The sequence below is a fragment of the Triplophysa rosa genome, linkage group LG3 (genome assembly GCF_024868665.1).
Source record: "Triplophysa rosa linkage group LG3, Trosa_1v2, whole genome shotgun sequence".
NCBI classification, from domain to species: Eukaryota; Metazoa; Chordata; class Actinopteri; order Cypriniformes; family Nemacheilidae; genus Triplophysa; species Triplophysa rosa.
The window spans coordinates 4775608-4900087 of NC_079892.1; the positions used below are offsets into that span (position 1 = coordinate 4775608).

General features: G+C 39.4%; 6 protein-coding genes and 1 long non-coding RNA gene across 15 annotated transcripts; 3 read left to right on the forward strand and 4 right to left on the reverse strand.

Moving 5' to 3' along the window:
• Positions 1–1684: 1684 nt before the first annotated feature.
• On the reverse strand, positions 1685–16333 carry ppp6r3 (protein phosphatase 6, regulatory subunit 3). Of its 8 annotated transcripts, none has more exons than XM_057329939.1 (26): positions 16189–16333; positions 10002–10180; positions 9639–9872; positions 9258–9444; positions 9020–9157; positions 8719–8784; positions 8247–8359; positions 7993–8106; positions 7776–7905; positions 7419–7571; positions 7150–7308; positions 6997–7061; positions 6763–6878; positions 6595–6680; positions 6370–6456; positions 6051–6148; positions 5697–5751; positions 5288–5418; positions 5081–5202; positions 4812–4992; positions 4033–4130; positions 3788–3956; positions 3482–3499; positions 2577–2684; positions 2276–2362; positions 1685–2198 (listed from the first exon to the last, which is right to left on the reverse strand). In XM_057329939.1, the coding sequence occupies exons 3-26, from the start codon at positions 9863–9865 to the stop codon at positions 2147–2149; spliced, it is 2760 nt and encodes a 919-aa protein (XP_057185922.1). In that variant the 5' UTR covers positions 9866–9872; positions 10002–10180; positions 16189–16333; the 3' UTR covers positions 1685–2146. The 8 variants fall into 8 exon arrangements, with proteins under 8 accessions (XP_057185922.1, XP_057185923.1, XP_057185926.1 ...); XM_057329940.1 differs by lacking the exon at positions 16189–16333 and adding an exon at positions 15585–15783 and having other exon boundaries at positions 9639–9869; XM_057329943.1 differs by lacking the exon at positions 16189–16333 and adding an exon at positions 15585–15783 and having other exon boundaries at positions 6051–6097.
• Positions 16334–19275: 2942 nt separating this feature from the next.
• On the reverse strand, positions 19276–69727 carry lrp5 (low density lipoprotein receptor-related protein 5). Its single transcript, XM_057330160.1, has 24 exons — positions 69514–69727; positions 61712–61912; positions 61106–61325; positions 56432–56629; positions 53568–53764; positions 51710–51841; positions 48488–48884; positions 48243–48414; positions 31915–32131; positions 31545–31834; positions 30771–30997; positions 28887–29071; positions 28477–28800; positions 27713–27909; positions 27409–27611; positions 25071–25261; positions 23794–24003; positions 23489–23614; positions 23136–23372; positions 22907–23017; positions 22268–22498; positions 22023–22165; positions 21813–21910; positions 19276–21080 (listed from the first exon to the last, which is right to left on the reverse strand). Exons 1-24 carry the CDS (start codon positions 69593–69595, stop codon positions 20819–20821), a joined length of 4851 nt encoding a protein of 1616 aa, XP_057186143.1. The 5' UTR covers positions 69596–69727; the 3' UTR covers positions 19276–20818.
• Positions 69728–72249: 2522 nt separating this feature from the next.
• wu:fa25f02 (uncharacterized protein C11orf24 homolog) lies at positions 72250–79845 on the reverse strand. 2 transcript variants are annotated; one of them, XM_057330472.1, is made up of 5 exons: positions 79595–79845; positions 79023–79067; positions 78106–78300; positions 74634–74759; positions 72250–73994 (listed from the first exon to the last, which is right to left on the reverse strand). In XM_057330472.1, exons 3-5 carry the CDS (start codon positions 78269–78271, stop codon positions 73183–73185), a joined length of 1104 nt encoding a protein of 367 aa, XP_057186455.1. In that variant the 5' UTR covers positions 78272–78300; positions 79023–79067; positions 79595–79845; the 3' UTR covers positions 72250–73182. The 2 variants fall into 2 exon arrangements, with proteins under 2 accessions (XP_057186455.1, XP_057186457.1); XM_057330474.1 differs by having other exon boundaries at positions 79023–79120.
• Positions 79846–80622: 777 nt separating this feature from the next.
• On the forward strand, positions 80623–92331 carry ap3s2 (adaptor related protein complex 3 subunit sigma 2). The gene is made up of 6 exons (XM_057330457.1): positions 80623–80789; positions 81130–81221; positions 81321–81432; positions 81595–81666; positions 91011–91118; positions 91844–92331. Exons 1-6 carry the CDS (start codon positions 80721–80723, stop codon positions 91967–91969), a joined length of 579 nt encoding a protein of 192 aa, XP_057186440.1. The 5' UTR covers positions 80623–80720; the 3' UTR covers positions 91970–92331.
• On the reverse strand, positions 85952–88327 carry LOC130552243 (uncharacterized). Its single transcript, XR_008962698.1, has 2 exons — positions 87165–88327; positions 85952–86439 (listed from the first exon to the last, which is right to left on the reverse strand). It is a non-coding gene; the product is annotated as an uncharacterized LOC130552243 (long non-coding RNA).
• Positions 92332–94784: 2453 nt separating the features above from the next.
• anpepb.1 (alanyl (membrane) aminopeptidase b, tandem duplicate 1) lies at positions 94785–100439 on the forward strand. The gene is made up of 20 exons (XM_057329956.1): positions 94785–95377; positions 95506–95648; positions 95755–95891; positions 95992–96118; positions 96299–96453; positions 96546–96659; positions 96798–96941; positions 97058–97123; positions 97212–97277; positions 97379–97551; positions 97733–97809; positions 97908–98041; positions 98183–98238; positions 98326–98473; positions 98557–98645; positions 98750–98860; positions 99444–99611; positions 99688–99828; positions 99917–99998; positions 100281–100439. The coding sequence occupies exons 1-20, from the start codon at positions 94785–94787 to the stop codon at positions 100437–100439; spliced, it is 2883 nt and encodes a 960-aa protein (XP_057185939.1).
• Positions 100440–101409: 970 nt separating this feature from the next.
• Positions 101410–108486, forward strand: LOC130551925 (aminopeptidase N). The gene is made up of 20 exons (XM_057329958.1): positions 101410–101933; positions 102273–102415; positions 103399–103535; positions 103715–103841; positions 103918–104072; positions 104168–104281; positions 104852–104995; positions 105087–105152; positions 105228–105293; positions 105662–105834; positions 105935–106011; positions 106165–106298; positions 106382–106437; positions 106883–107030; positions 107109–107200; positions 107280–107390; positions 107485–107652; positions 107790–107930; positions 108047–108128; positions 108307–108486. Exons 1-20 carry the CDS (start codon positions 101410–101412, stop codon positions 108457–108459), a joined length of 2811 nt encoding a protein of 936 aa, XP_057185941.1. The 3' UTR covers positions 108460–108486.
• The last annotated feature ends 15994 nt before the right edge of the window (positions 108487–124480 follow it).

Below are 124480 nucleotides of genomic sequence, written 5' to 3' on the forward strand. Positions count from 1 at the left end.
ATATTTTTCTTGTGCACCCTTTCTAGCATCACAAGGTTCTAAAAAAGGCAACATCAGCAGAGACCAGGTTTGTTCTTTTCTTTATCGATGTGCTTTAGTTGTTTTATTGATTTCTGTCATTTTTAGTGATTGATTTCATCCTGATCTACGATCACTGTGCTTTCGTGAGTAATTTGGTACTAACAATTCAATGTATAGTCTCTTGTAATGAGATGAGTTGACTCAGGATGTGCACTGCTGAAGTTGCAACATAATTTTTTAACAAAAAAGTTGAGTATTGACTGCTTATGCTTCTGCATGATTTATCATTCAAGACCAAAGAGCTCATTTATGCAGTCCACACAAGCACCAACACTTGTTTCTGCGAATACTGAAACTGCTTAAAAATCTCAATAGTAATAGTCATACTGCATGCTTAGTATGCAAGATGATAAGCGTTTCTGATGTTATACATGCATTTAAAAAATAAGCCTATCCTGATTTAGCCTATTTTAAGTATTGTCACTTTACTGACACCTGTTGGCTTCTTTGTAAAAATGGATGTCATCAAAAGGATGAAGAGGTACCTCAAGAAATGCCTTACGTGACCTGAGACATGCAGTTCATCCCAGAGAAACCATGCAAGAGAATTGCATTAGAATCACTTTAAAGGTTCACTGATTAATTGAAACCAAATGTTTTTTGGCCAAACACACACAACAAATCAACTTCTCTAGCTCTGGATTATACCCGTTAAATTAATGCTAGGGATGTAACGATTCACTCAGCTCACGATGCGATGCTGATCTCACGATGCCATTTATTCACGATTTACTCACTATTTATTTTTAAAAAATGAGTTGAAACAAATTAGAAATGAACAACTTCCCTTGCATTATTTCTTAAATGCTTTACGTTTCTTTGCATAATAAAATAATGTTTTATTTCAAATAACAAAAGTAAACTGCGATTTTATAACAAATTAATAATAGAAAGTCTCTTTAATATAAACAAACTAATACTGTCTGTGCTTTTCTTGGATTTTTTTGCATTTAAGAAATATCAGCATCCACGTTTAGGTTTGCAGTGAAAATAGCGGCCCCTGCTGTTCAAAGAATGTATTGCGATTCAGTTCAAGCCTCAACCGAATTGAATCGTCACTCATTATAACCGATTTTCAACCGGCTCACGGTGAATCGTTACATCCCTAATTAATGCAGATCGATTTGGATTACAAAAAGAACATATTACTTTTCTAAATTGCTGGCACAGATAGCGTTTTATTACAAAAGAAAAAAAGTTGATGCATGATCATTGTAGCATTACCAGGAATATGTCACATTCCCATTACTTATCAGGTAGAAAGGTTGACTTCGTGTGGAGATAACAGTTACAAAAGTTAGGCTTTTCTAATGCAGGCCCTTAAGAATCGCTCCTAATATCTACATGCAAAATGGAGACCCATCCGTTCATTCACTCACTCCAGATCATCAAGGGAGAGGCGAGCATGGCTCGTGGTAACTTTGAGAATAAATTAAGCTAAAAACTATACCAAAAAGTTTCCAAATCTTGCTCATGTTGAAAGGATACAAGAGACATGTACAAATAATACCTGTGGCAAAATAAATCATAAATTTCTAAATATTTAAAATTTGTTTCCCTAACAACAAGCGTAAGAATAAAACAGACCGACGTGGGATGCCAATTTAAGATTTCTGTAGCCATTGCTTTTACTTGGAAATGAAATACTAGATTTTGTGCAAGAGGAAAATCCTATCAAAAAGACAAGCGTATGTTTTGGTCACACCATGATGTTCCAATCGGTACATTTCATTTTATCAATCCTCCGTTTCTGTATACATTTGTCTTTTTATAAAATATTTTATTCATACAATCATTTTTAACTATAGCAACATTACTATTCACTTTAAGTGGCAAGATGTCACACAGATCACCTCATAAGAACAATAGTATATAAACGAATGCAAAAAAAATCATTAGAGTACGTTTCTCTTCATACAGTTCAAACTCTCTGTACAACTGTCTAATATGAATATTGCTGGTCCTGATCTGGTGGCGTCAGTGCAGTGCTGGAGTTACAAACTGCAGCAGCAGAGGAGGTGGTGGTGGTGGTTCTTTCGGGCTCCGGATGACGGGGCGTCTCTCTTCACGCTGGACCGTTCACCGCTGCCTCTAGGTTGGCTGTGCGCTGCTCTGATCTGTGGGCGGGAGAGGAGTAGCTGTACAATCTGGACTGTGAACATGAGTTAAACGGGGTGGGGGGGGTAGAGCTTACTTGGCTTCGTCCATGGCGGCCTCATCTTCTAGAGGGCCGTTCAGAGCTTCGCAAGTGGTTTTTGCTTTCTCTTCTAAGTGCTTTAGACTGAAACAAAACAGTTTAAAAATGAGATCAACGAATGGTGAACTGTCAGTTCCCATTATTCCATGCTCCTTCACAGCGTCATCAAGCTTAAGCTTCCTCACAGCATCACTACACCCGTTGTTGTTGTTTTGAACATATCTGTTTTGAATGTGCGCCCTCTAGCGGCGGATTTCACAAACTGCGCCTTTAAAACAATACACAAGACAAGACTCACCCTGGTTTCTGACAGTTGCTTGGACAATTGTTCTTCTCCGATTCTCCAGTTTCTGCAACAAAGAGCTTTGCAGATGCATCCTCAGAGGTAGATAGCTTCTCTTCCTCGCTACAGGACGAGCAGAAAACATTGTTTTCAAAAGCTTTCATTCCTCCCGATTTAAAAAGAACGAAAGCCCATTTTACATCGCTGGACAAATATGCAGAATGGAAGAGACCACATTAAAAGCAACGGGGCAAAAAAAAGGGGTTCGTGGACAAAGACGTGAGCATATTGACATACAGATGGATGTGACTTTGTTAACCACACAACAGCTGGTTTGGATGATGAATGTGTTTAGAATGAAAAAATGAGATGACTGTGTAAAAGTGACGACTGGTAATTTTGAGTGATCACATGCCGGGCATCTTTACGGATTTCAAAAACACCATTAGGATGTACATATATTTGATATTTTTATGACCTCATTTTCAGCCCATTTTATTTAATCAAATGTGTTACACAAATTAGTTATTGCACGGCTCAAGTTTTAAAGGTTATGCCTGTACTCATAAATTCAATCTTTTGAATGACCTGTGAGAGCAAACATCAACTAAGGACTTGCAAGGAATCCCACAACTCCTGTTTGCAGTGTTGCAAAGTTTAGAAACCATATGTGCTTGAATATTTTAGGATCGGAATGGACTACATCTAAAGATACACGGGCATGTCATGCCGGCAAAAAACAGTATTAACATGCAAATGGTGATGGAGACATTACCACTTAAAAGAAAAACAAACGGAACAAACGAAAAAAACACACGAATGAACAAAACATGATCACAAATTAGAACGCAGTGGCTGACATGGAAAAATAAAACAAAAAGACACGGAAGATGTCTGCCCCCTTGATTGGCTGTACATACCGATACGATTTCAACACTCTGAAGCCACACACACACACCAAAGAGAGAGAGGAAGCTTAAGTTGTAAGAGGTGCAGTTCAAGGAGGACAGATTTTTTGTTTGCATTCTCGAACAAACAAAACAGATGTTTCAAAGCTCTGCATTTTAAAGAGACAGCGTGTGGCTATTGGCCTGGCTGGCTCTGAGTGCAACAGGAGAGGAATAAAGGGACAAGATATTAGGTCTACATGCAGAGTAAAGAGAGGCAAGAGGCAAAAGAGGAACTAACGGGAAACCTTGTATGTTAAGTCTGCAGAACGGACTCACCTTTTAAAAACAGCAGTTTCGGTTTTGGCGTCCACAGTTAGACTGACCGTCTCCTTCATGGAGCCGTTGGTGACCGTTTCGGTAATGCGGTCGCTGGCAGGCTCCTCCTCGGGTTCTGAGGTCGCCCCTACCTTCCCACTGGTGTCGTTGGAAAGCCACGGATCTATGTCTGGAGAACCGGGTGTATTTATTCTAACTGCTCTGTGTTAACATAGACTGCATGAACGGCAAGAGTCTATTCTTACTTTCTTGCTGCATGGGCGCATTGACACCCAGAGGGTCTGCCGTCTCTATGCTGGTCTCCATGGCTACAGGGGAATTGCTCCTCAACGGATCCTTGGGGCTAAATAAAGAAACGAAAGAAAAAGATGTTTGCACATTTATTGTGTTAAGTGTAGTGGTCTGCATTAGGATCAAACAGAATGACCTTAAACAGTGGGTGGCAATAGTAACATTCTAGTAAGAGACAAAAAGAATTGATGAAAATTTTAAAATGGAGATGGATGAAATAGACAAATGTGAGAGACTGAAAACATCAGTCTTTACTTTGAAATGTTAAATACTTGGCTGTCAAACATGCACAGATTGATACGGCAGACAGAACACAAATAAAAGGCAATTACATGCAAAACAAAAAATGGATAACATGGAACGCTAATTGGGTTTTACTAAAATCGTTTATGACCTTTTCCTAAAAAAAAGCCCACTGTTAAAAGGCTGAGTGACCATTTCTTAGGTACACTTAACTACACTCATATATAAATGACTGCAGGAATGTTTCCTCGTTCATTTTAATACAACGTTTCAGGCATCCTGCATGCTATGTTACAAGTGTTTGCTAGAAAAACATTAATAATCAAAAGTAAACAGCATTAGCTTGCGACATGTAGCATATGTGCATATTTTAGTGAATGCATGCAGATTTTTTCTGACACTTGGGCTCTTTTAAAGACGTGCAGCGAGTTTCACTAAACCCTATTTTTAATTGACGAATTAAACATGCAATGGCAGCGTGTAACAGTACCTGACAGGTGTGAAGCTAGAAAAGTCTGCCCAGCCCGCCGTGCCATCTGCAGCTGTGTTTGGAGAGCTCCAGCCTGGAGGTTCGGGGACAGCGGCCCGGGAGGCAGATGTAGGTGCACTGGGAGCCGCAGAGTTGCCTGTGTCCATTGGTGTGTCGTCGAAATTTGCGGTCCACACTGGACCTGAACCAACAATTTGGTGTGACTCCTCATCTTCAGCTTCAGCTTAAGACTAGTGACAGATAAGAGAGTGGTAAACTTTTAATCTCACCATCCCCAGCATCCACTTCCATTCTGTCATCTGATGTTGCGTTAGCGGACTCAAACGGGTCTCGTTTGCCATCTTCCTCCTCAGAATCTGTGCTCTCCTCGCTGTCTGTACTTCCTGAGCTCCTGCAGGGTAAAAGACAGACATGTAAACCAAAGAGAAACTAAAGAACTGAACAGCACAGTGTGTTCCAAGGAGAAGGTATGATACCTGGGACGTCTCTGAGCTTCCGGTGCAAACGTGACATCTTTTTCATCCCAAATATCCTCTTCGTCGGAACCGGTGTCCTCAAACTGCTGGATCTTCTCTTTACAGCAGGCCTCAAAGAGCGCCATGTTTGCCTGAGCACAGCAGGAAGAAACTATGAAAACATCGTGATCGCTTTTTTGTTAGTTTAATACCATACCATAGATATAAATGAGAAACCTATATTAAATAACGCTGAAATGACGTGTTCGTCACAGAGCCACATCATGAAGCATATAAAAGGAAGACACCAAGTAAACAATTTCTGATGCAACATTGCATACGGTTCACCAAAACAAATCATGTTGATGTCTTTCATAAACACTTTTTTTTTTAAACTCGCTAAAATCATCACAATGAAACGCATACTTACACTTTCATTTGTATTCAAGGAAAAGTTGATGTCTGATATTCTATCAAAGGGAATACTGCAAGAGAACACATTTGAGTTTGATTACATCATCTCTACACAATGACACCACACAACAGCCTCTCCGCACCCCGTCACCCCCAGCATGACTAACACACAACCCACTCAAGTGTGTTAGGATCACCAATTCCACACCAGTTTACTCAGACAAAAAGAGGGCAGTGACATGATCAAATATTAATACAACTATAGAATGATTCATGATTACAATAATCCCAACACACATATCAACAAAAAAATACCAAAACCCCCCAAATGATTGATTTCAAAGCAATGTCATGCACTGTGGGTACTTACTCCCCGACATCATCCTGATCGGCAAACTCTTCGTCATTGAAGCCAAACTGCTCAATAAAATTGGACGTCATTTGTTGCATCTGATAATCAGAAAAGGCCTGGCAAACCCAGGACCAATGATAATGATATAGTCTTGACACTATAAAGAAGCTTCATTTCAAAACAACTCAGCAATTATGTGTCTCACATCAGAAAGTACCAGAAGGACTACAACTTAATCAACAGTTTAAAGCAACAGCCATTAGCTTTACTTGTATATTATTAGTATATTATTGCTATGTATAGCAGGTTTTGAGGGCTCATCCAGACACAGACTTACTTGCTGTAGGGAAGAGTCCTGGTGGAACCCGCTGTCTTTGAAATCTACCTCATCATCACTGGACGAATGTATGTGGTGGGTGTTAACCTGACGATGAAAGTGCAAGCAAGCATTCAGTTTCTTTAAGCTACCAACATATGTTATGATATACGGAAATAGATGGAACTCTCAAAACAGTGCAACTACTTAAATACAAAACCACTGAATACAAGCAAGCACACGTACTAAGTCTACAGTGTTTTTCTTGTTTGTATCTGCTAGCTGTCCTGAAGTGAAGGATTCCCATCTCTCCCTGTCTTCCTCTGGAAGTTCTGCAAGAGAACGAATGGGATAAGTGAAAACCGCTTGAAGAAAAACCTCACTTTTAATAAACATTTGAGTATACGGACAAACCTGAGATGAGCTGTTGAATCTGCGCCCCGTTTGGGCCCTTGTCACTGTTGTGGACTATAGAATTAGCTATTCTGGTCAGGTGTCCCATGTAACCCCTCCGTCGCCCACCCTCGGCCCTGAGGAAAGACAAAGACAGTGTTCTGAGAAGATCTCTCGCTCTTCTCGAAGCACCTCCATCAGAGGTACACAAATAAGACGACTCTAAACAAATTAAATTTAGGAGATCAGACTCACTGTTCCTTCTCATTTGATCCCCAGGCATCAAGAATTCTCTGTATTAACTGGCACTTTTGAAAGAGCTGCGAATCAAAAGCAAACAGAACCGATCAGACTTAACTGTATGAATCGAACACGTGCTTTCTGAAGGACCGGGGTGGAAAAACTCACATGTTTAATAAGGATGTTTTCTCTTATGGGTTCTTGGTCGTTCTCTCTGTTAATCTCAGGAGATTCACTTTGGGTTGAAGGCATCGCTAATATCATCGCCGTACATATTTCTACTTGCGTGTGTAGGAAGTTATTCCACAAGTATTTGAAGTACATATCCTAGCAGAAAAAGACAGCTTTTAATGATTTTAAAACATTTAGGAGTGTGAATAATGAATGTTTGGACCCTGCATACATACACAAAACATACTCTTAACTCAAGCACTTACTAGTATGACTCCCAGTGTATTTAGGGCGATGAGCTCCTGGTTTATGATATGAGTGTTGGTCTGCAAAAGGCTGGTCACTAGTCGCACCACATTAAGGCGAGTGTTTCCCACTGGTGGATCCAGCAATCCCCAAGTGGTGTTCAAGACTGTTTTCTAATAAGAAAACAAACAAAAATGATTTTGCCGTATTACGTGACTGCTGGGGATATGGAGTTGGGCAGAACTAGGTGGACACTGGCACAATGTCTTCCTGTTGTTTCAAGCTTAGTGTAATTAGGAACTGAGAGATTACAGCCTAAAAGAGATCAGTTGATGTAACATGGCAAAGTTTAACCACCACACACGGGTGAGGCTCACCTTTGGAGGCTCAAGCAAAAGCTGGTGAAAATCTTTCAGTCTGGGCCTGACAGCATCTAGAATACTTTGATTGACCGAGAATGATGGGTGGTTCATACCAGGGGGACAGATCTCCAGATGACCCTCAAAACTGCAAAAAAAAAGGCATTTAGACATCAATACTGGTCCAAGTGATCCAGTAAACAAAGCTTACTGAACAAAAAACATGTGTACTCACGCTGGTCTCCGTGTCTCAAAGAGGGTTAGAAGTATCTGGATAACGCTGACTATAGCAGACTCGATCTTCTCTTTGTCAAAGATGTTGAACAGCAATTGTTCTACAGTCTCCTGTCTGAAATAGACGCCACATGGTCCATTGTGATTTTCAGGTCGACAACAAAAGGTGTCGCGCTTGAAACTAGACCTTGACCTTAATCCCTTCGAAAATGTTAAAGTCACTGATCGAGGATTAAGAACTTTGGACAGACTCACTTCTCCAGTGTGGCCAGCAGGGGGTCAGGCTCAGAGCAGCCTTGAACTTGGAACATCTGATCTCTGCTCAGCCGAATGATCTCACAGAGCGACTGCGACGCATTTGAATGTCTCTGTGTGGAAGGCAACAAGCCATTACTGTCACATAGCTAGCAAGTATTGGGTAGGGAAAGAATGGGTCATGATGATGTAACAACTGACGATACGTAGGTTTAAAAGTTTAAAATATCTTCATGCAAGTTTTGGATATTTATAGCTCCCACGCTGTGCTAGGCTTTTTTTAGACAGCATGCATGGTAAACCTCTTGAGAAGTTCAATTTAAATACAGCCACAAATATGCAGACAAACAATGTGTTTAAAATATTTCTATTTTTACAGAGCTGTCTTACTAGTCATTCAAGCAACCTGCCTGTATTTTCATTGACAAGATATGCATATAAGAATTATTTCAATGGATAAAGTTACACTTACATCCTCGTCCTGAGACGGCTGCACCATGTCCACCAGCCGCTGTATAATTTTCTCCTCATTTAGCCACTGCAGGACAAGAGATGAAGAGGAAATTGTGAGTTGCTATTATGATGACCGTGAGTGGATTAAACAACAAATCCAAATAAATATCCATGAAATTGTACACAAAGAAATCCACTTAACCTTATTTTTTAATAGAAGACCGAAAAACATAATATTATAATATCTATATAACAGCTAAAAATCTCTGTCTCTCTCTCTATGCCTTTCTGATATATTTGCATAAGGTATAAGCACGTACATTTAATACATCTTGTCTAAGCTGCTGTGGCTCAATGCAGGTGAGCATTCTGAGCAGGAGGTCCATAATGGCCGAGGTCCCTATGTGTTTGATCATCAGATCCACAAAGTCTTCCCTCTTTCTAAGAAACTCCACGATCTAGAGGCAGAGAGGAGAATCATTTAGAGGATTTGTATTATGTTCATGTGAGAGAAGCTAGTTTGGCAGTCACACAACTGATGTGGCCGATTCCACGTACATGCTCTGGTTTTCTACCGATGAGGATGCTCAAGACCTTGCTAAAGAAACTAGCCAGCAGCGGGTTGAGAGGCGGCTCATTCTGCAAAAAGCTATAGAGCTTCATCAGCAAACTTTCATCTTCACCGAGCCTGTCGTTGATCTGGCCAACATCTGAGGTCAGGAGTTCACAGGATATGTTGGGATACCTTTAATAGCACATACAACTTGGTTAGAAAACATTTTATAAATCAGGAGATTACATGGCCCACCTGAATAAACTAGAACGGGAGATGATTTTTCATCTTTTCCACGCTTTTTTTTTCCCACTTTCCACAACTACAAACCTCCAGAAGCCCTGAAAGGACAATTCAACAGCAGCTAAAACGTCAAAAGGTCTTACTTGTATTTGATCTTCTCCTCCACGTCATCATTAGGCTCCTGTGTGATGTAACCCACAAGGTCCTCCATGCACAGCGGCCTGACCAGGAATTCCACGAGCTTGTGGTTCTGAGCTTTGCACTCCTGCAGGACGTCCTCCTCGTCCATCACCTCTGTCAGTGTCACGTCATCTTTCTCCAGGAGTGTGTCGATGTGGGACGTCGTGTGCAGATCAAACTTCCAAAACATGGTGCTGCTATGAAATAAATTAGAAGGTGAGGATGGATTATCAGCAGCACGATTACTATGCAGACATAGTGCCAAAATTGACCAGATGTTGCTCAAGATTTTCTCAAGGAGATAAGCAAAGTGTCGGGGGGCTTACCTGTGAGTAGCAGAGACCAGAGGGTAAAAACTCTGATTAAAAATAAAATGATGCTTGTGCTGTTTGGGACTTCTGGCCCATTACAGGCACCACAGGCAGTAGAAACTGGAGAGATCCTAAAGTACAGACCACATGCATAAAGAAATGCCCTCTGCCACAGCAAAACACTTAACACACACCTGCAACAGAGAAGAGACAGAAAAAAACAGCATCCGTCAGTGAAGATTAAGAATGACAATGAAACAAATCTCTCACCAAACCATCTTGACTGGCAGGTTATTTTTCTGAATAGGCCGTTTCTGATGATTTCAGTCATAAACTTTCATTATTAGTCACCACATTTTAAAAAAACACATGTTATAACAATAACAAGAGACACTTTTCCAGTTTAACAGGTCTTTAAACTTACTTAAATAATGGTTCAGCTAAAAATAAAATTTCAGTCACCATGTCATTTAAAACCTGTATATGACCTATGATATGAAAAATGAATGTGGTTTTTGCATGCGTGTTCTGCAAAAGAAAGTCATACAGGTTTAAAATAATACAAGGGTGAGGAAGTGATTTTTTTTAAATGTTCATCTTTGAGTGAACTATCCCTCTAAACCAAAAACTTCCAAATGCTTAAAGTCGGCATGAAACGGAAGTAGTGATTGTCTTTTTTTCCCCGTATCTTGACATATACCCGAGTGAAACGACTTCTGAAATGAGAAAAAAAAGTAGGGCGGGACTTGATTTCATCCACTGACAACTGATTGGATCGTTAAAAGGTGAAATATTTGAAAGCCTGTTTGCAATCTGTCAGTCACTGCAGCCCTGCCCTTGTTACATTCCTCGTGACCAGAAGTGAAGAGAGGCTGTTTCGAGAGGGGGCGGAGGTTAACGTTTTTGATTAAAGATTACAAGTGCAAATGAATTTTTAAAAAAATAATGATGTGCATGGATAAATAATTTATAATAAATACTTCACCACTGTGTAAAACAATTAATCATTTTTAATTTCATGCCAACATTTAATCTGTTATATTATTCAGAGCTCCAGACTGCGACCAAATGGTCCCATTTTGCGACCAGTTTTCGAGATATTTTTTACAAGTACTCGTGCATGTGCAACCTGCAAACTTGGAATTTCTTCAAGTTGTTATTTCATGTGGAAAGATGAGTAGAACACGAGCCGGCCACCAGTGCAGGCTGTGTGTGATAGTCAACAGTGCAGGTCACTCACGTGACGTCACTGATGTTTCCTGCTGCCGTCGCTGACGCGCACAATCCAGGTCGTCATTGACAAGTTTACACACACACAACGTGAGCGCATTACTATGATTAGTAGGGATGCACCAATACCAATACCAGTATCGGTCCGATACCAAGCTCATGTACTCGTACTCGTAATGACACACCGATACCTCACGTGACATACATGGAGCCCTATGATTTCCGCAATGCGGAAAACGCGGACGGAAACGAGGAATCCAGGCATTTCCTAACAAGAAATTAGCGCTGAACAGCTAACTTTCTTTTGAGTTACCGTGTGTGAAAGAGTGGTGCAGTTGCGTGTACTGAACGCATTGTGCTTGTGGAGCTTTCAACGCCAGCGTTTCACTGCACGAGGACACGAATACAAACAAACACCATTTGCGGCGATCCGTCAAAATAAAAGTCTGGTTAATTTAAACAAACGTTCTTTGCGGCGTCCCGTCAAAATAAAAGTCCGGTTGACTAGAACAAGTTATAATACACTCACATTTTACCACACCACCCCCCTTAAATGTTTTATAATTTGACCACAGAGTATATTGTTTACTTTAGTAAACTGAAGTAAATGTGCTAGTAAAATTGTGCTACTTATCATAAAAAGCAGAACTTGATTAAAAAAAGTACTTAAATTTAAGTAGACCTAAAAACAAAAGAAAATGTACCAGTAAGATACTGGTTTATTAACATTATTGTACATTATACAGGCATCGGTTATAGGTATCGGCGAGTACCAGAAAAAAAATACTCTGTCTTTAAAAAATGGTATCGGTGTATCCCTAATGATTAGCTGTTTGGTGTGATGGATGTTTTGAGCCCAAGGACGAACAAATTAATATTCGAGACGTTTAAAACGAAACTAACCCCGGAGGAGTTCAGAAAATGTCAGCGCTGGATCGTTTCAAATCTGTTCACAGCAAGAACGAATGCTCTTGTTAAGTTTTATTTGACGTTAACGTTATATTTACATTTTGTTGTGAACATGAGGAAAAGTGTCCTAAATACAATCGAGACCTTCCATTTTGCTTTAATGTGTAACACTGTCAACAATTAAATATAATATCAGGGCTCTAGACTGCGATTTTTTTTTGGACTATTTTTCCTGCCAGTGCGACAAGTTTTTCTTAATGGTTGCACCGGTGCGACTGCCCAACTGATCAATATATAATTTTTGTGTATTATAAATTTAATGCGCAGAAATGTTATATTGCGCAAGCGGCGCATTCAGTCAGTCATTTTCATCTCCCCTCCTTCAAACATTCACTTATCTATCAGTGCCCCCAAATATTGTATGCATGTGAAGCTAAAGCAGGAAACGTGTTTAAACTTTAAGCACTAAACTATTGTATAAAGCTCTCTAACAATACTGCAAAGCATACAAAACGTTCTGAGTTGTTCACAACAAATAAAGTTAGAAAGTAGCTTTAAGAAAGATGTGCTTTAAATATGGTAAAGTGTTGAAAGAGAGTTTACATATACAATAAAAATAATTCAATCATAAACAATGATTTGTATTCATTTCTAATTGATTTATTAATGCATTAAATACATTTTAATGAAGTTTTAGTGATTATTTTTTCTTATCTCACCCCACGACTCTGGTGGTATAAAATTAAGGGCTGGTAGCACCAGTGCCACCTCTCTCAAGTGTTAGTCTAGAGCCCTAAATATACTTTTTGACAAGGCACAATTTCTGTTGGTTTCAGTTGAATACAGATTACAAACTTGGTCTGGTGTTTTCGGAGTTTAAACAGTCTTTCTATTTAGCACCAATCAATAACAAAGCTTCTCTGTAGGCTCTGCCTCTTTTTAAATAAGCAGAACCAAATCTCCTGTCATCAAGTATTTGTCAGTATCAGTAATACAGTTATTTTGGGGGAAAACGTGAATAATTACACTGAAGGCTGATTTAAGGTGTGCCCATAAATTTTCTGCTTGCGCACCTAACATTTTCAGTCAGGGACTACATTACTCCTAGGAAAAATGTTAGTCTGGAGACCTGTAATTTAATAACATAGCAATGAAACGCATCCATTAAACATTTTTAACCTGAGGCGTTTCATCTTTCATCTAAACTAAGTAGGTTCCTTATTGTGAGATTGGCAGCCTAGCAACACTTGACAGGTCATAGTGCAACTGTCTACCGATAGGCAACCGTCTTGACAATTTCACTTTCCTTTCAGGTACGATACTTTTAATTTGAAAATGCTCTTTTTGTACCTGACAAACATTGAAAATATAAAAAAGCTATTATTTTGTTGTTCTAGCTTCAAATATTTCCACTTGACACAAGTCACCTAAAAACACACCAGCCAACACACAACTATCCATTATTTAGAGTAGGGAAGTGACAATTTTTCCGGTCTACGGAGGTAGACCGACACACGCCTCTGAGGTGAAAGGTTACAAAGCCAGCAAGCGGCCATCTTGACTTTCATGAATGGCTAAGAGAAAGGAAATAGTATTAATAGACTAAGGGGGTTGGGCCGGGCTTGCCTGAAAGAGCTTTGACACTGGCCTCTATCCATCCTCCACCAAAGACATTTGATGCTGACAAACTAGTTAGTGAAGTGCGTGCGTTGTACATCCAGTTTTAAATTAATATCTAGCGATGAGCCAAGAATACCTATTAAACATAGTACATACCAACAGCCAAACAGCCATCCAACATAACTGCAAAACAGAAACCCATATTGAACTTGGTAGGATTTGACTTAAAAAAAGCAAACTGATTTCACCGGCACAGAAACTGTGCGCTAATGTTAACCATTTATAACACCTTAAACAAACAACATGAGTGCTTTACAAAGCTGTGCATTATTGATTGTAATTTTTAGATGTGGTCTTTCAGTCTATGCATTCACTACATTTAAGGCTTAAAAAAGTCCCTGTGAGCAACACAACACAAAATTTTGGAAAAAAACGTGCCAAAGAAAAAACCTAGCACAGATCAGTCACATCAACTTAAAGTGGATAGTTCACCCAAAAATGAAAATTCTGTCATCATTTACTCACCCTGTAATTTCATACCTGTATAAATTACTTTGTTCCGATGAACACAGAGAAAGATATTTGGAAGAATGTTAGTAATTTTCAGTTCCGGGACATCATTGACTACCAGAATTAAATGGTAGTCAAAGGTGCCCGAGAACTCTTAGCTTTCCTAAATTCTTCAAAATATCTCATTATGTGTTCAACAGAACAAAAAAATACAATATTCCAACAAAAAATAACTAATTTTCCTACTATGGTAGTGGATGATGTCCCAGAGCTGAAAATTGCTAACATTCTTCCAAATATATTTATCTGTGTTCATTGGAACAAAGACATTTATACAGGTTTGAAACAACCTGAGGGTGAGTAAATGACAGATTTTTCATTTTGGATTAACTAACTATGCCTTTAAGCCAAATCAGCTGATTTAAGTGGAAAACGCACAAGATGTTAGAAAAAGACTCACTACAGTAACGTTAGATCACCTGCAACGTTCAACACAAGTAAGTTAACTGAGCCGAAAGAAATCCTCGGAAACTCTCGTGACTTCTTTTCCTAGGCTATAAAAAGGCCTGCCAAACCTCCCCAGCATCTCAGAGGCCACAAAAACAACAACACAACTCCTCCGGTTGCACTCAGAATCGAGCCGGCAAAGATGATCTGCCCAAGTGGACCATAAAAATGCTCTGCCATGTCAAAGCAACTAGATTATTTACAAGTGTGAGGGATGTGTTAACCACAAGCTTTCAGAATACAATCACACCAGGCTAGTAATAAAAATCTGTTTCGGAGATCAGGGAGATTTTGAATGTAGTTTAGAGAAAACTATATTAAGCATGGATCTGTGATCAGTTAATATAATAGACAGTGACTAAGGCTTTTATACACAAATTAATATAGACATGTTTAGTTCTTCTACTGGTTATTTGGCTGTATTTAAACCGAGTAAGCAATCTACCTGGACAGTATTTTTTTGGTCATCACAGACACATTCAAGCATTGCAACGCAAGCTCCTCTGACGCCTCCAAATGCTTTCTCTGTAGGCAGCTTACTAGGTCTTGACACACAGCCTTTTTGTCCCACTTTGCGAAGTTTTTCGGCATGTCAGGCCCCGGCATTAGCTAACACTCAGCTTCCGCCAGGAAAATACCACAGATATGACACTTTCATAAACACCGAGTTTATTTAAATGTTCGGCAAAGACACTAAATGTGAGAATATTGTTGTTGTAATGAGAGAAAGGGTAGGAAAATAACCCGTTCTGACTCAACAAAACAGAGAAGTGGCAGCAGGCTACTGCTAAGCTAACAGAGACACACAACACAAATACGCACCGATTAAGACAGCGGAATATTGCCAAAGTCCGGCATGAAGACTGGAGAAATTTTGACTAAAACGGTCACCGGAATGAAAAAGAAAAAACGATGCGAGGTACGTTGGTTCTGGTGAAAATAAGGTGTATATAACAAAATGTGACAGGCGCGAAAAAAGAGACCATCAGAGTTCACTTTTCAAGATGGCGGCGTTATCAACTTCAACAGCCCCAACCCCCATCTGAGGTAGAGGAGCTGTCAATCAAAACCCGCTGCTGCACGCTGATTGGTTACAGCGCCGTAAAGCAAAGCATGCCGGTTTTTGTATCTCGAAAATGGGTGCTGTAAATCTTAAAATTGGCACATCATAAAATAAATATGCTCTTTAGCACGATATGCTATGTTTTTGGTACTATATAACTACAAGATATATCACGTTTTAACGCAATTTTGAAATGAAACTAAACCATTGTGCACACCCAACAGCAGCTCCGCCAATAGTATTTTAGGTCGATTTAATATCTCTCCACTGATTGGTCCACGGACACGTCAATCAGTTGCAATGGTCGATTTCAAAACTAAGTACAGCTTCGTAAAAATCACGAAAAGCATAGCTTTATCTTACCTTCTTTGTGATGGCTTTTCATGGCGTCTCTTGTGAAGACATCCTAGATTTCAACATATCCAAAACACAAAGCCGATACTTTTATAATGTCCTATAAATGTTACACGAACCACACCGCTCGCTCACACTGTCGCTTTCGGAATTGACTTAACCGGCTCGTTACTCGCAACGCCCTAGCAACAATAAGACGTCACAGTGATTGACATGGCGATGGACCAATCAGCGGCGAGTGCAAAAGCCACACATTACTGAATGGAGTATTCGATTTGCCTTGAGAAATAATAGACAAGGTATTATTTCAACGCAAAACTGAAATAAAATAATTTCACAAAACATTGAATTTGCCATTTGAAATGATATCAAATCAAATTTTATTTCTAAAATGTGATATTTAAGTGTAGAGATTTCACTATCGAGGAACCATATTATTAACCCATTCATAAAATCTGAGTCAGAAGGTCTACAGCCCATCTCTATACCCTGCTGGTCGTGCAGACATGCAATTATGGGTTTAGTGTAGCGTGGCAAATAGGATCTGACGTCTGACCCTTTTGTTAAATGTGATGCATAAATTCAAGGAGTCAGGCTGTGGAACGAATCTGTTACAGTTGATGAAAGGTGTAATTCAGACAAGATCTATTTCGTGTGTTGATATAGTTTTGATGTTTCCTATGTCATGCAGTACCATAAAATAACAAAACCTGCAGCGGATTCTCCTCATAAGAGTAAAAGCAGCCAGAATTAATGTGTTACACATGTGTCAAATCAAGCCTACGCTTGCACAGTGTTTCTGATTAAGGACTGCCACGGACATGTGGGTTTTCTATGACCAAAACCATGAAACATGTGGACAGCAATTTTGAAAAATCCAACGTTTGTGCATAGGATTGCCTAACATAATTCTGCCTCTTCTAATCACAGATTATGTCATGGAAATCGTGCAGACTAAGGTTCAGATGCTTTGAGGCCCCTGGAGCCATGCAAAGATGTGTTCTTATGTCATCTCTCACCAGAAAAAGGCAGTTATCATATTGTTGATCCTTTTATGTCCTTTTGCATTTATACAGTATACTGTCTGGGACTCATTTGTAAAACGACTCTCATTTTTTAAGAGCTTTGCATCTTTTGTCTTTAACATTTATTTAAAGAAGTACATAGCTGTACCAGAAATGGTTTGCTGTGCATAATACAAATAAGATTTTTTTATAGCATTTGTAATAACAATTGCATTTAATCAATAAAATAAAAAACAAATCAAGAGAAAAGGTAATAAATACAGACAAAAAAATCATTCAATTAAATTCACAAATGTTTTCTTATAGGTTGTAAATTGAAAAGAGCTCTTCTTCACACACAAATACACACGTTTGTACATATTTTAGCACAAGACCCAACATACAGCAGTCCTGCTACACTTTCCTCTCAGCTCCTGACATGTGTAAGCATGTTCTCATGTGCCTTTCATCATTTTAGCTCCTCTATTACACCGATCAGAAACAAAGAGAGACAGATGGATACACGGAGGGGTGTTGATATTCCCTTCCCCCTTCGGCCCAGTAACATGTGTTCACTTCTGTCAAGTGTGAACACAGCTCTTCAAGATGAAAAATGAGAATCAGGGAATGTACGTTTAGCTCTCAGCTGCTGTTTTTGACTAGTTTCATGGCCTCATTTTTGGACCCACGTATGAAGTCACTTTTGATAACTGTTTACGCACTGACAGACATTTAAGTTTTAAAATATGTTTATTATATTATATTTTTCAGGGGGTCAACTTTGATGGAATCAAAGCAAATCATGTTTTGTTGTCAAATCGTATTTTAATTTAAATACACAGAAAGTTAATAATAATATTACTAGAGTTGCATGGAAAGTGGAAAACACACATATAAACAAATCTAAAACGAAAATATTGCAATTAAGGAAACTAATAATCATACATTATCAAATTGTAAATTTAATAAGCCTATAGTTCAATTTTAAATGTTGTGTGTTGTGAACAAAATTATACAGACAGCATGTTTTTCATGCTTTTCTTTGTTATAAAATTGATTTTGTATTACCAAAATGACAATTTGTGAATAATTTGTGAAGTTTTGGGGTAAATAATTATGCATTATTCTCATTAAAACAATGTCACAAAAGTCTTCATGATCCAAAAAAGACTTTTATTTTGAAGACTTTTATTTTTTTACAGCTTACAAACGAATTGAACATTTCATGAAATTCACGTGAATATTAAATATCACAGTCAGACTAAAACATTAAAATTCATATAATCCAAATTCAATTTTCAATACATCTAGTGAGGGATGTTTGATTCCCGTTTTAAACCACATGATGGCAGCAGATGACAAAATGTCGTCTTACCCCTGACAGTGGTCCGACACATCTTTCATTTACTACCTTGGATCACGTAGCTCTACATTAAATAAGATCAGTTCACTGCTCTGGTAGGAGCTCTGTAGTGTTTTTGAATACTAACTGGCCTAGTATTTACATTTATTAAACGGTTAGTTCCAGTCCTTTGATAGTAATTTGTTAATAGCTGTGATTTATAAAGCAGAGCTATGACAGCTGCACTTTACGACTGCGCAACGTAAACGAAACTGTTCACATTCGACCAGGGACTATTTTTTTTACAGCGGAAGAAAAGCTTTAAGTGGTTTTACTTTTTGAAAGCTGCATATATTGTTTGGCTTTAATATTTGTATTGTGCGGTAACCGTTTTATAAAATCAATAGGATAGGCTATTTGAGACGAGTGCTTTATGGGAAATAAATCAAAGGTTTGTCCTTCAGCCGTTATTTATTCACGATAAAGCGCATCCTAGAGTTCCTTATTAAGCAGATGGCAGACCCCGAGTCAGTGTGAACCCTAGGATCGAACCCATGACCTTTGCATTGCAAAAGTAACTACTACAAGTAACCTAGCCAGCAACCAAAGGTAAAAAATATTGTTAAATGCCCCTATGGATATACACGTTTTAGAGCAGAGTTTTACCCACTAGGCCACTGTCTGTATACATTCATATTGTTACAACCTGCATTCAAATAAGTAAACAAACAAAAAACCTGCACATTTCTTAAAATAAAACCTTTATTATATAAAAATGCTTTTGATACAAAAATTGTCACAAGTGTGCATTATATGAGGCATTTGTACACAAAACACAGATTTGATGGTGCACTGAAGAGCAAAAAGCCCCCAGTGTGAGTGGATGGTTTGATTTATACAGGTTCAAACCAAAGTGGTATAAAATCCAAACAAACGCAATTCAGTCACAATCGGATGACGCGTTACCACGACCTTAAGGGTTATAATAGTTTTAATGCTGATCTATATAGAATTTTATAGATAAACTATTGTTTTTATGGGATCTATTTTTTGCATTAAAAGACACCGTTACATGAATTATTGTAAAAACAATCAGTTCGAGTTAAAATGAAACTCACTTAATCATACAGCTGATCTCATTTTTTTTCTACATCTAATTCAAATCTAGTCTTAACGCAAGAGTCATTTTGTTAAGTGCTTAATTTGCCAACAAAATTAAAATACAATTCTAGACCATTTTGATCAAACAGACATAAATGTGCTCCAAGACATGTTTTCACCTGAATAAACAACGTACTGTTTATGAGGAAATATGGGGAAATGGTTGAATTTGTCACCTTCCCTAAAAACAAAACCCAAAACACTTTTCTAAACCGCTTGTTTGATAAATTACAAAGTAAAGTTTTCTTACCATAGTATTATGGTACAATTTACCAAGTGTTAAAATCATAGCTTAGTGTAACATTATTCTTATTTCATTTCACTTTTTTAAATAGTTCAGTACGCGAGATCTTGCATTCAGGTTTGGTTACTGTCGCTTTAAGACAGAAGCTGAAACCAGACAGTATCAGTCTCGCAGAAAGTACGTTCACTCCTTCAAAATAATTTCACATGTATAATCAGATACGACTATACACAACTAAAGATCTTTGCAATGAGATCAACAGCATGAGAATTAAAACAATTATATAATGGTCTATGGTCAGTTTCATTATAAACAAACATGTTTAAGCTGGCTGTTTCATTCATTATTATTTACAGTAAAAGATATATGTACAATAGCAGCAGACACACTTTTGGTAAACAGGACAAACCAAACACACGCTTGGAATCGTATCCTTTTCACATAGAATAGAATCAAAACAACACCTCATGGCCATTACGAAAAACAATTATTATTTATCTAATTACACATATGTACAACTCCATTGCAGCATCTTGTTTTGGTGTTTGTTGACGATTTGGTTTGATACTACTTCAGAGCAATCTCAAAAAAAGATTATTTGAACCATCCTGAAACAGGGACGTTTGCGTTTAAGTTGATATTTAACAGACTCACGTATTGCAAAGCTCATGGGGGGCACAAAGAGCCTTTTTAAAACACTTTTAATAAAACGCGCAAGTCGTGCCAAAACTGTTCCAACTTTCCGTTTGCGAATATGCTTAAAAGCATCTCCCCGTTCTCCCCCGGCGATCTGAAATGTTTCTCGAACGAGCGTGTGGAAAAGAATAAAATAGAATCTTTGTTTGGACTATTTAAAACTATGTACAAGGCGTGGCTGCTTGCCAGGTGTCATGAGGAGTCCGTGCAGGGCGAGGGTGGCGGGGGACACAGGTGGAAGTAGCTGCGTTCCGTGGAGGGCGAGGGAGGGCAGCTCTCCTCCGCTGACATGTATTGGCTCCGTGGAGTGGGGGGTGGGGGGTAGGGGTCAGAGTCTGAATTGAGGTCCATGTAGTACTTATTGCTTTTCCAGCGGCTGGTGGTGTAGTCGCTGTCGCACACGTCTGTGCTACAGGGGGTGGTGGGGGGTGCGACCCCTCGCATCATGTAAGGCCTGACGGGACAAAATATGCAGAGAATATGATCAGTTATATAGTGACTCATCTCTCTTTCTTACTCCATCTATCAACCATCCATCCATTCTTTCTTACTCCATCTATCCATCAAACGTTTTTTCACTCAATCTTTCATCCATCCAACCATGCATCTATCCATCTTTTTGTCACTCCATCTCTTTTTCTCATTTCATCTATTATCCATCCATCCATCCATCCATCCATCCATCCATCTCACTTCATATATCATCTATCCATCCCACTCCATCTATCACCCATCCATCTTTTTCACTCTATCTATCATCCTCCCATCTCTATCTCAATACATCCATCCATCTTTCTCCATCCCTCCATCTTATTTTCACTCCACCCATCTACCATTTTCTCACTCTATCTAACCATCTCTTTATCTCAATCCATCTAACCATTCATCTGTCACCCATCTCTGTTTCTCTATCTATCCATTTATATATCATCCATTTGTCTTTCTCATTCCATCTATTATCCATCCATCCATCCATCTCTTTTTCTCATTTCATCTATTATCCATCCATCCATCCTCTTTATCTCAGTCCATCCATCCATCAATCTCGCTCTCTCGCTCCTTCCATCCTTCTCGCTTCATTCATACATCTGCCTCTTTCTTGCTTTATCATCCATCCATCCAACTCTCACTCTATCCATTCATCTTTCCTGTTCTCTTGCTCTCTCAGTCGCTAGCGCTCTCTCACCTGTAAGACCGAGTTGTGGATGGACTGTTGGAGGAATAAAACACTTCTGCATTGTAAAGCGAGCGATCTGTTGCTGGCGACGGAGGAGGGTTGAGAATCTATACACAGAATAGAATAAAAAAAATACAACATTAGTCACAACAAACCAGATCAGATTACAATGTACTCAAAGCATAACAAACAGAGATAAACCCATGACCACTGCAGTACCTGTGGGTAAAACGCTCCTTTGGTGCTGGACGAGCTACTGGAGGAAGCTCCCGTTACATGGTTCCTGTCGTAAAGAGGCGCCCCACTGCTACTACTGCCCATGAGACTCATTGAACTCATCATAGACTTCCCACAGGATATACCTGTCACACACACAGAGAGAGAGAGAGAGACTCAGCACCCACACCAAACTCCTTACGGCACCATCTGAGAAGTCGTTTATTAATGTAATGGCAGACCTTTACCTGTGAAAGTGCCGTGTTGCGAGTTCGTGGGCGCTATGAAGTTAAGGGGGACGTGAGGGGTCCCGCTGATATACTCATGTGGAAAGCCTCCATTGGAGCCCTTGTAATGGCGACACACGACTCTCTGGCACACGAAACACATGCCACCCATCACAAACACAGAGAGGATGATGCCGATGACGGGCCCGATGGTGCTGGTGTGCCGAGGGAGATCGTTGGGGGTCGTGAAATCTGTACAGACATGTTAGATGAAGTGAAATAAGAATGATGTCTCGAAACCATAAGACAACAAACTAAGACAAGAAATGATGGGATTTAAAGGAAATGTTCACCCCAAAATGAAAATTTGGTCATCATTTGCTCACTCTTCAGTTGTTACAAACCTGTATACATTTCTTTGTTGTGCTGAACACAAATAAAGATATTTTAATTAATTTGGTAACTAAGCTGTTTTGGGTCACCATTGACTCCCATTGTAGTCTTTTGTCCTACAGTGGGAGTCAATGGTGACCCAAAACGAAGGGTGAGCAAATGATGACAAAATTTTCCTTTAGGGTCAAACATTATCTACAGTACAAAGGAGCTGATGATGATTTTTGGTCTGGTATGGTTTAACGTGGTATAGTTTGGTAAACGTACCACAGAAGAGCTCATCGGAGTTGTCTGCGCAGTCTGGGAATGAGTCGCATTGTTGTTTTTTCAGGATACACTGGCTGTTGCCACATCGGAACTGATTGGGCATACAAATGGCTGATGGGAAAAAGACAAAAATACATCAGAATGTTAACTTATATAAATAAATATAAATAAATATTTATATAATACAAATATTTAATTCAAGTTCAAATTGCAGAACAGCCAGACATACTCTCGCAATCCTGCTCGTCAGAGCCGTCTGCGCAGTCGGGTTCTCCGTTGCACCGCAGCTGAGCGTCCACGCACTGGCCTTTGTCGCACTGGAACTGGAGGCCGGAGCAGATAGGGCAGTTCATCTCATCGCTGTTGTCCGCGCACTCCGCGATGCCGTCGCACCGCCACGCCATGGGGATGCAGTCGATCTCGCCGGTGGCACAGGTGAACTGCTCGCTAGAGCAGGTGGGAGGTTCTAAGGAGATTGTGGGTAAATATGACATTGCGTGTGCATTTGCTAAACAAAAAGGTGAACAGAGAATACGGCACTATGTTTTTTTAAACAGATATGTATAAATGAGTGACATTTACCTCCACAGCTAAGCAGATTTTGTAGCAGGACCAGGTGCATGGGACACGAGCAGCGTGGTGTCCCGTCTCCCTTAGCGATGCAGATGTGAGAGCAGCCTCCGTTGTCACAGGAACAAGGGTGAGATGCTGTAAGTCGAGACATCATAAATAAAGCAGTTATCAACCAATCAACATTCAAATTAAAATGTCTTTAATAATTACTGTGTTGCTAAAATGATTCTTGCTACAGTTTCTTTGTGTTTAGAGAGATGTTGTTGTGGTTATTTATTGTTTGGAGAGAGCAGGACTAACAAACACAAACTTACCAAACTCTTCTGGTTCCATGTACTCGACCGCATGGATGCCGGTAAGAAACTGGATCCGGCCCTGAATGCGGGTTCTCTTCTCTCCGTTCAGCTTATCAACACGCTCGATCATCTGCTGCTGTCTGTCAATCCAGTACAGGTGATCGCCCAAGACCGTCAGGCCCACGGGCTGCAGGATGTTGGAGTCCTGGAGAACGATCCGATTGGCCCCTGAGAAGCAAATGGAGAACATCATTATGCTCAGGTTTTCACATGGCAAATCTTCGACTATCTAATCTATTCGGCTTTGTGTTGTTGGTCATTTGGCTGAGGAGGGGGATGCTGTTGCGTAAAAAGATTAGCCCAAGCTTAAGGTGCAATGATCTGTCTCATGCAAACATCAAACATCAGAGCTGAGCATATGGGGAGGCTTTGCTGCCCGGAAGCCCATTGTCAAGAATGCAATAGGAGACATCAGACAAACCAGTGATTTTGTGTGAAGAAGAAACTTAAATAACCTTTGAAGGTCTAGGAAATAGATACAGAAATGAAGAGGATTATGAATAAGTATGCTAAAATGTATGTTTCCTTGAAACGTCAATGTACAGATGATGTTAAGACATCCTATACTGTTGTGATTAGTTTGGACTGGACCATTGTATATATAAATTGTGCCTGAGAAATGGGGATGTGACCTGTACGCTGTAGCTTGACATGTTTAAAAGATCAGCGTTTCAATGGAGAGGTTAGCAGTCAGTAAAAATGCGTTCCAGAATTTTACAGAAACAATTACAATCAATTTGCCCATGGCAATACAATATAAGACAAGAGAAAAACAAGAGTCACAAAGAATCAAAACATACTGAGCATCAATATTCCATGTCACGTATATTTAAAATGCTCGCGTGTGAATATGAACTGGAAAACCATCTAATATTTTTGGAAACGTTTTGACATCAAAATTGGTCTTCAAAATAAACGACTAGCATCAAGTTGAATTACAGAAATCTGTTTTTCTAAGCCCTCCATCATGACTCTCCGATACAACATCATAAAACAACTGCTATATTATTCTATTAATTTACTGCATATTCCTCCTAAAGTTATACATTTAGTTTTTACTGGGACGCAAATCTTTTACAGCAAACCTTTATAGGCATATAAAAGTACAATTTATTATGCATTTTCAATTGTGCTGTTATATAAATCAACGCCTATTTAGATACTTATTTGATCAGATATATATCTTATCTGTTATTATTAGATGTGCAGCAACAATGTGTTAAACTGATATTTACCAGACAGGTCGCTGCTTTCAATGCGTTTCAGGTCGGCATCCACCCAAAATAGTTTGCCCAGCTTGTTGTCCAGAGCCAGGGCTACGGGCCGGATCAGTCCGGTCGTGAAAAGAGATTCACGCTCTGTTCCATCCAAAGATGCACCTTCTATTTTAGCCGAGCGATCCTGTACTGTGGTAAAGTACATGTACCTGTCCGAATAAAGAGATTTGAGGGTTAAATATTTCCCCAGTAAAAAAACGACATATAAGATTACACTGAATAAAAATTATGTTCACATTATTTCAAACATCAGCCGGATGCTGCACGCATTACTTAACAGTGCAAAAAAACTGTCGTGCATCCGTTTTGACTGCATGTGAAAAATCTTGTATATCTTTCTTTTTTACACATCACAAAAGCTGTCCTAATGTTATGTCTGCGGCCAGTTTGTGATAAATCTCCAAGGTGGGCTTGCTTCACTGTTTTCAGTTGATGTCTGGAAAACCCACTATTTGCATCTGCTAGCAATTTTGTTGAGTTAAAAGAAAAAAAAATAGAACGGCCATATCAACATATCTGCCAATACATCATCTGAGAGTCAGAAATTTGATGAAATATTACAGCACCAGATCAAGCCACTTCAAAAACAACCCGGCTACTCCTATGGGAGACATTTAAGGGATATACATTATATTTGACATGCTCCCTGTACTTGAAGTTAAAAGAAAAAGTTTGGCTAAAGGATTAAAAGACTTACTAATAGGTTATGCATTCTGCATCTGACTTCACTACACAGAACAGAGTATATTGTGCATTATAATTTACACCTGCAAAACAAAACCTCATGCTGGATTCTTTGAAGGTATTGTTTTGATCTTTTACCATCTGAAAAGGTTGGTAAACTGACTACAAACAGCACTTCTTTAAAACAAAACAAACACATTAAATCTGATTTTCAAGGACTTTTGCCAATAAATCTTTTGATCAAGTTCCGACAGTTTTGGATCCAGGTGCATAGAATACGCAAAACAAATCACACACAACTAATCAAAAGCAGTCCAAGTCCTGTACTAAAAAAACGAAACAAACTTTTCCTTTATCAGATCTTTTCAGACCGAGTAGATTATCAATTATCTAAAACACAAAAATGTGCCATTACAGACATAACAGGCGAAACATGTTGATTCTATTGAGATATCTCATAAACAAAGCAGGATAACAAGAACAATCGAGGGATAAAATGCGGTACTAAAAACAAAAAATGAACACCAACAGACCAAAAAAACGAGCGTATTCTCTTCAAAAACCTTTTAAACCAATAAGATCTATCTCGAGGTAAAACGTGAGACTAAAAAACACAAAACAAACAATTATGTGCGAAAGAAAATATCTACCGAAACATCTCAAAAACAATTAGATCTATTTCGAAAAGAAACCCCACAAGGCTAAATAAGAAACACGAATATAACATGACTGTTTTTGTCATTTGTCTGCTTTGGCACAATCATAGGATAGGTTCCCTCTGCCCCAACCGAACCATTTTGTGTTGGAAAGATGCAAATAGAAAACCCACCGATGACGGTCACGCTAACAATGGGACGCACAATTACAGTAAATACAGCAACGCCTGCAAACAGTCGAGCGGCTAGCAAACGCGGCAGCTTGGGGACCACAGCGAGCCATCTGTTCCACATATCTGCTGTTGAAAACGTCTGGCTGGAATTAAAGTTTTTCAACAATACGAAAGCAATGGCGTAGTGCCCCGTAATTAGAGAATCCAGTTCTGCACCGTAAGTCCACAATATATCAATACACACCTGGTGTTGGTTTTTTGGAGGAAATGAAATGTTTTTAATACGTTTTAAAAGCGTTTTGATTTAGTTTCGAGCCAACACTGAATCAAAAATCACCCTATTTACTTTCTAAATACACATTGATTAGCTTATTGTGCCCTGTTTGTATTGGTCATCCTTTTTCATTTATCCACATGTAATAACTTGTGCCAGCTTTCTTTCTTTACTAACATCACTTAGATCACCAAGGCTACTACATAAACACGAACAAAATAGCCAAACAGCTATGTACACATTGTATCAGCAAACTCATATCAACTTTATTCTGGGAAGAAAAGGACTCTATTTATGACCCAATAAATTCCTGATGAATAGCTCTACATTCTGAACTCAATTATTATTTGTTACCTTCTAAAATGTGTCACATTGTTGCATTGCTGCAATGGCATTTTACTTTCACAATGACTTTATCTGAATCTGCTTTACCCGTGTCACGTTTTGTTGACATTTATATTGCATTCATTGCAACTAAAAACTTTATACATTATCTATGTGTTTCTTACCCTTTCTCAGCATTCACCACAATAGCACGTGGTTTGTCCCCATCATCCTTCAGGACCTCTCCGATGACGTGCCCATCCATGCGATGGATGTTGATGGTGTTGGTGGCCTCGCAGGTCCAGTAGACAGTGCGGCTGTAGGGGTCTAGACTCAAATCGTGGGGCTGCTTTGGATGGAGGTTGGTTGGTGTCATCACAGTAGATGCCTGGAGAAATCGTAAATAAGACTATAATGGGTAATCTATGATCTTTATGAGCCTGGTATCACGTAAAGTCCAAGTTCAATGGGCATTGGTTTAACAGTTACCTGAGTGCCGTCATCTCGAGCCCTCCGGATGTTCTGTCTCCCGTCCACCCAGTACACCAACCTCTCCAGGGGGTCGAAGCTGATGGCACGCAGATTCTTCATAACGTGGATGGGCAGAATCATGTCTGGACTTTGTTCTCCCAGGACTATTCGACTGATGGAGCTCTTCTGGCTGAAGAGCAGGAAGCTAGAGGGCGCTGTTGAGCAAAGCAAGAGGAGGCGACAAATGTAAGAACGCAGGTCAGCGTCTGGCACTCCTTATTCGATTTCATACCGTTTACGAGAAGGTGAAGGTCATGACTAACTTTTAATGCAATCATCAAACTCAGCGCAATCAGACATTCCCGGAAGACCAAGAAAGAACATGGACGAAATGAAAAAGCGGGAGTGTTGCCAAGAACTCTTTGCCAAATGTTTCCTGGCTTCTTCATGGCCCGCTCTTCAAATCAAGTTCCGTAATTTTTAAGCTTATAAGGAATTAAATGCATATGACTGAGTTTTGCATGGCCAGAAGCCATTGTTTTCTAAAGGAGTGCCAACCTGCCAACTATATCTTTGACGCTATTATTCATTGTAACGTCTGGGGAACCAATTGAACGTTATGGTTGAGAGGCCCTAGATTTCTTTGCCCCTAAAAGCCACAAATGTTCAACATTTTTGAGGACACACGACTGTTGTGCAGAAAGCCCTTATTTGGAAATAACTGTCCGTGTATACATCTAAGGTAAGCACTTATATGGAGATGGTTGGACGTGTAAACTTACAGCTGCAGTTGAGTCCATTCGCCTCAAGGGTGTAGTGTGAAGCACAGCGACACTGGGCTCCTGAGGGTGACGCTAGGCAGAGGTGTGCGCAGTGTCCGTTGTTTTGCGAACACTCGTTGGAGCCATTTTGTCTGGAGGAGTGAAAAACCAGGATGTCCATGACATATTCTAGATGGCCCTGCACCACTGTGCGGTTCAACCCACTGCGCTTGTCCGCTCGCTCGATGCTGCGCAGGTTCCAGTCCGTCCAGTAGATGTAGTCACGGTACTGGGTCAAACCGAAAGGATGAGGAAGATCGTCCGCCACGATCTCTCTCTGCAAACCTGAGAATGAATGAAGAAGATATTTCTTATGGCAATGTCAAGTAAATAGGCATTTGGGATGATTTGCAAGGAGAATAGTTGGTTACCTTGCATGTTTGTCGATTCGATCATGCAGGTGTCCAGATCTGTCCAGTAAAGACGTTGGTCGATGTAGTCGATGGTGAGCCCGTTGGCTCGGCCCACTTTGTCCACCAGCGTCACAATGTTACTGCCGTCCATGTGAGCACGGGCGATCCTGGGTCGACCTCCCCATTCAGTCCAGTACATGTACCTGGAAACCCGAATCATGTACACAAGATTAACTGACCCCATATATAAGAAAAATATTAATAAAACTTTTTAAAAATTATCGTAATATTATTATTTTATATTTAGTCATTAAAATATATGTAAAATAAAATGTTAGAAAATAATCTTTAAATAAATATTTAATACTTATAGAAAATCGCAAATATGTGTTCTGTATTAAGACAGCATTCATTGAAAAAAGAAACTGACTGCTAGAACAAAGGAAATAAATAAGAAACTAATGAATAAATGAATGAAAAGAGGAAGTAAAGAGAAAAAAATTATGAAGAGAAAGAAAGAAAGAAAGAAAGAAAGAAAGAAAGAAAGAAAGAAAGAAAGAAAGAAAGAAAGAAAGAAAGAAAGAAAGAAAGAAAGAAAGAAAGAAAGAAAGAAAGAAAGAAAGAAAGAAAGAAAGAAAGAAAGAAAGAAAGAAAGAAAGAAAGAAAGAAAGAAAGAAAGAAAGGAGACCGCAAGAATGAAGTAAAAAAATGGATGGATGGATGGATGGATGGATGGATGGATGGATGGATGGATGGAAGGAAAGATTGAATGAACAAAGAGGAAAGAAAGAGAAAAAATATGATGAAAAACAAAAAAATAAAACAGAAAGAACAGAATGCGAGAAAGCCAGCAAGAAAGAAAACACAGAAAGAAATGAAAGGAACAAAAAAAGAAAAAGAAAAAAAAAGAAAAAATCAGAATGCAAAAAAGCAAGCAAGCAAAAAAGACAGACAGAAAATCACAATATCATGTGTCCATCACAGACACGACAGTCGAATGCCTTCTGCTCCACTTCCTGTCTGCACTAAACAATTCAAATGTTACTTTTCCCCCTCATCTGGTAAAACAAGAATAAAATGCATTTATCTGATCTCTCAACCATTTACACCAATGGGCTAAAAGTCAACACTTCTCTCTGTGAAGGTGAGAAGAAACAATGCTGAAGAATGTGTTGGCTATCAGAGAGAGTCGTGCTTCATAAGCCACAGGAATGCCTGATGGGTGCTGGAGGACATGACTTCACTACTCTCAGCCACATTCAGGACTCGTGGCATGTTGCCACTTGCTCTCCGTCACACATACTCAACTTGATGCCCCGCAGAGACGCAGGGATAGTGATGAGTGTGTCTGTATGAGAGCTTTTAATGTAGATTAGATATTAAAACTAGCTGCAATTAAAATTTAGCACACATCCAGAGGGCTATGTTTAACCAAAGCATGCGAATAGATTCAAGATGGCAGGCACTGGGCTAAAAATGGCATGCGAGAGGCCGAAATTAACTTTTTGCCACACCCGTCTACAAATGAAGAGCTTGGTTCCAAAATGAGATAACTCCATTTTTACAAGTTTTTTATTATGTTATCATGTTTTTATGATGTTTGTTATTATGGCTTAAATCAAAACAAACCAACTGCAGTTTGATTGATATTCATTGGAATGCACAATACAAAAAATGTTTTTGGAAAAAAATTAAAAACTGAGTCATCTCATTTTGGAACCAAACACTTCAAATATAGAAAATTAATAGGATGGATATATTTGACTTCCATGATATAGCCACAAACCCACTGAGACATTTCTCAAAGTGTTCCACAGAGGAAACAGTCATATACAGATTTTGAATGACATGAGGGTGAATAAATGATGACAGAATTGAGTACTTGTAATCCAGTAGACATACCCGCTGGCTGGATCCAGCGCTAGAGAACGTGGGTTATCCAGGTCTTTGCAGACCAGCACTTGTCGGTACTGGCCGTCCAGGCGAGCCACCTCGATGCGGTTGGTACCGGTGTCAGCCCAATAAAGGTTTCGACCCATCCAATCTACGGCCATGCCCTCAGGATAGTCCAGACCAAACTCGATCACTGGTTCCACCGAACTGCCATTCATAAAGGCTCTACTGATAGTCTGCACAAAAACATAATGATGAAAAAAAACGAAATAAATAACGAAATGTCTTCTATGAAATATGGAAATACAAGGTCTCGCTCAACCTGTCCATGTTGTTTTATGAGGGAAGGTAATGGTACTTTGAAACCATATTACAAAATGTAATTGTGACCAAATCCAAAAAGACAGTCTGACCACGGGCGGCTGTAAAGCTCTTGAGATAAAATATGTTGGACTTTGCTGGATCTATTCCTCACGATAGAAGACAGTGGAATCTTGTCTGTTGACGTTTAATATCTAAGCCACAGATGTTTTGGGTTAGAAGGAGACGGCTTTGCTTTATCATCATCCAATCCGGAGGTAAAAATGAATGATTAAATGATTCGTAATCCTTGATTGACCATTACCCTGAGGTATGCGAGTAAGGAACTTTGAAAACTAAACAACCTTGTTTAAAAGCCCTGCATATGTTGCTGACCTCAATCCTTAATCACAGAGACAATTCAAACTGACCAACGTTAAACCATCTTGAAACAACATGGAAATTCACGGTATCATTCCATACCTTGGTGCTAACATCGGTCCAGTAGATTCTATTCTCCAAAACATCAAAGTCCAGTGCGGACGCCTCCTTGACCCCGGTGAGCGGGATGGGCACGTCATTGCTGTTGGTGCCCAGCGAGATGCTACGGATATCCGCACGGTTGGTAAAGAGCAGGAAGGCCTCTGGGACCACACACGTCTGCAGGTCACTCAGGAGCTCCAGACCCATGGGGCAGGCGCAGCTGAGACCCTGCAGCCGATGGAAACACAGATGGCTGCAGCCGCCGTTGTTTTCTGCGCAGCCGTTGGTACCTGATGACATAAGCAGGGACGCATTTTAGGTTTTTGTCCATTCATCAAGGTTTAAACGCATCTAACGGGAGATTTCTTACCATAGGTTTCCGTGACCTTCGTAGCTTTGAGGCCCATGAGGTCAGGAAGTTGCTCGATGATGACCTCGCGGGTGCCGTTGGCGATGTGAACTCGTTCGATGCTCCTCCGCTGCCAGTCCGTCCAGTAGATATACTCTCCCAACAGAGTGAAACCGAAGATGTGAGGCAGTTTGTCCTCCAGAATGGTCATCCGATTGGTGCCGTCTACATTTATTGCCTGCCGACAAAATAGGATGTTTGGTAAAGGCCAGACGAAGGCAGAAATTCAGCAACATGTAAATACACAAGAAACATCCTGATTAAAAAAGGGAATATTGAGAATATCGGTTTGACTTATAATACAGATAATATAGATTTTTTTAGTTTTATCTAAACCATTTGGATTGCAAAACAACTTTGCATAATGAATTTATAATAATATCAACTAACAGGTTTAATGTTACTGTTTTATTATCTATATGTTTATTTATTTTTTATATATAAAAAATGAACAAATACATAAACAAACAATTATTATTTTTCTTATAATTGTTATAATAGTTATTATTAACAATAATAATAAAAATATGTATTATTATTGTTGTTGTATTAAGTCTAAATATTTTGTCATTGATGTGTTCAAAATATAAGAAAAAACTAACTATACATGTCGGCTATTACTTAATTTTGCCGATAACAACCTGCTTTTTATTGCTACAACGTTGCAAAAAAATCTAAATCCTCACACTCAAAGCTGTCAAATAAACATGCATTTTTTGGTCCAAATAACAGAGAACCGTAAACATTGTTCATTTACATATAATAGCAACACTGTAAAAAAAGGAATCGTGCGAAGTTACACTTTCCTAGAGGCATTAAAAAAATTGGCATATGTTGCAAAAATCCCGTCAATCTTAATTGACAATTGTTAAATTGTAGGTGGTCAGATCAATCAATTGCGATTAACAGCCAAAAACAGAAAACACACGAACAAATCGTGGATCTGTTTACACTTGCCAAACAGCTGTACACCACATGCACCATTGGACAGATCTACAAATGCTCAGATATTTGAAGTGCCATAATTGCAGTATCCTAATCCAAACCAGCTAGGATTTCCCAATTGTGGAAAAAAAATGACCAAATATGTAACTGCCAGAAGAGTAGCTATTTTAAGTCATTACAGAGTACGCAAGCTCGAGCATGACTTTGAATCCCTTCGTTCAGAATGAGCGACGTGCTTTCACCGCTGAAAGGCTACACAATTATTCTGATCCCGGCCAAGTGTATCATATTTGAATGAGTGAACGTGACAAAATAAGACACGAAGGTTGCGTTACAGGGAGAAAAACACAGCAAACTGATATAGGGAGGGGAGCCAGAACATGCCTGAATTTAGAGAGAGAGAGAGAGAGAGAGAGAGACAGAGAGTGGGAAATACTTTTTTTTAAAACTTTATTTACAATCAACTACACAACAACATAAACAATAAGTAAATAAGGAAAAAATTAAGATAAAAAAAGAGAGAGAGAAAGGGGGACTGATAAAGAGAGAAAAGGAGAAAGTGAGAGAGAGATGAAGTAAGTGACAGACAAGAGTTTGAAGCGAGTGGGTTGCTGGGAAGGGAATTGGGTTCGTTTCTGAAAAGGTTGCAATTACTGTTTCTGGAAAGCGTCCTGACATTACTACTCCTCAAAGCACACTCTCTCTAAATAGACGGCTTTCCATTTTTCACATTTGGCGAACGGGTGTCAGTTGCAGTAAATGCTGCCTACCTAATCAAATATATTCTGGAAAAAGCTGAAAACCAGCAAAAAATAAAAGCGCAACAACCTCAAACCTACCAACTTTTACCCAGTCCTATTCCGAAGGCCAGCGAATGATCAATAACAGACCGCCCTCAAACGCTACGTCGTATTTCGCCAACACTCAACGCCCAACCCAGCGGTTCTCAATTTGGTGGGTCAAGACAAAAAAATGGATCACTTGTTTATTCTAAAAGTCAGACAGAAGGGAAAAAGGATGCCAAATATAAACACGAAAACGCAAACAATCATATAAACAATTATTGATAAAACTAACATTTACAAAATCAGTTTGTACAAATGTATTACTTCTCATATAAATGAACACACAAGTCATCATGAAGTCATCTCTGGAAAGCATCCACGCTTTTTATGTTGCAAAAGCCGTTGGGTTCGTGTCATCCTATACCTGTGCAATTAGAAACGAAGAAATGCAGAAAGCCTCCGCGTGTTTTCTTTTTTTTTACTATTTTCCAAGCGCCTGAGGCCAGATGTCTTTGTTTGCCAAGAGAAACCCGTGACAGTTAACTCCATCACGTCTTCTCTCTGAATGATAAATGAGATTATAAACGCTCAAACAAGCAGGTCAGGATTGAGTGACAGGCGTATTAATGCAGCATATTGTTCCTGGGTAAAGTAGCTCTTCGAACAAAGACTTCCTGTGAGACTTCTTTCCCAACCTCGAGTCCTTCCTGTGAGGACCGGAGAGGGAGGCTCTGGGGGGACCGGGGCGGTTGCCAGTGGCTGGCAGGGAGGGGTGTCCACCCGATTTATTTATTTTTGTATTTCGGGGCTGCGTTTTCTAGATTACACTGTTCTCCTAAGTATGAAGACGTGGGATTTAAACTGCATTAAAAAATTTGCGTCTTTGGGAATTTGATGGAATCTTGTAAGAAGTTGGGTAGCACATCGCTAACGTTTTCTGTCTTTGAGGAAGACAGATGAACCTAGCACCGTGTTCAAAATATTACAACCATACTATGCATACTACAGTATATAATGCACATTATGCAGTATTTTCAACTATTTTCACTATTAAAAAAACACAACCCTACAAATTAAACGCAACACAATGAGGTCATGTGACCCAAATGCTTTCATACATCATACTATTTCTCATACTACAGAAAGATAGCAGTAGATAGCATATAGCGGGCAGTGCGAAACACCACGCTAGCGTTGCATTCCTGACATAGCCAACCGGTGTAACCAAGATGGATTTGTGGATGGATCGAGGTGTTAAGTGTTGGAACTACATGACCTGACACCTGAGGGGAAGGGAAACGGAGGAAACCGAAGCCGTGGTGAAAGGCTCCTCTCTCCTCAGACAGCAGAGGTGTTGACAATCTGAAGGAACGCTAACAAACAGACAGTGGGCCGAAACCACAATGGCGCTTTTTCTTCGACTCCTCCAGACGCAGAAACGCCTCAGACGGTCTAAAATGGAGTTTTACAGATGTTTGCCAGCCCTCTGGAAGTGCATTTCACGAAGGTGATGAGCTGGGCTTTACCATGGTGGTCGTTTTTTGTACTTATCCGTGTTTTTGGAAGTACACGCTTAAACAAAAGTATCATGGTAAAACAACAGTATATGTGCAACAGACAGTATGAAAGTAATACAATGATGTTCCTTGGAGTAAACACTAAGTATTCTATCAAAGTACTGTGGTATTACCACGGTACTGCCTGACTTTTTCATAAGGGTGGGTGATAAGACCGCGAGTTTAAATCCGCTTTCTGTCTCTCGAAAAGCCACAACTCGGTGGAGGAGGGGCCCTAGAAAACGACAAAAGCGTTTTTTACACAGCCTGCAAATCTGACTTCACCACAATGACAGAAACCAGTGGGGGGTGAGACGTCACATGACTTGTCAAACAAAATGGTGTTTCTATGGCTCCGACGCCGAGTGGTGGTACAACACTAGTTCTTGACGTTTTCTGAAAGCCATCTTGAGATTTATTTCACAAACTTAAATTGTTAAAGGAATAGTTCACCCGAACATTCCGTCATCACAGCCTCAAATTGCTTCAAACCTCAATTTTATTGTTACACATTGCACAAAAAGATATTTGGAAGATTGTTCGTAAACTAACAGGTCAGGAAACAGAATTACTATGGTAGTCAGCCCCAGACCTTTCCCACACGCTTCAAAATATCTTCTTTTGTGTTCAACAGAACCAAGAACTGTATACAGGTTTGAAACAACTTGCGGGTGAGTAAATGATGACGCCAGAACTTTCATTTTTGGGGGAACTATCACTTAAGTAAATGTTCATTAAACGTCATCAAAGCTTAATTACATTTTTACGACTAACTTTTCGCATCAAACCAATTTTTTACAATATGAGGTACTTTATACAGTCTTAAAGTAGGACATAAAACAATATTTGGCCCAACGTTCTCAATGCCGCAATGGAGCGAGGTGGGAATTTTTTTCCATTTGTGTAATCAGGAGTTTTATTGGAAGGCATACCTTGCCGACATCTGTTTCCCCTTTTGCTGCTTAGTGTTCAACGCTTTTTTCATTTTAGCACTGACCCCTTCCGTCCATCCATAATGTTCCATCAGCATTCTTGAAATCCCGTTTCTACAAAATCAAACCTGCTCGGCTGTTTCGGGGGCGTTGAGTGAAAGGGGTGGAGTTGCTACAAAAACTGATTCTTTGTTACCAAAGCTCTCGCAAAACCATATATGCCAATTTAACCTTCACTCTGGCACCGATCTCTCATGTTCTCCATGAAGAGACCAAGTTTGCAACTGAACGATTTTGAGACCCCCAGATTGCGGCAAGGTCTCTCCAGGTCTCGGAAAAGGGGGATGGGAAAGAGAATTGAGGGGAAGCAGATGGGGGAGGTGAGGGGTATAGAAACGCATGGCTGCCAGTGCACAGAGACTCCTGTGTGTGCTTAAGGAGCGGCCAGCTGCCGAAGCCCCTTTAGACCCCGCCAAACCCGTGCAGGTCTCAGAGGTCACCCAAACACACAAAAGCGAACTGAGGGTACTGAAAACATGCAGTTTAGAAACAGTGCTAAAATCAGGCAGAAGACGCTTACGAAGACGCCATGTGTTCGAGATCAAGTTAACAGTGTAAACAAATACAAAATAAACAAAATCAGCAAACTGCGTCAACTCTGTCACGCAAAGTAAGCGAATTATAGTTCATATGAAAATCGGCCAGGGTTTTTCGCAAAGGTTTTTGCCAAAACACTGCAAAACAGATATTTGCAGATAAAGTCAGCAAAAATGACATTTGAATGGATAGTTCACCTGTATGAGTTTCATTCCGCCGCAGAACACAAAAGAAGATATTTTGAAGAAAGTTAATGACTGAACAAGGTGAATGGGTGCCGGTTAACAACATGTTTCAAAATATCTTCTTTTGTGTTCTGCGGAAAAAGCCATACACGTTCGAAATGAGAAGAGGGTGAGTAAATGCTGACCCAATTTTAATTAAAAAATAACAAAATTAAAACTTTATGAATACTAGTAAACAAAGATTAATTATTAATAAGAAAGAAAACATTATCATGCAAAACCTTCGGGGAAATTAACCATTGGTTCCTACAAAAAATATATAAAAATAAAAGTAAAAAAATAGAAAAAATACACTTTATCTATAATAAAACCATGGTTAATTTTCATTAAGGATCTCACCACCAAACTTTCAGGACTTTCTTAGTGGTTGCTGGGTCATTGCCATATGGTTGCTAGGGCGTTTTAGGCGGTTTTCTGGGACCCTGGTCCCCAGATATAGCTCAATTTCACAAAATATCACACTGCAAGCAGCTTTCTTCACAGGATGGCTAATAAATTGCAACACAAAAACTTGAACTTTGATGCTCCCCTTCTCAGTGGGAGCCTTTTTTTCTCACATACAAAAAATGCTATTCATTTTTAACAGACGCGATTAGACATGGCCATTTAATGTAAAAGAGGGTTGCGCTTTTTCCTCTTCAGTGAGAATTGCGCGATGAGAATACAGAGTACGAACCCTATTTTTGACGAGGAAAGACGTAACAAAACGAACCAAACAAAGCCCCCAAAAGTCTCATTAATTCTGACGAAAAGTCAAGACACTGGGGGCTTTTTTCAAAGCCAGATTGTAAAAAGTGTCCAGGCACCAGGGTGCCAAGCAAATTCAATAAGGCGGCGACCGAAGCGACGGCATGGCGGATGTAAACGGAGCTGAGGAGGATGAGAGAAACAACAGACGCAAGCGAATGAAAGCTTAGCTCATCAAAAAAGCATTTCTCTCCAAGTTGTTAAACTCGTAGAGGTTGACGTTCGCCGGCTGTTTTATGCATCACGTTTGCTTTCTGTATCTCTTTGCATGTGCTCCAAGTCATTTTAGAATAAAAAAAGAAATTTGAAATGTGTGGAAGTCCTTGCGTGAGTGCAAACCAAATTTCTCGTCCAACTGGCGACTAGTCAATTATTGAGGTTGGCTGGTTCATCTCAATTTTGTCAAATTTTGAAATTTTCTCGCACAGATGCTTCAAAGCGGAGGCTGTGCTAATAGCTGCCACTTTTCTTGGACTTTTCTGGAAATCCAAAATGATCAGACGGTGAATGTCAAACCTTTACATTAAACACACGCATACAAACGTCTCCATGCCAATGCCACAAGGAGCCAACCGCCATATTTTTTCAATTACCCAACTCGAGAGTAAAATCCAGCAAAATAACCTTCCATTTCTGCACGAGCTTTGAAACATCATACGCTTTCACCTGAGGTTTGGCCGGCTCTTCTGACAGGCCGACTTATCTGTGGATGATATTATCTTTTTATCTGTTGTTTGCTTGTGCAGGCCAAGAACAGCGCTGCCTTAATTCAAACACAATGACCGGCCGTTCTGCTTTTCGGCTTTACCCCGGAGCCCGACGCACGTGCCTGTCCATTCCGTCCGGTGCTGCGCTTGCAGTTCCAGACTCCGATTGAACTCGGGGAGACGGATGCTGAGAAAGTTCACGATGAGAAACGCTGGAGGATCAAAAAGCGAGTGAAAGATGCGAGTTGACGGTTGCGAAATTGCAAAAATATTGACTCGTTTTAGCAGTCATCCGCGCGCAGGCGGCTCCCATGGGCTGCCGGAGCCCAGAGAGAGAAGTTATCATTCCCGTGGCCTTCACAGAAAGCACAAAGCAGAAGAATCAGCAGGTTAAGCAGTGGGAAAAAATCAGATATCCATTATTATAAGCCTCCATTTTTAGATCGCCTATGATAAAAAGTGATATCAAAAATTGCATGATGTTGGTTATTAAATGCGTCACTAAATTCAATAAGAAAATAAAACTATTTAAATGACACTTAAGTTTATATTAGGACAAAATGTAAAAAAGTTTTCACAGCAGTCAACATGGCCAACACACGAGTTACACGTTACGACATGTAATTAATCCAATTAAATTGCAATTAATTATCCATAGTTTTAATAAGCATTCAATACACTACAAAACATTTTATTTTTATTTGTACAAAAAAGGTTTTAGAAGTCACTGCATTGTTCATTCCCATATTATTGAACATGAGCCAATTTCTTGAATTGAATCTGTAAGCATCGTCTGGTGAAGTCTGATGCCTAGGAAAGAGATGCATGATGGGAGCATGATTAATTGTATTTTTCGATAATTAATCATACTCAATTAACTTAAAATGACATAATAAACAATACCAAAATGAACGAAACAGTACCCATAGTTTGCATTTCACTGCCACCTCTACATTTAAAAATCTTAAGACAAACCTCTCAAAAATGCCTGTTTACTCATTTTGTAAACACGCCAACATACATAAAAACATCAACATCCTGTGGATATCTTGCATGCTTTCATATGGCCAACCCTTTTAGTTTGGGAGAGAACTCACACGCCCAGACTTGAGGAGCGGAGCTCTTATGTTTTGACAAAGAGGAGTAAGATGAGAAGGTCAAACTGTGTTGAGAAAAGTAGTCAATTTACCTAAACGCTCCTGAATGCTACATTTACGTTTATATAACAGCAATAAAACAGTGGAAACAATATTATGAATCATTTCTCTTCTCACCGAGCACACAAAACGAATGTTTCGAAGTATGAGATGAAAGACTCTCTCTCTTTGGCCACCGAAAACAAATATAAATCTTAATTTTGGTGAAATGCAAGACCAGGCTCAGTGTTACAGCACTCTTTACTGGAATAAAATGGCATGAATACATTTGGGAGGTTACACTAACAATACAAAAACTGAACCCGGTAATGTAATTTAACATATACTGTACAAGCAATTCTGAAAAAGGCCGGCCAAAAAAAGTCTATACAAAACATTCTTTTAACCTACTAATAATTCAACAATATGATGTAATTGCTGTGAAAAACAAACAGCAAAACTCTCTTATAATAAATCTTGCATGCCATCTTTCTTCCAAGTATTGCTCTGCTATGCCCCCTGAGATCCAGAGGTTTGTCTAACTGGACCGGAAGTTGAAATTGTATCTCAATTGGCTGTAAATTCAGAAACAATGTGTTTTCTCTGGGGACATATGGGATACATTGCTTGCAGACGAGTCGGCAGCTGCTGGTGGCGTATTACCGCAACGCTGCTGCAGAAAAAATGGGGAAAACCTCTGCTGTGTCACGTTATTAACCAGCGGACGTCTCCAGAACAGGAGCGGAGCGCTGGCGACTTCCCCCTTCAACACCCGCCCGCTGACAGATGTGGGACGATGATGCGCGTCCCCTAAGGAAATGAGAATGACTGTGGTGGCAACAGAGGAGCTACGGAGCAGGGACGATTACGAGACATGAGTGAAAGCGAGCAGAGGGGGCCACAGGTCACACTTTTAACCATGCCTCAAGGCTCACTTGTAATGTGAGACGAAGTGAGCGAGTGAAGAAATACAGACGAGTGAAATGAAGGAGAGCTGGAAAATCTGAAGGAAAAGTAGATGTTTGTAGATGTCGGAACATGGAAACTGGTTTGTTGTTGGTCCAAGTTGGTCATTAGCTGACTGACCGTCTACCATTTTCCAAAACCAGCTCGACCACCTGGGTGGTGGTTTTCTGCTGGTCTGAGGTGGTCTACCAGCTTAGACCATCTAATGTCCAACTTGGAACAGCTAGAAATTTTCCATGTTCCAAAACAGCTACCCAAGCAACCTTTATTTTTCCAACAGGGTTGTCTCCGAGTTCATAACACTGTGGAGGTCTCAAAGAAGGAGCACATGGGAGCATTAAAACCAGCACTATATTCCAAACAAAAGCTAATGGTTCTACTACCATCCCCCCCCCGGTTAAAGCACACATAAAACGCTTTTCCCACACGTAACATATCATCCAATTAATCACGCTAAGGAGCCATTTCAACAGCTTTTCTGGTCTTCGTCAAAGTGTAACAAACGCTCGGCTTGCCTGTAAAGATCTTAAATTCGAGGGTATTTGTTTTCCCAAACAAAATTAGTGGGCGAGTGTAAGAATCGCTGGATTGTGTGCCCAGCACTGGCCACAGGAGATGGAAAATATTACGAACGTCAGGTGTCTTTTATACCCCTATAATTCAAGTCAAACCGTGTATCCTTGGAGCCTGAAACATCAGAATTTAAGAGCTCGTAGTGAAACAGCCAGCAAAAGCAACAAACTGTTACCAGGCAATTAACCATAAGACTGTTTGGCTTGGACTGCCACTGGCTGGATTTGGCCCACTTTGAAAAACCTGACTTTTAACGGAGCCACAAATTTGCAATTCTGTTGTATTTGGGAGAATTCTATTAAGAAAACAAAAGCTGAGACAACTCGCTGGACTTGTACAGCGGGCATCGGTTATACATTACAGAGGAACACCTTTTCTGTCCAAACATCAACTACAGAATGAGGGAAAGGACAAATAAACAAGATCCACATATTGCCGGCCAAGTTCTACCTCAGATTAGATGTAACGATGCATTATTGCTTAAAATAAAATCTGAATGAATTTTTACACACGTTTATACGATCTTGAAATATTTTTATATATTTTTTTATTTCTTTTCTAAAAATTAGCTATTAGAGGAACAATCAAAAAAGAAAATGTTTATATAAATTATTTAAATGCATTCAAATCATCATAATCAATTACGTCTATAGTCAACTAAAAAACAGTCAAGCCCTATTACCCAAGTTTATTTATTTTTAGTTATATTTTTGGGCTTTTTGCCATTATTAATTATATGAGGAGAGAGGGAAAGAACGCCGAGCCGGGACTCGAACTCGGGTCTCCCAGGGCACAGTTGCACCCCATATGTCTGGAGCGCTGTCGACACCCAAGTTTCTTAATTCTATCCTCCTTCAGCATAAGATCTAAAAAATGTTTTAGCATCCTCATTAAGTACAGTAACTGGTCTACAATCCACCTGGGAAAGAAGTTCTCATGATGTCCGCCAAACCCATGCAAGACATCCATCACAAACCCTACATAAACAGACCAAAGAGCTGCCCCTTCTTAACAGCTTATTCCACCACTACCGTCCAAATCGAAACAGCCCTCGCTCTGATGGGCCCTAGATGTGCCGCTTACTCCGACAAAGGAGCCATCATTAGCATGGCCAATGTTTTAGAAAGAGGCCCCTTGATGGAAAAAAACCCTGCGCAAATCAAGTTTCACGGCTCCTGCCGGCCACAATGTGCCAGGGCCATTAGATCAGCGCTTTGGGGGACTTTAAAGAAAAGCAGTATTGATCCTCTTCACACTTATGTTTTTAGCCAGCATCCATCAGCGGACGAGGTCCGGGCCACCTCGCATCAGATAAAAGCGCTCTTTCAAGCTGTTGCTTTTTGTTGTCACAGTGTTGCCATACTGAAGGTCCATCAAAACGCACTTCAGGATCCATTGTAGTCTAATGACTTCATCGTGAAGAACTAAGACTTTTAGGGAATGAAAAAAGAAAACGTTGCTTGACGTGCTATTTTAACAGAGAACAGACAAAATTATTTGTCCAAGTCATTCAGCTGTTATAGGATATACAACAGGTATTTATTATATTAATACACAATTTTAGAATCAACTTGGTTTGAAGACTAGCAAAATGAAAAAGCACACGACACTTTGCAACAGAAAAAAGACATGTTTTTACAGGCCAATTTAAAAAAAATCACTGATAAAATTGTTTTACTAGAAGAAAACAAATAAAATCTAGATCAACCTGCTGATCATCTGACCCATGCCAAACATTTCTAAAGCACTGAAAAACTAATCTATGACTTCCTCTTAACCCAGTTTACAAACTGAGGTCCTCGACAACACTTCGTTCTCGGCTTGAGACAACCCCCCCAAAAAAGCCCTCCTGTTTTGTGCAAGTTCTGCTTCACTCTGTTCTACATATTTGCCTTTATGGGAACCCAGAGGGCACCATGGCACTTTCCAATCGGGGCCACAGAAGGCTCTGTGAAAGCAGAATCTACATAATTGCCCCACAAAGCAGGGGACTTTCTACAGCAGGGACGGCATATCAGTCAAACGAGTTATCTTAAGCATCTCTACACTGAGGGGGTGAATTAAGGGGGTCTGCGGCAACTTCTAAAAGGTTCAAAGGGGAGGGGTAGAAAAGGGGCGGGCTGCTCGGAAAAGAGGCAAAAACAAGCGAAAAGAGAGAAAGAAGCGAATGCCCACAATTCCCTTACTGTTTAAGCAAAAAACCTTCTCATGCAAGCGGCAATAATCAGGCCTCCTTTCAGGAGTGCGGGACCAGAGATGAAAGAGGATGTTGTTGGCACACGTTCAAAAGCGCGATCTTTCAATCGCACGTAAAAGAGAACGCACCACGAACCTGAAACGCCAGCTGGAAGTCCGTATGCTGAAGGTGAGGACATTTCAGGTGGTTAACCACAATTTCAAAGGTGCCTGGATGTTCTTACATGTAGTCAGACGGTTGTGAACTTGGTGTAAATGAAAACAAGTTTGAGTGTCATTTTGAGTAAACAAAAGCGCTTTATAGTACAAAGAAAGATTTAGTATGTCAGTCAAAAGTTTGGAAACTTTTATGAATTTCTTGTGCATAATATTAAAAACACATTTTAAGATAAAAAATACTTGCTTTTGTTTACGTTTTACATTTTTAAATGGACAAACTGAACTGGAGAGAGAAAAAAAACTCTAGTTTAAAAAGCATCCCAGAATGCAACTCATGAAACCGCTTAAGAGAACGTCCAGAGTCTGCAGATACAATCTGGACAAATGGCAGTGGCTTTTCAAGAAATTTTATTAAAAGATGACAATGTACGATAAAATATAAGACCTGACTGTTATTCCAAAAGGTGGAAAATAATGAAAACCACTCCGAGACATTTCAGCCATCCTTACAAAAACATTCTGGCGAGAGGCAAAAGTTAAAATCACAAAAACTAGCCAAGTTAAAGCAGCAACACGGTCCCATCAGCTAGACGTTTCCTTTCACAAACATGAAAAATGAACAATGGAAATGTCCTCAGTCCAAAAATGCAATTCAACTTTCAGAAAGGTGAAAAAAAGACGTGTTAAAGGGGGAAAAGCAAGAAGGCAAAATGAGGCAGGAAGAGGAGGGAGGGGAGGACCCAAAGCCTCCATTCCTCTATTTATAACCATTCAGGCAGTGAGCAGCCACATTCCAAATGCCAGGAGGCACTTTTCAAAACTCCTCATTTAAAACTTAATGTTGTTTTCAGCCGCCCTCCCATCAAAGAGAAAGGGACCAGCACGGTAAAAAAGGCTAACAGTAACATGTAAATGTGACTGTTCTATGGCAGTCCAAAATCAGCCAAACAAAAAGGGCAGCTGAGATGAGGTAAGCGTGCATCAGTATGCATAAAGAGAAAATCTTTAATGAGAAATTACAAATGGACGGGTCGCGCTGAAACTCAGGGCGATTAGCACTTCAAGGGCTTTTCTTCCATTTGGAGGGTAAGTGGGCAAGCTAAAGAATGGCCTCCGCCTCCATTAAGGTGAATCTGAAGAACCCTTGTGAGAAAAGAAGAACAGAACGCTCCTGTCAGCTGCGGGGAGTTTGGGGAATGTGGCGCAGTCACCCAAAAGTGCATCTGGCAGAGGGGTGGGGTGGGTGGGGAAGGACCTCCGCAAGGGTTCACCTCTATTCTGTGCAGCTTTTGTAGTAGGCGGGGGTCAAGCCTGAACAGACTACCACAGGGTTTCCCTCTCCTCGGCCGGGCTATTTGTCGGACAAGAGGGAGAGAGAGGGTGTCCCAAATCCTCCTTCAGGACACTTTCACTGGAAGGAGAATTTACAAATGAGTTTTTTTTAAACCAAAACTGTTTTACTTAGATGGAAATAAGATTAAATCGAGAACAAACTGAGCTTCTTCAATGTTTTTAGCTTAGATGCGTCTCTTTTGGCGAAATCTCACCTCTCACTCAGATCTGTCTGCAATCAAATATATTAAGATAAATTTACACATTCCTGAGGAGTACTATTCACACGAGATCTTTATAATATCTTAACTGAGTTTCAAGTGTACAAAAGACTTGATTCTAGAAAAAATGACTAATATATTAGGCATATTAGTATACGAAACTGAGGCTTCAAACTAGGGCTTCACAATATCTAAAAATATCACAAATGTGAATTTTGCTAAATGCATATTCAATGGTTTGCAATGACACTTTCATATTTGTTTGTTTTGTAAAACATGGCTGTTCACTTTCAGAAGCGTAACATCTCGGTTGTGAAGTTGTCACAATATACTAGTTTGGACAATAAATGTGTTGATCTTGCGTTACTACCATAAATATGATAATATCATGAATCACAAAAATGTTTTGCCTTTGGAGTCGGAAGGGTTGCAAATAGGGATAGGCGATATTATATCGTTTGCGATATACCGGTAGATATTCCCCACACGATAGGAATTAGTCTTCCCGCGATATAAATGATAAATTCTAGTTGATGACGTATTTCTTTGTGAGACCCATTCACAGCTCATATGTGAAGCGAAAACGGGTAGAGCGGAGGGCGGACGTGAAGCTGAGAAAGAGTTTGCACTAAAAGACGAGCTCTAAATCTCGTTTAGGTTGGCACTGTAGATGCATCCGAGTTAATGTTTAGTTTCACTTTCGTTTTATTTAATTCGTTTGTTAAGTATTCGTTGATAGTCATAATGCGTTACACCACAACATTTAGTTTGGCTAAAAGTATTTATTTAAACATTCGTTAGATGTTATGCGCGTGTGCGTAAATTGTTTAGTATGTTTTCTTGCCTGTTACAGGATGAACGGAGCGTCCCGTGCGCAGCTCGCGCCCACATGTGCTTTCATAGCGACACAGCGTGCACAGCACTGCTGCCTGTTCACATACAGTACAAAATGCGAGTTTGTATTACGTTATTTTAAATACGTTTATGAGCGTATAAAAGCATGGATTATTTAATTAGATTTCTTTTATCCGCATTTTTCTGTTTTCTTTCTGTAGCGCGATCATAGACAGATGCAGTGTATGTTGCTGTGAGAAGAGAAGGTTCACACAGTTCAAGAGAGAGTGATTGACAGTGTGATGCGATCGATCGTTTCCACCCAACAATAGAATATATACAGTTTTAGGTATGACATGATGTGTTTATTGAGCTTTAGTTCATTTAACTTTTCTTTACTACAACCTTTTGAAGTCGAATCTCACTATTATATTTTATATTTACAAAAATACTGTAGGTATATTTTAGGAGCTGTTTGATTTGGGGTAGGTTTTACTTTTTGATAATATTTGTTCTTCTGAGGGTCTAGACTACATGTAGCTACTATCACTTGACGCAAAAAAACAGCGGTGGATGGCGTTATGGAAATATCGTCATTTTATCGTTATCGCAAGAAATACCAGGAATAATCGTGATACAGTTTTAGGGCCATATCGCCCATCCCTAGTTGCAAACTCTCCTGTCTGATTCCCTGCGCGAATATTTTGAGTGTAATTTACTTTAAAAAAAAAAAACTCAAATTTAACATGACCAAATTTAACATAACCAAAACAACAGATATCCTGATAATATCGCTATCGTGAATTCTTTTGGCCACAATAATTGTGTAGTGAAAATCTGACATTATGACATCCATAGCTGGTTGTCCAACTTTTGAGCTTATTCAAATTATTTTCAAGTACAATAAATTATTATTTGTACTGATTTTTGCAGGCATTATTGTATAACAGATTGTTTACAGCATTATTGAGAATGATCACATTTTTCTTTAATATTGTGCAGCCCTAATTCAAACCTAACAAAAGGACCTTCTACAACAACTGAGACCAAAATGAGAACACTGTCAGTCAACTGTACGAGGCTTCCGTTAAAAACAGTTTTGATAACCGCACAAATACAATCGCCCGGGGGAAATCGTTTTTTTTCCATAGGAAGTAAAGTTGTAAAGAGAGAACCAGCGTTCACAAGTCTAGAAAGGTGCTGCACGTGGACTTCAATGAAGCTTGGCCTTTTACCGAGCCTGATCTGTCAGCGGGAGAGTCCTAATCCTCAACTCATTCAGCCTGGCTTTAACACAGGAAAACACCACCTCGCTCCTTCCTTTAACGCCCACAGAAAACCACCTCTGCATCTCAAAGACAAAACGGGGTATGAGCAAACAAGGACTCGATGTGGTTTTAGGCCGGTCTTACCCTGCCGTTCACCCACGGCCTGCCTGTCTTCACTACAAACGGAACAGTGGGGAACCGGGCAGCTTTAAAAGCCCCGGGTTACAAACAGGTTAGTTGTGATGCCATTTTCCCGAGAGCTTTGGTGGCTTTGAACGGCTGCAACCGGTAAACGGACCAAAGCTGTCGGCTCATGGGGGTTCTGTGCATCAATAAATGAAAGCAACCCTTTAAAGATGTGCAGTTTGAGTCCTGAATAAACTTGTCACACACAGGTTAGATTTTTCACTAAGATAAAGTATTTCCAGAAAGTACAGAAAGACATTCTCTCATACTGAGAGAAGCACGTCAGGGAAGGTTGTCGACAGTCAGCGTGAGAAGAAAAGCAAACGAGAGCGAAAAAAAGAGGGGGAAGTTTCCGTAGCTGCCTTTGTGTTTACATGACAAGCTTTCAACTATACAGACGGAATGAAAAATGGCTTTCTAGGTATTATGACACCCGGGGACCTGTGCCTACAGGTACCTGACTAATTGCACAATGCAAAAACTTCGAAGACACCCCGACCGCAGAAACCGCGCCACAAAAAGAAGCAAAAAAACTGACAACGTAACAAATCTAGGAATGCAGTCAAGTGTCAGCTCTGATAGAGAAAAAAGAAGTCACAAAAACAAAACAGGAAATCTTTGAAAATATACTCGAGGTTTCACAATGTTTGGGTCAGCGAACAAACATAGCGCCAGAACTGACAAGATGTCTATTGTCAATTTTTTCAGATTTAGATTCCTGAGCAATAAACACAAAACCCAAAATTTGATAAACCTCAGATTACCACATATTAGGTCCATTGAATCTGCACCGAATCTGAACTCAAGATCTCTAGGCGTATAAATAATCAGAGAAAACAAATAGCAAAGGTTCAAACAAACCGATCCCATCCAACAATCCGCTATAGCACAAATTTTAGATTACCTCAATTTTGTCTGTCTTTGCATCTCCCCAGTAAAGCTTTCCTGCAACGGAGTCTACAGCCAAACCATTGGGCCACCCGAGCGAAGTATTCAGCAAAACCACACGTTCTGTGCCATCCAGGTTGGCCCGTTCGATTTTGGGCATCTCACCCCAGTCGGTCCAGTACATGTACCTGCATAAGTGAGTCGAACGGTAAGACATACAAACTCAACAGCAATGAATTGCTCTTAAAACCAAACACGTACCCATTCACAGGATCCAACACGATGGCTCTCGGTTCATCCAAGTTCTCCGATATGAGCACACGTCGAGAAGTGCCGTTGAGTCTGGTCACCTCGATGCGGTCGGTGCCCGTGTCCGTCCAGTAAAGGTTGCGCGCCACCCAGTCCACCGCGATCCCGTCGGGATGGTCGATTTCGTTGGTGATCAGCGTTTGAGCGTCACTGCCGTCAATGCGGCAACGACGGATGGCCCTGATCTCGTCATCCGTCCAGTAGACATAACCCTCCACTGGGTCGTAGTCGATAGCGATTGCATGGCGGATGTCTCGGACTTGCAGGACTATATCCGTGAAGTCGGGTAAGTCCAAAGAGATTCGCCGGAGGTCGGTGCGGCGAGCCAGCAGGAGGACCTGTTCGGCACCTGAGAACAAGATTCATATAAGTTATGTTTTTTTTTATATGACTTGGATTGAGAATGAACGTTGCACTTAAATATTATTGATGATTAATAAATATTGTGACCTTTGACCTCCACTGTCTGCTCTTATATCTAGAAAAATTCCTCTGTGAATTTGTGTCTGTGGAGAGATTTACCATCAAAACATATGTGACAGAAGTAGTTAGTTGCACCGACTGTGTTGTTGTCCTCACAGATGGTATATTGCAAGAATCACATTCCTCCATTACAAAACCCACATGCCAGGTTTAAATACCAACTGTAGAATCCATCCAAACCCAATCTGTGGAAGCAATTAGGTCCAACCTTGTCCTTATTTAATCTCCCTTTGTAGCAGACCACGCTCCAGTACCCACAACACCAGCTGCGGTCCACGGCACCCAATAAGTAGTGACATCCATCAGCGCTGACACCAATAAAAGACGAGAGAAATCGACTCTTCTAAGGTTTCTCTTTTCTTCATTCTCGATTCTTTCGCTCTTAATTTGTCCCTCGTTCTGCCCCTCATTTCATTAAAGCGAGCGGACGCCTGACAAACCCAAACAAATGCTTTCAATTTAGCCACCCAAGCTAAACAAACAAGAGGTGTGCACACGTTTTCTCTATTAATCCGGTCTCCTGCTGGACCCCTGTCAAATTCCCTCCTGCCCTCATCTTGCCGCTAATCAGAGGGCGATATAGAAAGCTATTGCTTAAGCTTCCTGATTGGTTGTCAACTTTTCAGGACCGGTTTCTTAATCCTGTGGTCAGAATCTGCTCCTTGTTTCATCTGGCCAGATGACATCTCCTTCGCTATCAAGCAACGCTGGATGGTCTATGTTTCACCAGCACCACTGGAATGAGAGCTAAAGAATGCATCTCATTGTTTCCTGGCCTGGGAATACATTGCTTGAAATTTGAGGGAGTTTAAAATCCAAGTAGAAGGAACAGAAAGGGACGAATGTATTTTTTCTAATACAAGAGCAATGTGTTGTTAACAGCCCGGGTGAGCAGATACAATGGACAATACAATTTTGTTCTGGGGTGGATGGGAAAAAATATAGCAAGCCAGGGCATGAGGCTCGATTTTAAATGAGTCCTTAATGGCTAAAGTACACCCTAACCAACAAAACAGTTGCCTTTATTTTCAACAGGTGCAATGTATTTAGTTTGGTCTTGTGAAAGAAAAACCTTTGGAGAAGTCAATTTTTTGTGTCTGGATACCTTTACTGTCTTTGACTGGGTCTTACCCACATGAAAAAGTACTGTAATACAATGTAGTATTTAATAAATTGCACTGTAGTAAATTGTAGCATAATGTAGTATATTACAGTAATCACTACACTTCTTAATGTATAATGCCGTATTCTTTAGTATTAAATACAGTGAACTGATAAACTGTAATAATACCGTAGTGTACTTTATTATGTACTATGATAAGGTTAAAATCATTGTAGAAATTTCACTACAGTATACTATAGTAAATACTTAAGTATACTTCAGTGTAATTTTCCATGTGGGTACTACTTCCGACTTTCTGTCCTTAATTTCTATAGGCATTCATTCAAAAACCTGAAGTTTTTCTGGCTTTTGAATATGAGTTTAAATGAAGATTTTATTTGCAAAAACAGATAACTCCTGTTTTTTTTATTGTGTTATGTTTTTGTTACTTAATCAGAACAACCCAACTGCAGTTTGATTGATATTACTTGGAATGCACAATAATATAAAATGATTTTTGAAAAAAAAACCTTATTCATTTTTGCAAATGAACTCTTCAAATATATTACCATAAAACACAGCTATAAACTGGACAAAATGAGGATTTAGAGTATACTGTATAATAAGCATTCAAAAAATACAGTCTCTCACATCCACAAATTTGAATCAAGGATTGTTATGACATCATTCTGTACTTTAGCTTCTAAACAAACTCCAAGCTAAATGACTAAATGTAAACACTATTAGCTATAATAAAAGGGGAGGAGCCACTTATTTTCGCAACTTAACTACAGTAGAAATGACGTCTTCTGAACGAACAGTCACTTTGTCTTTATAAATCATGAAAATTTAGACTAATGATAAAAAATCATTCTGACCAATATGTGAACTGATTTATTCAAAAGAACCAAATAAAAAAAGAAGGATTTGCTCACACGAATCAACCACAAATGTTTGTTAAGAACATTTTAATTTACACCGAAGCAATATTCAGCCAACAAAATATTTTTGAACAGAGTACAGCTACAAAAATGTATCCACCACTGATGTTTACCAGACTGTACTGTTCCATTTTAAGACCATCGCTACACTACCCAAAACCATACAAGAAGTCAAGGTTTGCTAAAATACAAACAAACACGTCTCCATCCGAAAGACAGAACTGTGCTTACCTTGGGCTGACTCGGTCAGTGACCTTGACACAGTAAACCATCTCCCAAAACAGGTCAACTGCCAAACTTAAAAATAAGGAAGGAATGCGCTAGATATCATGGAAAAGTTCATCATTCCTGACGGCTGAATCATAAGAGAGCGATTCGGGCTAAATGGTGAAGGAACGGCATCTGTCAAACATTAATCCATGTCATGGTCTTCTGCTTGTGCCGCATGCAACGTTTAACGTTTAACGGATGCCCAGTATGCCAATATTCCAAAACCAGCTCACGAATAACCAGTTTATAAAAACCTAATGTTTACGACGAGAATGGGGACAACGTGATAAAGTTAAAAATACATTGTGTGCCTCTTTATACATTTCCTAGAAAATAAGACGGCGTGTTTTCATCACATCGGTGTTAAATGATGGTCACCTGGTCTGCAGGTCTTCCCGTCCTCTTTCAGTTTAACCCCCGTTGGACAGGCACAGCTGTAGAAGGGCGGCACGGGGGAGAGAAGACACAGATGGGAACAGCCTCCGTTTCCTTCGCTGCACGGAGTTTGAACTGTGGAGCAATGACAGATAAAGAGAAAAGTTATAAAACAGACGGTTGAGCGATCCTGTGCGACCTCTCGGTTAAATTATGACCAGAAAACCAAGTGTGTGAACATTTCGCCACACATTCACCCATTTTGTGTAAGTTCATCAGATATGGGGTTCAATGATCCACAGCACTCAATGTCATTGTAAAAACAGGTCTGGTATATAAATAACCTTGGTTTGAATGCAAGAAGCGTTAAGTACGACTTTATTTTCAGAAAACCCCTTTGAGATTGTGCATATGTCTCACATTATTTGTCCCCATTAGGTCATGATCTTTTCACCTGTGAGATGACAGATTTAAGGAAAGAAATCGCAAAACAGCAACCTCTAAACAATAGCAGGTGATGACAAAACTCTCTCTTTCCTGTTACAGATTTTTCCATTTCCGCCAGGTCGCGCTCTGCTCGGCGCTGTCGAGACGCATCTGCTCGGTCAGGGAAACACGCACGCCCATGACCCCGACACTTGTTATCCCAGATCTAGCCGGCTCGCAGATGTGATGTCTGCATTGTCTGATGGTCAACACATTGTCTGACGGTTCACGGACACGCGAGGAAACTCACGCAATTTTAGAATACAGGCAGATTTTTGTGGATGAGTAAAATAGGAAATGACAGCGCTTGAGTGCGCAACAGATTGAAAACAACATCTGAAGCTTTTGTCTACTACACGCTGTAAAAAATATATATATATTAAGTATTTTTAGCGTGTTTACAGTCAAAATATCTAAACATCCTTGAAGGGATAGTTCACCTTAAAAATAAAATTCTGTTGTCATTTATTCACCATACAATGGAAGTATATGGGGCGCCAATGTTGTGTGGTGCGCAACAATCTTCGAAATATCTTCTTTTGTGTTCTGCAGAAGAAAGAAAGTCATGCAGGTTTGTAATGACATGACGGTGAGTAAATCATGACAGAATTTTTATTTTTGGGTAAAGCGTAATGGTGTCTTGGAAATGTATTTTTCTTTAACCCCATAAACCTCACAACATTGACTTGATTTATGAATATGACCAAATACACATTTAATTATACATGTATTCTATAAAAAGTAAACATCTTGTTTTAATGTTCTTTCCAAACTTTGAATGATCTTTCCAAACTATCTTCCAATTTTAAGATGTTTCTTTTTTGCTCTTATTTCTCCTTTATCACAACGAACACTTACCTAGTTGTGTTTGCAAGCTGTTAAATGTTTCAGAGCAATCCACATCCTCACACGCACACACACACATGCGCGCACACACATGCACGCACACGCACGCACACACACACACACACACACAAAGGTGGGGGTTGCTCTGTGCTGGGACTGTTCCCCGTCTCTAGTGAGGAGCTATGTTTATTTGCTCAGAGTGGAATGCTGGACACTTGAAAAATGTCATTCCCTGAGTCCCTGAGAACTGCTCTCTCCAGATTGCCACATGGGGCAAAAGGCCTAAACTTTTACAAAGACACAGTACAGTGAGAACTGAAACCAGAGCCTAAAAAATTAAACATGGAACTTGATTATCTGAGCGCAGTTTTGCGAAAGGATCTATGCCCTTTGTTTTCTGCTCCATTCGGTGGATTTATGGAACGGTAAAAATGTGTTCACATTTATTTTTTGGGTTGGCCTGTGCGCGATAACCCAGTTTGGGTTAAACCGGCAAAGCCAGCGTTAGGAGTGTTTGTAGGAGACTCACTGTTGGGCTGTCGCTCAGAGCCGAGCACCTGGATGTCCATCGGCGCGTAAATCCCATTAAGAATTTCTCTCCGCTTCTCCCCGGTGTGCTTGTTGCAGGCGTGGATGGAGCGCGTCTGCCAGTCGGTCCAGTAAAGCGTTTGGTTGTAAAGCGTGAGGGCGAACGGGTGGGTGAGGGACCCTTCCACAACGGCCTCCCTGTAGACGTATACACGACACATACGTTTTAAATCACAACAGCAATGTTTGATCAAATAAGCGCAAAGGGATTATAAATCGAGCCCTTTTCGGGAGTATAAGAAACTCATTCTTTCCAAAGAAAATACAAAATGCAAATTTCAGACCAAACAATCAAAAACTGACATCTTTCTCAAACCCTTCAGGAAACCTGGAGCACATGCAAACACGGATAACCCCTTCACGATCTCGTTCCATGGGGTGTGGGGGGAATTAAACAAATCAAGGCTGTCATCGACTTGCAAACCACATCTGTTTCGGCTGTTAGCAGGGAGTCGACACCGGTACAGCTGCCCTTATTAAGTGAAGTTCCCTCGGCAAGCGGGAGTCCATCTGAGCCGAGCCTGTCGAGTTTGTCTGGTCCAAACAGCGGCCTCCGCATCCACCAAACTGTGCCACGGGCCGACAGCGGACATAAATAAATGTTAGCGGATCAAAGCCCCGGCCGCCTCAGAACCCTAACGCCGCACTATTCAGAGAAGCAGCGCTCATCAATCACGGAGCTATAGCGGGATGAGAGGGGATACATTTTCCCGGGTAGGAGGCGACGGGGGATGGGGGTGAGCGTGTATGGAGGAGTTACAGTTAACATGTTGTTCGCCCCTCAGTTTTTAATAGTGTGTGACGAACTGCGGAAAGGAGGGGGTCAGCGTTCTCGAAAAGTAATTATGACCAGATTTTTCACAGCTTTTGACGTGTTCTCGGTATCGGCGGGCGCTTTGAAGGCGGCGAACGAAAACAGCCATTAAACAGAGGTGTCCGGAACAACAGACGCGAGAGCCAGGGCTTTTATTATTTTAAAAACGACCGAGCGTAAACGTTTGAAGAGAGGCGCTAGCAAATTTACATTGTGGTGACAGGGAACACAATCTCTGAGGAACGTCTGTTCTTCAGCCAATTTTGAGCGAGGAACCTTAAAATAATGGCTTAATGCCACAAGTGTCATTACCCGTGCCGCTGATTCACAAATGCATGAGAACTGCAATTACTCAAACCTGATTCAGTCAAGTCTTTTCTGAAAGCCAACAGAACATCGCAAGTGTTTTTAATGGGTTATGCAATACAACACAGGAAACTATGGGTAAAAACAAGCACAGCTATTCATTATTTAAAAATATACAGCAACACTTTAATAAAAAATAAAGATAAGATAAACATTTAAAATAGTTTAATGTAGATAATGTATAGACCACTTCAGACGGCGTAAACAACGCTGGTCCAGAACAACTTCCTGTTTCAGTTTTCTTTACTTTGCACAAATGTTTAAACAAAATACAACCAACAGAACATTTATAATCAAAATGTTTTAATTACATACACAGGATTTAATCAAATGAAGAAAAAAAATCAAACCAGAAGTGCTTTTGGTCCAGTGTTTACATTTTGTGAAGTGGTCTATACAGTATATCAATAAAATAAGCTTGATTTCGAAATTTTCTGAAGACAATTTGAAGGGTGCTTGGCCATGCAAAAGTCCCCTCCGAACGGTTGCCAGGGCGTTGCTATGCCGTTGCTAGGGTATTCAGAAACTATGCTATTCAGTGACCATTGCTAGGCAGCTGCTAAGATGCTCCAAGTCACTCCATACTGGCAGAATATTCTGATCTTTACATATGGCTGACATCCCTCCTTCAATGCAAGTTTATACTATTTGTTTATTGGTTTCTAAAAAAAACTCAAACTAGACAATCTGAAGACTAATAAGAGATCTTCCTTAAGATGCATGATTTGATATAAATACATTTACATTTAGTCATTTAGCAGATGCTTTTATCCAAAGCGACTTACAGATGAGGGAAACAATGGAAGCAATTGGAACAACATAAGGACAACAAAAAGCATAAGTGCAATAAAAAACTGGTCTCATATAGCCTACCACAGTATACAGAGCTAAGGTTTTTTTTTTTAATACCTGTTGTCAAAAAATAGGAGAGACATTCGTCATACATTAAGTTTGTAATGTTCAATACTCAGGTTTATAGTATCATTTTTTAAATTGTTGCTAAACTTGAGCAATGGTAAACTACAAATTAAACTAAGTACCGGCAATTTGTCCACGCGATCTGCGGTAATTTGGTTGCCTTACTTGCCAGATGCGATGCATTCGTTTTTAAATTGGGCCAAACACGAGCTCATGGAAAACTTGGATAAGTCAATGCACAAGACCGAATGCCAACGCAAGATGTGTGTACCAAAATGCCTTCTTCATTTGCCTTTTTATGCTCTTCTTGCACCGTTTCACTTTAGTTTATCTATCAAAGACGTTTCCTGGACTACATGCTTGGTCAGACTTCACGCAAATCCCACAAATCGACGACCAATGCCAATCTCAGCGTGGAAGAGGGTTTGACATACCTCTTAATTGAAGCTGCTATGAAATCCTACGTACACTGAAGTATTTGTAACTCTTTGGCCCAACCACGACTACAACGTCAGGCGGGGTCAAGTTACAGCGGTAAATGGCGAGGAGGTCAGCTCGAGTTTAGAATAAGTGGAGCAGGAGGAAGTCGGACGGGGGTTTTGGGGAGAACTAATGCACAAAGCCATGGCATTCAACCTCCATCTGAACAAATGGAAAACTACAACAAGATGAGACAAAAAAGGTGAAGGCGAATGTAAAATACTGACCGGGCGGTTCCATCCAAATTGGCCTTGTGGATGAAGCTGAGCTTGGCATCCGCCCAATAAAGCTTCTGCTCCTCGAGGTCAATAGTCAATCCGTTGGGCCAATAGATTTCAGTCTGCACGATGATTTGTCGACTGGTACCGTCCATGCCCGCCCTCTCAATTCTTGGCTCCTCCCCCCAGTCCGTCCAGTACATGTACCTGAGAAAAGTTGAGGCATCAGTCGGTTTCCATTCGCTCAGTGGAAACAACAAAGCAAGTGGCTTGAATCAAGCCATTTTCAAGAAGTATAGCATGCAAACACAAACACAGTCAAAAACAATCATTCACGGTGTAAGATAGAGCTAGCAATGGTTTAAATATTGACAAGAAGGCACTCAAGGCTAAACAACATAGATTTGGAGGTAGACTAAACAACACCCGAGCGTTTCAAGTACAGGGCTTTCTCAAAGCAGGCCGAAGAAACGCTATATTTTCCAGAGACGGTCTCGCTTAAGATACTTCATGCGAGAATGCCACAAAGCAACACTTAAACCCAAGCACACTAACTTAGTTTAAGTAATCTTGTCACGCAAAATAGAAATCTTACACAAAGGCAAACTGGCCAAACAAAGCATCTTCAACAATAAAAAAAACTTGCAGTCGATATATAAAATAGTAATACAAGTTTTTTTTTCAAAAAGTTTCAGCTAGTTCTATCTGAACAATTTTGTTTTCAACCAAATAAAAAGATGAACAACTTAAACTATCATGCCCTGCATTGAAAACATGATTTTCTTGCTCATTATTAAATGAAGATACATTTATTTGAGATGCAAAACGACTTGGATATTTTACTTGTTTTATTAAAAAATTCAGTCAAATGACTAAGAAAAAAAAACTCACAAGACAATCTTCTCAAAATACAAAAATCTCACAACAAGACTTTTGTCTTGCTTTTTTTAGAAAACATGATCTCTTAACGGGACAGTTCACCCAAAAATAAAAACTCTGTCATCATTTTCTCACCCTCGAAATCTGTATACATTTCTTTAAAAGAAAGATATTTGAAGGAATGCTCGTTACCAAACAGTTCTTGGCCATCACTGACTACTCAGTTATACTACTCAGTTACCTTTATGGCACTGTTGCTAAATAAAATGACACCATTTCTTTTATTTAGATTTCAATAAAAAAACAGTAATTTGTGCTCTAGTCAAACAGTAGATAGACATCACAATTTTGTTGCTGCTTTAGCATAGCTTCACATCAGTATTGATGTACTATAACAATTGTGAAGTACAAAATGTAAAAGTGCATACATGGCCCAACAATATTATTTCTACAGGGCATTAACTGTTTCATGCCTTCTTAAACATGAACAATGGTCCGTTCATACTGTACAAGGTCACGTGTGTGAGTCTAGCTATTTACTTAGGTCATGTATGGCGTATTAGATGAACGACTGTTTGTACTCCTAAATGACAGATCTCAAATCAGAAAATTATGTTATGGTTACGCAGCCAAACCACATCTGTAATGTGTCATATGCGAGTCAGCGTTGCCTTATCAACACTTAAAGCTCCACACAGACAGCTGTACTTTGCCGCTGGCCAATAGGAAAGCAAGAATTAAAGATAAAAGAGGCAGCGGGGACAACTGACAAAATGCAACAAGATGCGATTAATTAGCTAACGTGTCGCCAACGGAAACGCTTAGATCGAACTTCATGCCAGCGAGGAGACCAAGCATGAAAACTCGACCACCCTTTCCTCCCCTGAGATCTTATTAGCTTCCAACTGTTGTGCTGCATTTTTCTCAATTAGGAAACAGAGCACAACACCGCTGCCCGAATCCGTCCACTGACAGAACAAAGAGTTGAACAATGCTTGTGCTAGGTAGAAATTAAACCTGAGCGACAGTGAATGGACGTAACAAATACAAAGTCACTGTTTCAAAGACAGTACGCTGAAAGACGTATCCAGTGCCAAATAGGTTTATAACAATGAAATAAAAAGTTCCCCCAAAAAAATGTCGCCCTCATGTCATTCCAAATAAAGGAATACTGTTTGTTTCATTTAACACTGAACATCAAACTGGTGAAGTTTCTTAACATTTTCTATATACAGAAACAAATTCATTGCATTTTCCTGTCCTTTTTTGATTGACAGGATATATCGGCTCTGATCATCGGCTGTTTTTAACTGTTTTATTGCTTATATCGACAATACTGATAATTGGCCGATATATCGGTGCATCTCTATAAAAAAAACCAAGCAAAAACAACTAGGTGTGGACTGAGTGCACCATGATAACCAATCAGAACACCTGAATCGGCTTTTCGCCTGTCAATCACTTTGTGCTCTGCAGATTTCTTCTATTTTCAAATGGTAAAGAGTTTAGTGGACAAAGTGTTTTAACAGAGCAAAACAAATGAGGCTAAGTCTGGCTTCACGGATGCTACCAAAACCAGCCTAAAGAATCATTCTCCTCCAAAGATGGAAATAAAGACACAGAATGATTTTTGTCTGCGCTATACAAAGGCATTAAACGGATACCTGGCCAAGCAACACAGAAGATCACATGAGCTTAAAACTGGAGCCACTGAATGTGTCTACAGACAAACGTGAGCTGGTGGAATGTCTAGAACAGAAGAACATCTCCAGACCTTAAATACCAGGCACATCATCACTACATAACTCCATATACAACTTTCTGTCAGATATTTGAATGTGCCGTGGTAATAAAATCTGGTAAATAAAAAGGTTGGATTTAGAGATTCATGAAGGGTCAGAAAACTAAACACGGTAATAAATTAAAAAACACCCACTCTTTTCATCTGATGGTTATTCATCTTTTCACTCCTTCCGAGAACGTGAACACAATGAACGTGTCTTGAGAACAGACAAACATAATTCAGGGGCCCCTGCATGCGGTTGCTCTCGCTTTCGGGGGTTTGTATGAAGCCAAGCCCCCCCCCCTTTCTCTGATCTGAATCGGGGCCCCAACAGAGGTCTCGGAGCACCGCGGTAAATCTCCGCTCAAAGCTCCCGGGCGGCGAAAATTGAAGAAAATAAAAGACCACGAAGCTGATATTTTTTGGTATGTCTGCTCGAAAACGCCAGACGTGAACTTTCAGACTGCAGTGTAACGGGATCTCCCGCGGGAGGACGCCTATCCCGGCAAATTCTGCGGGGGTAATGAACTCGGCTAAACAGGCAGCGAATGTAAGTGGTAAGGATGTGTTTCTTTAGGACAAAGGCCAGGAAAAGTGTCTGGCTCCATTTTTAATGTCTTCATCATATATTGTATGAAGCGAAAGGCATTCTGCGAGAAATGTCCCAGCTCTTGAGTGCTGTAAATACAGAGTGAGCTAAAAGCCCAGTGCTTACAGCGGGACAGGCGATAAAACACAGAAGAAAGAAAAATTGCAGATGAGCTCTCTTTAATATCTCAATTACTTCTCTTAAACATTAATGACACTGAATGGAGAGCAAATAAGCTTTTGCATTTCAAATATTTCTCCAGAGAAAAAAAAAGATCCAAAAAACTTACAAATGTCTCTTTTAGAGTTTCAAGAGCTCTCAATAATATCACAAACTGAGCTCAAATTAGCAAATTCTGGAAATAAAAGTTAACATCATTGTAGATCTCAATACGAACTCAAACATTTCTCATCAAATGTACCCAAATCCAGATTGTTTGACCTTAACAATCTACATTTTTTACCCCCCCCCCATATCCTAACACATTTTAACAATGTTTCTATTCTTGTTTCTCCTTTGCACTTTTGAGAAAAACATCTTAGACCAAGTTGAAACTATAAGGGATAGTTCACCCAAAAACTCACTCTCTAGTGGTTCCAAACCTGTATAAATTGTTGAACACAAAGAAAGATATTTGGAAGAATGTTAGAAACTGAGATTTCTGGGACATCACTGACAACCATAGTCGAAAAAAATTAACATGGCAGTCAAAGGCGCCCTAGAACTTTTAGTTTTTCCTTAATTCCTCAAAATATCTCCTCAGAAATGTCAGTTGCTGACATTCTTCCTAATATCTTTCTTTTTCTTCAACAGAACAAAGAAATGTATACATGTTTGGAACAACTTGAGGGTGAGTAAATCATGACTTCTGGGTGAACCATCCCTTTAAATGAAGCCCACCCGAGAACTCCATTGAATCTCCTGAGATATCTAACAGAAACACACAAACCTAAATGGCTTTTATCAAACTTCAGCTGAAATTTTTCTCTACAAGGGGGAAAAGCAAGAAACAGAAAGTGGGCATTACTCAATACGTCTCAAGCCAAGTACGTGAGTACACACTAAGACGGGGCTTATGCAATGCGAGCGAGACAGATCTCTCTGAACTCGAGTTACATGTTGCATATAAACACGCCAACTCGACAGCAAAGTCGATGAGGACACCCAAGTAGAATCGCTGACTTTGGGACTCACAAACCACCCCTGGGGTACACCGGGGTCTGACATACAGGCACTGTACGCTATACAACCGGAACAAAACTAAATGCCTTTAAATGCTACGTTGCATCTCAACCTCCCTTTAGGAGGAAGTTTTAACGGCCTGTAAATAAACAACCAGGGCACGCATTAATGAATGTCAAGGTTTGAAGGATGCACGTAAAGACCACCCAATGACAAAGACGGCGAACTCATGGGTGAAAAGGAAACTTACCTATGGGCAGGGTTCAATGCTATGGCCCTGGGCTGGTCCAGATCTAGCCAGAAAAGGACCTTGCGAGAGGTGCCGTCCAAGTTAGCCACTTCGATGCGGTTCGTCTCAGAGTCGGTCCAGTAGAGTTTGCGGCCGAGCCAGTCGCAGGCTAAGCCGTCGGGAGAATCCAGACCTGAAACAACCGCAGTCTGCCCTCTGCCCACCGTGGCCTCCTTTATAACTGCAAGACAAGGCCTCCATTGAGTTCCACAGCAGTATTATCAGTTTAAAAATTCCTCAAATGTTTTATTCGGCCTCCAAATGAATGGTATAAGATTATATAAGGTTACTTTCTGCAAAAAGAGCTATACTGAATTAAAAATATCACTCGATAGAGATTAGATAGAGATTGATAAATATTATGTTATGCTGTGCTGTTTCTGCTGTTATACTTTCAAATTAAAATGTTAAAATTATTTTTTACACATACTGTATGTGCATGGAGAATTGAGATGTATTGTTTATAATTTTGTATTTTGATTCAGAAACTGAACAACATTTGAAAGCTGTGACAGAGAGGAGGAACTTCTGTGAATAATGACAAGGCAAGCAGGTAAATGATCTTACAGGTAGAAGAGAAGTTGTAGTAGGTCTGTTTAATAGCCTCTTCACTGACATCCGTCCAAAATATCAGTCCCTCCGAGAAGAGAAAGTCCACTGCGGCCGCATCCTCCAGATCGTTGACGACCACGGCGGATTCCGCCCGGCCTACCTCGGCATCCACGAGCCGAACATCCCGTCGGTTGGCAAAGAGCAACAGGGGAGAACCTGATGATGAGAATCACAAAACGACCATGAGGATTTTGAAATAAAATATGCTTTATACTTTTTACATTCTCAAATCATGACTCTGCAACACAAACAACGCAATTGCAATGCACTCCGTCTGTCTGCTGCGACCCCGGCTCTCTAAATAATCTGCTTTTTCATGAACTCATTGCACTAAATGAGAGGCACATGTGACGCTCTCTGGAGGCCGAATAGCGGCGGAAACAACGGAAATGTCTGACCTTTGGTTTGGCACACAGACATATCCATGGGGACCGCCAGTTGGCACCTCGCAACAGTCTGCATGTGCCAGCGAGTGCCACTCACATAGCAGTCAATAACGGCCTGGGGGAGTGGGTGGGGCATCCTATGATGTCATAAGAGGCACACAAGAATGACACAATGACTATGGTGGGTGTACTGAGGGTTGGGGTGCCTTGCTGTGGTTTACCAACATGCCATTCTACTAAGAACCATATCAACATTGACAAGCAAATGTGGGTTCCTGCCACAGAACTGCTGTTTGAGTCCATATGCGTTACTGGGACGCTATTAAGAAGTTAATAAAATAAGCACGTGAAGGCGGTTAAAACTTGTCAGAAAGACAATTTAGGTCCTGGGCCCCAGGCGTATGCATGATAATCCAATTCACGTACCATTCAAAAAACAGCTAGAAACTAAAATCTTCTTAGTGAACGTTGGATAGAAACCATCTATCTTCCTTTCTTAGGACGAATCATTTTGTTGCTTTCATCACTTTTCAAAGTTTCAGTTATCTAATTTACAATTACCAAACAACAACCAACCCTGGTGTCAAGAATGAGGTCTTATTTTACCAAGTAAACGTTGCAAGATGCAAAAATATTTTTACATTTTCCGAAAAGTGGGGTCACTGGGGTGGGCTGTTTAAATCAGCCCACCATGCTTACCTTCGCATACACCACTAAAAAAAGTAAGCCAAGTAAGCGAGACCTCAAAAGCATGTGGCATTTTCAGTCATGTGACCTTTCTGCCCAGGCTGGTAACCACTAAGAAAGCGGTCTTACGAGACTAAACAGAGCCGATTTGTGATTTGCCGTTATCTGAAAGTCAACACCGCAGCATTTTTTGGCTTGAGGGTTATTTTATCAGCAACCACCAGCGAGGAAAACCAGCCTGCAATTGTCTTTGGGAGATCCTCTGTGCAAAGAGATTGTGCTAGGAAACAACCAAAGACCTCCTAAAATTGAGAGTCATCACAATACGTGCACAACTTTCTGAATCCATTGGACTACTGGGATGCACCCATAGACTCCTTAAAAAATTTTGACATTATAAAAAATAAAGATCGTACTATTGTTCCTGTAGTTCAGTTGGCCCAGGGAACACACATACTGATAAAAAACTGTATAGATTAAATACACTAAGCCAGTTTGGACAAAAGCAAAAACCAACGGTTTTATGTAAATGTAAAATTGGAGTTATGTCTGTGGACTCTTAAAGAAACTTTAAAGAAGCAGAAGCATATGTAACATGTGACAAAGCCTGAGATTGATTAGCCACGTAATTTAAATACATGTGAATTTTAGCTTACAAAACACAAGCATACATAGTATGTGCTATACATACCGCTATCTGGAAAACGCCTTTGTCTATTCTGAGCCGTGTAGCTATTTACAACCATCAGCGCGTAGACTTACGAAAACACGTTGGTAGAAATTGGATACCTGATAACACGACAAATATCACGCAAACATCAAAATGATGCAAAAACTGTCAAGCAACACCTACACTTCAAAACACTTCAATTCTTCTACGACCACGGGAAATGTCCTTTAGCAATATTTTCATTTTGTATACATGTCATACAAACAACACATCGCATCCGCTAAACAGGGACAGAAGCATGACGTTCACATGCTGGAGAAAAGCAACAACAGTCTCCAGACATCAAACTACAATTTTGTCTTCGCCCACATTGTTCGCACAATTTCTCTGTCAACTCTGTCCATGTCTTTCACTCCTTTCTTCCAACATCTTTCAAACATCAAAGAGAAACATACATCATTCAGAGAAAGAGACGGAGGTCTACTCTTTCTTATTGCAGTGGAACACTTATCAGATGAGATATCCCATAATGCACTAAGTGAACTGCTTCAAGTAGATTTTTTTATTAGGTCTCTATTTAAAACACTGAGGTGGTTGGTTCTGCCCATTGTGCACATGCAAACATTTAATTGCTATATAACAAACATTTTACAAAGTTTGGTTTATTTGCAATACACATGCATTCAAGCATTCAATTGCAACTTAAATCTGCAAGAAAGCCGATTTTGCTTTTTCAACTCTGAAATGATCCTCCAGAGCCCACGGCTGGCCTGGGTGGACCCCAACACCTCCTTCCCATGCGAGCACAGAGCAGCGGGGATTAAACAGATAACCGCGTCCCAACAGCTGCACTGTTTTATGAGATCACACGGACTTCTGCGGCCCAAATGTGCACGAAAAACCCACCAGCATGATGCATAACAACCACGACCGGTCCCCCGGCACAATCTCCAACCCGAACAGATGAGCTTACTCACTGCACGTTGTTTTAGAACGTCAGCCTTCAGTTATGAGCAAAACCAACAGATTAGTTGGCGGATCGCTAGGCTATATTTAAAGAAAATTAAATTCGCTTTTCGGTCCTAAGGGACTAGCCTTGAGCCTGCAATAAATGTCTTGCATTTACACATTGACCGAAGCAAAGATAACCATTATATACTTTTTTAGTTCTATATTGAGGGTTTTTTTTTCAATTAGTTGATAATAAAATACCCACAAAATTTCATAGCATAAAAATAGGGATCCATCGATATGTACATTTTGGCCGGTAACCGATCATTTTTTAACATTGGAGCCGATAATCAATATATTGGCCGAGTATTTAGTATTTCAGTATTTAAATATTAATATAACATCTTCTGAGACTGAAACAAAAGGCAAAAAGTGGACAACTTTTATTTGAAAACATTCACTGCAGAAAACAAGGTAACCATTAGTTACCATTAGAACCAAGCCTACTTCACACTAATTAAAGATTCTTTAACTTTTAAACTTGTATGGTTATTATTTTTTTTATTTATTAAAGAAATTATAGATGTTTTTCCAGAGCAACCCAGTAAAGTGTTCTTAATAGCCACAAGTCGAACAGGTCTAAAGACAGAAAGCATTCAGACAGCAGTCCGATTCAAATAATATGCGCTTCTTCCTATAATTTACACATTCATAAATATCTACACACTGTCTCTACATCAACAATGTTTTGCTAATAACAGTAGGTAAATGATCCTGACAGAAAGACAGTACTGTAATGGATTTTAATTGTGAGCAGCGTGCACCTCAAGTTGTTCAACCAGAGGAAACTTTTAAAGAGTACATAACAAGAGATCATGAAAATCACATTTCATGCAGTGTGTAATGTTGGCGTGTTTGAAAGTAAGCAGTCTGCGAAGTTGTAAATCCGAAGGTGAATGTATAACAAAGTTATTGGCTTGGAAAAAAGGGAGTCGACTCTGAATCACGCTAACGAGTCGTCCCTAGTCCGATTCGCAAACCGCCGCAGATTTACGTCACTACATATAGTCCCTGCCAACGTTTTGCTAGGACTGCCCGCGAAAACTTCACTCTTCTCCCCCAAACACTGTAGCTCGTGAGCCTCATTCGCAGTAGACCAATCACAGCAGACTAGACCATCTGACCAATCACATCAGACTAGGCTAGCGGAAAGGAGGGGATTAGACGGATGAATCGCGGAACGCATCATTTGAGAGTCAGTCAAGACGTAAGGTAAGAATAACTGCCTATTATTACGAAATAATAGTGTTTTGACACCTTGTATGTACATAAACTTGTTGTTGGACACTCAATAAACCAAAGTAGGACCTTAAAAATCCCGAGATATGTACTCTTTAATAATTTTTCAGCTATAATTTATCGGCCGGATTTTATTATCGGGACCATTTAACGTCCGATACCAATTTATCGTGCATTCCTACATAAAAAATGTGAAACAGCAAAACTTCACCTTGGAATTTTTATTTTTTTAACTATTTAAAATGTCTTTGTTTCAAACATGAGTGTTTTCTTTTCAGCAGTTTATTAAAGAAAAACAAAATGAGAAGCCACTCAGAGACTATTCTATTCTGCAAGTCTTCTACAACGCTGGTCAACAAAAACCTCTCGCACTCCAATTCTAAGAGCCACCTAAGAAAGAGAAAAAACACTCTGACTCTGGACTCCTGCAAATTCTTTAATGGTTTCAGAGGCAGCATGCCAGAGATCTAAAGGACAAAGCAAAGTGAACCTGGTTTCAAAAGGCATTTTAAACACAGCCATACATTTGACGAAACAACGGCTAATCTCTGTAAACAGACGCCCTTAGGAGAACTCATTTCCACAGCATACCCGAGCACCCATATGACTTCCAAACTTCCGTTCCTCTGTCCTGTGTAGTGCCGGGAGGGGGGCTTGAGAGCACCTGGGCCCACTGGGCTCCTCCTTTGTAGAGGAAGAGCACAAAGAAACAGCTGAGGAGTCTGAGTTTGTCACCAGAATGAATAGCCCTCCAATGGGAGTAGCTCGCAGGAGGATAGAGGTCTACAAACAAGTGAAGGGTCCTGAAAGGTGGACGAAAGAGGTTCAAACGAAAATGTTTCTGCCTATCCTCTTTGCCTCCTTCACCTACCTGATCTGTCTGATTACGATCAAAACGTTTGCACACTTCCTCCAGTTCTTATCAGCGAGACATCGCACAGTTATGTCGTGAGATTGAGTCAAAGAAAACACGCATGCAAGTAAGCAAATGCACTGTGTTGAAAAAACAGGTAAACCCTGTGAAACCTCGTATGGCCCTAATGTAAAGTCAATATGTTTACAAAATAAAAGCCTTGCCAACAATGCAATTAAAAAAAATTGGATTGCACGATGAAACAGTTTGAGATAAGCAAGGAGACATATTAGGGCACATAAAAAACAACAATTGAGCTCATACTTATTTTTCAAAATTAAACAATACAGCCATGCTTTTATGCAAAGGACTGAATAGATGGATGTTATATTTCCTGTTCTTTCCACCACTGAACACTTTTATCCAAATGCAAACTTCACATTTCAATTTATTGCAAACATTGATAGTAGGAGCCTGACTGACGAATGCATAAAATTTCCTTTTTTATTTAAAATTTCAACAAGATGTATCATTTTTGACACGGTCCAGGGTTAAAATCCATATAGCTTATTAAATTTGTATAACAACAAAAGACTGACACGTTCACTGATGTCTTCTGGCAGACAGATGTCATGCCAACCTGACAAAGATGACATAACACCACTCGCGAGTCGCTAATGACTAGGGCTGTGCAAAAATATTGATACATGTAACATATACGGCCATATACATACGGCCAAAAGTACGTGGAAGCAAGCATGGTGAGAAATATAAGAACGCTTCGAGCTCTCAGAGCTGATGTGTGGGTGTGCTTCGGTTTTAAAAACAAGTCATGGAGTAGTGAGTTATAGAAAATAAATGCTGGGAACCCAAACCTCTGATCTAAAGGTCCATGAATCGCACATCATGGCCACTCTGCAGAGGTAAGGGATGTTTTTACACTTATCCTTTCAGAAAACCCCAGGTGGTGCACAGCATGTTGTATTTCTAGCTCTACTTTTTACATTTTCTATTTAAAGTATTGCAATATATCGCAAATGTGTATCGTATCGAAATACCTAGCAATATATTGTATCGTGACCCATCTATCGTGATATGTATCGTATCGGGAGGCACTTGCCAATACACAGCCCTGCTACTGACGTGACCTGAATAATTCCTTCAGAAACACGCGAAAACCACAACCGCATGCACAGAACAAATAATAACATGATGTTCTCTTAATTGCATTGCAACATTAGAAACTGTGTGGTAACAGCACAGCCCTACACTACTGTATTTCAAATATCTTACATCGCCAAATTAGAAGAACACTTAACTGTATCAAAAGATTGTAAAATACGATGTCAAACTGAAGATGTCAACACTTTTACACCATATCAAGAGTTTTACACAGTGACTTACAGTCTACAGGAATCATTTTGTTTATCATTATGTGTTCTTTTGAATTTTAAACCCATGACTCTTATGTGCCGTTAACCCAACGACATTTCACAGAGAGTTCACAGATCTATGCACTGTTTAGTACAAATATAAATATCGGAATCAAAGTTTCCATGTACATGAGCTGATTTTCATTAGCTGACGTTCATGTTAAACATTTTGCTACAAACAAAACTACAGAACATGGTTACTATAGTTAAACCAGTGGATCTCAAAGGGGGCCGTGGCCCCCTGGGGGGCCCCAAGACGGGTCCAGGGGGACCAAAGCTTTGGTGGCATTTTATGAAATATAGAAATTTCTCATACATTTTGTGCAACCAAACAGAACAATAATACCACCAACCAAAACAATTGATGTTCCAGCATTGTATGATTGAATATGTTTGGTTTAATTAAAATTCTAAGTTTAAGTATTTGGGGGGGGGCACAAAGCCACGGTTTGTTTTCATAAAGGTGATACAACAGGAATATGAGGTGGGGGGTTATAGAGTATTATGAGTAGAGTTATGAATGAGGTCTGTGAGTAGAATATACATAAATTTCAGGTGATGCAGGTAAAGTGACGTCAGTCCAGTGAGTGCACCCGGTTAAAAATATTCGCGCTTTGCTTTCTTTTCCCAAAAGCAAAAACAAAAAAAGTTCAGAATGAACAAATCAGGCCAGAACGCAAACATCCCAGTTAACCAATAATGAGTACATAGTGCTAAAACTATAAATATTCAAGCGCATGCCAGTCTGAACGAATTAGATTTATACCCGAGTCTAGATACAGTGTTCAGTGATGTTGTTCTTAGCACTCAACTAACGTTACATTACGATACTATCTGACATGATCATTTATGCCAAAACAACCCTTCAACTTTAACGCTTTCTCACTTTTATCAAACTTTAACAGTTTATGCAACCGTTTTCATTTATTGATAAGAATTATTGACAAGATGATGATCAAATAAAATAACACCAAGTAAAAAACGAAAAGAACTTGTTAAAGTCCATTAAATAACTTTACACTCTTCTTTCTGGCTATGTTTGACATCCGACACCACCGAGGCCTCCGTAACACTCAACCAGAGCAGTTCATACGTCCCGGGACCTCACAAAACTCCGATTAAACATATCAAAAACTTTCACGAAACCCTCATTTTAGTTTACGCACCACTTCGAGAAGTTCAACTCTCGTTGATCTAAGCAAGTGCAAAGTTTACGTTACAGCTGAACTTAACGCAGACTTGACTCGCGACGGCTACACATGTAAAGTTGCTGCTAAAACTTAAAAGTCACATTTCAAATTATATGAACTTTGTAAACGCGTGCTCGTCACAAAATAAAAGTTACGCGAGAACCACCGTGCGCTACTTCGTTTTGCTCTTCGCACCTACGATCCTACTTTGTTTCACATTGTTCGTGGCGGTATAATGACTTCAACACCTCAGAGACGTGAAAAAAGCGCTTAAACTATTTAACTCACCGCGAATCACAGTCAGACTACAACAAAGCAGCAGACCCAGCAATAAAATCTCCATCGCAAGCGATCCGGGCTTTAATTCCATAATCCCAACTCCATTTCTTCGAGGTATCGGTGTTAGGAGAAAGTTTGCAGTCCGAGTTTAGGTCGATCGCTCGCAAGTTTTTTTTCCCGACTCTTCCAGCCCTCTGATAGTAGAGGAGGCACGAGGAGGGGAATGACTGACAGCGGAAACTGATCGACGTCATCAAGTGGGACTGCGCGGCGCTGTGGCGCGTTCGCGTCGCCAGTCTGCTGCCCGTGGAGGAGAGTCAAAGTAGTGCTCTTTCTGTTCAAGAGCAGAAATGTAAGATATTATAAGCATGGCATATAAAAAGTGACAAACACGTTTACGTCGAGTAGACACGGCCAATAAATGCAGATATAAATGCAAACAATTAATAGATGCAAGGAAAAGACGTAACAATGGGAGATATGCAATACACAACTTAATAAACACAATACATTAAACATAACAAAATATATATAAACAACTTGAAGTAGGCTAATGTTAAGTAAGTGTTCTTATTTTTATTGTATATTTACATCACATTTACAAGTGCCTTCAAGCCATGAACCTAATGGCATCATGTCTCAGTAGGATCTGACCTAGTATCTCAGTTTCATTTCCCCAAACAATACTACTGGAAAACAATTTCTCTGAACATAAAGGGAATTATATTTAGTCATAAAAAGTGCACTTGTGCAATATTGAGGTTTCATTTCTGTTTTTGTCTTGTAACATATAAGGTAAAATGTACCATTCGTTTGCAAGAGAAGCGATGTGTATGGTATTTACAGTAAAGTTAAATAAAAAACATTTCACATTTTTGGAATCTTCCTCTTTTTTTGCAGAACTCTATGTACACTGTTGCAAACCAGGGTATTTTTAATAGAAGAAAAAAATTTCACTGTAACGTTTGGTAGAACTTTGTTACCAAAAGTTGCATGTAATAACGTTTGGTACAATGCATCAGTAATATTAGCAGAATAAGAACAAATGTTCATCAACGACATTGCATTTATGACCGGCTATCTGGACCCCTTTTTGAACTTTCATCAATTTGTAGTCCAACAATAGATCAAACTCACAGTAAATGACCTCATTGGTTCTACAGAGAAAACAAGACCTAATATGCCAACCCTGGCACAGCTTTTCCTGTTAGCTGCAAGCCTGTTACACTTTATTTGTGTTCCTATGAAAGTGCATGTTATAAAAAACTCTGATTCATTTCAGCCTCTTTCAAAGGTCCTGAGGTGCTGTAAACATCAAGGATCAAACCGAACCCCTGGCGGACTGAAAACACACGTTGGGTTGAATGGTAAAAGAAGTTCTACAACTGGTCCAACGTCCAAAGTGAAACCATATGTGGCCCTGGTGAGTGCGTGTGAGGAGAGGAGGCAGTAATTCCCGGGCCCTGAGAAATATGCCGTAATGAAACCTGCCTTTACGGTCACCTGTGCGATATTACTCTTGGCATTCTCTTTGATCAAGCAAGCACCGTGCACCACTTTCTCCATTGCCCGTTGTTACTCTTTAATATTAGACTTTGCAGTAATACACCCAAAACCTAACGCAAAACATATTTCTGGTGTAACCGATGCTATCTGGATGGAGTCCTTTTAAAACAAAGGGTTTATAGAGGCATCATTTCAACATGCTTTAACCCGGTTGCACCTACTCCTCTCCAAAAATTCATAGACAGGATTGTGTTTGTACAGCCTGGGGCCCAGCCGTCCGCCACCGCGTTACACAATCACGTAAAACAGAGATATTTTGTTGAAATATGTAGGCAATAAAGGCCTAATAACTGAGTATCAATACCACACCATCATCCACACTGCTGTTTACGAATAGTTTTTCTTGGACAGCAGTTAAAATTTTTATTGGATGTTTATCAACATCATTCTCACGAAATGTAACACTTAGGATACAAGTGCCAAGAGAAAGAGAGATATTGGGAAATTGCATGGCCTGGGATTTATGGAAACATGGCAATCAACAAGAAATGTGGTAAGCATAGGTTGCGAAAGGATGTTTTCAGATCAGCAGACCACTTGCATATCCACAACGCAGAATATAACAAAAGACTCCATACTTCAAACTGCACCGCTTCAATAAATTCCACATTTTAAGGTGTTTTTCCCCCCAAACAAAACCATCCCCTGGTGAGCTTGTTGTAAAGGTGTCGGCGCACCTTCCTCCCAACTCGTTATTTTGCCAATTAAATTTCCAGACATTTAAAATGAGACAATGTGCATCAAAGGCACAATTATTGGCCGTCAGATGTGGTTTGTTTTTGGTATGGCATCTTGTTTACTCCAAAGGATGCTTGATATGCATTTCTCATAAAACACTTAGAAACCGATGTCTTGGGGGGGCCGTTGGCTCCAAAAGAGACTAGGAGGCAATGGACTCCTCCTTAAGGTCGTGGAAAGACCCTGACCAAATCTTCAGTTTATGCATCTGTGCTGATTTTGGGGCAGAATTGTCCTTAAATGTGGTTGAAGTGTTAAACAGAACTGAGAGTACTAGACTTTTATGATCTTAAACCAAACGTATTATAAAGAACAAGAGAGGGGGTGGGAATACGTAGAAGTTTGTGAACAATAACGTTGTACGGGTGCAGATTCCCAGTAATGGATCGCGGTTAAGTACACATCATAAAATACAAGAACAGACTGCTAGGCATTTTTCTTGCAAAGTATCTTTTCTTTATTATATATCTTTTCATACAATGCAGCTATTAAGACTTACAAAATCAATTTGGCACATATCAAACTATCATTCTTCTTGCCTTCCTTAGATCTCGTACAGTAATATCATAATCTTTTCTTTGTTCCAGACACTAAATACACAATGGCTAATTTATTCCCTTGGCTTGACAATGTGCTTCTGTGCCGCAATTCCTGGTTTGGCATTGGTTCCTCACACAAGAAAAACACTGACGATCAAAAGACAATAATTTTTAAACAATTCTTTGAATGTTCCCGGACAATTCAGTCAAACATAAAAAAGGCAATTATTGCAGAGAACCTTTTAACTGCTTATGAAACACTGTTACAAAACACATAAATGGCAAAACAAGTCAAACATTTCCAAATATTGCACTATGAATTCCTTTATAACATTCGTTGAACATAGGTTATGGGTTAAATTCACGCTAAGGCTTCACCCCATCTTTCCAGAATTACGAGGAAGCTAAATCTGCATAGAAAGAAAACACTCGTCATACTAACTAACTCAATACATTTAGTATTTGAGCACCAGTAAGATTTCCTTAAAGGGACAGTTCACCAAAAATGAAAATTTTGTCATTTATTCACCCTCATGTCATGACACTTTTTTTCTGTTGAACACATGAGAAGATATTCTGAGGAAGTCAATGGAACCAACGTTCTTCAAAATATCTTCTTTTGTGTTCTGCAGAAGAAACTAAGTCATACAGGTTTGGAATGACATGAGGATGAGTAAATGAGGAAGGATTTTTCATTTTTGGGTGAACGACCCCTTTTATAAGAATGAAAGTTGCACAGGGCTTTTGAAATGTAAGTGCTACCACTTTGAGCATGAGGAGCAGCTAGCAAACCCCGGAAAAGTCAAAATCTTCCAACGAAACGTAACCCATCTCCTCAGACCCCTGAATCGGAGTACATCCCATTGATAAGATAGTCGACCTGAGTGTAATCCTTTCGCCTGTAGCTCTCGTAACCTTGCTTGAGAAACAACGCAACTGTGACCACAAAGAACAGAAGGCCGAACATTAGCACAGCAAGCAGAGAGCTGGTGTTCAACAGGTGAATGGTGAGAGGGTCACCGGCCACCTCCACCTTGGCTTGGTCAGTCCTACTTTGGTCCCCATTGTCTTTAGGCGGTGTGGATGGCACGACTAATGGACGTGTTGAGGTTTTTGCTGTGGTTGGTGATGGCTTTGTGGATGTTGCTACTGGAGAAGGTTGCACTGGTTTTGAGGAAGGGATGGATGGAGGTGTTGTAGGCACTGATGGTGAGATGCTGGTGGATGTTTCGGCCCCTGACGGTGAAGGTGGGGAAGGTTGTTGTGGAATTGTGGTTTGTGCAACTGTTGTGGTGACGGATGTGCTGGTGGATGTTGTCGTGGGTTTAGTTGTGGTTGCTGTAGTCGTGGTTGTAGAAGTGGATGTGTTAGTTGGTGTTGTTGTTATTGTAGGAATTGCTGTAGGAATAACTCCTCCTGCGATCTCCTTAGATCCAGCAGCTTGCTTTGATGGAGTTGTCTGTGGTTTGGTAGAAACTGTTGATCCGTTAAGAAAACCAGGCGGGTTTGTTGGACTGGAAGTGCTAGAGATGTTAACGGTAGGTCTAAATTGTTGTCTGCCGTTTGCAGAGGAACCGTCTTGAGAAGGCAGGGAGGAGTTGTTTCCAGAGGAATGATGGGAAAGCTCAGTTTCCACAAGGAAAGATTCTGCAAAATAAAAGTGCGGAGAGGTAAATGGTGAGATCTGGCAACGTAATGCAAACCTCAAAAAACTATAGTTACAGATGGACTGCCAATATGCCAGAATCGTATACAGCTTATGGAAACCTCTAAAAAACAATCTATGTATAGTGTACATACTGTATATCTAAGGTTGCATTACTGTAATGGTTACTGTACTGAAAATTGTTGTATATAAATGTTTTCCATCATACATCTATTTCATGTGTTGTTATTCTGGATGTTGTTCTTGTCCTGGAATCTTGCTGTAAACATGATGACAGTTTAACTAACTTGCCCAGTGAAAATCTCTTCTAACAGACTCGACTGTAGGCAGTTTATGCTATTAGTGTTATTCCGCTTAAATCCTGGAGGGTCACAGATCTGTAGAGTTTAATTCCAACTCTAATATTAAATTATTATATTTATTGAGATTGACCCCATTTGTCCCCAATTCATATGCAGGAGATCTATGAAACGGATGATTTAAGAAAGAAAAATAGGGGTGAAGGTTACTAAACTAAACAAATCAAATATAAACACAGGCACAAAAAAAGAACCGTAATGTTAAAAACATAAACACATGGGCGGCCAAACCACGGAAAAGTACGGTAGGCCTATTCACACCTTGTTTTGCTAACATGTCTTTGATCTTTGTGGCATTTTTACAGAGGTTCTCTGGGCAGCTGATCAGATAACAACGAGATGTGTCTTCATCATAAACGGCGTTTGTACACAAATCAGGAAGTTGACCTGAAAATAGAGAAGAAATTGGTCAACAACAAGGTTCTTTTGAAATGAAGCATATATTGCAAATATACTGCAGATACAAATTAAGAGACCATTCAAAATTTTCATTTAATCAGCATTTCTAGATGTGTTGTGGTCACTCCAGTCCAGTGTCTGTTGAATTTCAACAAAATCAACCCCCAGGAGTGACAAAGTCATCCAACAAGACACATGAAAACTGTGATAAACCTATCACTTAAATATTTTTTTGAACTTTCTTAAATACAAAATGAGATAACATTTTAAAAATCATGTTTTTTATTGTGCATTCCAATTAATATCAATCAACCTGCAGTTGGTTTGTTTTGATTTAAGCCATAATAAAAAAAACAGCTAACTAACACAATAAAACACAATAACATCATAAAAACATGATTTTTGAAACATTTAAAAACGGAGTTCTCATTTTGGAACCAAACTCTTCAAATGTTATTGTTGTAATGCTTAAAAGGGAATATGAACACATTTTCTTTGCAGTATTTGAGGTCTTGACATGTTTCTCCAGTTTTCATTTTCTGCAAATAGATGCAAATATAAACAATATTCAATTTGAAATTTGGGAGAAATCTTGTTAGTAGTTCACAGAATGAAACAAAAATGATCATTTTACCTAAACACATACCTATAAATAGTAAATTCATAAAAACTGAAAATGGTCTTTGAAATGGTTTCTTAATTTTTCCACGGCTATAGTTTCAAAGCAGCTTTAGAGAAAATGTTTCAATGTTACCAAACAGTCCACAATTTTTATATGAGATGATATCAGAAAGCATGGTGATAATATAGTATAAAATATGGTGTTTACAGCAAAATTAATGTGTATTTTAAAGTAATGACTAAAAGATTTCTATTTGCCTCCCTACATTTTAGATGGGAAATAACATAATATGTAAATGTACAAGAACAACTTTTGGTTGTGAATCAAAATCATACCGTTTTGGATATCCAGTTAACCTTCTAACACACTACCTAAATTCCCCAACTCATAAATAACCAAACCGTAAAACATGGACAATGTGTGCTACCAGCCCCAGAATTTAAGAGTTCAAATAACCCAAACTATTTAATGAAGTTTGTAAAGATTGTTTTTAGATTGTCAAGTCCAGATCCATTTTACAGCCTCCCTCTAAAAAGCAAAATAAAACGAGTGGCACAATCTGTGACTCATCAACCTCGGCTGTTTTCATTGGGACAGCAACGTCCCCGAATGCTCGTTACTGGACATGGAAATGCATATCCCGAGCTCGGCTGTCTTCGAGAACGAGCCGCATCTGGGAGAAAAAACAGGCCTCGCAGTGCTTCTCTTTGATCGTCTCCCAACAGCACGTACTGCACACCTCGAGCTCGACATCCGTTTTCACGCACCCCGTCTTTTGCCTATTCCCACTTCCCCTGATTACTTGACCAGGTGGCTGCAGCACGCCAGGACCGACGGGGGCCCGCTAACGGGAAGCCGTGTGTTTGCACTGGAGCCTTTTCTTGCATTTTTGGACTGAGTCTGCCAATGATCGAGCATTTATTTAGCATTTAAAAGCTCCAGGTGAATCAATATTCAACCACTATGCCAGATGAATCATTTCTTGTTCAACGTTGACATGCAAAATAAAAAGGCCAGCTGCATTGGTCTGCATTGATTTTTTTGCATTAAACATTTCCCCAGATGTTTTAAGATGGAGCAGACGGGGACACAAACTAAATACAAGTATGATTCCAGATTCAAACTAGAAGTGTCAGTTCAAACGCAATTTTAATGCGATGCAATATGTGCATTCTCTGTATCGCCACAAGGGGCGCTATAGTACAAAATGTCTTGAAAGACAGTCGGGAAAAGCATGTTAGACTTTAAGTATGTTAAGAGCTAGAACTTAAATAAAAATACATCCAGCATAATGGCAGACATTAGAAGGTAACTCTATCACCACTTGAGCGCCACAGTAACGCACGTTAAGTACGTACAACAGGATCACACGCAAAGTGCTAGCCAAGCATTCACGTCTGCACTCGTGTACTTGCGCGGCAGCATGCAGGAGGCATAGGTGGCAAACAGAGGCTGGTGTGAAACCGTAAGGGCCTGGCCTAATTTCCGCCCCACTGCAGTCGCCACAGGTCCCCCTATAGTGCGTTGCGGCTTTGACGTGCCAAAAACACAACGTTCCCTGGGCTGGAATGTGGAATGCTTGTGTATTTATAGCTCCTGTCATTCCAAACATTTCAGACTTCCAGATGGCAGTGGCGATTCTGACCTTGCCTTCGATCTCCGTGCGGTTAACGCGGCACGGAAATTCGATACAGAGTGCGTACGTGTGCATTATCGGAGGGCGGATGTGAAGAGGCAGAGCCAACCGCTCGCTCCCCGAACACAAAGCCAGCCTGCCCCAGGGTCATTACCACTGTCTGTGTGTTTACAGAGGTGGCGAGTCAAGTACAACGTGTGTGGCCAAAGCGAGAGGAAAAATTAAAAAGCGAGCATGTCTTGACGAAGACTGCAGAAGGGTATCGCCCTCTAAAGGAGCGCCTGGCTCGTAAGCAGAACAGCCAGCCCGAGCTTCCCTTTCATGTTAAATGCGAAACACATGGCCCTCTTTGAAAGTACACGTCCTTCAAGGGGAAAGCGTGATGTGTAAAAGACTAAACGAAACATATGGCTTTAGTTTTGTGAAAAAATACTATATTCCGCAGGTACCCTGTTTTATCTCTGAAGGTAGCGCGCGGATTGTATTTCATTCTGCGCACCGCAAAATTTTGAGATTGCATGAATAACAACCTTAACCTTTTGGAAAGAGAAATGGAATAGAGTACCTGGATTATTTACATTTTATTTGTCTGTTTTATGCGTCTGTCTTGCGTACATTGTCAAACTACCTGTTTTCTTAAATAACCACAACCACATGGCACTTTAAAAGAGATAGTTCAGTCAAAACTAAAGATTTTGTCATCATTCACCGCCCCTTGCCTTTCAAAACCTGTATTTGACTTTTATCTGTGGAACACAAAAGAAGATATTTCGAGAAATGCCTATTTTGTGTCCATACTAGTCAATGGGGTCCAATGTTGTTTGGTAACCAACATTCTTCAAAACATATTTTGTGTTTTATGTCTCACAAAGTAAGACATACAAGTTTGAAATGAGATGAGGGTAAGTAAATGATGACAGAATATTCATTTTTGGGCGAACTATCCCTTTAAATTAGCCTTCAGAAAATACTCAAAACAATACTTCTACCTATGAAATGAAAACAGAAGAATAATAATTAATTTAGGAATATTACATAATTACACAAAAATTGAGATGCATTACATGTCTACTTACACAATGCCTTGTCACAATTCAATGGATTTTCCACAGTCATATTAGAAACTATCCGGAAGCCGTTGTCCGAATCTATGGACTCACATGGAAGCACAAGGAACCCAAGAATGGGCAGCAATACCAGGGTGGGGTGGATGGCCATGATCACACGAGTGGCTGGGATCATAATGTGAGAGAGGGTCACATCCCCAACAGCTGCAGGATACAGAAAGTGAACAATTTAGAAAACTTTATTAACCATACAATCAATGCATTTTGATCAGTCCTAGCTAGAGGCAACTTCTATGTACACTTAGTTAGATGCTCTTTTGTAAAACAGATATAAGCAGACCAAAAGCAAGTCTGACTGTTTCTGTCTATTCACTTAAACTCTGTAGTTCTTGAACTAATAAGGCAGCTTGGATGAGTTACGAAACACTTGCGATTAATACACAAACAGGTCTTGATGTTCCATAATGACCTGAATAAATGAAAACCATAACTGCCCTTCATGGTGTGAGGGAAGCAGTGAACTCAAGACTGACTCAATTACGCCATCTAGTTCAAATTTTAGGACACTACAACAAACCAAAGATTTGATCTCCTTTTCATTGCATTTGAAAATGTAAATGTATTACTAACAAATTAAATGACCGATGACATACTAGAGTTTTTTTAATCAATTCTTTTGTCTCTAGATGTCTCTTACAAGGTTTATGCTTTGCTGCAGTTATGCAGGCAAGGTTGGGAATAAGGAAGTTTCAAAGTGAAAAAAATAGGACCTTGGGTGTAACACATAAATCCCTGCCACACCCCTTTAAACAACCACTTGGCTACTCCAGTGAGGGCAAACCGCATTGAGGCGCTCACTAAACCCGTTCCAGGATCTGCAGATCACATGACTTCTATCCAAGTTTGAACAAAGGTGGTGAACTCACTCAAAGGTGGAGCAGATTATTCACGGATGGTCTCTCCTGAGAGGTCTGGAGTAAAACAGTGAAATGAGAAAACCAGTTTGTTGCTATAGAAATATGATCTAAAGAAGCATAGACAAACAAACATCATACAGTTTTGCACACATTACATTTAAACAAATGAAAAATGTATGGCACGGCACGCTGAATGTTATTTTCTACTGGGTTAATAATTTACATTCAAACCACATTGGAGATCAATTATATGTGGTCACACATAAATTCCAAAAATAAATAAATAAACCCTTAAAGTAAACTTATTAGTGTGTATTTTTATATTGAACGCCATAATAGTTGCAACTTGGAGTTATTGTTAATTACGTAGGTCAGTTGTGTTTGCAACGAAACACGTGTCTGCTGAATCTTTTCACTACTCCCTGGGCATAAACAACAATTATACCAATTGTACAGTCATTAACTCAATTACACCTACAATATAATCACAATTTAAAGAAAGACTGTAACAAAAACCACGTGTCAACTATTTAAAACATTTTGTAAAATTGCACGCATGATTCTCAGAAGGGTGTACTTACCAAGACATAAACAACCCTTTTTAGGAAACTTTGCATAAATGTAAACAGCGGCGTTTGAAACAGTTATCTTCACACGAGCAAGTCGTTCCACTGCAGTTTCTGTAATGAATTCGGTTTATTTCCCCATGAAGTGTGTGTTTAATGTCACTGCCCTGACAGACGCTTCATATATTCATTCGGGCTGTTTAAAGAAAGTAGCGGCTAGCTGACAGACACGACACAAGGGTGGCGCGACAGAAGCTGATGCAGGACTTCCGGGTCGCGAAACTCTGCAGTTCGAAAGGATGTTAAAATAAAAGTTCTCTGCTCTTCACGTTACGCTTATAAATATACAGCTGTACATCAGTTTATTAGTCAGTCAGTACAAAACCTTTTTCTATGAGAGCAAATCGTACTGTAAATTAGCACGAAATTTGTAGGGGGAGTTTTAAAGGCGACGTATTTCAATTAGTAGAACGCAACTTATAAGCAATTGATCATTAGACAATTCTACTAAGTATCTAAGTATCTCACTATACTTTGGGTGTGGAGGACCATTATAATTAACATAAAAAACAAGTAAAAATATATAAATAAATAAATGAATACATAACATAATAATACAAATAATACACAACCTTATAATAAGAGTTAAATATCCAAACGTTGTTAAATGTTTAGCCTAAAATGCAGTTTTAGTATTCATACAAGTCTATTCTATTCATTTTCCTAAAGCTTTCCTTTATTATTTTATAAATTTTATAAATGTATTATTTTAAATTATTTTTATTTCTTAATAACTTATCTCCCTATTGTGATGTGACTCAGAATTGTTGGAGTGAATAGAGTAATTGCACACCTGAATTATTTTCTTATACAGACCAAAAATAATACACACTAATCTAAACACTGACGCAGTTTCACAAAATCGTCGATAAATGTCGTTCAAAGACAGATTTTGTACGTTTTATTTTTTATTCATTCATTCTTTTTTATAATTTTACCGTTTTAGTACTTTAATCATGAAAAGCTTGAAGTCACGTGACACGGAAGTCCTGGATGTCGATTTTTTATTACCGAAAAGCTTCGCTAGAAAAATCATCCACTAACGTTCAGTTGACAACATATTCAATAAACAAAAAGAAGGATGATAAAGGCCATTCTTATTTTTAACAACCATGGGAAACCCAGGCTCATCAGGTTCTACCAATATTTTGTAAGTCATGTCATGAAAAGACACCGAAACTTCAACCTATAATCATTCTTTGCTATCAGCTGATGCGATGTTTTCGTCTATATTACTGTATTGTTATTGAAAGCACAATATGATCTCGTTTTTTGCTCTTTGTAAGCAAGAAGTGATGTTACCAGATAACATATTTAGTTTTACTTATGTCAACTTTTGTATATATAAATTTATATGTATATATATAAATTTATATGTATGTGTGTATATTAATATATATATATATTTATAAAAACATTTTTATTAAAATATCGCATAATGCTTATCTGTGGAATAAAGTTAATTTTAGTCAATTCATGCTCTTTGTCAGGCGGAGGACATGCAGCAGCAGATCATTCGGGAGACTTTTCATCTTGTGTCCAAAAGAGATGATAATGTCTGCAATTTTTTGGAAGGTGGAAGGTAAAGCCATATGTAAATGGATGATGACATATATAATATGTACATGAGCTTGATGTAATGTAGTGTAGTCGTGTAATATGGTTTTCTTCTCTATTTTAGTTTGATCGGAGGCTCAGACTACAAGCTGATCTACAGACACTATGCCACGCTGTACTTTGTGTTTTGTGTGGATTCATCGGAGAGTGAGCTGGGGATACTAGATCTCATACAGGTACACATACAGTTGTATTTATTGTATGGAACTGGCCTTCAGCCACAAAGGGGTAATTTTGTTTTGTAATGGACATGTTTATGTTGTTCCCCGCTCCGTTTAGTCTTTAGAAGTCTCAGTGGAAATCCATCCTGTTTTTTATTGTTATATTTTCCCACTCAGGTCTTTGTGGAAACGCTGGATAAATGCTTTGAAAATGTGTGTGAGTTGGACCTGATCTTTCACATGGATAAGGTCAGAATTCACCGAATGTACTTTTAAACTATTGTTCGATTTGTCATCTTTGTGTAGGTCATTAATGTCTTAATAGCACATTATCACATTACATAAAAGCTGTTGGACTTTTGTACTATTAAGNGCAGTTTTTTAAGCTTTGAATAAACACTGACCTTAAAACAGCAATTGGTTTTAATGCCTTTAAAACTTCTCAAAGATACATACCAGGGGCTTTTCATCTCCATTCTGAATGAAACCAAAATTGCTGACAATAAATGCCAACAAATAAGTTGACATTTTTTTGGTGGCATCAAACACTGTTCTGGTTACCTCGACGCCATCCACTTCAGTGTCAATGCTCTCTAAAAAAATAAAATAATAATAATAACACAGACTGATTCCTCAGAATGGATTTAAAGTTCCAATATTGATTTCCTGTTCATGAGTTGTCTAATGTGTTTTACATACCTATGTCCTTGCCATTAGAGAGGGCTGTGGTTCCACGATCGTGTAGAAGAGTGATGTTGAAAACTGCTTTCATCGCTGGTTCGTCGAAACAAGGGAAAGCTTTCCTGGCATCCGTCGGCTGCATCTGTGTCGTAGCCACCACTCTGAACATCAACAGGGAATTCAAAATATGAATCTAAAATTGAGAAAGAACTAAAAAACACCCTCAACGTACCACAAATGTCTAGAAGAGATATAGCACAAACATTTAAGCACAAAGTAAAGCACTTACTTCTTCACTCCATTCTCAATATATTCACTTCGGTAGAAGCCACCCAAGTCATCTGAAAGCTCTCCCACAAACTCAGTATGGAGCTCGTATTTTTCCCCGACAGTTAATTTGCCTTCCAGGTGAATCACCAAATACTGCGTTTTCGTCTGCATCCAGGTCGACCTAATGGAAGGAGCGGGTGTGCAGCCGTGGGCCGTCAGCGTGGGATCTTTGGTCATGTTTAACTTAATGGAATGAATGAGGATGAGGTCTGTCTCCTGCACACATTTGAAGACCACGCTGGAGCTTCCAGTGAAGATGTAGAGACCGGTTGTAGGGTTCGGCTGCAGCCGCGGCCACAGAAGGACTTTGTAGAACTCGGGTTCCAACGTCTGAGGAAGGCGCCACTGGTCCCAGGGTTCGTTGGACGGTGCCGTCGTTGGAACCGTTGGGGCTTTTGTGGTGGTCACTTCAGAGGTGGGTTTCAACTCATTGTTCTGGGACTTCTCTTGGGAGTAGACCACCGAGAGGGCGATGATGGTGGCAACCGCTCCAGCACCTATCACTATTCCCACTATCCCCAAGGTTTTGCTGATGAAGAATCCCTTCGCCATGCTCGAAAGTCGCCGTGTGAGAGGATGAGAGGGGAGAAGTGACATCTGCTGAACTTTTTATGTGAGGGATGGAGGACTCCCCTCCCACATCATTTAATAAATCATCCATTAACACAGCTTTGCTTCAGTGTTTAAGAGGGCAAATAGAAACTTGTTTTAGATAAAAGTTGTAACCTGTAACTTCATCGAAAGCATGTTATACCTCATAATATAAATGTGAATGTTTTTACCACAGTTCTACATTTCTAGTAATGTGACTGCATCCAAATATTTAAGTGGTCAATGCAGGATGCTTGAGGGAAAAATTCCTCTAACTGTCTTATAACAGCTTACTGTGCTTCTTAGTCCACTTTTATAAATCGATTCAGGAGCAATTCAATAAAAATCTGCATTTTACAAAAGTATGAAAGGACAATGTTCATAGAAGCAGACACTTAACTGCTGACACAACTGTTAAAGAGTAACTAAATGTCACAACATGTCATACAACTATCATTTTTAATACGAGCAAAATAATTCACAGTTTAACCTTGGTTTAACTAAATTACCATGTTTTTTTCCGGGAGCAAAGAACAGGATTTGTGTCAAGTGTACTTCTGTGGTTGTCAATTCAGATTGTATGTAACCAAACTGTAAAATAAAAGATGAATGCAATGGACAGATCTCGCCTTTGGATTCATTTAATGATGGAAACTTGTACAAAGGCTGTAATTCTAATCTAATGTTTTATTGTGCATTAGATTAGTATCTCAGAAAATAAGTTAAAAAACTGTAACTGTACTGTTATCAGTCTTTATGGTTTTTCCTTCCCATCATCTGAACTCATATCAACTCTGTGTGAGGTGTCCAACAAAATCGTCAGGGTCCATAAAACCTCAATTTATCTGCTTAATTTCGACATTATCACGTTTTATTTGTGAAAATGACCTTTCTCTTTTTCATAAAAGGACCAGGTCATCATGAACTGTCACAAAATGTATTTTGTGGATTGCAAGTTCCCCTATTTATGGTGTTAGATTATGCATTACTTACCTCATTAACAACAAATAAAAAAGCAAAGCAATAAATCAGCAGTGACTGTCTGTTAAACAAAATCCAACACACAAGCGCACACAAAAGAATTGTTCAAACTGTTGATTGTTTTAACTGTTAAGCAGTGGATTTCTTAAGAGAATATGCATCAAATTCAGACAAAAAACTACAAGTCACTACAAGACGGCATGACAGAGTGAATTTAACACAGAAAGGTCTCATCTGATGGTTTTTGACCTTTGATAGGCCTCTATCTTTATAGTTTGCCTCCATCGATATCAGAGATCTAAGACATGATATCACTCATTCTTGTTGAGCACAATTTCACAGATCTCAAATTTTAAATGCAATAAAGTTGATTTTATAATGCTGCAAACTCATGGTGATCAAACTAATTCTCAGAAATAATGCTGATGCACGGTTGCAATTAAACAGACCTTGGCCAGGGTTACAGGCCCGTTCACGGACCTTCACAAATTACATGGACCCACAGGCTTCTAGAACTTTTGACCTTTTAGCCCACTAGTTACACCCGCATGTGTTCTTTTTTGCCCATCACAAATGCACATTATATATATTGTATATTATTTTATGAGTCTGCACAGATGAAAGGCAAAATTACATTAAAAGATAATTTGGCCTGCCATACACAAAGCGCAGTAAATGTCCTTCCAAAACTCTTTATGTCTAAATTCAGTTTTATGAAATGGAATGAAAAAAACTGTGTTGAAATGAGAGACGAATTTTACGTTGAAATTAATTACATACTAAATGCACTCTTTTAAGAACACTACTTATTTCAACTAATATACGGTATTTTAATGTATTACTTAAAACTTAACTCAAGTATAAAGTGCATTACTTGATAAGTGAAAATTTCACGTAGACTACATGTTAAATGCATATAAATTCAAATTGGAATTTTCAGAATGTTTACAGATTTTATAACAACCTTAAACAGTTAAAAAATCTCCAAATGATATATTATGATGACAGTCATTAACAATGTCTTGAGTTACTTTGGATTTTACTGAACTGACATCAATAAAACATCTGAAATCTGTTATGCACCTTTGAAACTCATATATAACATTTTTGTATCGATTGAAGGTCTTTGCAATCAAAGCCTGCAAGAATGTAATTGCCATCACCCAAAAGATGCGTATGATGAAGGTTCCGGATGTGAGATGTCCGACTCTTCTTTTATCTGCCTGTACCTTCATGAGAGCATTTCCAAGGTGCTCAAATACCGGAAGAAAGTGTCATCAGAAAGACTATGAATCATCCATCTTCAGTGAGCTAGGCGCATGTATGCAGAAATGAGTGCTACATCCAGAGTTCACTCCACATCTGGACCACCCAGGATTGCCAGTATCAGTAAGACATTGTCACTACTACTATGTTGGCACCATCAGTAGGACTGTTTGAAAATTACGAGCGATCCTCACCTTAGGTTTTGACCGAGCACCTGGAGGCCTAACGATTTGGCACTGCTTTATCTTTGAAACGCATTTTTATTTCACGAAGTTTTAAAACTCATATCTCACGAAGGTTCCTGTCTAGTTTCACAGAAGAGATATTTGATATCAATGAAACGTTGTGCATTGAACTAGAGCTTGGCATATAATTAAGAATTGACTTCAGTGATCTAAGCCCTGGACACAAACCATCTAAGTCAAATACCGATAATCAATTTGTTAAGGAAGCAATTTATATCGTTTCACCATCAACCGATCATTCACACCCATGTGAATTTAACAGCTCAAACCTTTTAAATGAGATGATGTGTCAAATGAGACATGAAATGTCCACGAAGCGTCTACCTAGAAAGTTAAAGATGAACTTATTTAAAGTTTAAAAACACAAATCAGCGAGTCAGAAATATTCTCTCTGAAACTGTATCATAGACTTAATTTTAAATTATAACATGACCTAAAACTTGACAAAACACAGTTTTAATGACTTAACATGCGTTATAAATAATGCAAAACATTTACAGTTATTGGCATAAACTTCAGCACACAAATCAGTATTATGGAATGTTGCTACATCAAAGACAAAATACACAACAATCCTATGAACGAAACAGGAGTTCAGCTACAAATCAAAGTTTGAAATAAATGTACATGAAAGGACCCTGTAGTGTGCTAAGATGAGATGAAATGTAACAGTCCTCAGGTTAAAGGTCCTGGTGACTACAGTCAGTCGTGAGTCTGTAAATGGCATTAGGGAGACAGTCTATGGCAATGAATGTTAGGGTTTAATAACAACACAGACCACATTGAAAAGTAACATGAAGCTTTAAAATGGGGATAGACTGGGCACTTTTATATTGATGTCCCCGATATTGATGTTTCGAGGTATTTCAGGAAGGTTCATATTTTTCACTGCCGAAACAGCTCGAGCTGGTGCTGCAGACAATCCACCCTTAAAAAACATCAACAATATGCAATAATATTAATAATATTCAGTACCAAGTAGCAAACAAAAACATCCTTGCTACATTAAAATCTAACTTTTTTCCCTATTTTCTTTAAACAAATGTATTCTTAAGAAAGCTGCAGGATTCACTTCAAAAAACGAAGTTCTTTAATATGAATTTTTTTGAGTTCTTTTAACACTCTCGTTCTTTAATGAACATGATATTGAATTTTGACCCCATGTGTACCAAACACTGTCTACTCAGCGACTGCACTGTATTAGGTATCTTTTCTTCAAACATCATAAAAATGTTTTTTTTTATCAGCACAGTGTGTCAAATGTTGTCAAACATTATTGATTGTCTAGCTCGTTATAGATTATCTGGAACACACTGACCATAAACCACTGATACAAACCCAGACATCTTTAACCATTATCTGAATGAATATGCCTTCAACTGATCTATTGATGATAAAACTTCACAATGCAGACAACATATTTGCAGGCAAACAGAAAATTTCAATTTGTTCAAAAAAAAACATGGTCTCTGTGGAGGTTTGTTGCTGTGTGTGCAGTAGTTTAACCGGATTTGTATATTTGTTATAAACCCTATTTACAAAACTCTTATTAAGTGTATGTCAAAGGTATTGGATTTCTGTTCTATCAGAACTTGTGTCAGCCAAACTGGAGTGACTCCTACCTGTATTTGCTCTTTGCAAATGTGAACTCACCTCGGATTTCTCCATTCTGTTTTGCAGCTCCACTTGTGCGACTATTTCGTTCATGTTCGTTTCCAGCACCATCCCTCCCATGACAACTTCCTGGAGAATGTTATGCACCTGAAAACAACAACAAAGACTTCTAATCTTCAAGGATTTTGGTTTATATTAGCATCCCTTAAAGGTATAGCTCAGCAGAAATAAAAATGATTCCAAATGTCATTCCAAACCTATATGACTTTCTTTCTTTTGCAGAACAGACTTTTTTTCCAAACATTGGTAACCAAACAGCATAGGCCTCCATTGACTTATGGACACAAAACCACTGAGACATTTTTCAAAATATCTTCTTTTGTGTCGTATACAGGTTTTATTTTATTTTTGGGCAATATTCAAAACCAAATGTGTCTATCATACACTTCCCAATATATCCACTCATAAAACATTACTACTGATTAGATAACCACACTTCAGTCAATATAACATTTTATAACAGTGCCATAATTTAACAAAAGTCTTTTATCAGAGCGGATATTCTGACTCACATATGACCCTTCACTTACCCGCTGGAGCAAAACCCATACATCTCTCGCCTTTCGTAAGACCTTCCCCTCCACCCCCCTAACACTATTCACTCCTAGATAGACTTAATAGCAGAGTGTTAAAGAGTACCTGAAAACCATACTTAAGTAAAAGTACAGATACCTTGCAGTGAAAATTACTCCATTACAAGTTACAAGTCACCAATTCCAAAACGACTTCAGTAAAAGTCTTTGAGTATCTGATTTTAACAGTACTTGAGTATTTTACTCATACTGAATGTAGGCTCAAAGCAGCACTAGTCCTCAACACTTAAGAGACACATCAGTGAAAAACTAGAAACAGTTGATTTGTGAGGTGAGCAATCGCATTTATTTTCTTAAATCATAATAAGACTGAACACCTCAAAATTGCAACAAATCATGGTCGACACCATAACCTACGTCATTACAAACACCCTAAGTCTCATTTAAGCTCAAGTGCTCATAAGTAAACCAAAGTCCTTCAAAAAGGTTTCTTCAATATAACAGATAAATAAAATAATGTTAAGTAGAATTAAAAAGTCAAAGCCTTTTTGCACTGGACATGCTGGTTTGGGCCTCATGGCCAGCTGCAGTCATGTCCTCATTTCACATACACTGTTATCTACCTGCCATTTCTACAGTAATATATTGGCAACACTGTTGCCAGCTAGTTACTGTAGGTGTTTTACAGTAAACTACTGCAATGGCTGTTTGAAGATACATTATTAAAGAATCTATTAACGCACTTAAGTCACACAGTCTTAGATGAACAAGTGTAAATAACAGATGAACACAATAAATCTGTCAAGATTTCACCAGAGGAGAATTAAAAACAAACATCAATAACATCTTCACATATTACAGACACCACTTTCACTTTATTTCTGTCATCTTGTAAGATCTTTTTGAGATTTAACTCTAGTTCATAGTGGTTCAATTATGTTTTAAGTCACCATTATGGGATCAGTGTTTGCTTTGGTTGGACTCTTTGACTTTCTTGTAGCTTTAAAATGTACACTTATACAATAACACTGAAAGGGACTTTACAGGAACCGCAACTTTATGTTTGCTTAGTAACTGAAGATACATCTGAAAGAATTCAATCATTAAATAATAATAATATAGCATTTAAGATTTATTAAGATATGTTTGGTAAAGTGATTACATGTTATAATGGAAAGATCTCTGTCAGAAAATCTTTCTTTGCAATTGAGACACAGTTAGACACTTGACATACAAACCTCATCAATGGTGACAAACAATCATGAATGAGTTTTGTACTATGTACCCAGCATGCATTGCAGCATGAGCTGTTCAGTTGATTGTCACCATTGTTGAGATTCATATGTGGATTGTTCATTTCTCTGTGTCCGACTCATTCTATAGGTTAATATTTTGTCTATATAGTGTGAGAGCACTTTTGAAAATTGAAATACTATACATTCTTTTTACTGGTTTACATCACTTCATGGCAATAGTCCCACCACATGGTCAAATTTTGAGCAAACATGTTTAGAGCACATTTAGGAAGAGTTAGTTTTAAAAATAAGAGCTTTTGTAGATGTGTGACCTACAGTAACTAGCTGGCAACAGTGTTGCCAATATATTACTGTAGAAATAGCGGGTAAGGGCTAACCGTGTATAAACCGCCAGCGATTGACTCTACCTGATACTGCACTCATATTCATATAAAGAAGCCATGTTGACAAGTTTTTGTAAGTTAGGGCAAAATCCACAAGATTGTAGTACCTTCATTCCCTGTAAATGGCAATATTAATTATAAGATAGGTGCCATGCAAAATGTAATGTGTAATTGCATTAGTCATTACAAATGTAGTGGAGTAAAGAGTACATATACTTGTTCAAAAATGTAGTTAAGTAGAGAGTAAAAGTTGCTAATATCTTTAATACTCAGTACAACTACAAAGTAGCCAAAAAGATACTTAAGTAAAGTAACTAAGTACATTTACTCCAATACTTTACACCACTGTATATGTATGTGTGTATATTAATATATATATATATTTATAAAAACATTTTTATTAAAATATCGCATAATGCTTATCTGTGGAATAAAGTTAATTTTAGTCAATTCATGCTCTTTGTCAGGCGGAGGACATGCAGCAGCAGATCATTCGGGAGACTTTTCATCTTGTGTCCAAAAGAGATGATAATGTCTGCAATTTTTTGGAAGGTGGAAGGTAAAGCCATATGTAAATGGATGATGACATATATAATATGTACATGAGCTTGATGTAATGTAGTGTAGTCGTGTAATATGGTTTTCTTCTCTATTTTAGTTTGATCGGAGGCTCAGACTACAAGCTGATCTACAGACACTATGCCACGCTGTACTTTGTGTTTTGTGTGGATTCATCGGAGAGTGAGCTGGGGATACTAGATCTCATACAGGTACACATACAGTTGTATTTATTGTATGGAACTGGCCTTCAGCCACAAAGGGGTAATTTTGTTTTGTAATGGACATGTTTATGTTGTTCCCCGCTCCGTTTAGTCTTTAGAAGTCTCAGTGGAAATCCATCCTGTTTTTTATTGTTATATTTTCCCACTCAGGTCTTTGTGGAAACGCTGGATAAATGCTTTGAAAATGTGTGTGAGTTGGACCTGATCTTTCACATGGATAAGGTCAGAATTCACCGAATGTACTTTTAAACTATTGTTCGATTTGTCATCTTTGTGTAGGTCATTAATGTCTTAATAGCACATTATCACATTACATAAAAGCTGTTGGACTTTTGTACTATTAAGTCTATCTAGGAGTGAATAGTGTTAGGGGGGTGGAGGGGAAGGTCTTACGAAAGGCGAGAGATGTATGGGTTTTGCTCCAGCGGGTAAGTGAAGGGTCATATGTGAGTCAGAATATCCGCTCTGATAAAAGACTTTTGTTAAATTATGGCACTGTTATAAAATGTTATATTGACTGAAGTGTGGTTATCTAATCAGTAGTAATGTTTTATGAGTGGATATATTGGGAAGTGTATGATAGACACATTTGGTTTTGAATATTGCCCAAAAATAAAATAAAACCTGTATACGACACAAAAGAAGATATTTTGAAAAATGTCTCAGTGGTTTTGTGTCCATAAGTCAATGGAGGCCTATGCTGTTTGGTTACCAATGTTTGGAAAAAAAGTCTGTTCTGCAAAAGAAAGAAAGTCATATAGGTTTGGAATGACATTTGGAATCATTTTTATTTCTGCTGAGCTATACCTTTAAGGGATGCTAATATAAACCAAAATCCTTGAAGATTAGAAGTCTTTGTTGTTGTTTTCAGGTGCATAACATTCTCCAGGAAGTCGTCATGGGAGGGATGGTGCTGGAAACGAACATGAACGAAATAGTCGCACAAGTGGAGCTGCAAAACAGAATGGAGAAATCCGAGGTGAGTTCACATTTGCAAAGAGCAAATACAGGTAGGAGTCACTCCAGTTTGGCTGACACAAGTTCTGATAGAACAGAAATCCAATACCTTTGACATACACTTAATAAGAGTTTTGTAAATAGGGTTTATAACAAATATACAAATCCGGTTAAACTACTGCACACACAGCAACAAACCTCCACAGAGACCATGTTTTTTTTTGAACAAATTGAAATTTTCTGTTTGCCTGCAAATATGTTGTCTGCATTGTGAAGTTTTATCATCAATAGATCAGTTGAAGGCATATTCATTCAGATAATGGTTAAAGATGTCTGGGTTTGTATCAGTGGTTTATGGTCAGTGTGTTCCAGATAATCTATAACGAGCTAGACAATCAATAATGTTTGACAACATTTGACACACTGTGCTGATAAAAAAAAACATTTTTATGATGTTTGAAGAAAAGATACCTAATACAGTGCAGTCGCTGAGTAGACAGTGTTTGGTACACATGGGGTCAAAATTCAATATCATGTTCATTAAAGAACGAGAGTGTTAAAAGAACTCAAAAAAATTCATATTAAAGAACTTCGTTTTTTGAAGTGAATCCTGCAGCTTTCTTAAGAATACATTTGTTTAAAGAAAATAGGGAAAAAAGTTAGATTTTAATGTAGCAAGGATGTTTTTGTTTGCTACTTGGTACTGAATATTATTAATATTATTGCATATTGTTGATGTTTTTTAAGGGTGGATTGTCTGCAGCACCAGCTCGAGCTGTTTCGGCAGTGAAAAATATGAACCTTCCTGAAATACCTCGAAACATCAATATCGGGGACATCAATATAAAAGTGCCCAGTCTATCCCCATTTTAAAGCTTCATGTTACTTTTCAATGTGGTCTGTGTTGTTATTAAACCCTAACATTCATTGCCATAGACTGTCTCCCTAATGCCATTTACAGACTCACGACTGACTGTAGTCACCAGGACCTTTAACCTGAGGACTGTTACATTTCATCTCATCTTAGCACACTACAGGGTCCTTTCATGTACATTTATTTCAAACTTTGATTTGTAGCTGAACTCCTGTTTCGTTCATAGGATTGTTGTGTATTTTGTCTTTGATGTAGCAACATTCCATAATACTGATTTGTGTGCTGAAGTTTATGCCAATAACTGTAAATGTTTTGCATTATTTATAACGCATGTTAAGTCATTAAAACTGTGTTTTGTCAAGTTTTAGGTCATGTTATAATTTAAAATTAAGTCTATGATACAGTTTCAGAGAGAATATTTCTGACTCGCTGATTTGTGTTTTTAAACTTTAAATAAGTTCATCTTTAACTTTCTAGGTAGACGCTTCGTGGACATTTCATGTCTCATTTGACACATCATCTCATTTAAAAGGTTTGAGCTGTTAAATTCACATGGGTGTGAATGATCGGTTGATGGTGAAACGATATAGTCTCAACGGTACAATGGTTTCACTTCAGTCATTTTTTATCCACTCTGTAATGCACTCTTGTACAATATTCCTCTCTGAAATGGTTAAAATGTATATGTAAAGTAAACATTTACTCCCTCTCAAAATAAGAGGTGCCGTAATTTAACTAGTGGCAAATTATTCAGTTTATTAAGTCAATTCTTGTGTGCACTTTCATACTATGAGTGGTTTCATGTTTTGATAAGTTTATTGGTTTCAACAGAAATGAAAGTTCTTGCTCTCTTCATTTACTGTTAAAGATGTACTGTATATATGGTTGGAAACAATAAATGGGCACAGTAGAATGTTAGTGCTCATAATATATCAAACTAATTATAAAATGAACAGAAAACAATTTTTTTAGCATTTAATGTATGAAATTTAATGAAATTATCTTAGTTACTAAAATCCAGTAAAAAGTGTTCAAAGTGCTTGTCAAGTTTGACAACACAGTTTTTTTCATTCCATTTCATAAAACTGAATTTAGACATAAAGAGTTTTGGAAGGACATTTACTGCGCTTTGTGTATGGCAGGCCAAATTATCTTTTAATGTAATTTTGCCTTTCATCTGTGCAGACTCATAAAATAATATACAATATATATAATGTGCATTTGTGATGGGCAAAAAAGAACACATGCGGGTGTAACTAGTGGGCTAAAAGGTCAAAAGTTCTAGAAGCCTGTGGGTCCATGTAATTTGTGAAGGTCCGTGAACGGGCCTGTAACCCTGGCCAAGGTCTGTTTAATTGCAACCGTGCATCAGCATTATTTCTGAGAATTAGTTTGATCACCATGAGTTTGCAGCATTATAAAATCAACTTTATTGCATTTAAAATTTGAGATCTGTGAAATTGTGCTCAACAAGAATGAGTGATATCATGTCTTAGATCTCTGATATCGATGGAGGCAAACTATAAAGATAGAGGCCTATCAAAGGTCAAAAACCATCAGATGAGACCTTTCTGTGTTAAATTCACTCTGTCATGCCGTCTTGTAGTGACTTGTAGTTTTTTGTCTGAATTTGATGCATATTCTCTTAAGAAATCCACTGCTTAACAGTTAAAACAATCAACAGTTTGAACAATTCTTTTGTGTGCGCTTGTGTGTTGGATTTTGTTTAACAGACAGTCACTGCTGATTTATTGCTTTGCTTTTTTATTTGTTGTTAATGAGGTAAGTAATGCATAATCTAACACCATAAATAGGGGAACTTGCAATCCACAAAATACATTTTGTGACAGTTCATGATGACCTGGTCCTTTTATGAAAAAGAGAAAGGTCATTTTCACAAATAAAACGTGATAATGTCGAAATTAAGCAGATAAATTGAGGTTTTATGGACCCTGACGATTTTGTTGGACACCTCACACAGAGTTGATATGAGTTCAGATGATGGGAAGGAAAAACCATAAAGACTGATAACAGTACAGTTACAGTTTTTTAACTTATTTTCTGAGATACTAATCTAATGCACAATAAAACATTAGATTAGAATTACAGCCTTTGTACAAGTTTCCATCATTAAATGAATCCAAAGGCGAGATCTGTCCATTGCATTCATCTTTTATTTTACAGTTTGGTTACATACAATCTGAATTGACAACCACAGAAGTACACTTGACACAAATCCTGTTCTTTGCTCCCGGAAAAAAACATGGTAATTTAGTTAAACCAAGGTTAAACTGTGAATTATTTTGCTCGTATTAAAAATGATAGTTGTATGACATGTTGTGACATTTAGTTACTCTTTAACAGTTGTGTCAGCAGTTAAGTGTCTGCTTCTATGAACATTGTCCTTTCATACTTTTGTAAAATGCAGATTTTTATTGAATTGCTCCTGAATCGATTTATAAAAGTGGACTAAGAAGCACAGTAAGCTGTTATAAGACAGTTAGAGGAATTTTTCCCTCAAGCATCCTGCATTGACCACTTAAATATTTGGATGCAGTCACATTACTAGAAATGTAGAACTGTGGTAAAAACATTCACATTTATATTATGAGGTATAACATGCTTTCGATGAAGTTACAGGTTACAACTTTGATCTAAAACAAGTTTCTATTTGCCCTCTTAAACACTGAAGCAAAGCTGTGTTAATGGATGATTTATTAAATGATGTGGGAGGGGAGTCCTCCATCCCTCACATAAAAAGTTCAGCAGATGTCACTTCTCCCCTCTCATCCTCTCACACGGCGACTTTCGAGCATGGCGAAGGGATTCTTCATCAGCAAAACCTTGGGGATAGTGGGAATAGTGATAGGTGCTGGAGCGGTTGCCACCATCATCGCCCTCTCGGTGGTCTACTCCCAAGAGAAGTCCCAGAACAATGAGTTGAAACCCACCTCTGAAGTGACCACCACAAAAGCCCCAACGGTTCCAACGACGGCACCGTCCAACGAACCCTGGGACCAGTGGCGCCTTCCTCAGACGTTGGAACCCGAGTTCTACAAAGTCCTTCTGTGGCCGCGGCTGCAGCCGAACCCTACAACCGGTCTCTACATCTTCACTGGAAGCTCCAGCGTGGTCTTCAAATGTGTGCAGGAGACAGACCTCATCCTCATTCATTCCAGTAAGTTAAACATGACCAAAGATCCCACGCTGACGGCCCACGGCTGCACACCCGCTCCTTCCATTAGGTCGACCTGGATGCAGACGAAAACGCAGTATTTGGTGATTCACCTGGAAGGCAAATTAACTGTCGGGGAAAAATACGAGCTCCATACTGAGTTTGTGGGAGAGCTTTCAGATGACTTGGGTGGCTTCTACCGAAGTGAATATATTGAGAATGGAGTGAAGAAGTAAGTGCTTTACTTTGTGCTTAAATGTTTGTGCTATATCTCTTCTAGACATTTGTGGTACGTTGAGGGTGTTTTTTAGTTCTTTCTCAATTTTAGATTCATATTTTGAATTCCCTGTTGATGTTCAGAGTGGTGGCTACGACACAGATGCAGCCGACGGATGCCAGGAAAGCTTTCCCTTGTTTCGACGAACCAGCGATGAAAGCAGTTTTCAACATCACTCTTCTACACGATCGTGGAACCACAGCCCTCTCTAATGGCAAGGACATAGGTATGTAAAACACATTAGACAACTCATGAACAGGAAATCAATATTGGAACTTTAAATCCATTCTGAGGAATCAGTCTGTGTTATTATTATTATTTTATTTTTTTAGAGAGCATTGACACTGAAGTGGATGGCGTCGAGGTAACCAGAACAGTGTTTGATGCCACCAAAAAAATGTCAACTTATTTGTTGGCATTTATTGTCAGCAATTTTGGTTTCATTCAGAATGGAGATGAAAAGCCCCTGGTATGTATCTTTGAGAAGTTTTAAAGGCATTAAAACCAATTGCTGTTTTAAGGTCAGTGTTTATTCAAAGCTTAAAAAACTGCATGTTTCTTGTCCACAGATTCGAATTTTTGCTCGTCGAGCTGCCATTGAATCAGGCCAAGGGGACTATGCGCTGAATGTGACAGGACCGATTCTAAGATTCTTTGAAGAGTATTATAATTCAACCTATCCGTTGCCCAAATCAGGTGAGATTGCTCTGTTGACTATATTCGGAGCTGAAGATTACCTTTCAAAATGTTTATGTTAAATTGAAAAACTGCAGTAGTATTAAATTCATATTTAAACTTATTGAAACAAACTTCAGATAGCATTTGTTATCATTTTCAAAAATGTACATTTATTTCATACTTTCAACTGTTGAACAGATCAGATCGCTCTGCCCGACTTCAGCGCCGGTGCCATGGAAAACTGGGGCTTAATCACATACAGAGAAACTGCACTTCTGTATGATGAAGAATCATCTTCAAATGGAAACAAAGAGAGGATCGCCACTATTATTGCCCATGAACTTGCCCACCAGGTATGTCAATTTCTAGTTTATAACTATTAGATCACAGTTCTTGATGAATCTAACATCTCTCTCTCTCTCTGTTTGTCTGTACTTTTTATTAGTGGTTTGGAAATCTCGTGACTCTGAGGTGGTGGAATGACCTATGGCTCAATGAAGGTTTTGCATCCTACGTTGAATATCTTGGGGCCAATAAATCTGAACCAGACTGGAACATTGTGAGTTTTTGAAACATTACATGCAAAGGGGCCAAGAATATAATCAAATGTAACTTGATTATATTAGCAGAGAATGTTATATAGCAGAGGATGAAGTACGGCACTAGGATAGTACCTGAGGTCTTGTTTATCCCACAGAATGACCTGATTGTTCTCAATGACGTGCACCGAGTTTTTGCCATAGACGCCCTGGCCTCATCGCACCCCTTATCTTCCAAAGAAGAGGAGATCCAGAGACCCGAGCAGATCAATGAACTCTTTGATGCCATCTCCTACAGTAAGGTAGGGTGTTAGCACTGTTTGCTCATGAAGAAAGTATTGTCTTTATTTGTCTATATTATGAGGTCTGTGGTTATAAAAACAGATTAGACATACGGAATTATGGTCTTCTCCTCTAGGGGGCGTCGGTTCTTAGAATGCTGTCTGATTTCCTTACTGAGGCAGTGTTTACTGAAGGACTCCAAGTAAGTTCTCATTGGACGCTACAGAAAGTAAGGTCAAAATTGAGTCATTGTGGGTTTGATGAACGTCTTGTGTGTCCGTTGCGTTTAGACTTACCTAGAGCATTTTAAATTGAGCAACACGGTGTACACTGACCTCTGGGACAATCTTCAAATGGTATGTTACATAATGTTTCACACCATGTGTGCAAGCTACTTAATGTTACTTAAATAAAAATGTTGAGTTTCAAAGCACTCACGCTAAAAACTTGTCTACAGGCTGTAGACAAGACTGGCACTAATCTCCCCAAAACCGTGCGAGAGATTATGGACCGTTGGGTTCTTCAGATGGGTTTCCCAGTGGTCACTATCAACACTACAACTGGCCAGATCTCACAGAAACACTTTCTTCTGGACCCGGATTCTGTCGTGGAGAGACCGTCACAGTTTAAGTATGCCAAAAAAGATCGTGTTTTATCAGAGAACCCATTACACCACGAAAAAACATGATTTCCAATCAAGAGCAAACACTTAATTCGCTTTTTATCAGATACATTTAGTATCAGACATTAACTTAAGAATCCATCTGTAAAAAAACATTGAATTGATATCAAAATATGTTTCATTTTTCAGTTATGAGTGGTTTGTACCAATTAAATGGAGGAAGAATACCGTGACAAGTGAGCCAATTTGGCTTCTGGAGAAAAATGGTAAGATCTGAAATGTAGTTTCATCTGCATGGACTAAAATTACATTTAAAAAAAATCTTTGTGAACTAATCTGTTGAATTTTAATACATTTTTATTAGCTATAAAGAACGAAATGAAAACAAATGCAAATGAGTGGATTCTGGCCAACATCGATGTGGTGGGATACTACAGGGTCAACTATGACCCAGAAAACTGGAACCGTCTACTTAATGCTCTCCAGACATCCAAAGACGTAAGAAGAATACTTTATTACAGTTGAAGGTGTCGATATTATTGTTAGTTATTATGGCAAGTTCTGTCATCTGGTTTACGTCACAACATTCTAATTTTGTGTTAAATGAATCACAGCAACTTTGCATTTGTTTTCATTTAGGACATTCCTATCATTAACCGGGCACAGATCATTGACGACGCTTTCAACCTTGCTAAGTGCGATTGAAAACCTATTCTTCAGTATTACGAATATACATTTCCATGATCCGTTTAAATGCTCAAATGCATCTCTGTCTTTAACAGAGCAAGAATAATTGACATAACACTGGCTCTACGAACCACGCAGTATCTTTCATCTGAAACCGAGTACATGCCATGGGAAGCAGCTCTGGATAACCTGGACTACTTTTATCTAATGTTTGATCGCACTGAGGTTTACGGCCCCATGCAGGTAAACTTTGTCAATGGATATTTCATAACATCATGAAAATGGGACTGAAATAGATGCTAACACTGTATATGTCATACTTGTAGGCGTACGTTGGAAAACAGGTTAAACCCTTGTTTGAATATTTCACGACTCTTACAAACTGGACAGATGTCGCAAAAGGACATACAGACCAGTAAGTCAAGCACGGATAAGGAGGATGAGAAGTTCTCAATATTTGGATTCGGTTCGGACATTTTTTAGTGTGTCCGAATAGGAATTATGTTTTTGTCTCTGCAGATATAATCAGGTCAATGCACTCAGAGTCGCCTGCAGCACCGGGTTGGAAAATTGTACAACTTTAGTCAAAACATGGTTCCAACAGTGGATGGACAATCCGAATGCCAATCCGTGAGTAGTTTAGTATGATAATAATTACGGATGACAATTATATAAATAAAATAATTATTAATTTAAATTATTCTTTATTATTTTAGCTATTAGTCATAATTACTTTGACCATATGCATTAAGTACAAAACATACAGTGACCCCAAAATGCATCATATATTTTGAATATGGTAAAAGCACGTACATGAGTTTGAAATGTTTGTTAATTACAGATCCATGTCAAATAAAAAAAACTAAATTGAATATTCTTTGTTGATCTCAAAGGAAATCAAAACTATTTTGTGAGGTAGAATTTGTATAAATTTATATGATGTGAATTGTACAAAAAATGACGATGATTATAAAAAGCAATAACGAAGTCCCGCCCCTAAACTTTACCATCACTGCCGCGAAAGCAGATCGCTCTAAAACGTACACATGACACCGTACGAACGTGCTAAGTATGTAAAATAGAAATGTTACTTGCTCAATAAAAGTAATAAAATAAAAAATAGATCGTACAAATCATTGTGATTGTTTTGGAACATGAAATCGGTAGATCCTCAGACATTTTTAATGTTGTTTTGTCATTTTTTCTGCATCAGTATTAAGGCCAACCTGAGATCGACAGTCTACTGCAGTGCCATCGCTGCAGGTGGCGGTAAGGAGTGGGACTTTGCCTGGAACATGTTTCAAACCGCCGCTCTTGCTTCAGAAGCCGACAAACTGCGCGCTGCACTGGCATGTGCCACCCAGCCTTGGTTGCTGAACAGGTACGCTCACTGCAAGTCACCAAAATCACGTTTTTCTCAAGTGCTGCTTTTAATTATTTGAAATTTAACGTTGTAGGTATCTGGAATACACTTTGGATCCGAATAAAATTCGTAAGCAGGACGCCACCTCTACCATTATCAACATCGCAAGTAATGTGGTCGGACAATCATTGACATGGGACTTTGTCAGGGCCAACTGGGCGTACATTTTCAATCAGTGAGTAGAGGATTATGTCATTATTTTCTTGAAATATTTTGATAGACACGTTTTTTTTTTTTTAAATGCTCTCTTCTTGAAACTTTAGATATGGAGGTGGATCTTTCTCTTTCGCCAATCTGATCAACGGTGTCACAAAGAGGTTCTCGACAGAGTTTGAACTTCAACAGGTGGGTGACCAGGATTGGGTTCGATGTACATATTTTAAGTCTAGAATAGGTTTTGAAGGCCCAGTGTATGAAATTTAACGACATCTAGTGGTGAGGTTGTGAATTCCAATCAATGGCTCACTCCACCCCTCCCTTTCGAAGCACTACGGTGGCTGACACAGGACTAAGATGTCGTCACGTTTTCACTTCTTTGTCGAAGGAGATTACGTATTTACAAAACTCTACACTGAATGTTTTGCAACCTGTAAAATTGCAATCTACTTCCATGTTTCAACAACGCAGCTGAAGCAGTTCAGGGATGATAATTCTGCCATCGGTTTCGGATCGGGCACCCTCGCCATTGAGCAATCCATCGAGAGGACTACAGCCAACATCAAATGGGTCGCGCAGAACAAGGAAGTGGTGTTGAAATGGTTCACAGATGCGGCTAAAACTCTGTGATGCACAGATTGTAGTTTGATCTGAGGAGGAGATGAACTCTGGTGTGCTCCATAAACTCTGGTCTAGATGGCTAGAGCATGAAAGAAATGGTTATTTATTATTCATAATGATCTAGATTGCACTTTTTTTCTAGAGGTAATTTCTTCCTATGAAGAAGTTTCGCGGAAAAACATTTTTTTGTTAAACGAAATAACTTTTTGGTATTTATCATTTTTTTTGGTTTTGTCCAATATAAATAAACAAAATTGTTTTAAAATGCTGAGTTTTCCTTCTGTGTGTGTAAATGACAAAAAGTCTAATAAAACACAACACTGCACAACAAATTATTCTAATAAAATTGTATTAAACATTTATTTATCGTGCCCCAAATAAAACTTCTCTCATCATTTATTCATCTTCATGGCATTCAGAACCTGTATATGACTGTAAAAGAAGGTTTTGTGTCCATACAATGGAAGTCAATGGGTGTCAATGTTGTTTGCTTACCAACATTCCTCAAAATAACTTCATTTGTGTTCTGCAGAGTCCTACAGGTTTGAAATGACATAAAGGTGAATGAACGGATGAAAGAAATTTCATTTTTGGTTGAAGTATCCCTTTAACATCGGTGATAAATCTGAAATGACAACCTGCACTGACTATGTCTATTAACAATACACCCAACGTAAATCCACATGAACCTGAACAACCTCGCTGTGTTTGTTTTTCGCACCAAAAACGCGAACATCTTCCCACGATTCTCAGCAGCACATTCTGTTTAAGAGTAATGGCTGCATTTACATGTCAAGGTACGTGCCATGATAATAAATGATCTCAGAGCACTTATCAGGTTACCAAATTCTTTCACTGGCTAGTATCTACGTTAATGGATCAGCCATTATTGTCGGGGAGGAGAGAAGGTGGGAAGATTTCAATAAAATCCTCTTCGCAATGGTGATCTCCGCTGACCTGTGGTGAATCTGATCTAAACATGATCCATTTCAGCCCAATGTGCATTGGATGCACTCTTCTGGGGGTTGCGTCGGTTGCCACCATCGTTGGATTGTGGACGGTTCAGCTTCTCCCGTCTACAGACCCGCCTGCTGAGCCATGGGACCAGTACCGTCTCCCAGACGCTCTGGTTCCAGACCACTACAACATCAGTCTGTGGCCCAGACTCCAACCCAACATAGACGGCCTGTTTGTCTTCACTGGAAAGTCAAGTGTGGTCTTTAAATGCACAAGGGAGACGGATCTCATCCTCATTCACTCCAATAAACTCAATCTGACCTCAGAAGATGGATGTCTGGCTAAACTCTCTACGCTTGGTAACACAGCGCCACCTTTGATTCAGAAGACCTGGATGCAGAAGACAACGCAGTACCTTGTCATACAATTAAAAGGCAAACTAAGTGTAGGAGAATATTATGTGATTTACTCAGAATTCGTGGGTGAACTTGCAGATGACCTGGCTGGGTTCTACAGGAGCGAGTATTATGAGAACGGAGAAAAAAAGTAAGTCCGGTCATTTTAAGTGTTATAACTCTTGGATGGCAGATGGGAGAAACAAATCAGCTATCAAGGCCATTGGGTGTCACGTGTTTGTTTGATGAGCGTCTCAATAGATTTATGTCTGTAATCTTTGCACCATGACATAAAAGTGAAAGATTACTTACTGGAAGTTTTTGTGTACACATGGGGTTACATAACATATTCTCACACATGTTATATGCTCTGACACGTTTCATTGCTTGTTGGTGGAAAATAAACAACTTGTTTCCCTAAAACGGCATACTTATAATTCAACTATACATTCAATCCTTACTGTACGTATAATTCTAATATTTTATGCAGGATTACCGCCACCAGTCAGATGCATCCCACGCACGCCCGCAAGACCTTTCCATGTTTTGATGAACCTGCGATGAGAGCTGTTTTCTACATCACTCTCATTCATGCCAGAGGAACCGTGGCCCTGTCTAATGGAATGGAAATTGGTCAGTTCTGCCACACAAACAGATTCATAGCTATACTGATGTAAAGGAAATATCTCACAAGAATTTGTATTTGTATTTGTAACTATTTTACAAGGTGGCTAATTTATATAAATGCATATAATGTGAATTATACAAAACTGTACGTGGATTAGAAAGAAAACAATAATGAAGTCTCACCCTTAAATCTAAACCTGTCGACTAAAACATACAACCTAAATTCTTTTAGTTTTTTGTTTTATTGTAGTTGTACTAATATTTTTAAATCATATTATTAATATAATAAAGTAATAAATAAAACAAATAATACCATTTTATAATAAAAATTTATCTTTATTTTTATTTATCTATATTTATCTTATCAATTTATTTTTAATGTTCATTTAAGTTTAATTTTTAGCTATTTTGTTATGCGCTTTTGTCAGTTTATTATTAATTTATTTATTTTTACACTGCTAATTAATTTATGTAAGTTTTGGTTTAGTCTTTTATTATTTATTAAATATAGTTCATTTTATAAAATTTTTGAAAAATTAACCATTTTAAAAATAAGTTATTATGAAGTGATTGATATATTGTATTAATTCATAGAATTAATTTATATGTAATATTAATAACAAGATAATAATTTTTGTATAATTTAAGTTTTTCGCAATCTAATATTGTATTGAATAATATTAAATAATAGCTATTTGTTTTCCATTACCATTAATGTTTAGTAGTTTTAGTTAAACACAATATCCCTGCTAGGAATAAAAATGTGTAAAAATTAGCCAACTCTTAAAAAAAGTTACAAATTACTACGAGGTTGTGTTGAAATCTTTGTCAGGTCAAACCTTGACACTGTTAAAGTGTAGGACTTTTCTCCTTTGAATTCTTTAACACATATACAGTGTTAATTTTAGTTGGTTAAATAAATAAATGAAAGAAAGAAATAAACAACTCAAAAAGTACACATGGTGCTGTAATGTATCTTTTACATGTAGAGAAAGTGGACACTATTCTTGATGGCCAAGCTGTTACAGTAACAACATTCGAGCCGACGAAGAAAATGTCCTCTTATCTGCTGGCGCTGGTTGTCAGCGGTGACTACACAAACATCACATCAGCGAACGACACTTTGGTATAGCCATCAACTGCCATTCATATCTAACAAATGTTTACAGCCATAATGACCAATACAACTTTCATATGTGCTGTATGATGTATGACAAGATAAAAATCTCACATTTATTGACCACAAAATGCACCTTGAAGCATATTTGCCCGTAGTTCATGACTTTTATTGTGTTTGCTGAACAGATACGGATATGGGCTCGTGACAAAGCCATCGCTGATGGTCATGGTGATTACGCCTTGAATAAAACAGGGCCCATTCTCAAGTTTTTCGAAAGATATTATAACGTACCGTATCCACTATCTAAATCAGGTATGTTGAAACATCTATGAACATGAAGAGATTTTATTTGTCCGGATGTTAAATATGAATAATATCCTCTGTGAAGACCAGATTGCACTACCTGATTTTTATTTTGGTGCGATGGAGAACTGGGGCCTGGTGACCTACAGAGAGACAAACCTTCTGTATGATCCTCTCATCTCTTCAAATGCAAACAAGGAGAGAATAGCCACCATCATAGCTCATGAACTGGCTCACATGGTATATGATATGTATAGTATGTATATAAAAGGGTTTCATTTGTCCTCTAAACACTGTTAACATTGATATTATGGTTTGTCTGTGGTTTCGGTCAGTGGTTTGGCAACCTTGTGACTCTGCGATGGTGGAATGAAGTTTGGCTGAATGAAGGTTTTGCCTCCTACGTGTCATATCTCGGTGCAGATTTTGCCGAACCATCCTGGAATGTGGTGAGTGTTTATGAATAAATAACATCACTTGTCGAATAGATTTTACAACAGCTTCTGCAATGCATTTGGGGTGCAAAATTAACTTTTTGTCACTATTGCCAATTGCTGGTAAAGTTAAAGAAATTAATAGCCATAAATTGAAAAAAAGGGAAAAAAACCCAGAAACCATAACACAAATTGTAGTTGATTTAATGGTTATAATGGAAATTGTTTTGGTTTTAATGGAATAATGGTTTATTGGTAATGTGTTGGATTTTCTTGATGGGATGGTATCGGAACCAATAAAAACACCATTAAATCCTATTGGAAAAGTCTTAAAACACACTACATAGTCATTTCATGGTTTTAATGGTGAACAGCTGATGGTTTATACTGGTATTTGCAACCATTAGATTTCTATTTGGGTTCTTTTTCAGCAAGGAAATAGCTGTTTCTCTTTATCACAAAAACATTGAGAGCCATGCTGATCGATTCACGGCCTAAATGTAAATGTAATGTAGATGTTGTGTTTTTTCATTTTGGTGGCTTGGGATATGTGTTTTGAGCCCATCTCTCTTACCATTCTCTCAGAAAGATCTGATCATCCTCAAAGATGTTCATCGTGTTTTTGCCGTGGATGCTCTGGCCTCCTCACACCCCCTGTCCTCTAAAGAAGAAGACATTATAAAACCAGAGCAGATCAGTGAGCAGTTTGATGCCATCTCTTACAGCAAGGTTAGACATTTGTGATACTTTTTGATTTGTATAAAACACATTTATTCAGTAACTGGAATGAGGACAAACTTGTGTTGTCTTTTATCTATAGGGGGCGTCAGTTCTGAGAATGTTGTCAGACTTTCTCACCGAGCCTGTGTTTGTCCAAGGACTTAATGTGAGTTTTTTATAATACAATCTTATCCATCTGATATTTCGTCAGAAAGTAGCTAATTTACTTTTTTCCCAAAAGACATATCTCACCAGGTTTGCCTATCAAAACACAATAGGTGAAGACCTGTGGGACCTCCTTCAATCTGTGAGTTACATCAACGATCTTTAAACCCAAGTTCAATTCGACTATTATTTAACCAATATTTTAATATTTGAAGGAATCGTTCACTCATCACTCATCCTCATGTTGTTCCAAACGTGTATGACATTTGGACGAATGTTGGTAAGGAAACAACGTTGGCCCAATGAGACATTTCTCAAAATATCTTCCTTTGTTTTCCACAGAAACAAGGTGTCACATACAGGTTTTTAACATTATGAGGGTTTATTTTGGGATGAACCCTTTAATATAAGAATGACTTTTGTAGGTTCCATATAGAAATTTTGTCAGTACTGCCCTCTAGTGGTGTCACCACAATCAATAATAACTCTCTCAATAAACATCATCAATAGGCAGTTGATAAGACTGGACTAGTTCTTCCCTTAAGTGTCGAAGGCATCATGGACCGCTGGGTTCTTCAGATGGGCTTCCCGGTGATCACGGTGGACACTGGCACAGGTCAGGTGTCTCAAGAACACTTCCTTCTGGATCCTGAATCCAGAGTAGAGAGGCCATCTCCATTCAAGTAGGCCTGAGCTCATTTTCAAAGCTATCTTAGCTACTAAGAATAATGTCTTCAATATCATAATACCTTCAATACTGTGTTCTCTTGATGATCTTTATAGTTATGAATGGATTGTGCCTATCAACTGGATGAAGGTGGGAGCGGAGCAGTCACGGATTTGGCTTTTGGTAAAAACTGGTATGAAGTCAAAATTATATTACAAAAACGTGTATCATTTTTAATAGCATAATTTGTTTAAAAATCAATTCATAATCTTATTGTAGAGGCTCTGAATATACGGAAAAGCACCTGAAGCATTTTAAATATATGAATAAATCGTTTTCTATGCAGCTTTTTACAGTGAAATGAAGATGGCTGGAAATGAGTGGGTTCTGGTCAATCTGAACGTCACTGGATATTACAGAGTCAACTATGATCATATGAACTGGGAGCGTCTGCTGAGTCAACTTAATGAGAATCATGAGGTCTGTACAATACAAACATAGAAAACTCACTTGTGATGGATTGCACAGCTTTGTTAGCTCATCATTTTTTCCCTTTTTCACAGGTCATCCCAGTTATTAACAGGGCTCAGATAGTGGATGATGCTTTTAACCTCGCAAGGTAGAAAAACCTACAATACAATTAAAGTGACAGGTCATCCAGAAATGAATATTCTGTCATCATTTACTCACCCTCCTTTTATTTCAAACCTGTATGACTTTCATTCGTCTAAAAACACAAAAGTAGATATTTTGGTAACCAAACGATGGCGGTACTTATTGACTTGCATTGGTTTTGTGTCCATATAAGAGGTGAATGGGACTGCGCTGTTTGGTTACCAACATTCTTCCAAATATCTTCTTTTGTGTTATGTGAAAGAAAGAATGTCTTGAAAGAAAGTTTGAAATGACAAGAGTGGGAGTAAATGATGACAAAATTCTCATTTTTGGGTGAATTATCCCTTTCAATGGGGGTAGAATTTATATAATAATCTACTATAGTGCACATTCCTTTCTCAATCATGAGCATGTATGGTATTTTATTTATTTATTATACTTTTTTCCAGGGCTAAGATAGTTCCTGTCACTTTAGCGCTTAGATCTACAAAATACTTATTTCAAGAAAAAGAATATATGCCATGGGAGTCTGCGCTCAACAACCTGGATTATTTCAACCTCATGTTTACACAGACTGATGTCTATGGACTTTTACAGGTCTGTCCACAATACATTTTTTTAAAGTCTACGATTTTTGATTGTATATCCTAATGCATTTTGTTGTTGTTGTTGTAGAACTACCTCAGGAAACAAGTGATCCCCCTTTTTGCACATTTTAAAAATATAACTGAGGATTGGTCACATGTACCACCTGGGCATACAGACCAGTAAGTTATGAACGAATTAGCATTTGTATGTCATGAAAAATGATGTTTTAATAAATGATTCACATATGATTTTCTGTAGGTACAACCAGGTTAATGCGATTAGAATTGCCTGCAGTACCGGTGTGCAGGATTGTCAAAGTCTCACCTCAGGCTGGTACAGTCAGTGGATGGATAAACCGGAGCATAACCCGTACGTCTACCCATCTATAGAAAGAATCTTAAGGTTTAGGAAGTGCAGTTGTGCATGTTTTATCATAGATCTAATTCATAAATGTGTTTTGAAGGATTCATCCGAACTTGAGGTCTACAGCGTACTGCTGTGCCATCGCTGCAGGTGGGACTAAAGAGTGGGACTTTGGCTGGCAGATGTTTAAAGACGCCACCATCGCCATTGAGGCTGATAAACTCATGAGTGCCCTGGCTTGCACGAAAAATCGCGTACTTTTAGAAAGGTTTGCATGATCTTTTATTTACAGTATGTGACCATATTGATTATTTCTGGATTTGGATCCCAGTTCAAAGATTACTAACCGCTGTACAAATACTGTACAGATGCATTTACAAAGACATTATTCTTATTTTTATAAAGGTATCTTGGATACACACTTGATGCATCAAAAATCCGAAAACAGGATGCAACATCTGTTATTGTGTATATTGCAAATAATCCGGATGGTCAGATTTTGGCCTGGGACTTTGTTCGAAAGAACTGGGAATACATGTTCACAGAGTGAGTTGAATGGAATGGAATAAACTTAACATACAGTATATAAATGTGTGTTGAATACAAGACTGTATGTGGAATACAGTTCTGATGAACAGGATGAACCTGATTTCTCTGCTTAGGTATGGCGTGGGTTCATTTAACTTTGCCAGCCTCATAAATGGCATAACAAAAACATTTTCATCTGAATCCCAACTTAAGCAGGTGTGTGTGTGTTCTTCCAACAGTACACATTAAAATCATTTATTTACTTGTTAATTTATGCCATAATATTGTACTAATTGAATTGATTAACTCTTACATGTCATGGTGTATGTTAAACTCTAACAAGCGACCCGTCTAATTCATTTCTGTATTTCTAACCTCTCACGCGTGTGAAAAGCTCCTGGAGTTTCAGAGTGATCATTCAGAGATGGGTTTTGGATCGGCGACAGCAGCTCTGCAGCAGGCCATCGAGACCACAAAAGCCAATATAAAATGGGTGTCTGAAAACCAGAGAGAAATCACAGACTGGCTTGTGGCTGAAACTGCTTAAACGCAACAAATACTCTAAGTGACATTAGCATTAATTACTACTTTAATTTAAGTAAAAATGCTCTTTATTTGTATATATGAAGAAAACTATTTGTTGGTTGTAAATAGCTCAATAAATAGTTTATGCATTTCAATAATGTAGATTAATGGTGTTGTTTATAACATGGTTTGTCTGGATACTCGATTCTGATTGGCTGGAAACTGTGCATTAAAACAGTTTGGAGTTTCAGTCAGTTTGATCACCGCTCTCTCTCTTAATAATTAAGTCAAATACACGTTCAATAAGCGTGGTATAAGCGGGATCATTTCAGGTACCTTTGCAAGTGGGTTCTGGATTTAGTCTGTTTCAGTTTGTTGTTTCTTCATGTCATTCCAGACAGACTGGTTGATGATAAGAACAGATCTCTGCGTGAAGCACTGGCTGTTGTCAGACTCATTGTGCAAACAAAGATCTCACTGGATTATTATTACAATTAATGACAAAATGAATGTTTGGAAATGTAAACTGATTTCCTGATACACAGCAAAAGATCGAAATAACTGACTTAATATCATTTTTAGCTGGTGAAAATACTATTGTTCTAATCATTTTGGCCACTGTATTTCATTCAGAAGGGAAATTAAGGCTTAGGCAACGAATCCTCTTTAGGTTTTACCTGTATTGTACAAATCATATGAACGGAATGTCACTGATAAGGTGTAGACCTCACTTAATTCTGTTTGGAAGATTTCTGAAAAGAAAATATTTTGAGATTTTAGTTTTGTCACATGCACGTAGCCAACATTAACATATTTTAAAGTCAAACCTTATTTTATATAAGCATAAACATAAACACTAAAAAAAATCTGTTTTTCTTTTCATTCCATGTCACAAATCCATTGCTAACTTTTATACCCGCTCCAACATCTCCACATTAAAGTTTGTGCAGCTTCAATTAACATTCCGACGTGAAATCAATCTCGAAGGCTATTATCGTTCCATGTGTAGTGGGACGAACAGCTGGGTTGCCTATTAACTAGTTCCCGCGCTTGTTGCACGGTTCGTCCAATCACATGTCTCCCCGGAACGTATAATACGGGAACGTTCGGGCATTCTTGTGTGCCTGTGTATCGCTGTGCGCCTTGTCCGAGGGCCGTCCTTTCCGGGCATAAAATCCTGCTTCCGTACAGGTTTGATTAAATGGCCAGCCTTGATGCATGGCAGGCAGCTAGCTTTGCGTGGTGGTCCTTATCTCATGGAGTTCTGTGGCTTGATGCTTGGCCCTACTATGGCTGTGACCCAATTCGGGGGCTGCGTGCTTTGAAGGCTGCATTTTAAGACCGATTGCGTCACAGCAGCGCGACTGAAGGCTGGTAAAGCTGTCCCGATTCAAAGGTTGCCCCAAAATGCGACCTTATTTCCATGGGTTTGTAAGGAGAGAATGAATGTATCCTTCATAGCCTTGGGTATCCAGAGATTCATTGCGCGCCTGTAACGGCTTGAAAATTTTAAATAATCATTCAAAACTTTAGTTAAATAAAAGTATGTAATTCACAAAAACGGTCCATTTCAGTGTTTTAATATTATATATGATGTTGTTCATTAACATTATTGGTGCATTATTGTGTTTTAAATTTCTAAGGTTGGTTAATTTAATATACTGATGGGCTGTTTTAATCTACATAAATGTGTCATATTCTCTAAAATAAAATATATTTTTTCTGGCTCCGTATTTGTTTAAAAAAGTCTGAAACGTCACTGCTGTGGCCTGCTGCTGTCGCCACGCAACATAAGCAGGTGACGCAATTAGGAAATCCTAATTCAATTCAGTTCGGTTCTTGTACTTTTCAAATCCTCGATTTTAAGTCCGCGACCTCAGAAGGTTGTAGCCCCCGAATTGGGACACAGCTTCTGTGTGTGTGCGCGTGGTGTGACGTGCACCTGGTGATACAATTTTGTGATATAGAAGTGTCATACTTGGTCACTAGCTTACCTGCCTCTGGTAAACCTTGCTCTCTTTACTTGTTTATTTTTACAGGGACAATGCACAATTAAAAGTAATTGCACCAGAGTTAGCTAATAGCTAATTTACATCTGCTGTCCCTGGGCAGGTAAACAAATAAAATAACATGCAATATTACATATACACCAGAACATCACAATACATGTATCCAGATATGTAAGATTAATTAAAACGGTATATAAAAAAACACGGGACTTACAACAGTCATTATAGTGGTTGCATATAGGGCTGCAGCTATCGATTCTTTTACTAATCGAGTATTCTACTGATTTTTCCATCGATTAATCGGGTATTCGGATAATAAGTACTTTTTCTTTATTAAAAAGCAATACTAATTATACAAGAGAAAATAAGACAGGTCTCTTAAAATGAGTAAAACAACTAATTTGTTTCCTTTTTAGAACAATTAGTTTTTATTGCTGAAATAGCATACATTAATATCTGTGAAAACTAAACCCATTTAGTACATTCCATTGCCATATTAAATTCAAAATGCAATATAATACAAATATATAAATAAGAAACATGAATAAAAATGGAAATAATAATTTCAAACAATAGCCTATGACTTTTATTTTGGCAGGTTGTCAGAAGACGCTTATTTTTTAGTATGTCTGTTTCTTCACTCAAACAATAACATGTTTGTGAAATAAACTCTCAGCGCAACTCTGGAGGTGAAGTTCATGTCCTCATTCAGCGCAGACGCAGACAAATTCATGAGCATCACGCGTGTAGCATGTTAAACTGTGCAGTTCATTCACTCAGACACGCAGACCAGACAGATGAAATGTGTTTTAACAGGATTCGGTGTCCACTAGTCCGCATCTAGTTTGATGGACTCAATGCAGCCGGAAAACAAGTTTCACTCGTAAAATAGACTAAAACTAAGTAAAATATCAGTTCACCATTTCAATAAGCTATTAGGGCTGTGACGGTGGCAGTTTTTTTCCACCGCGGTGGTAATAGACAAATCGACCGCGGTGGTGCGGTGGTTGAGAAATATATATTATTTATATAAATAATATTTATATTATTATATTTGCGTGTAGCAACCACATGACGAGTGGAAGAGAAATATAGACCTTATTTAAATACTTGAAATTGTTAAATAATTGAAATATGATATCTGAAATAAATGAGGATGAAACATCCGTCAATGTTTAACGCGCAAATCCATCAGTGAAACGGCACACTACAGCATATAAAACATTTAAATAAACATCAGTAAATAATGAAAACTTAAATGATATAAGAAAGCTAAATACTAAATAAAAAAGCTCTTGTTGCAGTAACTTCAGTCAGTGGCGTATTAACCCTTACAGTCCTTAACAATTCCATTTGAAACAAACTGTTTAAACCTACATTGGCTTTCCTATTCAGATTGCCATAAAAACTTTACTTTTTCCGACTCGTTGATGTGAAACTTACTTGTTGACATTGTCCAGATTAAAATGTGTACAGCTGCACTAAATGCGCGTTCAGAAGATGTGCACAGGAGCGCAAATGAATAGATGTCTCTCCGCAACCGCGGCAAAACCTGCGCGCGCTCCGACACTAAGCAAGCGGGTCATAGCCAGTTTTGATTTTACGTATCTGTTCATTTCACAATAAGATCCATTGCAGAAGCCGCAGAATAACCTGGGTTTTGCCGTGCAGGCCTGCGCTCGAACGCACCAACGGAAACGTATGCCAATAATTTCTGTTAATTTAAAATCTTTTAAATAAAACCATCCACAACTGAAAGGCTACAACTAGCAATCGTTATCGCAACTCTCATATTTATTACACCTATATTTGTCATTGTGACGTGCACTACCGCCGGTGGCAGTTCTCCACCGTCATGGCACTTTACCATCGCTGTGGTGCGGTTGTTACGGCAACCGTCACAGCCCTATAAGCTATCAGTTATTTATCAGCATGAGAAACACGTGTGAGCGTGTGAACATACTAAAATGCGTGTGTCTCACGGTGAACGCATGAGACTTGAGAGCCCTGTAACATGAATAGATTTTAGCGGGCTGTGCGTCAGTAATAACGGTCCGTGGGGAAACGCAGTGCTCCGTGTGTACTGTAGTTAAATGGATTAAACGAGGCTTCGAGGCAACAAAAATTGCCTCGATGATTTTTTGTATTCGAATAACTCGAGTTACTCGAGGAATCGTTTCAGCCCTAGTTGCATATTTGTTCTGATAGTAGCCAATGCGTAAGATTAATTAAGAAAACTGTATCTGTCAGTGCTTCGGATGTTTGTAGGTAAGGAATTCCATAACCTCACTACTCTAATTATAGGGCTGCAACTAACGATTATTTTGATAATTGATTAGTTGGGCGATTATTTTTTCGATTAATCGATTAATCAGATAATAATGTAATTACATATTTTGCTTATAATAAGTAAATCAGATATGGGAAAAGTATACACAACTGAACTCATTAGCCTTCTCCCAAAATGTTGTGAATGTCTCCATAATTAATACACCTGGTGAGTTGATTCAGGTGTGTCATATTAGAACCCTCCCAGTGCACTAGGTACTGGAATCCCCGGCCATGGCGTCTAGAGTCCAAGATCCGCTTGACCTTGAAAGCAGGAGCGCCTTCAATGATCAAGGGTGGGGGGAGGGGAATGGGGGAGGAAACAGGGGGCATGTGGGGGAACACAAAACAGGTTTGACTCTAGAGACATGAAAAACAGGATGATTACGACAGAAGGGATTAGACAATCGAAGCTTGACCGCCACCGGGCTGATGACCTTGAAGATGGGGAACGGTCCAATGAACCTGGGTGCCAATTTGCGGGCCGGGACCCGCAAAGGGAGGTCCTTGGTAGAAAGCCAAACTCGTTGCCCACATATGTACCCAGGGGCCCGCCGGCGGTGACGGTCGGCGGTGCGCTTGGTGCGATCCCGGGACCGGACTAGCGCTGCCCTGGCCCTTTTCCAGGTGCGTCGACAGCGCTGGATAAAGGCTTGGACAGAGGGGACCGTCGCTTCGATAGCCCGGGAAGAAAACACAGGGGGTTGGTACCCTAGACAACACATGAATGGAGACAGCCCGGTCGCCGATACCGGCAACGAGTTGTGAGCATACTCAACCCAGGTCAGCTGCTGGCTCCAGGTGGAAGGATTGTGAGCAGCCATGCATCGGAGCATCCTACCCAGGTCCTGGTTGGCGCGCTCGGTCTGCCCGTTGGTTTGGGGATGGAATCCGGACGACAGGCCGGCGGACGCACCAATCTGTCGACAGAATTCCCTCCAAAATTGGGAGACAAATTGAGGACCCCTGTCCGAAACCACCTTCTCAGGAAGACCGTGGATACGGAGGACCTGGTCCACCAAAACCTGGGCCGTCTCTTTAGCTGAAGGGAGTTTGGGGAGGCCGATGAAATGGGCCGCTTTAGAGAAGCGGTCCACCACGGTTAAGACCACCGTATTGCCACTGGACGTCGGGAGACCAACCACGAAGTCCAGGGCAATATGGGACCAAGGGCGGGAGGGGACAGGTAGCGGACGTAACAAACCAACGGGAGGCGCATTGGAAGACTTATTTTGCGCGCAGACCGGACACGCCCCCACGAACCGGTGAATGTCTTCCTTCATGGCTGGCCACCAAAACCGCTGGCGGATGGCAGCCAGAGATCTCCCGACACCTGAATGGCAGGTGAGCCTGGAAGAGTGGCCCCACCAAAGGACCGCCGTGCAGACCGACCCAGGAACAAAGAGCAGACCCGAGGGTCATTCTCGGGGCGTTTCGACCTCGACCAAAGCTCGCTTAATGCGCTGCTCGATTCCCCAAGTAATCGCCCCCACCACCCGACCCTCAGGGAGGATAGTGTCAGGAGGAGCGGGCGGATCACCTGCTGGGGTGAAGCATCGAGACAGCGCGTCGGGTTTACCATTTTTGGAGCCTGGCCGGTAAGACAAGCTAAAGTCGAAACGTCCAAAGAATAGTGCCCAACGAGCCTGCCTGGCATTCAGTCGTTTCGCAGACCGAATGTATTCCAGGTTCCTATGGTCGGTCCACACAATAAAGGGAACGGTAGCGCCCTCCAGCCAGTGACGCCACTCTCCCAGAGCCAACTGCACTGCCAACAACTCCCGATTGCCGACATCGTAGTTTCGCTCTGCAGGGGACAAACGGTGAGAGAAGTACGCACAGGGATGTCATTTCAGATCGTGCGAACTAACCTGGGAGAGGACCGCTGCGACCCCAACCTCCGAGGCATCAACCTCCACCACGAACTGACGAGTGGGATCAAGGGTGACCAGAACAGGTGCGGTGACAAACCTGTTCTTAAGTTCGTCAAACGCAGCCTGAGCAACCGCTGACCACTCAAATCTGTTCCTAGTGGAGGTCAATGCTGAGAGGGGAGCCGCCACCTGCCCAAAGTTCCTGATGAATCGCCGATAAAAATTGCTGAAACCCAGGAACTGTTGGACCACTTTCCGGGAGACAGGTGTCGGCCAGTCGGAAACGGCCCTGACCTTCGCAGGATCCATGCGAACTCCTCTCTCCGAGATGAAGTGACCCAAGAACTAAACCGACCGGGCGTGGAACTCGCACTTCTCCACCTTGCCATACAGCTGGTTCTCAAGCAACCGTTAGAGCACTTGTTTGACATGACGGACGTGCATCTGGAGGGAAGAAGAGAATATGAGGATATCATCCAGATACACAAAGACGAATCTGTCAATCATGTCACGAAGAACATCGTTAACAAGTGCCTGGAAAACAGCCGGAGCATTAGATAGCCCAAAAGGAAGGACTAAATACTCAAAATGCCCGGTGGGAGTGTTAAAGGCTGTTTTCCATTCGTCCCCCTCTCTAATCCGGACCAGGTGGTAAGCATTGCGAAGATCCAACTTTGTGAAGAACTTTGCTTCCTGCAAGAGTTCAAAGGCTGAAGCCATAAGGGGTAATGGATAGCGATTCTTAACCGTTATGGCGTTCAGACCTCTGTAATCAATGCAAGGATGAAGCGAACCATCCTTCTTCTTCACAAAGAAGAACCCCGCCCCAGCCGGAGATGAGGAGGGACGAATGATACCGGCTGCGAGAGATTCGTTCAAATATTTCTCCATGGCCGCTCGTTCAGGAGCAGCCAAGGAGAACAGCCGTCCTCGAGGTGGAGAAGAGCCGGAGAGAAGGTCGATGGCACAATCATAGGGCCGGTGGGGAGGCAGGGACGAGGCTCGAGAGTTGCTGAAGACCGCTCTCAACTCATGATACTCCACAGGAACCCGGGACAGATCGACCCTTTCCTCCTGAAACACAGAAGAGGGAGAGAGAGGGGAACAAGCAGAGACAAGACAGTGAATCTTTGTGACAGTGAAGACAGTTGATGTTTGTGACTACCGCTGCTGTACATTTTTATAAACAAGAAAGCGGTGTTCCTAGCTTCTTTATCACATGTGGATGCTGTGGTGGTGGAGCATTGTTTATTACTATGTATTATGGTTCTCGCAACACTAGAATTTATCCACTTTTCTCTTAAATTTTCCATTAAGGGGCTATTATGACACTTGTTAACACCAAAAATTCTTCCAGAACCTCCCCCTTTCACCATTATCACGACAGGAATGAAAAGAATGTATAAACATTTGCAAATGAAAAACAATTACAGTTAATATAAAGAATGAAGGAAACACATTAAGAGAACATGCAGCAAAAGACTTTTGGTTTAGCAATGCAGACCTCTTACAATAGGCTATGGAGACCACTCTTTTATTAGTTAACATTTCACAGTAAGTATATACCTGTATTTCTGTTTATTCTAAACTGTGAGCATTAAAGGGGTGCTGCAACGATGTGTCATGCATTCTGACTTCTTTACAATGTTAAACGTGCTGTCTTCTCATGCTTAACATGGTCAACTTGTCAAAAAACGAGTTGGGCGTATTACGTAGTATTTCTGTACTCTATACACTCCCCCAGCGACCGTACAGGCTTCGGCACGTTTTTTTCGAACATATAAAACTGTTTCGTAACTATTTTTCTTAGTCCCTTATTGAACAATTCTCCCGGAAAAGAACGCGGCACGCCCACGCGGCAGCAAGGAGAGCAGGAGAAGGAGCATGCGCAGACGTCACTTTCATTTGTGTGCAGGGTATACGTTCGCGAAGTTCAGGTTTGTTTGTTCACTGCATTTGGGTGATGAATGTTATATAAACGGTGGATATAATGCTGGATTTGGAGATCGTTTGAAACTGATATATGGAGCCTTCCCAGCGCTAAAAGATGCCGGACATGAACCGTATGCGGTGAGTGAAACTGATGTCTGTGTTTTGTTGGCAATGTGCTTTAGTTCAGCCTACCCCTCCCCCCCGCACGCGCCGTATGATTTCGGAAATAATCATACAGCTGTATCTATCTTTTATAAATGTGATCAAACTAAATACTCTTCGAAGATACGAAGTGTGCAATACTACTATAGGTACTCAAGATTAATATGAGATTGGCAGAAACCGCGTGTGTTAGGGCCGCTTTAAAGGCCTTGACACAACGGGCTGACGATCGGATGTCTGGTAATGTCGGGTGGTTTTTAAGCGAGCGCCATTTCCTTCAGTCAGACAGCGTCAGCTGTTTTTTGTCTGATTCCACATGTCGAATCGGCTGCGGGAGGTATTGGAGATAATTGGCTGGTTAGCCTCCAATTGGCTGGTTAGCTTAGCCAATAAGCACATGAGAAAAAAACCGGAACTGACGAAAGCAAACCAACGACAGAGTAAAATATAATAATGCCAGTGCTGATTGAAATGTAGTAGACATGACTAAAAAACAACACAACTTTATCCGCAATGAGCGTGGCTGATGTAAACAAGGGTGCTTTTTTGTATATTGACAGTTCAGTTCCGCCTTTTCCGGTGCCACCTGCTGGTGGGATTGCATTTTCATTTGCACACAGCGCGTTGGGTGTTGCAAAATTCAATGTGGACTCCACCTTCACCTTCCACCGTCACACAATGACGCTGTACCGAGGAGGGGCGTGGCCAGCTCGAAATGCATTTTCAAGTCCACATTGAATTTTGCAACACCCAACGTGCTGTGTGTAAATGAAAACGCAATCCCAAATGTTCAACCTGTTAATGTTAATGCATTTAGGGAAAATAACATTAGAATTTTCATTTTGCTACAGTTTTGCATCTTAAACATATATAATCAATCCGGGGAATGCATTTTCATTTTAATTTTGCAACTTAAAGAGCGTTAAAAATATCCATTTAAATAACATAAATGCTCAGTGGCTTTGGTCGGGGTCACTGAGTGGAGCTATGACACGTCAGAGGAGATCTGGCCCTCCCGGCTGAGCCTGGTTTCTCCCGAGTTTTTTTTTTCTCCATTTATTCATCATTGGAGTTTGGGTTCCTCGCCACAGCAGTGCAGTGTTGGCTTGCTCACCGGGAGACTGCATTTATTTATTTATTCATTTATTTATTAGATATTATTTATTATAATGATCTTGCTTGGTCTATAAACACCATACACTGTGCTGTGTTTTACCTTTCTGTGTTTTTCTTATTTGCTCCTGTAAAGCTTTGGAACAATGCACATTGTGAAAAGCGCTATATAAATAAAATTGAATTGAATTGAATATTAAAACTAGTGTAGGAACTGACAAATGTAATTGATATAATTTAATTTTTATTTTCATTTTGCACTTAATGTTGCACATATGTTATTTCAAATGTATATTTAAATACACAATTGCATTGTCATTTTACATACTGCATTGCCATTTTGCGGATTGCATTTCAAATTGAACATAGCAACCAATATGCTTCCATTCGCATGCTCCAGACACATGTATGAGCCGTTGGCTCACGGGGACCTGGGTTCGAGTTAGACCCAGGTATTGTTCGGTCCAACCCCTCGCCTCTCATCACTGTACTCACCTCTGTCCTATGTGAAAAAAAGCAACAAAACAAAAAGATATTTCTTATCAAGGAACTTCATTCTCAGAACTCAGAAATGATGTATTTTCCCGCAATATATTTTTAAATGAAGTTCCTTGTTCCTCAACAGGCGATATGAACCTTAACGGAGGAGCTTATTGCTCTCATATGTCAATTTTCTTGTCGTTTTAACTGCCCTGCAATACGATAAAGAGATTGTTTAACCCCCATGTTCTCTATGAATGTTTAAAACATTTCTAATAAAAGGATAAAATGACTATCAATGATTTTCTTGCAGTACATTTTATGTTGCAAATTCTGCACAGCTATGCTCAGTTGATGATGAGGTTTGGTAACAATGAGTGTGTTTACATAACTATTATCGAGGTTTCCTCGTATTAACAACAGGTGATTTCCACTTTCTTTTTTTCAAGTTTATTTTGTTGTGTACACCCTTGGCTAAGCAGTTTCGACCAGGCACATGCACATCAACAGATCTCTGTTTCAGTCAAGAGAATGGAAACGTGTCCAAAAGCAACGTGTGACGTGTAACAATTAGAACATTTTTAATACAATACATGGAACATTTTAAACTACAATGCATCACAATTTTGCTTTCGTGCATGTTTTAAACATTTGGAAACCAATAAGTGTATTTCTTGAACCTATTTGTACAAACAGCACATAGCATGTATTACTGGACACCTGTAAATATTTTGTTAATATATTACATCAGTTCCATCAAAAAGGACATGTCAAATGCACCCAAGCAACATAGACAAACTGTATATCGACAACATGGCTAAGCATTTTGATTACACAAGGACATGACATTCTGATGCAATAGCTGATGTGCTGACATGCGTTTGCATGTAATGCACTGTTCGGTACCATTTGTACAAATTGTTTTAAGCTAGTTTAAGGAAGGCCACAGCTCTGCAGAGTTCAGCTTCAACCCACACCTGCTGGTAGTTATCCTGAAGATCTTGATTAACTGGATCAGTTGTTGGCAAACACTTTATTTAAAAAGAACTACATTGCATTCAATCTGAGTATATACAGCCACAGAAAAAAACACATTTGCATTTAATCAGCATTTAGATGTACTGTGGCCCTTTCAGTCCAGTGTCCGTCAGTGTTTATCTTTTATTTTATTTTGACCTGTTTCTCCAGTTTTCATTTTCTGCAAATAGACACAATATTTTATTTGAAATTTGGTAGAAATATGGTTAGTAGTTCATTTAGTAGTGATCATTTTACCTAAACACAACAGTAAATTAAAAAATCTGAAAAACTGATTTTGAAATGGTCTTTTTTTGCGGTTGTATATACACTCAAATGGTAGAGCAGGTCATATTACATAACTGATCATATCACTTTTTCTGCCCAAACAGGTTCCCATCGCTGATCACCAAAAACGCTCCATTACAGATAAAACATTTTTATGACACATTAACACATTAAAGTTTAAAGCCTATTAAAACACAGTTGAAGTCACAAAACTGTACCTGCAGCCATCCAAGTAGAACAACTCTTAGGGGTGGTTTCCCCGACAGGGATTATTTTAAACCAGGCCTAGGCCTTAGTTAAACAAGGATATTTAAGTCATTTTTAAAAACATACTTTACAATGAAACATTACTTTGTGCACCTTGAGACAAAACAAACGCACTGATATATTTTAAGATATGCAAGTTGTTTTCGTATGTTTGTCTGGAAATAGGCTTAAGCCTTGTCCGGAAAATCACCCCTTAGACCTCCTGGTGAATATACATTTTTTTATGTTGTTTATATGGTTATGTGGTGTTTTTAATATGCTTTTAGACATGTGACAACCTGATCATTTGGTTCCTAAGGGGCGCGGGAATGCTACCACCTCACCCATGCTCCGTACCCTCTTACGACCTTGATGCGGTCCTGGAGCCCCTTGGAGATGCCGCTCTTTCTCACTTCACGATGAAGACGGCTCTCGGGAGGACGCTCAAAAGGGTAGCGGACCTACAAGCATTCTCCGTGTCCACAGATTGCCTAGAACTCGGGCCTGGTTATTCTCACGCTATCCTGAGACCCCGGCCCGGCTACGTGCCCAAAGTTCCCACCACTCCCCCGAGACACCAGGTGGTGAATTTACAGGCGTTCCCCACCGGGGAGGAAGACCCAACCCCGTCCGTGTTGTGTCCAGTACGTGCATTGCGCCTCAACTTGGACCGCACGCAGAGCCGCAGAAGCTCTGAGCAGCTCTTTGTCTGTTTTGGAGATCAGCAGGGAGGGCTGTCTCAAACAGAGATTGGTGCACTGGATCATGGACGCCGTCACTATGGCGTACCTGTCCTAAGATCGCCTACGCCCACTGGGTGAGAGCTCTCTCCACACGGAGTACAGCCTCCTCGTGGGCACTGGCTCGAGGCGCCTCTCTGGCAGACATCTGCAGAGCTGCAGGTTGGGCTACACCCATCACCTTCGCGAGGTCCTACAGCCTCCGTAAAACCGTTATCGGCTCGAGTCTTGCAGGCATCAGGCAAGACTGGCGGCCGGTAGGGTGTACGCCTATGACAGTACCTTCCCCCCTTTCTCCTAAGGGGGTCAGCGTACTACTAGCCTCCCTTCTTCCCCCACTGGGTGAAGAACAGGCACTCCATCCATCACTAGCAAGCACCTCCTGCAGGCGGGCTGGGCAGAGCAGCCCTGCCCCTTAGGCCGGGTATCTCCGGAGTTATTCGCAACATAGCTCTAACCGGACCTAGTGCTACCAGACGTTGCAACCCCCCAGTTGGGCGGTTCCGTCTGATGTATCCTCATGCTGGTTCCCACCTTGGTAACCCATGACCTCCTTAGGTGGACCTCCACCTCGCGGTTAACTCCTTCAGTCCGCACTTTCTTCCCATGAGCTCTCCCCTATCGGTGAGACCATGTTGGTATCTCCACTAGACTCCTCCCTGCGGTAGGAAGTGGTCTCTGTAGCTCATCCCCCACTTGAGGAAGTAGCGCTTACCCAGTGGCCTTACGGTACCGGGCGGCTTCTCGCTGTTAGAGAAACAAGGCCGCCGCCTGTGAGGCCGAAGGCAGGGGCCTTCCCACCTTTCAAGAAAGCTCTGGGACCCCCTACCTACCCACTGGTAGGTTACAATTTCGCGGTAGCGCTCACGGCTGACACCCCCAGGCCAGTCACCGTCGCTTCGCTAGAGATTGTGACAGGGCACAGTGTTATGGCGTTTTCCATAGGAACCCCATCTGTCAGTTCGACACAACGTCGAGAGACCGACAGAAAGGGAACGTCTCGGTTACGGATGTAACCTCGGTTCCCTGATGGAGGGAACGAGACGTTGTGTCCTCCTTGCCACAACACGTGCTGTCCATTGCAGCAGTCGTGAGAGGTCTCAGGATCCTCAGAACTAAGGTGAATGAATGAGGCACGCCGTCTCCCTTTTATACCCGGATATCCGGGGGCGGAGTCTGGCATGCAAATGTCATTTGCCAATTTTCATTGGCCTTTTCTAAGAAGTCGGAAGCGATTGGTTCTCAGGGACGAACCCCATCTGTCGGTTCGACACAACGTCTCGTTCCTCCATCAGGGAACCGAGGTTACATCCGTAACCGAGACGTTTTCCCCTGTCACTTTGACTGGGGGTGAAAAGTTGTGTGCTTTGAGGAGGAAGAAAAATAAGGGTTGCAGTAAGGTAAAATAATGCATAGTTGGGGCCCCAATACATGGATTTGCCTAGGGCCCCCAAATCACTAAATCCGCCCCTGCCTATCTGCATATACTTAATGAAGCTGGGGTGAGTTTCATTCAAGCTATTTTAAGGCAGGAAAATTATTTTTTTATGGGAAAAACATTTAAATATTTTGATGGTCAACGATTAGTTTTAAGGGATTATTATCGACCACAGGGGAATTTAAGAATTACCTTAATAAAAGAGGAACTCAAGGTCTGACTCAGGCATGTTTTATTTAAATTTGTGCAATAAAGTCATTCTGTACTTTTGTTAAATAAAGAGTTTTAGAAAAACAGCTCTGTATTGTGCATTGTTTTTAAGGCAGGTATGGTATCTTTTTCATCATTTAAAAAGCATCTCTACCCTGGACAGCATGATGTAAAAGGTTTGACTTTACCAGCATCTTTTCATTCCTTTAACAGTGACACCCAAACGTTGATATCATTCAAAAATCTTTATTAGATTCTGGGAAGTCCCAGGTGAGTTATCCTTGTCACATCAATATTTTTTTCACTTCATACAAGCTCTTCACTGTATTTCACTTTAAGCAGCCATTTTTTAATTACTTTTGTGAATAAACTGATGCTGGCCAGATGTTCGTTTAGAATGAGAAACAAGGACATTGGATGGCAGAGGCATTAAAGGAGCATATAATCATTAAAGATAATGGTATTTCGTTTAATGGATTATTTACAAACATATTACAATTAATGTTTAGTAAGAAAACATACAACTGCTCAATCATACTGTCCATAAATATTGTAGTGTTTGAGGTGATAATAATTGCTTGTTTGATTTCAAATCTAAACTAATTGGAATACAATTATTAGAGACAGAATTGTGTCAACAGAGAAAGACACTGAAAATAAATTAAAACTATTAGGCTACCATCTTTAGTGTAGTAACCCTTTGTGTAGAATTTGCAGAAATGTTCTCTTCGGTTCTTATTAGCATTTTTATCTGATGTATTTGTTGTTTACTACAATTTTTGTAATGAAAATTAATATGTTGGCACAGTTATATTTTCCCACATATCTAATTTCAAATATTCAAGGTTTTTTAAATCATACAAAAATTCTGTAAAGTGTTCCAAACCTTTACAAAGTGTCAGAGACCATTTTCTGGCTTTGAACAAAGATCTTATATTTTATCTGCTCGCCATCAACAACTAGTCAAAATAGCAGATTTCAGGCTTGCAATATAAAACAGTATTTTGACAAGTTTACACTATAGTGTGGGCGAGATATCAATGAAAAGAAAGACTAAAAAGGCGGAATGGCACTCCAATATGCATGGCAAATATCAAAGTGCTCATGCAACATTTATGAATTGAATTTTAGGGCAGTGTACTGTTAAAAAGTATTATGGTATTTGTTTAGATATTGTGTTAAAATTAATAATCCTATTAATAAAGATGCAAATAATATCATGCATGTTTACTATTTCCTATGTAATCAGATGCATGGGATTGCAGGAGCACATTCAGCTCGTATAGGTTTTTTTTAATACTTCTTTTAATACTCTGGGTGTGCATCAGAAAAACTGGGTGTGCCTCCTTTATTGCCAGATGAATGCAAAAAACCTGACGCTGTGTGTAAAACTCATGTAAAACTATACTCAGGCTCGCCTGAGAAGGAAACAGAATAAATTCTGACGCAGCAAACATTAAACCCACCAATTTCGCATTAGGTTTCCTTCTGTTATTGCGAACTTTGAAAAGATCAAAGTGCATCACATTTGGATGGGAACCCGGCTTCTGAGTAGAAATTGGTGTATTTACTCGAGCAGATCACGGTGGTATTGGCAACAGTAGCCTAAATAAAAAACACAATTAAATTAAATACATAATTTAGTTACGAGAAATTCATTTATCGGTACTTACATTTGAAAACGGACATTCGCCTTAAAGTTTTCCGCTATTTTTTAATTTGAAATACGTTTGAAATTTGACCGTTGCTCAGCTCCCGTGGGATCATGGGATAGAGTAGTGTCCATACAATGCACACTTACAAATCTTGGCGAAAACAGTAGACCATCCGGGTATTTCTTGTTTTTCTTTGCATACTGAGGTTTCAGACATACGACTCAAACTTAATTTCACCTATCTTCTCTGTAAGTCGCTTGGATAAAAGCATCTGCTAAATGCCTGAATGTAAATGTTATTTGTGCAGTTGTATACTGTATTGTGTTGCATGACCAGTTCATATGGTTCTTTTGTTTTTGAACTGTTCTTGTCTTGTAAGAACATCTTCATCTACTTTGCAATAGTGTAATGTTTTATTTTTATTTTTCCTAAAGCTCATTCTTGCATTTTGCTCTACCTGCACTCTTTTATGTTGTATATTCTAACCATCTGCATATTCTATTGACTAACCAATAACTCTGTACAACACTTTGTCTGTCTGTCAAAAAAAC

Bases quoted from the DNA above. Each gene is read 5' to 3' on its own strand.
- ppp6r3 (XM_057329939.1), bottom strand. From the start codon at position 9,865: ATGTTTTGGAAGTTTGATCTGCACACGACGTCCCACATCGACACACTC. The intron at 7,906-7,992 runs GTGAGTACACAT...TTTTTTTTGCAG, and splicing joins TTTGAGACACGGAGACCAGC to TTTTGAGGGTCATCTGGAGA. The intron at 2,363-2,576 runs GTGAGTCTTGTC...GTTTTGTTTCAG, and splicing joins AGCAACTGTCAGAAACCAGG to TCTAAAGCACTTAGAAGAGA.
- lrp5 (XM_057330160.1), bottom strand. From the start codon at position 69,595: ATGGAATTAAAGCCCGGATCGCTTGCGATGGAGATTTTATTGCTGGGT. The intron at 23,373-23,488 runs GTAAATGTCACT...CAATCTCCTTAG, and splicing joins AAATCTGCTTAGCTGTGGAG to AACCTCCCACCTGCTCTAGC. The intron at 21,081-21,812 runs GTGAGAGAGCGC...TTGTCCCGTCAG, and splicing joins TCCACAACTCGGTCTTACAG to GCCTTACATGATGCGAGGGG.
- wu:fa25f02 (XM_057330472.1), bottom strand. From the start codon at position 78,271: ATGATCCCAGCCACTCGTGTGATCATGGCCATCCACCCCACCCTGGTA. The intron at 74,760-78,105 runs GTAAGTAGACAT...CTCTATTTTCAG, and splicing joins GAATTGTGACAAGGCATTGT to GTCAACTTCCTGATTTGTGT. The intron at 73,995-74,633 runs GTGTGAATAGGC...TTTATTTTGCAG, and splicing joins AGACATGTTAGCAAAACAAG to AATCTTTCCTTGTGGAAACT.
- ap3s2 (XM_057330457.1), top strand. From the start codon at position 80,721: ATGATAAAGGCCATTCTTATTTTTAACAACCATGGGAAACCCAGGCTC. The intron at 80,790-81,129 runs GTAAGTCATGTC...GCTCTTTGTCAG, and splicing joins TCAGGTTCTACCAATATTTT to GCGGAGGACATGCAGCAGCA. The intron at 81,667-91,010 runs GTCAGAATTCAC...TGTTGTTTTCAG, and splicing joins TGATCTTTCACATGGATAAG to GTGCATAACATTCTCCAGGA.
- anpepb.1 (XM_057329956.1), top strand. From the start codon at position 94,785: ATGGCGAAGGGATTCTTCATCAGCAAAACCTTGGGGATAGTGGGAATA. The intron at 95,649-95,754 runs GTATGTAAAACA...TTATTTTTTTAG, and splicing joins CTCTAATGGCAAGGACATAG to AGAGCATTGACACTGAAGTG. The intron at 97,278-97,378 runs GTATGTTACATA...ACTTGTCTACAG, and splicing joins TCTGGGACAATCTTCAAATG to GCTGTAGACAAGACTGGCAC.
- LOC130551925 (XM_057329958.1), top strand. From the start codon at position 101,410: ATGATCCATTTCAGCCCAATGTGCATTGGATGCACTCTTCTGGGGGTT. The intron at 103,536-103,714 runs GTATAGCCATCA...TTTGCTGAACAG, and splicing joins CATCAGCGAACGACACTTTG to ATACGGATATGGGCTCGTGA. The intron at 104,996-105,086 runs GTTAGACATTTG...TTTTATCTATAG, and splicing joins ATGCCATCTCTTACAGCAAG to GGGGCGTCAGTTCTGAGAAT.